This window comes from Sphaeramia orbicularis, chromosome 22 (genome assembly GCF_902148855.1).
Source record: "Sphaeramia orbicularis chromosome 22, fSphaOr1.1, whole genome shotgun sequence".
Classification (NCBI taxonomy): Eukaryota; Metazoa; Chordata; class Actinopteri; order Kurtiformes; family Apogonidae; genus Sphaeramia; species Sphaeramia orbicularis.
The window spans coordinates 8017407-8161585 of NC_043978.1; the positions used below are offsets into that span (position 1 = coordinate 8017407).

Genomic DNA, 144179 nt, shown 5'->3' on the forward strand with positions numbered 1-144179 from the left:
TCTGCACCATTTCCCATCATTCCATGCTCCTGGCAATACCCCAGTAGGATCATCAGTCACAGGAGTCAGATGCCTGACTGAACCCTGAAGAAACAAGGAAAACATTATTCAATACTAGCAAAAAGAAATAATTTAGTATAATAGCATATGAACATATACATCCTACAACAGCACATCTTTCCATATACATTGTACATAGTCTTGATACACTTATTCTTTAGTGTTTTTATATTGATGCACAAATTCTTGTGTTTTAATATTTTCTTTTTTATTTTTTTATCAAGCCCAGAACTACCTACCTCTAAGAAAAATTCTGTTATGTGCACATAATGCTAATAAACATTCTTAAATCTTGAATTTGGGAGATTTTGTCCCATCTGCCAGATTTTGTTGATAAATTGTGCAAATATGTCATAAAGTAGTAAGATTTTGATTATGTTTTAGATCTTAATAATCAGATAGCAGCATACATTTACAATCTTAAAGAACATTCATGACTAACCTTTAGTTTGTCTAAATAAACCTATTAATGTAAATAAAAACTTAACATTTAGACCATGTTTCATTCAACACATGTCAGACGTCTCTAATTGTTTGTGCCGCTTCTTGTCATGGGGTCAGAGGTCAAACTAAATAGTGACTTTAACATTTGCAACACATTAAGTTCAGTTTTTTGTATGTCTTTTAAGGTTGGGCACATTTTTACTGTGTTTTCTTGTATCTGAAGGAAAGAGATTGAGAAATAAATATGTTATTTCAACCCTGCATTACGCAACAAAGCTAAAAGTAGCCTAAAACTATTGCACAATGTTTTATATGAACTCAAGAACCTCCTAATACTGTATAACACCAGAGCACACCTGCCAGTCTGACATACTTTTTTACTCCTATTTGCAAACAAGAAAACAGCTTGACATTAATGACACAAGTTGACATTTCACTGCTTTGCCGCTGTAAACTAAGAATTATTTTAGTAGTTTTAAGCCTAATATCTTCTAAAACCATCACAATTACAAAGCGAACAGAAAATCCTTCCTCATGTTTAAGCTAACGCACAACATCCTTTTAAGCGGCTGTTACTTACTAGGACAAGGCTGTAAAAAAAGAAACTGTTAAAACTGATGATATAGTAGCATGGTTTAAAATATTTTCAATATATTTCCAAGGTGATATTCATTAAATACTTACACATGCTCTTGGAACTATGTTTTACCATCTTAAAAAATCGTGTTTGCCAAAGATAGTCGAAAAATTAGCCGTTTAGCTTAGCTTAATTAGCTATTGAACAATTAGAAAAATATCTTTTTTTTTTAGTTTTAGCTACTTACGCTTCTTAGTTCTGTCAACCGAGATTCTTTAGGTGTATAATGTGTTTTAAAAATGTCAAAACGTGCAAAAATACACAAATAAAAAACAAATTATTAAAACGTCGTACTTTAACCAACAGGGGGCGCCGCTGCTCTTATTCATCTGTCTACTTCCGCCGGTCAGAGGTCACCAAAATGGCGGCGGCCGTCAGCTCATGAATCTTCGGTCTCAATGTTACCCAGTTGTTCTCAAACGGCATGTGTGATCATTAACGGTGACATTTATCTGTAATAATAACCCGTTACCGCCATGTTCCAGGTGATCGGCGGAAGGAGCGTCCAGGCAGCCCGGCTCTGCGCTCCCAGGGCCGCCGTGCTCGTGGAGGCTGTCCGGGGCCGAAAGTCCCGCACGGACCCGACGGCCAAGTCCAAAGAGGGCCGGATCAAAGTGCCTCCTCCGGTGGACCCGGTGGAGATGGTGGTCCTGAAGGAGAGATACTCGGAGTACCAGCTGATCATGAGGGCTCTCCGGTAGGTGTAGACACGGACATGGTGTTGTGCCGAGTTCTGCTGCCTGCCGAAAACTGAACCCCCATCATATGATCTTTGGCAGTATCTGTTTTATTTATATTTTGTGTGTTGTGTATCTAAGATTTAACTTTGGAAACTTTTATATACCTTACAGTTTGCATATTCTTTAATATTAAACAGATGGTAAAAAAAAAAAAACATAACTGCAATGTCTTACAAATATTATTCATTACTTGCTACACGGCTATGATGACGTTAAGAGGTTGACTAATTCACAATTAATTTCGTGCCCTACAGTCAGAAAAGAGAAAAATGAATGAGCCAGGGTAAGCAGGGAGCACTTCTCAGCAAATTGTGACAGGGTGAATTAGGTGCCCTTTATCCTCTTTTAAGAAGGGGGAGCAGTTTTCGGCAGGGAGTAGAATTCGACTCAACAAAGGGGACACAGGTGTGGGGACAGAGTCCAGCCAATGTAAAATAACTTGGCTAACGTTTGTGATTTTTTTTTTTTTTTTTTTAGTGCCAAAATGAGTTTTATTGACATGATTGCAAGAATTCACATCCAGAGCCACATATTTTTTGTATTATAGGCCGGTAAAACAGTAGTGTAATCATCAAAATAGTGATATTTGTAAATATTTTTTATTTACATTCTCATCTAAAACATATGTTCTAGTGTTTCACCTACTTTTATTCATGCAAATTATAAGATTGAACTGCTTTAATTGACGTTTTACTAGTTTATGTTTTGATTTGTGAAAGACTGTGTTACGAGGGTTTAAAACCATAAATAAACCTATTTTACATCCTTTTAGTCTTGCGTCTTACACGACATTTTACGTCGTTTTCATCTGTTGGCGGCTCTTGTGTTGTTTTTACATATTCCGCACTGGGTTCATTTTTTTAACCTTGTCTTATTACTTTGTTTTCTTATTTGTTTTGTCATTTCATGATGTTGCATCTTTTAAGAATCATGTAAAGCCTTAAATAATGATCTGGGTTCTTCAAACGTAAGCCTGTAACTGGAAAGAAGGGATGTTTTTAACCTTTATACTGATAATTATTTCTCAATTATAGGTCTTATTGGGATTATTGTGGACAACAGACATGATATCATACACACAGCTTTGGGTTTTCTTTCTGCTCAGTGTCACTGAATTCAAAATGTCCCCAGATCTTTAGATTTAAGCCTTTTGTCATAAAACTGCAGTCTGGAGTTTGGATTTTATTAAACATGAAGATGTCATATTAATTTATATGAAAATGTTTATAGTGATAACAGTATTTGCCACATCATCCAGCCCTGTTTATTGGTCATTCTTGTACCATATATAAAAAAATGTTTGTATAAAAAAAATAAATAAACTAGAAGCACTTGGAGAGCGCAGACCTCCGCCAAGGCTGATCAGTGGCCCCCCCCCCCGTGGGCCCCCCCACCCCCGATCACCACCAAAATTTAATCATTTCTTCCTTCTCCCATTTCCAACAAACCCTGAAAATTTCATCCAAATCTGTCCATAACTTTTTGAGTTATGTTGCACACTAACGGACAGACAAACAGACAGACAGACAAACCCTGGCAAAAACATAACCTCCTTGGCGGAGGTAATTAGTTTAAACATTTCATCCTGAACTAAAATGATTATGGTTGAATTTCTCAGTTCAAGCGATAAATAAAAGGAGAACTTTTAATAAAAATACAAATCATCACATTTAGCTGACTGTAAAAGCTATATTTCGTGCTTTACTCTCACATGTTACTATGGAAACTATTATTGCTGAATTAAACTATCACCATTTAAACACAGTGCTAATAAATGTGACTGTATCGTGTGTGTGTTCCAGTCTGGAGTTTAAAGAGGAGGTGCTCAGGAAGAAGTACGAGGAGGAGACGGGTTCCCTGGCGGAGGAGAGGACAAGGCAGGAGGCGGAGGAGCATCGAGCCCTCATGGCCTGGAACGACCAGGAGAACCAGCGGCTCCTCAAACTGAGGTGAGAAAAAGCTCCAAAACAAAGCGGCAGAGTCGTAGCTGAAAACACACTGAAGGCATCGAACGAAGGGGAAACTCCTGCTGGTTCTGGGTTCTGAAAATATCCATCAGTCAAATCTTACACATGATACCGAGAGCTCATGGAAACCTCTGTGTTTCAGACTGTTGAGAATCCAGAAGGAAAAGGAACAAGCTGAACAACAGAAGATAGAAGCAGCCATTCAGCGTGAAAAACAACAGCAGGAGTTCATCCAGGAAAAAGAGAAGGAAATTCTGCAGCTCCAGGTACAGTTAGTGCAACACTCACATTTACACAGGTTCTATTTTTAGTCCGTTTTTCAGCCAGATACGAAAACATTAAATAGAAAATGTACATGTTTGCTGGAAAATTGAGCTTGAATGCCACTGAAATGATGCAGAATAAATGTAAAATAAATGAAATGAAACAGTGAAGCTGAATAAGAACCTGAGGTAGAAACCACTGAAAGTGGAAAAACAGAAGTTGAATTAGAGGCTGAAAAGACGAGTGGAGAAAAAACCTTAAAGAAAAACCATCACAGTGAAGAATAAACAGAAAATATTGAATGAGTCAGTAGATGAAATAGTTTAAGGCAGAAAACTGAAGTTAAAAGAACTTAAAGAAACTCTGAAAAAGTCATCAAATCAAGTCGTTTTATTAAAAGTTTTGGAAAAGTCAGTCAATTTATTTTATAAGGATGGAATCTCCTCACCTGGAAATTGAATGTCTTTAACAAAAAGTACAGAAGGGATCAATTCTGAAAGGTGGATTTGAAAGTAAATGACCTGATGTTACTTTTTGGGGTATTTTGCGTTTGGATCCTGATGACACTTGTGAGTTTCATCTGAAATTAAATTCACCAAACACAAAGTAACCACCACCACCACCCCTACGCGCGCACACACACACACACACACACACACACACACACACACACACACACACACACACACACACACACAGGACTGATCCAGTCAATCACAGAACTGTACAATATAGATCCTTTTACTTGACCCATTTATTAATGACGTTATTATTATTGATCATGACTTTTCCTACTGATAAAGGTTTTTTTAATCACTGAACTGTAGTTTTTATACTCGACATATAGTTTTTATTTGTATATTTATTCTATCGTGTGTGTGTGTGTGTGTGTATATAGTGTCTGTTTTATTTATTGCTGCCGCCTGAGTTAGTTGCTTTGAAATGTCATTTTTAGATGTAAATCTGGAATGACAATTAGTCTGTTTATGTGAACATTTTAGATCTGAAGTAAACCTCAGTGTTTTCCTTTGTCTGCGGAGGCTGGGGGGGGGGGGCTTTTTCATGTTTATTTGACCAAAAATAATGCATTTTTGCCTCACTGTGGATCTGTATTATTACAATTTGTCGAAAAAACTCAATTGTCTTAATAGTTTATCTGAGTATTTGAAGTGACCATTAAATTTTGACCAAATTCGTGACCAAATGCAATTTTCTGGTTCTGAAATTTTTTGGCATTTAAACACTTTTTTCTATGATTAAAAAATGTTTTTTTTTTTTTTTTTAAGTGAAGTTTTTTTTAATTGAAAATATATTCTTTTTATCGAAGTGATATTGTTTGGGATTGAATAATAAAGACACAAATACCCTACCCCTAATATGACCCAAATACAAAAAATAATACTTCAATCAAAAAAATTATTTTCAATCAAAAACAACACACTTGAATAAAAAAAAAAACTTTTCAGTCAAAGAAAAAAGTGTTCAAATGCAATTTCTGGATTTCAGACATTTTTTTCTGCTTTCAAACACTTTTTTTTTTGGGGGGGGGGGGGGGGGGGCGTTGATTGATGTTTTTTCTGATTGAAAATTTTTTTTTGGTTGAAGCAGTAAAGAAACAAATCCACCTTCACAGAAAATGAACATTTAAAATAATCCAAAGTTTTCTTCTTCACTCAGTCAAAGGTTGTAAGTGGTGTCAGATGTTGTACAGTTGGTTCATGAAAAGTCACTGAATGCTGTGAAATGTTCCTGTTGTGGTTCTGATTGACCGTCTACCTTCCACGTCTTCCAGGAGGACGCCAAACACTTCATCACCTTGGAGAACTTGGACGAGCGCATCGAAGCAGCGCTGGACAATCCAAAGAATTACAACTTTGCCATCGATAAAGAAGGGCGGGTGGTCAAACAGACCGTTCTGCAGTGACAGACTGGAAGAACACAGGCAGAACGCAGACGGAGGCTTTTAAACAGGTTCCATCAAAGCCCTGAGAACGTGAAGACCAAGGTCCAACAGCAGGAAGTCAACGGACACGCTCTGAACAGAACCTGGCTTTTCCTTCCATTGGCTCATGTTTAGTTTAGTTTGGTCTGAAAGTGTCTTTACTTTAACTGCGTGCGTCCCCGTGTTGTTTTTTTGTTTTCTTCTGGATCTTGGAATGGGTTGAGTCCATCTGAGGTTCTACACATGTGAGGAACCTTCGTTATAAGACAGTCATTCCTGTGAATCAGGAGGGATTTAAGGATTCAGCCAGGTTTAAATAAAGTTCAAACCCAAAAAAAAAGGCCAAACTGAAGATGTCAGTGCCGTAACGTCACCCCAATATGTTTGATTTTTGTTTTTCATCATTACTGTCTGTTCATGCTTTGGAATGTATGTACGTAAATTAATGTAAAGTAAAGTTTCCACTAAACTGGAACATTTCTGTGTAACTTCCTTTCATTTGTTTTCAGTTTTGAAGGTTAAATATTAGGAAATGAATGACACACATACATTAAGGCACAGGTGTCAAACATGCGGCCCGGGGGCCAAACCCGGCCCGCCAAAGGGTCCAGTCCGGCCCTTGGGATGAATTTGTGAAATGCAAAAATTACGCCAAGGTGTTAATAATCCTTTTAGTTCAGGTTCCACATTCAGACCAATTCAATCTCAAGTGGGTCAGACCAGTAAAATATGATCATAATAACAGAAATAAGGACAACTCCAAATGTTTCTCTTTGTAAATACAAATATTTTCATGTATTTACAATAAAACAGTATAATTTCACAAAAAATGTGAATAACCTGAAAAAATATGAACCTGAAATGTCTTAAGAGAAGTACAATTTTAACAATATTCTGCCTGTTATTAAATGTTTTGTGTTTGTAGATCCACTGTGATCTGTAAGTTATAATGTACATGTGGAAATGATAAACTTAGGCAGACTAGTGTTAAAGTTACACATATTTTTTCAGTTTGTTCATGTTATTCACATCTTCTGAAAGGATAGTTTGTAGATGTAAACCTTTTCATAATGTAAATTTACTTTTTTCACTCTAAAACTGAGAAAATTTTGGAGTTGACATTATTTCTATATTATTCTGTTATTATTTTACTGGTTCGGCCCACTGCAGATCAAATTTAGCTGAATGTGGAACTGAACTAACATGAGTTTGACAGCCCTGCATTAAGGAAACATCCACTGGAGTTGAACGACTCCGACTGCACAAGAAACTCGCACTTAAAGCTTTTAAAATTACTGTATTTTTTGTGAGGATCAGTGGCTATAAAAGAGGAAATGTACTCTAGGGAAAGATTGACTTATTACCTACAGCTCAAAGAACATATCTATATCATAAAGCGCTGGAGAAAATGGCTGAACTGTAAACAAAACAAAGCAGAATTATTACTGTGTGTCATTTAAATAGTTTGAATTCAACCAGAGAGCCCTAGTTTCTGTGTTGTATTGTCTGTTGATAAAACAAATAAAAATATTGAATAAAAAATAAATAAAAATTACAATATTTGGTCTGGAGATCACTGCTCTTCACCTTATTTCATCTGAATCAGATCATTCAGTGTGAAATTTGAGGATTAGGAAGGATCAGAGCAGTGTCAAAGTCAGTTTAGATCAGGTTTCACATTGGTCCAATATGAGCTAAACTGGGTCAAACCAATAAAATAACCTATAAATAATGACAAATCCAAGTTTTTCTCTGTTTCAGTGCAATAAAAACATTTAATTATGGAAATATTTCCATTTACAAACTATCTTTTCCCAAAAAACATGTGAATAACCAGAAAAATAAGTACAATTTTAACAATATTATGCCTCAGCTTATCATTTATACATGTACATTAACACACAATGTTACACAAACATTTGGTAGCAGGCTGAATATTGTTAAAAATTGTACATTTGGAACTGAAATAGGAATAATTTCTACAATATTATATTTCATCGTATTGTGAACACACCTTACAGAGCCCAGTGGATCTACAAATACACAAAACACTCAGGCAGAAAATTGGTACAATTACACTTCATTTCAGGTTCACATTTTATTGTTAAAAGGTTATTCTGTTATTATTTTACTGCAGATCATATTGGACTGAATGTGGAACCGGAACTAAAACCAGTTCAACACAGTAACTCCTCTGTCTGTTGGAGAAACTGTGATGATCAAAATGCAAATCCATGTTTTCTAGGACCGCCCTGTTCTGAAGGATTATTGGACAGACACACATAGTGCTCCACAGCAGAGGGGTCAAACTCATGTTCTTTCAGGTTCCACATTCAGCTCAATTTGATCTCCAGTGGACCAGACCAGTAAAATAATAACAGAATAACTGATAAATAATGACAACTGCAAATTTTTGTCTTTGTTTTGTTGCAAAAAAAACCAAACAAACAATTAAATTATGAAAATACTTACTTTTAGAAACTATCCAAACAAAGAAGATGTGAATAACCTGAAAAAAACTTAAATTTAAATTAAAAAACTAAGAAAATTAAATTAAGAAAATTTAGTGCAATTTTAGCAATATTCTGCCTCAATTTATCATTTCTCCATGTGCATTATGGCTCAGATCTACACTGAGCAAAAATATAAATGCAACACTTTTGTTTTTGCTCCCATTTTTCATGAGTTGAACTCAAAGATCTAAAGCTTTTTCTGTGTACACAAAAGGTTTATTTCTCTCAAATATTGTTCACAAATCTGTCTAAATTTGTGTTAGTGAACTCTTCTCCTTTGCTGAAGTAATCCATCCACCTCACAGGTGTGGCATATCAAGATGCTGATTAGACAGCAGGATTTTTGCACAGGTGTGCCTTAGGCTGGCCACAATAACAGGCCACTCCAAATGTGCAGTTTTATCACACAGCACAATACCACAGATGTCACAAGTTTTGAGGGAATATGCAATTGGCATGCTGACTTCAGGAATGTCCAGAAGAGCTTCTGCCTGTGAACTGAATGTTCATTTCTCTACCATAAGCCATCTCCAAAGCTGTTTCAGAGAATTCATGAAGAAGACTGTGTGAGGAAAATGGTGGTCACACCAAATACTGACTGGTTTTCTGACCCCCCTGGACCACCCAATACAGTAAAAGTGCACATTTTAGAGTGGCCTTTTATTGTGGCCAGCCTAAGTCACACCTGTGCAATAATCCTGCTGTCTAATCAGCATCTGGATCTGCCACAGCTGTGAGGTGGATGGATTATCTCAGCAAAGGACGAAGGAGTGTTCACTAACACAGATTTAGACAAATTTATGAACAATATTTGAGAGAAATAGGCCTTTTGTGTACATAGAAAAAGTTTTAGATTGAGTTCAGCTCATGAAAAATGGGAGCAAAAACAAAAGTGTTGCATTTATATTTTTGTTCAGTATTCAAAGACACTAAACACTGAGGAACAGGCAGAAAAGAATTCAAATTGTGCTTAATTTTCTTTAGACATTTCAGGTTGCTCATATTTGTTCAGGTTATTCACATTTTATTGTTACAGGACAGTTTGTAAATGTAAATACTTCCATAATTTAATGTTATATTTTGCACTAAAACAAAGGAAAAAAATTGAAGTTGTCATTATTTATAGGCATAATATAGTATTTTTCTCACATCAAAGCAAGAAGAAAATCTGGAGTCATTCTTTTTTGTGGGTTCTTCTGCTGTTATTTAGCTGTAGATCATATTGGTCTGTATGTGGAACTGGAACTAAAATGAGTTCCACAGCCTTGACTGTGGAATTTTGGCCCTTTGCAAATTCATCCTACGAGTCGAATTGGAACCTTAGGTGGGACGCATTTGGCCCCCAGGACGCATGTTTGACACCTGTGATCTACAGGAGATCTTTAAATGTGAAATACCCTTCGAGAGTTAGACTAGGATTTTCGGGAACATACCTGAGGAATGGCAGAAAAGAGAAAACACTGAATGAATCTTTTGCTTGTGTTGTGTAAAAACACTATCACCAGGAAATGACGATAACAGGAGAGCCCAACTTTAACCAGATGGATGGAAATCACAATGGATGTTTACAAAATGGAAAAGAGAACAGCTTTTGTTCATCACAAATCTGAGAAATTGGCTTCATACTGGGAAAACCGGGTCCACTATGTCACACCCTATAGGTCTAATTTTATTTTCGTAAATCAGTGACTGTGTCGCATGGAAAAGACTCCCTACTTGTACAGAGTGTTCTCTCTTTTTTTTCTTCTTTGATTCGTTTATCTGACATGAAACCAAAATATTATTCTGACATTTAGAGCAGACAACAGACGTATGATATTTGTCTGAATGTCTGATACTGAATGTCAATATAAAAAATAATTTAAAAAAAACAGTTCAACTCCATTTACTAATAATATTTTCAGAGGAATTTTTACATTTGACACATTCATCCCATTGGTCGGATTGGACCCTTTGCTGTGGGGTCCAGTTTTGGCCCACGGCCCGTATGTTTGACATCCCTGAGCTAAATGAATGCAGTGAAGAGTTTCTAAACAAATAAGTCGCTTAGAAAACAAACGGGTTGTTCTTGGTCTCCTTTTATTGGGGGCAGTGGGTGGGATTACATTTTTACCGTGAACGTCTTCTATAAAACAGACCAAAGCTGGAGGTGGATTCAAACTGGACCCACGTCTGACCCACATCTGACCCACATCAAACAGCCTAACATTCACTCTTTGACTGGTCTGGACTCAGAGAAACTGCAGGTTTTTAATAAATACATTCATATTACAACAGTGGAGGCAGATGTTATATTTTGACTGAAGCATTTTCCGGCCAAAAACTGACCCATCGATGTGAAAACTGTGTTCTTCTCTTTAACCCCTGTATGGTGTTTGGGTCTGTGGGACCCATTTTTTATTAAAAGAAAAACGTTGACTAATTTTTTTTAATGAATTTTTTCCTCTCATATCTTACAGAAGAGGATTAGGGCCACTGGAAAAATAATTTTTAATTAAGGTCCAATATATTTATTTTTATTATTATTCTGAGAGAAAAGTCCAAATTGTGAGGAAAAAGTCAGAATTCAGACTTTTTTTCTCAGAACAATAATCTAAAAATATATTGGGACCTAAATTTTTTATTTATTTTTCCAGTGACTCTAATCCTCTTACGTACGTACGTAGCACTTTAATTCAGAAATGTGATCTAGCAAAAGGTAAATATTAAACATATTTTTTTATGTTGCTTGTAATTGGAATGAAGTAAACATTTGTTGAGTATTTTAACATAAAACTATTTGATTATGTTGAATTAAAACCCCATAAATGCAGCAGGATCACCACACCCACGAACACCTGCTGAATGACAAAAATATGAACACCACACAAGGGTTAAAAACATGCTCATGTACATTGAACCTTTCAGCAAACAGGGTTTTACTTGGAGACTTTTTTTGGGAGTTTTTATCGTCCTTTTATTTCTGTTTCACTTAATGAAGAGTTCACACAACTCCGTTTGATTTGGTTTTCCATTTAAACCTTTACAGAGTTTGAGGTTTTGACATTTTAGAGCAGGAAAACTATAAAGGTACATTTGTTTCTTTATTGCTTTAACCAATTTAAAAACCTTCAGTAAAAAAAACATTTTCAATCAAACAAAAAAAAGTGTTTGAATGCAAAAACATTTTTTTTTGCATTCAAACACTCTTTTCTTTGATTAAAAACAGTTTTTTCTTGAAGTTTTTTTTTAATTGAAAACTTTTTTTTTGATTGTTTTTTGAGTGAAGTGATATTTCTTGGGATTGAATAATAAAGAAACAAACATTCTACCCCATAATATGGCCCAAATACAAAAAAAGATTACTTCAATAAAAAAAAAAAAAAAAACCTTTTCAGTCAAAGAAAAAAAGTGTTTGAATGCAATTTTTTGGATCTCAAATATTTTATTTTTTTTTGCATTCAAACACTTTTTTTTTGATTGAAAAGTTTGGGGTTTTTTTTTCGACTCAAGTGGAGGGTTTTTTGATTGAAAATATTTTTGGGGGTTAAAGCAATAAAGAAACAAATCTACCTTCACAGAAAACACCTTAAATAAGAAGGTTTATTAAGTCTAAAGTGAACCAAAAGGTGCAAAAAAGAAAATATTTTAATAAAGTATATACTCTTGTCCAGGTTCTACCAGTTTTGGAAGCTGTTCAGAGTCAAATTTGACCAAATCTGACAATAATATGCATGACAATCATCAAAGTTATGTTTTTTAAGTCTTCAGTAATACAGGAAATAATTCTGTGTGATAGCAGATGCCTTTTCTCCATTAAATAATTGTATAAAACCTTAAAAAAATACACTCCCTGCTCTTGGAAACATTCATTTAAGATTAATCACTCATTTATTAATATGACAGACATATTATTTTACATTTTAAATAGACCTTCTTTCATAATTGTAGTATTTGAGGGGATGGTTCGGCTCTAAAGTGGAAATGCTTTAAAACTCCAGATAACTGTGAACCTGTTTGTTCCAAGTCATATCAAATAAAAATGGTTACACAAAATTATACAAACAACCCTATTTAAAGCTCTGAATAAAAACATTCAACAGAAAAACAGTCAAACACAGACTATAAAAGCCTAGGATGTGACGAAAGTTTGTGAGGAGGAAAAACCACGAGCACTTGAATATTCAAGTATAAAAAACTGAGATAAAAACCACACATTAACCAGAGGAAACGACGCTGTGTGTGTGTGTGTGTGTGTGTGTGTGTGTGTCGTCCGTTTGGGTACTGACAGGTTAAAGTTACATGTGTTTTTTTTTTTTTACTCATCGAATGCCCACTTTGATTCCTGATGTTTTTCGTTGATTATGAAATCTGGTTATTCAACTGTCCGGGGTATTTCTCAAACCTCCTCTCCGCCTCCTCACTGAAGGCGTCACCTTTAAGGAGAAAAAAACAACAGTTACAACACAGGTTATTATCGTTAACGAAAACTAACAAAATGACAAAAACTAGAATTGAAAAAAACATTTTCGTTAACTGACATAAATAAAAACTATAATTAAAAGAAAAAACATAACTAACTGAAACTGTATTGTGTGTTTACAAAACTAACTAAAACGGATAAAAATTATGGATAAAATTCCCTTCGTTTTCATCTTTGTCAATGTCGGATTGATACGAAATTGATTTATTTCCCTCTAGCAACTTTAGCTAGCGGCACCACATGATATTTAAGGGTCCGTCACTTGTGGTTTCCAGTCGTCTTCTGGTCCCCACTCTACCTGGAAACATGGAGACTAAAGTTGGGAGAAAGCAGCAGAGTCCTGTCTGGGATTTATTTGAATACGATGGAGAAGAAGAGAAAAGATACGAAAAAACTGAAACTAAACTAAAACTAAGCATTTTGAAAATAACAAAAACTAATAAAAACTATCAAACCTGCTCTAAAAACTAATTAAAACTAACTGAATTAGAGAAAAAAAGTCAAAACTAAATAAAACTAAACTAGAATGAAAAATCCGAAACTATTAGAACCTTGGTAGAACAGAGGTGTCAAACACGTGGCCTGTGGACTTAAACCGGACCACCAAAGGGTCTGATCCGGCCCATGGGATGAATCTGCAAAAATGACACTGAAGACTTTAATTTAATTTAAGTTAAGTTAATCTAATGTAATTGAATCGAATTGAATCAAATCTGGTTGGACCAATAAAAACTTATCTAATAACCATTAAATAAAAACTTCAAATTTTTCTTTGTTTCAGCGCAAAAATGCACAAGTTCAGTTTTTACTAATATTCTGTCTGTTCATCATTTTCACATCATACACATTAGAACGTACAGATCACAGTGGATCTACAAATACACTAAACATTTAATAACAGACAGAATATTGGTATAATTACACTGATTTTTAGGTAGTTCATGGTTGTTTAGATTCGATAGTTTGTATTTGTAACATTTTCATCATGTAATTTTACTAAAACAAAGACAAAAACTTCGAGTTGTCATCAGTTTTTAAGTTATTCTGTTATTACTGTACTTGTCTGTACTTGGTCTGTATGTGGAACCTGAACGAAAATGATTTCAACACCTCTGATTATTCAAGTCTTCAGTGGAGTTTTTCCATTGGACAGATTCATCCCAGGGCCCACAATGGAACCTGTGGTGGGCCGGTTTTGGTCCACGGGCTGCATGTTTGCCCCCCCGTCTATGGAGGGACTATTCCTGTTCATGTGTTCAGTGTGCTCCAGGTGGAAGTGTTACCGATGTGGCAGTTGTGGAGCCAGATTCGATGGCCGTCATATTTACAGTTGCATTTCATGGCGTTGTTGGTGAAGTCGCTCTCAGCCACTTCGTAATTTGGATTAATCACAATCTGAAGGAAGGAAATACAGAAAAGGAGAGGATTTATTTAACTTCACATCAAAACCCTTATTGACAGGATGGAATCTGAACCTAATGATCATATTTAACCCTTTAAGACCTAAATCTATTTTTGTCCAGATTCCAAATGATTTTTTCTCATTTCATTTCACTTTCCTGAGTTATTCATCACCATTTATTATAATATTATTCTCTGTATTTTTCATTTTCATCAAAACAGAGAAAACTGAAGAAAAAGTCACAACTTTAATAAAATAACTGAAGAAATGAACCTGTGTTTATTTTACTTCGACCCTTTTTCTAGTTTCAAGTCTTTAAGTGATTACATTTATTTGCCAGTTGTAAGAATCCCAGCCAAGCAAATTTTGCTCAAAACAAGAAAGTTTGATCAAATTTATGAATATTTGAATTTTTTTCCCCACATTTAACCTTTCCTATGTGATTTACCGATTTATTATAATATTATCGTCTACATTTTGTATTTTTTCAGTGTAAATCATGTATTTCCTATATTTAATTAACTTATAGTGTAGATGTTCATAAAAACTCAGAGTAAATTCAAAGCTTATTATATCAAAACAGAAGAAAAGTGATTGTTTTAGCCAAACCTCTCATCACCATTTATTATAATATTATCTTCTGCATTTTGCATTTTTCAGTTAAACTCAAGTCTTTTCCTATATTTAATTTACTGAACATGTAGATTTTCATGAAAGCTCAGAGTACATTCAAAGGTTATTATATCAAAACAGAGAAAACTGAAGAAAAGGTCACTTTATCAACAAAATAACTGGAGAAATGAACCTGTTAATTGTGTGTCTTTGGATACAACCGTTTATTTGCTTGTAATGAACAAAGATTTCTTTAAAACTTTGACCCATTTTCTAGTTTTAGGTCTTAAAGTGATTTCATTTATATACTAATTGTAAGAATCCCAGCCATGCAAATTTTGCTCAAAACAAGAAAGTTTGATCAAATTTGCGAATATTTCAATTTTCCTCCACATTTAACCTTTCCTATGTGATGTATCAAGTTTTATTATAATATTATCATCTACATTTTGTATTTTTCAGTGTATTTTCCTATATTTAATTCACTTATCATGTATACGTTCATAAAAGCTCAGAGTAAATACAAAGGTTATTTTATCAAAACAGAAGAAAAGTGGTTGTTTTAGTCAAATCTCTCATCAGCATTTATTATATTATCTTCTGCATTTTGCATTTTTCAGTTAAAATCAAGTATTTTCCTATATTTAATTCATTGATCATGTAGATGTTCACAAAAGATCTGAGTAAATTCAAAAATTATTTTATCAAATCAGAGAAAACTGAAGAAAAAGTCACTATTTCAACAAAATAAAAGTTTGATTAAATTTATGAATATTTGAATTTTTCTCCACATTTAACCTTTCCTATGTGATTTATCACTATTTATTATAAAATTACTGTCTAGATTTTGTATTTTTTCAATGTAAATCATGCATTTTCTTATATTTGATTCACTTATCATGTAGATGTTCATAAAAAAGAATAAAAACAAAGCTTACTATATCAAAACAGAAGAAAAGTGTCTTTTTCAGTCACATCTGTCATTAACTGAACATAAACCCAGTGTGTCCATCCACTGTCATTGATCCAACTGCATGAGTTTGACTGGTGTATCAATGTTGTAGAAGATGACGGTGTTTCCATGGTAACTACGGAGCCTCTGAACGTCCAAATGGGTGATAAACTATATGGACATAAATATTGGGACACATCATGTCTACAGCTGTAACATGACCTGTTCATGATGATCTGACATAAAAACATCAATATTTCCTTAAAGTTTAAGAGAGATGTGAAGAAAGTAGATGGTTCGTTGTGGTAGAAAATGATTATTTACAGTCAGAGCAGGGAAAATATTTGAGAAATTTAGAGGAAGAACATTTAAAATCCTAGTCATGGATTAAAAAAAAAAAAAAAAAAATCAATGTTGAGAGAAATGAACTCAAAACCATCTCTGAGGCATTTTATAAACAAATATAACAATTTAATCCAAACTAACCAACGCACTGATATTTATCCCATAATATAAAACTCTATTCTGACATTAGTCCTTATTGTTTTGTATCCCAGACCCCTGTTAGAAAAGAAACACCTGAATTCAACGTGTCCACATACTTTTGTCCATATACTGTACCATAAAAACTCTACTCTCATGTCCATGTAGCTGTTTTTATCCAGGTTTTTAAATACGTTTGTTAATCTGGGTTCACCTGTAGGATGTAGTTTCCAGGTTTGACGTCGGTGATGTCGATCCACTGACAGTCGATGTCGTGACGGTACAAATCCCAGCAGCCCACGGTGATGCCCTGGTCGCCGAAGTTGGCACATTCATACCTCTTAGAAACACCTGAGTGGAATAAACCAAACACTGGGTACATTAGTATGTTCTGTTTCTCAGTGGCAGGTTTCATTTACCTCTACAGGGTGTATAAAAAAAAAAAAAACTAAACATTTTGAAAAATTACCCCCAGTTCTGCATTTGATCATTTTTGGAATTTTCTTTTCTGGACGTCAGTAGGTAGGGGATTGGTGGATATTTGTCCAGATTTACAGACCCAGGTTTTCATGTGTGAGTGAGCAGGGGCAAACTGTGCAATCCATAATAAAACTGGTTTGTGCAACATTTTAAATTATAAAATTCCAATGGACCCCCAGACTATCTGTCTTGGTCTAATACCTGATGACGTAATTACAAGAGAAGACACTTATTTAAAATTTTAATTCTTGCCTGCAAAAAGGTAGCCACAAGGAACTGGTTCAAAAGTGACCCTCTTCAACCACAACACTGGCTGGACATTATAGAGGAAATATATACATGAGGATTAAGATGGGAACGTTGAAGCGAAGATGGGAGAAATGGACCATATTCAAGGACACTTGAATGTCAGATCAGGTACAGAAAAGCAGTCCAATGCATAAGGAACAGCATCCCCCCTTGTTGTATTGTGTGTGTTGTTGTTGTTTTTCTTTTTTGTTACTGCACTGTAGAAGTGATTTAAAATATTAAAATAAAAAGCAAAAAAAAAAAAAAAATGGTTTGTGTGAAGTAGCGGTGGGATTTAAATCCAATTAAAGGCCATGGGAGGGGTCAACGGGCATCCATCTTGTTTTCCACAGAATTGCCAGGTTACAGCATTAACACTTTGGACACCATGTCCATTTCATTTCTTGGCCCATGGCAGCTGTTCTCATTTGCCACGTTTCCACTACATGGAACTGGCTCGACTCGACTTGGCTCAACCTGACTCTGGTACCAGGTCCTGGAGACCGTTTCCATTACAGGATAGTACCAACTTTACAGTACCTGGTCGTCATAGCGATGTGGTGCATTACTTCCGTGTCGTCTGCTCAGTGTTGCTGATAAACTCGCTCGTTGCGTGTTGTCTCATCAAGCTCATGCTGAATTTTTACGTCGGCCACCAAAGACTGAACGTCCTCTGACCACAGTGTAGTTTTACAGGCTGTCATCATGTGGATTAACCTACTGTTATACTTACTGTAAACTTCTGCATCTGTTTTTTGTAAAACAGTGGGTCACAGAGAAAACTGTCTGACCAATCAGAGGTCTGCAGTGTTTACACGTCACCTTTTAGTATCTGGTCCAGTCTCAGTCTGGGAACCTCAGCGGAGGTGATACAAAAAACTAGCACCGGGTCCTTTTTCATAATGGAAACACTATAAGGCCGAGTCGAGACGATACCACGTAGTGGAAACGCGGCAACTGTCTCTGACTCGGATTTCCCCCGATGTGCATACATATATGGGAGGTGGGCACTGCCCAGATTCCAGCACCTGTCTGCACATGAGAATGCATGTTGCATGAGAATGCAAGATGGCTGCAGCCTGGGAAGTGCAGATCCATCCTGCCATCCTCATCTGTCCGGATCTCCCTCCATCCCATTTCCACACCTAAACAGGTTGAACTAACTTTGAAAGGCAGGAACAGCTGTCATGGGTAAAGACATGAAACTGACATGGTGTCCAAAGTGTTAATGCTGTAACCTGGTAATTCTGTGGAAAACCAGATGGATGGAGATGGAGTCGCTCACCTTCATAACAGTCTGTGTCCTCCAGACAGAAGCTGGCCTTATGTCCTTCTGCCACTTTGGTTCCGTTGGCGTTGAGGAGGTCATAGTGGGTGAAGATGTCCATGCTGTGGTAGTGGCTGTTGGACACAAAACACCCCAACATTAGAAAAACAGGACAATGTCTGTGTTGAAACATGTTGAACGGACACATTAAATGATGGTGGAGAAGCTGCTGCACAGAGACCATTCATTTCCTTCAGAATAAACCCAGAAGAACACACTGGAAACTGTCCTTCAGACCAGACCCAGTGGACTGAAACCAGCTGAACAGGACTGAGATCTGCTCAACTAATGAGTTTAGGATCCGAAAAATTAACTGAAATGAGGTTTTTCTCTCTATACTCATGTTTAGACACACACACACACACACACACACACACACACACACACACACACACATATATTTAACCCAATGATGGGATGGAACTCTATTTTTCAGGTACTTGTACTTGTTTGAGTATTTACCTTTTAGCAGATTTCTACTTGTATAAAAGCTGCCTCATGGACGTTTACTGGTATTCTGTGGTAGTTAGTCTGAGTCTCCACCTGTGTTTAGGCGTCTATGTAATGTTTTTACTGGTACAGTCTTTGTTAAGCACTAAAAGAAGAAACCAATTACCACACACACACACATATATATATATATATATATATATATATATATATATATATATATATATATATATATATATATGTATTATATTTACACAGTCTACTCTCGTTAAACCGCCCGCCGTTATACCGCCATTTTCGCTCACCGCTGACCAAAACCATTGCACAAAAATCCCCAGTGCATTATTCCATTAGCTACCGCCATTTCCGCCTATCGCCATCCGCCAGCCCAGTTCCATACACAAACAACACTTATACCATTGATTTCCCGACCGTTATACCGCCAGCGTGATTGCCATCGAGTACACATAAATTTTAACAATGCACTGAAACAAACGCGCCAGACGCTGATCGCGACAAGCTCCGAGTAGGTCTACGGAACAGCCACCGTTCATTTATCGCAGAACACTCAGTAGGTCAGGATGTCGGGAAGAGGACGTGGGATTAAACCAAAGCCTCAAGATGATGGGGTGTCATTTCCCGACACGGTATAATAATGCTTAAAATGTTTCCCCACTTTAAATGATCCTTTACAACATAACAGAATCCAGACTTATTTAGAAACGCAATTAGAACGGGTTAACGGAGGCAGCATAGACATCAAATAGTAAAGACATGCACATTATGGACGCAACCCCTTGTAACGCCATTTTCGCTATACCGCCAATTTGGCCGTGAACGGAAGTTGGCGGTATAACGAGAGTAGACTGTATATATATGTATACAGGGTGGGGAAGCAAAATTTACAATATTTTGAGGCAGGGATTGAAAGACAGTGTATGACCAGTTAGTTTATTTAAAGTCATGAGAATTTATTTGCCACAAGAAAATTTCCATAATAGAAAATGTTTTTATTCTATGTGTCCTCCTTCTTTCTCAATAACTGCCTTCACACACTTCCTGAAACTTGTGCAAGTGTTCCTCAAATATTCGGGTGACAACTTCTCCCATTCTTCTTTAATAGTATCTTCCAGACTTTCTTGTAATAGTTTTGCTCATAGTCATTCTCTTCTTTCCATTATAAACAGTCTTTATGGACACTCCAACTATTTTTGAAATCTCCTTTGGTGTGACGAGTGCATTCAGCAAATCACACACTCTTTGACGTTTGCTTTCCTGATTACTCATATGGGCAAAAGTTTCTGAAAAGGTATGGATAATAGTGTTAGGTATGATTATGACATCAATATATGTTTGGTTTCAAAACAATTGACGTAGTGCCTGCTGAGAAAAAACAACTAAATGTTCATTGTAAATTTTGCTTCCCCACCCTGTGTATATATATATATATATATATATATATATATATATATATATATATATATATATATATATATAAAAAACACATATCAGTCAGAAGGACCAAACCAGTACTTTTACAAAAAACTTCATCTAAACAACTATTTATGCAAGATTTTTACTTGTAATTTTCATAACGACATTAGACCCCATAAGACCACTTTAGACCACAATAGACTACATTAGACCACATTACCCATGACAGGCATGCCAGACCCATGAGTGCCTCCCCGCTTTGGGTCTGAAGTCAGCTCGGCCGATGTTGTGGATCTGGGAGGAGAATCTGAGCAGGCGTCGGTGTCCGTAGGGCCAGTTGGCCTGGGCGGCAGACTTGGACAGACAGTCCTCCTCAGCGGCGCAGTAGAGCATGTGCAGAGGGCGGTCCTCGATGTAAACCGTCTGCTGGACCAGGGGGGCGTTGAGGGCCAGGTCGGAGGCAGCTGAACACAGAGACCAAAAACCATGAGGACGGAGAGCGTCATGTTCCCAAACAGAAGGATGGGTTTGTGTTTTTACAGTTTGTGATGTTACATAATGAGCATCAGTTTGTATTATAGTGTTTTTCTGAGGTACTTCTGTTATTAGTGTATGAACTCCAGCAGAAAACTACCAACATGCACAGGTGGATATCATGAATTCTGTTCAACTTACAGCAACAAGGATAATAATGTAATAAATGATGATAAATCACCACAGAAAAGTCAAATCAAGTGAAACATTCCTTTGGGAACTGCCTCATAAGTGGTCCTGGGTCTTTATGGGTTCATCTGACCACAGGGCTCAGTACAGTCCGACAGTTTTCACATCAGTTTTCACTGTGGTTCCATGTAGTATTGTTATTCCAAACTCTGACCAGCAGGGGTCAGTCTGGTACCAGAACACACAAACCAACAAACCAACCCCATGTGTCCACAGACTGAACCAGACACGAAATAAAGTATGGACCTCATTGTTTCCACATCTGTATTATGGTACAGCTGTTTCACTGAAATACTGTCTGAGGGGTTAAAGGGTTAATGTCACCAGATTAACTAGGATTAACACTTAACACACAGGTGTCAAACATGCGGCCCGGGGGCCAAAGGTTCCAATCCGGCCAATGGGATGAATTTTCAAAGTGCAAGTTAGACCATCAAACTCAAAAATAATATCATAATGACCTATAAATAATGACAAAACCATTGTTTTCTCTTTGATTTAGTGCAAAAAACATTAAATTATGAAAATATTTACGTTAACAAACTATCCTTTAACTATAAAATGTGAATAACCTGAACAAATATGAACAACCTGAAATGTCTGAAGTAAATCAAGTGCAATTTTAACAATATTCTGCCTGTTATTAAATGTTTTGTGCCTTTGTAGATCTGATCTGGAATGCATATGTATAAATGATAAGTCAAGGCAAAATATTGATAAAATTGTACTTATATTTCTTTACAAATTTCATTTTTTTCAGGTTATTCACATCCTTTTTGTTTGGATAGTTTGTAAACGTAAATTTTGGCATAATTTACTGTCATTTTTTGCTCTAAAACCATTTGGAGTTGTCATTATTTAGTGGCTATCATACTATTATTGTACTGGTCCAGCCCACTTCAGATTAAATTAGGCTGAATGTTTGCCCCCCCCCCCCCCCCCCCACCGCAGAAGAAAATGAGTTTGACACCTTTGACTTAACAGAAAACACCGCTGCGGTCACTCACTTTCTGAACAGATGACTCCTGCAGAAAACTTGGCTGCAGCTTTCTGACAGCTGACGCTTTTATGATGCTGGCACTGACTCAACGCCATCTCGCTGCCCGTGCACTTGACGCCGCTCATCACCATTTCTGTCACGTTGCTGCTGTCCCAGTACCAGGTCTCCTTAAAAACGCATATTTGCAGAAAACACACAGACGTGCAGAGAAAAACAAGCAGCGCAATCAATCAGAGAGAGATTCCTCCAGCGGTGCAGAAACAGATGCTCATGACTCATGTTTGGACGAGAACGCCAACTGGAGTTTATGATCTCTGGAGAACAATAACTGTGCAGATACCGAGTGATTCAACAAGAACACACTTCCACAGAAACACACACTTCAGACTGAACTAATTCTGAACCAAGGTTCTAATAGTTTTGGATTTTTCATTATAGTTTAGTTTTATTTAGTTTTGACTTTTTTTTCTCTGATTCAGTTAGTTTAAATTAGTTTTTAGAGCAGGTTTGCTAGTTTTTATTGGTTTTCATTTTTTCTAAATGCTTAGTTTTAGTATTAATTTAAATTTTGTTGTGTCTTTTCTCTTCTTCTCCGTCGTATTCAAATAAATCCCAGACAGGACTCTGCTGCTTTCTTCCAACTTTAGTCTCCATGTTTCCAGGTAGAGTGGGGCAAGGTTATTATCGTTAACGCAAAGTAACAAAATGATGAAAACTAGAATTGAAAAAAACATTTTTGTTAACTGAAACAAATAAAAAACCATAAGAAACCACAAGTGAACACAAGTGACGGACTGTGAAGTGTCGTATGGTGCCGCTAGCTAAAATTGCTTGAGGGAAATAAATCGATTTCGTATCAATCCGACATTGACAAAGATGAAAACGAAGGGAATTTTATCCATAATTTTTATCCGTTTTAGTTAGTTTTGTAAACACACAATACAGTTTCAGTTAGTTATCATTTTTTCTTTAAATTACAGTTTTTCTTTATTTCAGTTAACGAAAATGTTTTTACAATTCTAGTTTTGGTCATTTCATTAGTTTTCGTTAACAATAATAACCTTGTTCTGAACACACCAGATAAACAGTTGGCCTCTTTGTTTTCACTTTGGAATGGGCCAATATCACCATAAGGTGCCTTTCAGACTCAAACAGCATAAGATTTTCCACTTAACTTTATGTTCAATGTGTTAAGTCAACTTTAGACTGATGGAAATGCATGTAGGTCAAGATCCTACATTTATATTATAAAAGCCAAGTGGCCTCTGTGTGTGTGTGTGTGTGTGTGTGTGTGTGTGTGTGTGTGTGTGCATATGTGTGTGTGTGTGTGTGTGTCTGGGCATTAACACTAAATCCGTACAGAGCTGACTGCTGCAGTTTGTCATACTTATGTAGTTTTGGTCAATGAACAGACTAATGAAAAGGGTAAGTTGATAGGACCAGTATTTTAAGAAATATTAGTGATTTTGGAATACAGTAACCTTAGAATCACGTTACTATGGCCATAAGGCTTTGGCGGTGACTGCTGGACAAATGCGGTACAGCATGCACGAATACACAACAGCAGAAAAACTACCACATATGGATCCCAATGGGTCAATGTGTTAATTTTAAATAGCCTTTTTGCTAGAAGACAAAGAACAAGTAGACCACCAAATATGAAGCATATATGTTCACCGTGTTACTACGGTGGCCCAGAGGTGCAACAGCCCAAAAAATCATCCACTATAAGAAAAAAAAGAGAACAGGCCAAAAAATTATCCACTATAAGAAAAAACATGAGAACAGCCCAAAAAACGATCCATTATCTACGAGTGCTGTTCTAGAAAAGAGAGCGCAGACCTCCGCCAAGGCAGATCAGTGGCCCCCCCCACCCCCGATCACCACCAAAATTTAATCATTTGTTCCTTGTGCCAGTATCAATATTTCCTGAAATTTTCATCCAAATCCGTCCATAACTTTTTGAGTTATCTTGCACACAGACAGACAGACAAACATCGAGGGGGGGCACTGATCTGCCTTGGTGGAGGTCTGCACTCTCTGAGTGCTTCTAGTTTTAAATGTGTCCATGGTGACAGATTCTGTCGGCACCTTAGAGTAATACTGACTCAAAAAACACTTAATTTTTATCATATTCTTTCTAGAAAAAATAATGCAGATCTTTAAAAACTTTAGTATAGTTTGGGGGAAAAACTAAAAACAAATCTCTCATGTTGTGGTTTCCAGTGAATGAAGGGGAAAAGTCAGGTTGAAGGGTTGTAATTTTGGGGCGTCTGTTGGGCCCACGTCCCCTCACCAACCTCAGACCGACTTCAGCTCCTACATTTAGAAGAACACACTGGTGTCTGCTGTGTTCTGTGGCTTCGCTTTCTCCGGTGGGAGCAGTGATTTGGTTTATTACACACTGACAGAGTAGCATCACTGTGGAATTTAACCATCACTCTCATTTAACTGTCTGTGTTTGGGTTTTTTATCTTCACTTCTTCACTATCTCATCTATTGTTGATATATTTACTTTGTTTCCTATCAGACTTCTTATTGTTGGACCATAATTATCCCCTCGTAAACAAAGAAGTGTCAAAATATCGTAGATTATCTCGTGTTACATCTGATATTTTAAGCTTATTTTGTTCATACTGACGGTTTATTTCCACTTTGTCATTATGGGTTTCTATTGTGTGCTATGACAAAGTCCCACTGTGTGTGTTTTTAAGTGTTTTTACAGTAGCTGTGTGTGTTCATCAAACCACAGTGGAAGAAAACACACACAAACAAGTCAACATCCTCATCAACCTGACAACATGCGCACTGTTTAGGAAACACAACCGAGGAAACACCCGACAAATACAGGGGTAAAAAAAGCATTAGCAGTGTCTTTGTAAAAACAGTCCAACTTCAATCCAGATATTCTTAAATACAACAAAAATGTCTGACACTAGAAAAAAAAACTCTTACCAAGCAGCAAGTGAACATTTTTCTTAGCTTGGTTTTTGAAAACTACAATAAAAGACGAGCTACTGAAAGACAATAATGGACATAAATGGAGATAAAATAATAATAATAATAATAATAATAATCACCTATAATCCTGTCTGTACTTTACACACCTTATTTAGACCATCACAGTTTGTTTTTGGTACATAATTGCTATTATTATTAATAATAATAATTTTAAATATTAATTTTAATTTTTTGTTGGACTTTATTTATGGACTATTATTTATGTCATTATTTATGGACTATTAAGTTATTATTTTACTGGTCCCCCTTGAGATCGAATGTGGAACCAGAGTTTATTTTTGATATGTATAATATTTTGGTGTTTTGTGCAGGCTTGGTTGGAATTTATCTTGCTATGTGTCAGGTTTGTGAACTGACTTTGTGGAGATGACATGGGTAAGGGGGCGGAAGTCTATAAATTAATCTTCATCCCGCTCCTTTTCAAATATGTTTTTTTTTCTTTTTTTTTTTACATTGTTTTTCCTCGTTGTATTTGGTATTAAATGTTGATATTTGAAATAAAAATAAATAAACAAACAAACTTGAACTAAAATGAGTCTGACACCTGTGTACTACAGGTTCCAGTGTTAACCCTCTGCTGCACATTCATAAATGAAGTCCAACCCTGCGTCTTTGTCTCCGTGGTGTTTTGGAACGGTGCTGGAACAGTGACTTCATTACTTACGGTGATGGCGTGCATGGAGTAGCCCAGCCCTAGCTGCCTGCACACCACCATGGCTTCCCTGGTGGTCCAGCCTGTGCTGCACACTGTGCCCCACTTGGAGCCAACCTGAACCTCCACTCGGCCCTCATAAGAGCTGCGTCCGCCCACTATCCGGATCTGCACAGAGGCCCTGCTGGGAGTCAGTGAGGGACACACACTTCCTGTCCTGCCTCTGAACCGTCTGAGCTACAGCCCCCCCCACCGCAGCGTTAAAGCGACGGTTTGGTTAGTCCTCGCGTGGTTTTCACATGAGGTCGCTGCTTGGCTGAGTGTGATTAGAGGGTTCATGTGACGGTCGGTCCACATGAACGCACCAAAACAGCGTCTCCATCAGGAAAACAAAGCTCCTCTACATATGAACTTTATAATATACTGTCATATGTTCATGCATGTGTGTTGTATGTCCCAGTTAGAGCCCACTTAGGTTTAATTACTGCAAAAATGTAGTTTTAGTAGAAATTAATAAAACCTTTGTGATTAATATGGAAGAAATGAACATATTTGAACACATATGCATCAAATTTACATAGAATTAACCCCTCAGTTGCCATTAACCCACAAAGAGCAAAACATCCACCATCGACCAAAACAATCTACTGATTCTAAACTGTTTAATTAAAAAATAATTGTTTTTATTTTTCTTTAGATAACGATTCATGAAACAGTGTGGAGAAAGAAAAAGAGTTCAAATATCTCTTTTGCTTTTGTTTCATGGTTGTTTTATCCTGAAGAACTGCTTGTTTTAATAGTATGAGTAAAATAATAAGTAAAGTTGGTCAGTGTTAATAGGATACAGTTTCAGCTCCACCTTTTCAGTCGATCTACTTTGGTTTTTCCATGTATTTTAGTGTCTTGTGTTGATGCTCTTTGTATTAAGTCTGGTATATATTCAATACAAACTGAACTGAACTGTTTTGGGGATTTAATTTGAGACATTTGTTGTTTCCTGTTTGACTGAATGAGGGAACCTATTGGTTGTTGATAATGTTGACATGACTGATTACCTGAGTCAAGGCTAAAAACCTACGATCCAAACTCAAAACCCCTCTGTTTAGGACTGCTTTCTCTTTGTGACCGCAATTGCATTGTCTAATTTTTAACCTGCCTTTTATTTTTTTCTCTGTTTTATTGCTTGTTTTACATTCTCCTGTTTTACTGTACGGTGTCCTTGAGTGCCAAGAAAGGCACCAATAAATAAAATGTAATATTATTATTATTGTTATTATTATTATAAGTTTGATTTTGTCTCAAAACTAAGACAGAAAAAGACTTCAAATTATATTTTAGGAACCACCTCACACTGAATGATCCAGATGACGGAGCCTAAACTGTGTCAAAACTATGATTTTATTCTAACATTAAACACTTATCTGAGACATTGAAATCACATTCAACATTGTTTGGTAAACAGTGAAAGGTGAATGTCTTACATGAATCTCTTCAAAGTGTACGGTACTGAAAAGTTACTTTACATGGGTATTTCAATTATTTAAATAATGGTAATATTATAAATAAAATTCAATTTTAATTCTAAGTTTATATAAATATTTATATAAATACTAGATTTCTTCTTTTTCTCTTTATATTTAATTTTTCACTTGTTTGTAGTTTTTCTATCTGCATTTTCTCTTCACTTGCTCGTTTGTTGCTGCTGTTAACTTTTCCCACAGTGAGATAAAGTCTTACCTTACATTATCTTATCTTATCTTATCTTATCTTATATCTATTTTAACTTATTTTATCGTATTATTTTTTTATTTTATTTTATCTCACGTTTTCTTTTCCATTCTTATTGGATCTTTTCTTTTTTTTTCTGTCAGTGTTTTTCTTCTTCCTCTGTATATTTCTTCGTTCCTACAGGTGCAGGTCTTTCTAACCCCCCTGTCCACTGAGTGACCCATATGACAGTATAATAAACCTGCATATGTGACCTCTCCCCACGGACACCCCGGTGGGTGGTGTTAGTAACCTACTTGCAGACCCTGGTTAGCGTAGCCCAAGCCCAGCTGCCTGCAGGCCACCATGGCCTCCTTGGTGGTCCAGTTCTCTCCGCATATCAGACCCCAGCTCTGGGTCCCGTTAGAGTCTGAGCCCAGGATCTCCACACGACCCTCGTACCGGGTCCGTCCTCCCGTGAGTCGGATCTGTGTGGAGCCGAGGGGTTAGGAAAGACGAGGCAGCACAGACGCCCAAGGGCCAAGTGGGATAAGAACTGGGCTATTATAGGCTGGATTTGGTACGGTTAAGGGTGTGGGTTTCTAAAAACTGCAACCCTGAATCACAAAAGGCTGGAACTGTACGAGAAGTTAGAGGGAAAGCAGTGATTTCTATGGACTTTGACTTCTGACTCATTTTTGGGCTCATTTTTAGGCTTTTTGTTTCTCATTTAGGGCCAATACTGAGATAAAAACTCTGAATAATGATGTGATTAGAAAGAAAGAAAGAAAGAAAGAAAGAGAACAAATGAATGAACAAAAGAAACAGAAAGAAAGAAAGAAAAAGAAAGAAAGAGAGAAAGAAAGAAAGAAAGACAGAGTAAATGAATGAACAAAAGAAACAGAAAGAAAGAGAGAGAGAGAGAGAAAGAAAGAGAGAACAAATGAACAAAAGAAACAGAAAGAAAGAAAGAAAGAACGAAAGAGAGAACAAATGAATGAACAAAAGAAAGAAAGAAAGAAAGAAAGAACAATATCAGTCAGAGCTTTTATGAACCTTTACATGATCTATAAATTAAAGATGGAAAAACAGCTGCTTTTTACTGAAGAAGTGCAAAATGCAGAGGATAATATTATATTAAAACTTCAGAAAAGTTAAATGGAAGAAAACGTCCTTTGTGAACTGCTGCAGAAATAGCCCTGGGTCTTTATGAGTTAAAGGTGGATCATATCAGATAAACCATCCCTGAAGGACTAGGTGTGAAGGACATGGATCAAGCACTGAAAGATTACAAGCAGCTCTAACCGTACTGGACTCAATATTGGTGATAAATGTAATGTGTCTGAGTCTGAATGTGAAGAATGAGTTCATGTTTACAAAGAAACTGAAGCTGAACAGAAAAACCAGGAAATATTTAGAAATCACCACTTTCTGTTTTTGGGGTTGTATCTAGTTCACATTTAATTCTCTGGAGGTTTAAACAAATGTATAACGTAATTTTTTTTTTTCATTTACTAGAGTTTTTCTCCCACTGATCCCAGCGTCTGTGTGCATCTACAGGAAACTGGAGTATGATCTGGTCGAGTACAAAGTACACAACCACAAAATACTCACGGTTTAAGTGTCTTCACTGTTGTCACAAAAACACAACCAAACTTTTTGGGTTTGAGAAGTTTAAAGCAGCTGAAGAATGGAAATTATTCAGCATGTGATAAAGTTTACTGTTGGTTCGTGACAGCAGTGAAGAAGTGAGATTAATGTGTAACTAAAAAAAAAAAAAAAGGTTATTAGTTCCAAAATATCTTCATGCAAAAGAGAAAACAATGAAAGCGATGAAAACACCACAATCATCTCCATCTGAATGACACATTAAAAAAAACAATATAAGGCAGTTGTGAATAATAATATATGGATGATAAAGTGAGCGTGTGAACATGTGCAGTGAGCAGGTGTAGCTCTGACCGTGCTCTCCAGACCCAGGTACGGCGTGTTGCAGCGAACGCCGGCGTCCTCCGTGTGCTGACAATCCTCAGACGTGATGTTCTTAAAGGGACAGTTCCAGACGGAGCGCTCATGACCAACACACTTCACCTCATTCATGTAGATGGGACCCATACCTGGAAGGAAGGAGGAAAGGAAAGGAAGAGAGGAAGGAGGGAAGGAAGGAAGGAAAGAGAGGAAGAAAGAAAGAGAAAGAAAGTAAGAGAGAAAGAAAGAAAGAAAGAAAGAAAGAAAGAAAGAAAGAGAATGAATGAATGAAAGAAAGAATGAGAGAAAGAGCAAGAAAGAGAGAAAGAAAGAAAGAATGAAAGAGAGAAAGAAAGACAGAAAGAAAGAAAGAAAGAATGAGAAAAACAATGAATGAATGAAAGAAAGAAAGACAGAAAGAAAGAAAGACAGAAAGACAAAAGAATGAATGAATGAATGAATGAAAGAGAGAACGAAAGAGAGAAAGAACAAAATAGAGAAAGAAAGAAAGAATGAATGAAAGAGAGAGAGAGAAGAAAGAATAAAAATAAGAATAAAAAATGTACTAACTAATAACTAACATGAAAAAATAAGTAAAAATTTGACTAACATCAAGTAAAAAAGAATAAAATAAGCAAAAAAATGAACAAAATGAATTTAAAAAAGAGCCAAATTCACTCTTTCTTCTGTGTTCAGTCTCCTTTGGTTGTGTTTGCTGACGGTGCAGTCTGTGCGTCCTGGTTCTCACTCCTCCTCTAAACTCTCACTCCATCTCTACAGTCCGCTCCGTTCTGGAACTTCAGTCAAAGCGTTCCTTGAGCGGGGCTCGTTTCCGACTTGGGTGACGTTCCTGAATGTTTGTGGGTGTGACGCTGCCGGGCGGTGGACTGACATCCGTCCCGGCACACGGCGCTTCTGCTGCTCCTTCACAGACACTTAGTGATGAGCGTCCAAGGCCTCTTTCCTCTGCATCCCCACCCAGCGAACCCAGACCAGTGGGATATGAAAGGCCGCTTGTATCTGCACCACACTGACTGAACGCTCCACATGTTTTTAACAGTTTAACCCATAAAGACCCAGAGGTACTGTTGGGGCCGTTCCTAAATATTCTCTTCTATATCCTCCGGAGACCAAGTACGCAAACATTTTCACCATTTTACTTTAAATAATTGCCTTAATTGGAAATGGCATGATGCAACAGTTTTTTCAGATACTTTTTTTTTTTTTTTTTTATAGTATGTCCTTTTCAGTTGACATTTTAATTTTTTTATTTTAAAGTAAAGCTGTGAAACTCTCGTCCACTACAGAGGACAAAAAGCATTGCTGGGTCTCAGAAGGATATGGAACTTTTCTGAAGTGATTTATCACCATTTATTCTAATATTATCCTCTGTATTTTGAGCTTTTTTCTGTGAAAATCAAGTATTTTCCTATATTTAATTCACTATTAATGTAGATGTTCATTAAAACTAAGGTTAAAGTTGAGGGGTATTATTTCAGAAATAGAGAAAACTGAAGGAAAAGTGACTTTTTCAGCAGAGATATAATTAACTCAATGTTTTTCAACCATTCATAGTTTGAGTTCTTGTTTGTTCAGTATTAATTGTCCTCCTTGTAAATCCAAGCTGGACTGACTGGACATATCCTGACCAAGGAAAATAAAATTCTCCCTCTGTGCAGTAATCTACACCTGGCTTTACTGCCTCCGTCCACAATAACAGACATTATATAGACTAAATATCCTGTTAAATTAACCTTCATTTGAAACATAGTATAGAAAACTATTACATGATCAAAAATAAATAAATTTTAGCAAAAAAAAAAAAAGTCTCCATTTTGAATGTCTGGGGTCACCAGAAATTTGTGATGTTAAAATGGGGTCAGGAGTAAAAAAAGGTTGGAAACCACTGGATTAACTGAACATAAAGCCAGTGTCTCCAGTGTCAGTGTTCATTATTATTTCAGAGTTTAACCCATAAAGACTCTGCGCTACTTTTATGTCAGTTCCCAACTGGAATTTTCTCTCTATTCAACCGTTCTTTGTTTGGAGGGTTTTTTTTTTCATTGTAAATCACGTATTTTCTTATATTTAATTCACTGGTCATGTAGCTGTTCATTAAAACTCAGAGTAAATTCAAAGGTTATTATGTCAAAAGACAGAAAACTGAAGAAAAAGTGTCTTTTTCAGTCTAATCTGTCATTAACTGGACATAAACCCAGTGTGTCTGTCTACTGTCATTGATCCAGCTCCATGGGTTTGACTGGGGAATCAATGTTGTAGAAGATGACAGTGTTTCCATGGTAACTATGGAGCCTCTGAATGTCCAAATATGGTCCTATCTGATGACCATGAAAAGATGAAGAACTGTATTTTACACCAATTATTTCCATGTATTGATAGGATTAGTGGATTAACAGGTATGAAACAGTTTAGATCAGCAGATGGTTTAGGTTAATGGTGGACGTTTGGGTCTGTAAGGGTTAATGTTCTATTCCAAGGACATTCAGGACATTTCACAACTAAATTATCCCATTTTTTAACAGTTTAAGATCCAAAAGTGAAAGTTTAATCATGTTTCCTTGCAAACCCTGTGCAATTCCAGCTCAGTTACACAGTGTTAAACATAATGTCCTTTATTCCAAACATACTTTGGTCATATCTGCTGCTGTTTGTATCTGTATCTGTGCATCTAGTGACGTGACAATAAGAAATCTTTGAATGCTGAACCTTAATCAGGTGGAGGAACAGTGGTTATTAAAGTCAGACACTGAGTCCTTGAAACTGAATGAGTGACCGCCTCATTTTCACGTGAAATGGTCCATAACAAAACTGGAACCGCACAGATGGTTTTGTGTTCAGAGAAAAGCCTGACAGACCCTCAGAAGAAAAAAAAAAAAACAAAAAAAACAAACACACTTAATATGAGAGGTATTTCATGAATGAGGAAACATATGAGAGAATGAACCTCAGGAATGTAAGAGGAAAGAAAGAAAGAAAGAAAGAAAGAAAGGAAGAAAGAAAGAAAGAAAGAAAGAAAGAAAGGAAGAAAGAAAGAAAGAAAGAAAACAAAACAAAAAAAATTAAACAAAAGGAGAGAACAAATGAACGAACGAGAGAAAGAAAGACAAAAAAGAAAGAAAGAAATGAAACGAGCGAAAGAAAGAAACAACCGAAACGAGAAAGAAATCAAATGAGACAAAAGGAAACAAAAGAGAGAAAGAACAAACAAACGAGAAAGAAATGAAACGAGAGAAAGAAAGAAACTAAATGAAATGAGAATGAACGAGAGAAAGAACGAACAAACGAGAGAAAGAAAGAAACACAACGAAAGAAAGAATGAACAAATGAGAGAAACAAACAAAGCGAGAAAGAAAGAAACAAAATGAGAGAAAGAAACAAAATGAGAAAGAAATGAAACAAAATGAGAGAAAGTAACAAAATGAAAGAAAGAATGAACGCGAGAAAGAAAGAAAGATAGAAAGAAACAAAATGAAATGAAAAAAATGAAATGAGAAAAAGACCAAATGAACGAGAGAAAGAAAGAATGAACAATAGAAAGAAACAAAACGAAAGAATGAACGAATGAGAGAGAAACAAAGAAACGAAATGAGAGAAAGAGAGAAAGAAAGAAAGAAAGAAAGAAAGAAAGAAAGAAAGAAAGAAAGAAAGAAAGAAAGAAAGAAAGACCCACATGTTTGCATGGACTTGACACTGGACTGAACATATATTTCTTTTAGTGAATAGTTGTGTATTTTTTTGCGCTGCATTCCTGTGGTTATTAAAAGCAGGTCTAAATGAAGGCTGTGCAGTGGAATGTGTGGAGTGTCAGGTCTGTGAGCTGGACAGATGAGCTGAAGGTGAAGTGACCTGTGCAGACAGTTACAGACACGTGGACTCAGGTGGAAGGGTTCAACATGACCCATGAACCGTCTGGAACTACAGCTCAAACTCACTGTGGTCTGTGTTCAGCCCAGTTTGGTAGGAGGTGACACACACACACACACACACACACACACGCACACACACACACACACACACACTGTCAGTGACTTTACATTTTACCCATAAATGTTCATCAGAACGCAAAAATAATGCAACAACCAAAGTGTCCTCCATCCAAATGTCAAACTCATGTTAGTTCAGGTTCCACATTCAGCCCAATTTACTCTAAAGTGAGCCGAACCAGTAAAATACTAGTACTATAACCTATAAATACTGACAACTCCAGGTTTTTCTCTTCGTTTTAGAACAATAGAAAGCTGATCTGCTTTGGTGGAGGTCTGCGCTCTCCGAGGGTTTTTCTGGTTTTGATTTAAATTAATATGTTAAATAGCGGTACATGTGCTTTAGCGCCTCCTAGTGGTGATATGTAGGTATAGTGAACCCGAAAACTGACTTGCATAATGCGCCACCAAAAAATACTGCATCTATGTTTATTAATATTTCATCTCCAGGACCAGAGTGATCTCGTACAAAATAATAATAATAATCATAATCATAATGGATTAGATTTCTATAGCCCTTTTCTAGACCCCCAAAGCGCTTTACATTATTGACTAGGGCTGTTAGAAAATATCACTTCTGCAATATATTGCGATATTTCATTTCACAATACTGTATCGATATTAAAAAGTACTGTATTGATATTTTTAGGTATTTATTCAAATGCAGATGTGGCGGAGGTTCATTGTTGTTTTTTGGATTTCTTTATCATTTATATCTTATTTATTATTATTTAACACTGTTTTATTAAATAATAGTCATTTGAAGCATCCTAAAAGCACTTTTTACTGTCTGAGAGGCAGATGGTAGTTCCTTTGTTGGGATCACACAAAAATAAAGTTCTGATGTTAGTTCTGAACTAATAGAATATGAACATCTGAACAGGATCTTAAACTGTAATGTCTGTAAAACAGAATTTCAGTTTGGACACAGAAACATTTTGTGATATAACATTAGATCCTGTTGTGATCAAATAAAAATGTGTTTAGTATCTGTGCAGATTTCTGGTGTAATTCAATTCTTCCAGGAAATAAGGATTTTTAAAAAACGAAACAAACACAAAACTGCCTTTTTAACAGTATCATGATATATCGTGATATATCGTATCATGATCCTAGTATTGTGATTTGGATCGTATCACAAGATTCTTGCCAATACACAGCCCTATTATTGAGCCATTATTCATTCACTCACACACTCCCCCTCTGGTGGAGTTAAACTACACATGTACCCACAGTTGCCCCGGGGCAGACTGACAGAAGTATGGCTGACAGTTTGCCCCAAACGGCCCCTCCCACCACCACCAAACATTCATACACCAGTGGGAGTGACACAGGAGGCAAAGTGGGTGAAGTGTCTTGCACCCAAGGACACAACGGACTGAGTAGGACAGAAAGAAAGAAAGAAAGAAAGAAAGAAAGAAAGAAATGGATGGACACACTGGGTTTATATTAAATAACTAAAATGAATAAAAAATGTACTAACCTATAACTAACATGAACAAATAAGCAAAAAATTTGACTAATATCAAGTAAAAAAGAATAAAATTTTAAAAATGAATGAATGTAAAATGCAAAATGAATTTAAAAAAGAACAAAATTCACTCTTTCTGTCTGTGTTCCAGGTTCAGTTTCCTTTGGTTCTGAATCCGGGGCCTCCCAGTGGGAGTAACACTGGAGGCAAAGTGGGTGAAGTGTCTTGCCCAATGACACAACGGAATGACCAGGACAGAGCAGGATTCGAACCACCAGCCCTTCAGTTATTGGACGACCTGCTCTACCTCCTGAGCCGTGGCTGCCCAAAAGGTGTCCCACATTAAGCGTGTTTCCAACTAATTTAAAGCCAAGTTTTGAAAAGAACAAAATGTGAATTCTGTGCGTTTGTATAAACATGTTTGAGTCATTAAACACCACAGTCACACGTCATAAGTATTCTGGTTGCATGTTTTTGAGTGTACTGCGCTCTAACCTTGTCCCATGCGGGCCCCCGTCAGAGCCTCCTTGGCGCTGCCGAAGCCCAGTTCCCTGCACACGACGCTGGCCGACTGCAGGTTCCAGCGGTCGTCACAAACCGTCCCCCACTCGTTGTTCTTCAGAACCTCCACTCGACCCTCGCCGACCCTCGCGCCTCCCTTCAGTCTGACGTTATTCTACACAAAAAGGACCACATCACATCAGAATGACGAAAACAAAAAGGAAAAGGGGAGGGGTTTAGTCCTGAACAACTTGGAAATATAACGTGTGCTGTTTTAATTTTCTTTTTGTGTCTTAACCCTTGAACCTCTGACGTGTCTGTGGTGATCGTTCTGAATGGAGGATTTATTCTGTTATTTGAGCATTGGGTTTATGGTATCATTCATTTCAGTACAAGCTATTTCTTTATTATTATTATTATTATTATTATTATTATTATTATCTGTAAAGCAAAAATATTTCTGCCTCATGTTTTCACTAAAAAAACCTCACATTCATGACAAATTTCACTATTTTGTTCCAGTTTGCTGATAATAGATGTTTGTTTATTTCAGTCCACTCCATCTAATACTTTGTTGCAGTAACGATGTAATATTCATTCAAACATAAATGCATTATTTTTATAGACTTTTCTCCAATATACAAACTGTTAATATTGTGTCTATTCATATTATAGGTCTATTTTTACTTTGCTCTACTTTTAATTCTACACTAATTTTACTTTTTGTAAAATGCTATATTAAATTTTCTTTAGTTTATTTAGTTTTTGTAATTTTACATTCACTCTATTCTTATTTTCAGATGAATTTATTTATTTTTTATTCATATTGTTGCACTGACTGGAGACACTAACAGGTCTGTAGAAGCCAATAATGTAATAACAACCGATAACGTAGTAACAACTGGTAACGTAATAACAACCAATAACGTAATAAATTTGCCATTTTTAAAATGTAATAAGCCAATAACGTAATATCTGGCCAACAACATAATAAAAGTCCTGAACCAATAATATAATAACATTTGGCCAATAACATTTTAACTTATTGTCTGGTTATTACGTTATTGGCCTGGTAAAAAAAAAAAATTCTTTGCAAATGCAGTAACTGAGCCAATAACGTAATAAGTTAAACCATTATTGGCCAAAAGCTATTACATTACCATTTCAGGATTTTTATTATGTTATTGGCCAGATGTTACGTTACTGGCCTATTACATTTTAAAAATGGCAAATTTATTACGTTATCGGCCGTTATTACGTTATCGGTTGTTATTACGTTATTAGCTTTTACAAGGTAAAACAGGATTTAAAACCATTGTTACCGATATTTTCAGTTTCTTCTTCATGCCAGTGTTTTGCATGAACAGCGGTCCGGGCATGCAGCTGACGACGGCCGCCATGCCGCCGCTGCAGCTGGACGTGGCGTTGGGTTTGATGAACTCTAGGGGGCAGGCGGCCAGGTGCACCTCTGTACCCGTACACGCCACCGAGTGGAGGTAGAAGTAGTTCTTCTGACGCTCCAAGTACAACCTGAAGGGAGCAGAGGGATTCAAGAACAGATTTAAAGAACATGTCCAAGAAAAACCTGCTGAAAAGTCGTTAGCATTAAAGGACTTTCCACCAGATGTGTTTGTTTCACAGCAGGACAACACACAAGAACTATGTCATGGTGAAGAATCAGACAATCACACAAACTTTTGCTTTAATGTTGGATAAAATGGAAAAAAAAATCTGCTTTAACAAAGGGCTGTCAAACCCATTTTAGTTCAGGTTCCACATTCAGCCCAATATGATCTGAAGTGGATCAGAACCAGGAAAATAAGAACAAGTACAACTGCATGATGAAGATGTTTACATCTACAGAGTTCCCCTAAAAATGTGAATAACATGAAGGAATATATACATTTGGAAAAAATAACCCACAAACTGTGACTACAAGAAGCACAAATGGACAAAAAATGGAATAAATGGATGGATTTCAGAACTCAGAATGGTGGAGGGACTGAATAAATCTGAATGTAATGTCATGTAGTGTACCCAAGCAAGGTTTGTTTGTGTGTTTTTTTATTTTGTTTTTGCTGATTATGTGTTTGTAAAATTTAAATAAAAACTTAAAAAAGAAAATGTGAATAACATGAAGAACCTGAAATTTCTTAAGAAAAATAAGTGCAATTGAAACAATATCCTGCCTCGGTTTATCATTTCCACATGTTCATTATAACGTACAGATCCCAGTGGATCTACAAATACACAAAACATTTAATAACAGACTGAATATTGGTACGATTACACTGACTTCTCTAAAGACGTTTCATGTTGTTCACATTTGTTCAGTTTATTCACATATTCAGTGAAAGGATAGTTTGTAAATGTAAACATTTTCATGTAATTTAACTTTTTTGCACTAAAACAAAGACAAATTGGGAGTTTTTTTATGCTATTTTACTGCTGTGACCCACTGTAGATCATGTTGGTCTGTATGTGGAACCTGAACTAGAACAGTTTTCACAGATTCCATATGTTTGACACCAGTGTTTCAGAGTCAGTTACATCAATGAGCGACAATTAAAATGACATCCATCAAGTGACAATGAAAAACCCGTTATGAACTTGAACAGTCTATACAACATGAGCCTGAACTCAAAATAACATTAGCCTTGTTATTTTAATAATGTGGATATTTATTTGAAGCAGACACATGTGCAGTGGATACTGGTACATGTCCCCTTCTTTTTCTTATCTAATGGGATTGTTTGTGGGTTGCATGGCTGCAGCATGTGTGGGACTGTCGAGAACATTTGCTGTCCCCATAATGAAGCGTTTCTCCTCCGTTTACCTTTTGCCAGGGCTGCTCTGTTTAGACTTAGAGTTAGCTTTAGCTTTGGATGTCTGCCTGCAAGGTAAACACGGGTTAGACTGCACAGTTAGGAGCAAAAAAGGAAATGTTACATGGTGCAAAAAAAACAAACAAAAATAAAACAACAGTAGTTTAAAAGGATATGTCATGTTCAACACTGCATTAAACAGAATCATAAATATAACATGAGAATAAAGTTAAAAATGACACATCCTTTTGGATGCACGGAAATAGACAAAAACATATAGAAGTTTGACTTTTTTATACATTTCATCAGTACAGGCTCATACATGACATGTATGACATAATCATTAACAGGTTAGTCAGTCTAAACTGTCAGTGTGAATCTTAGTTACTACTTATTTAACACTGTTGAGTTCCACATAAGTGTAAGAGTTAAAGGATAAGGTTAGTAGTATTCAGTATTTTATGACAAAACCACAAAATCCAATGAAAAGACCAAAACAAAGAACATCTGTCTGTTCGTATTTGTTGACTTCCTGACAGTGACAGACACTGAAAATGATAGCAACACAATTTTAGTTTTCAAAAAGACTAACTTCAGTAAGTATTGTACGTGGGTGTTTTTATGAAACTGGTCCTAAAAACAGGACACGGGGCTAGAACTTCAAACCAGATGTAGACGAATGTTATAAAGCAAATTTGGGTCTATTTTAAACATAAATACTTACTGAGATAAAAAATAAACTATTTTACAGATAAAACACATTTTTATATTATTTTTATTTTATTTTTATACAAAAATCCGCATGTAACAGTAAAAAGGACACGAAAATTATGTGCTAGTATTTTTTCAATTTTTTTTTAACTCTCTCACAGGTACATTTTGGGAATCGAAGTAAATATGCAAGATAGAGGGTTTCACAAAAATGACCACTGTTGTAAAATCACCCACGACTTATTTGTGTTTAAATGTTCAGGTTCTCCATGTAACACCAGTGGACACGATGGGTTCCACACCAAACCTGGAATGAGACTGAGACTGACGACAAACCCACGTGTGGATTAGAAAAACCACTAGGATCCACACATTGAACACAGTGTCTTTATTTAGAGTTTACATAAGACCATTTACACATGTTTTCACATCTAATGCACTGACACCTAGGGAGATTTAATGTCCATATTTGAGTCCTATTTTTGGACCCAATATTTGATTATAAATTCATTAATTATGGGATAGCTCAGAGCAAGAGTATAATTTTTTGTTGCATTTATCTGAGGTCCTCATTAGGTCCATCCTGGGGGAAACATGTCTACATTTACCTTTTATTATTGGGTCTAAAAAGATGGAAAAGTGACAGATAGTAAAATAAACCCAGTGTCATAGAAGCACTCATGTAAAGACCTCCTAAAGAAAACAAGCCTTAAGCCTCCAGGAGCTGATTCCACTCAGTCAGTGATCGTGCTGTGAATTATCTCCTAATCACAAAAAAATGTCATACTAATCATACACTGGCACAAACACATCCATAAAGTTCAGTATCAGAGTGTTTTAGTAGATCTGGCCTTGTTTTGTGTCTGACTTTTCTCCATTTTTCAGCACACACTGGTCTGAACTCAAAACCACACAAGGCAAAAACATTTTATGTGTCTTTAATTAATGGAGAACTTTTAAGAATTAAGCCTGTTTTGCTTCTATACTATCATCCACTATATGGACAAAAGTATGTGGACACGTTGAATTCAGGTGTTTGTTTTCTAACAGGGGTCTGGGATACAAAACAATAATGACTAATGTCAGAATATAGTTTTATATTATGGGATAAATATCAGTGCATTGGTTGGTTTGGGTTAAATTCTTATCTTGGTTTCCAAAATGCCTCAGAGATGGTTTTGACTAAATTTCTCACGACATAATATTGATGTTTCTAACCTATATGGACATAAATATTAGGACACATCATGTCTACAGCTGTAAGATGTCCTGTTCATGATGATTTGAGATAAAAACATCAATATTTCCTTAAAGTTTAATGGGATATTTTTCTGCCTACGTGACATGTGAAGAAAGTAGATGGATAAAAAAAAAACGCACAAATGCACAAAATATGTAGTAACATGCATAATATTGTTAAATTTGCACTTAATTTTCTTAAGACATTTCATGTTGTTCATATTTGTTCAGGTTATTCACATTTGTTGAGAAGGGATAGTTTGTCAATGTAAAAATTTTCATATAATTTTCGAAAACAAAGGACAGAATTTGAAGTTGACAGTATTTATATATTATTATGATCGTATTTTACTGGTCTGTATTTGGCCCCTGAACTAAAATGATTGTTACTGTTGTGATTGTTGTAATATCTTCTGAGCAGTTTTTGCATTTCACAAACTTCATTCCTCTGATCTGATTGGACCCTTTGATGGGCCTGTTTTGGCCTGTGGGCCGTATGTTTGACAGCTGTGCTTTAATAGATCTAGCTCCTTTATCTCATAATTGTGAAATTTATTAATTATCAGATCAGGAGGTTGTACTTATAAGAAAACTTACATTTAGTTATTATCAATTACTATCACATAACACAGCATCTATTGAATAAAAAGCTAATTTCACAGACTTTCACTTTCATTCAGCAAAATCCTACGTTGAACTGTTAGGTATGTTGCACAGGCAGATGGGAATATTAGTGGAATATTCATCAGCCATATAAACCACTCACTGGGAGTCAGAATAACAACGAAAGAGAATTAGGGCCACTACAAAAAAAGATTAAGGTCCAATTTTTATTATTATTATTATTATTATTATTATTATCATTATTATTATTATTATTATTATTATTATTCTGAGCAAAAAAGTCAGAATTCTCAGATTAAAGTCAGAATTTTGAGAAAAAAGTCTGAATTCTGACTTTAATCTCAGAATTCTCTTTTTCTCAGAATAATAATAAGAAAAAATATATTGGAACTTTTTATTTTCTCCAGTGGCCCTAATCCTCTTCTGTAGAATAACTGCAAAAAAACAAAACAAAACAGAATTTTCTGTGCATGTAAACATACTACATTAAAAGAAGTGACGTTAATCAGTGTATTCATAATGATTTGTTTTCAGACACATCACTTCTTAGTTTCCTCATGAGAGTGTAATGCATCTGTTATGGCTTTTTATGCATAGTTGAGTTATTTTAGCAGTAAGATTATGGTTTAGTAAATGATGCATGTTATACTAATGCACACTACAGCACAAAACAAACATAATACATATGCACTTGTAAGGGTTTGGTCTTTTCACTGGATCTGCTAAAAGGTAAAAGTACATAGAAACATGAAATACTACTGGTTTTATCTTTTAAAACACGGTCTTCCATGATTATATAATAAACCAAACCCAAAAAAAACTATGTTAGTAGGTGATTTAATGACAGACAATTGTACATTTTCATCCTGTAACAGTTATTTTGTTACTCTGGACGGTACCTGCATCAGCTAGAATCTGCAAATGTTCATTATACATCTACATATATACAATGTCCTGCAGACTGTTAAACATTTAAACCCAATTAAGGTGCATTTTTGTCACATATTAAGTTTAAGAATGAGGGAGAATTCAGTTAAGTGAAGTAATCTAATGTTTTTAACCACTTTAAGCCCATTTGAGAGTGTATAAAAGTTTCCAGTGTGTCGTATTCCACACATCTGGCCTTAAAAAACAGGATTAAGCTATGAATTATTTGCAGATTTTACCAGACACAAGTTCCTCTCATCATGTGTGAGTGTTGTGGCTGAAGAAACCCCAAAGATAGCTGACCTCCTCCAGAAAGCATGCCATAATGCGGAGAATGGGATTTCCAGCTGTTATATTAGATTCAATGGAAAAATAATACGAGCCGGTCACTAACAGAGCACAGATTGATGACATGTGTCCCATTAAAGCCATTAATGAAGACCACATATGGGCCGTTTGGTTAAATATGGAGCAAACTGCTGTCACACGACAACCAAACACACATTTACAAACCATTTAAGTCACAAACCTTGTGTCATGATTTGTTTCCCATCTTATTTTGCAGGTCTCCTTCTGTGTTTATCCTTGTCTCTTTTCTTTCTTGTCTGTCTTTGAGTTTCTTCCTTGTACTTCTTCAACCTCTCAGTCATTTTCCACTTCTTGGTCAACCGTTTGGATTCTTAAGAGTCTTTCTGCGACTGGGTCCTTCCATCCCTCTGCTTCACACTGACTGTTAGCTTAACCCTCCTTCTGTGTTAGCTTTCTGTTCCCATCTCTTATGTTAACAGGTCCGTTTTGACCCACGTCTTAAATCAGCTGTAAAATACACTGAAAACTATTATCTATCATCCAGTCTGCTTCTCATCTCTTGTTTACCTTGTTAGGCTTCCTTATCCATCAAACTACTGGTTTTAATATTTTTGGTGTGACCCTCTGGGCCTTTTTTTGTCAGTACTCCCGTCGATGTGCACTCTGACAGTCACCACCTCTGCACTGAACTGACCTCACATGTGGACCTGCCCATCTGTGCATGTTTTGTTTTTGTGCAGGTAAACTGGAGAACAAGACAGAATGAGAATCCCCAAGAACTCACACTTGGTAGAGGAGCTGTCTGTCAGTGTGTTGGCTCACACTGCACTTATGATTTCACTTTTGGCTCTAATTATTACTTTATAATCTTATTTCTATAACTGGGTCGACTCTAACAACACAAAGGTCATCATTTCAACCAATGAATTTCATAATTTAGTGAAAAAGATTTTTTTTGTATTATTTTGTTGAAATAGACGTTCCTGACAAAGTCAAAAAGCCTTGATGCAATACACAAATTTTACTTGGTTGATTTATACATTTAAAACCTAAAATGAGTCGGTGCTGACCCTAACACAAGAGGAAGGTTAAGTCTCTCTATAATCAACTGAAATCCAAAACAGCAGTAAGAATAACTCCACTATTAAAATAAAGTCCATATATCACTTCTATCAGTGATCAATAGAAACTATATTGATATCAATAACCATTTACATGGTATAAACCATCAAAATATGGACCATTTGAAGGAAAGGCACATTTTAAATATTTCAAAATTTCATCAAAAATTCAAATCCATGCAAATAATTGGTGTAAAATAACACCATCATCTCAGCCCATGGAGTTGGATCAATGTCAGTGGATGGACACACTGGTTTATGTTCAGTTAATGACAGACTTTGCTGAAAGAGTCACTTTTTTCTTTTTAACCTTTGAATTTACTCTGAGCTTTTCTGAACATCTACATGATCAGTGGATTAAACATATATAAAAATACATGATTTACAATGAAAAAATTCAAAATAAAGAAGATAATATTAGAATAAATGATTATAATTCACTTAAGAAAGGTTAATTAGAGAGAAAATATCATTTGGAAACTGGCACAAAAGTAGCACTGGGTCTTTAAGGGTTCAAATAAATTGATCATTTTGATAAATATGTGTTGATAGTGGCATTACTTAATTATTTAAGGGGATTCTGGAGGATCCAACAGGAGAAATGGAAGGAAATACTCATACTTATGTTTTCACTAATGTTCAATCATTGAATTGTTGTATTTTCATTCCCTTAAGCTCCGTTCACACAGCAGGTTTTAATGCACAATTCAGATATTTTTGTGAAATCACATTTTTTTGTGTTTATTCATATTCTACATTAAACGGAACTTCTATCAGTTTTGAGTCTGAACTGAATGTGACCCTGAAGTGACCCACATGCACTAAAGAGATCCTGATGGAATACAAGACCACGCAGACACACATTATGTTTACAGAAGGAAATCTGGTTTTCCTCCGCTCCGACCAACAACTGGAACGTTTGTCGCATTTCAATGACGTAAAGGTCAGATAAATGCGACCTGGACGTTCAGACTGAAGTCACATTGGAAAATATCAGATCTGTATCAGATTTAGGACCGCACATGAAAGAGGTCTGGGTCAGATTTAGGACCACATATGAAAGTGGTCCGGGTCAGATTTAGGACCACATATGAACGTGGTCCGGGTCAGATTTAGGACCACATATGAAAGTGGTCCGGGTCAGATTAGTGCTGTTCAAACTGTCTTAAACAGATCAGATCCAGGTCACATATGGACACATTTAGCTGCAGTGTGAACGGAGCCTTAGAGTCATCTCTGAACAGACTTCCTCTTCTTCTTTTCCCATTTAGTAGTGAGTGGCATCCAGGGTTAAGGTTTTCAGTTTGTTCCATCTGACTGAAAACACCACAAAACACCCTACAAATGATTATTCATCTTCTGTCAGAACCAAACAACGTGAGGCAGTGTTCAGTTGTTCTGCTCCTCAGCTGTGGAACAAACGTCCTGAATACCTGAGGTCTGCTCCAACTGTCAGCTCATTTCAATCAGGCCTGAAAATGTTGTTTACTGCAGCTTTCTCCTAAACCCTTAAATAACCTCTTTAAATGAAGTTTTAAAATCACATTTTGTCGCTGATGATTTTAATGTCTATTTTAATTTTAATGTTAATGTTTTTATATTTGAACTTTCTCTCATCTTAACTGTATTTTTATGCCTCTCCTGTGATGCTTCTATGTTTTATGTGAAGCACTTTGAATTGTCCTGTACATGAAATGTGAAACTTGCCTTGCCTTATTTCTATCTAAACCACAGGTGTCAAACATGCAGTCCGGGGTCCAAATCCGGCCCACCAAAGGGTCCAGTCCGGCCCGCGGGATGAATTTGTGAAATGCAAAAATAACACTAAGATTTTAACAATCCTTTTAGTTCAGGTTCCACATCAGAACAATTCAATCTCCAGTGGGCAGGACCAGTCAAATACTATCAGAATAACATAGAAATAATGTCAACTTCAAATGTTTCTCTTTGTAAATGTGAACATTTTCATGTATTTACACTAAAACAAAGTATAATTTTGCAAAAGATGTTAATAACTTGAAATGTCTTAAGTGAAGTAAGTACAATTTTAACAATATTCTGTCTGTTATTAAATGTTTTGTGTGTTTGTAGATCCACTGTGGTCTGTAAGTTATAATGTACATGTGTAAATGATAAACTGAGGCAGAATATTGTTAAAATTACACTTATTTTTTCAGTTTGTTCCTGTTATTCACATTGTTTGAGAGGATAGTTTGTAGATGTGAACCTTTTCATACTGTAAATTTACTTTTTCGCTGTAAAACAGAGAAAATTTTGGAGTTGACATTATATATTATTCTGTTATTATTTTACTGGTTCAGCCCACTGCAGATCAAGTTTAGCTGAATGTGGAACTGAACTAAAACCAGTTTGACAGCCCTGATCTAAACAGTATTTTTTAATTCAATTTAAAAATAGAAGGACTGTAGGAAACATGTAAGAATTGAGACTTAAATGGTTCTTAAATTAGTTTTTTGGTTGTCAACAGCAGTTTTCACCAGTTGGAAATACATCCTGCACATTTACTGTGTTTGTAACATTAATAATTGTTTGTTGCTTTGTATTATTTGGGAGTCGGTGCATACAATCTGTGCCATGTTAGTAAAAATGTGAGTGATCCTTTCATTCAGAATATACACTCCACTGACATGCTGCACATATAGTAAAAATATGACACTAGAGGGAAAAGGACGGTGGTAACTATCTAGAAACAGGAGGTAAATGGTTATCGACTACTCCGACAGGAAACCCACTGTCAAAACACAAGCACCCCCAGAGGAGACGGGGCTGGACGGTGGGTTTTCCTGCATTCGTGTACCTTCCACTGGCTGAAACATTAACCTTTGGCTTGGAGACCTTCTCAGCCGCTCGCTTTTTCAGACGTCTGCAACAGTGAGATTCCATCACATACAGGTGAGAAACCACGGGCAAACACACACTCACACAAAAGGCTGCACATACACAGACGCACACATGTGTGTGTTAAAGGGTTCGGCCATGGCGGAGAGCGTTTTCTGGAATCGCATGTTCCAGACTTTATGGAGACATTTCAACGACATGTACTGAAACTCACAGGTATTTATCTACCTGGTGGGGCGTTCTGACATAATAGGGGAGTCAGTAGAGGTGGGAGAACAGGCCAAATCACACATGAATGTTACAAAGACAGGTGGAAATAAACACTTTTAGTTGTGTTAATCAGTTCCTTATTCCCTCCTTGTCATTTAGAGGGTGATGGAAACATTCACCTCAGCATTTATTCCTTCATTGACGTGTTTTTGTCTGTTCATTGTCCCTTAATAAGAACCCGTCCTAAAACTAAATGGGAAAGAGAGCTGGGTGAGGAGATCCCAGAGGGGATATGGTACGATATGTGGGAAACACACCAATCAACATCACCATCACCTAAATGGAGAGAATTTAATTGGAAAAATCTAATTTGTTATTTCATCACACCTAAAATTAAAAGTAAACAAATGAATACTCAACAGCCGTGTTGGAGACTATGTAATCACACAGATCCAGATCACACACACGTTTTGGAAATGCTCAGATATCCAACCCTTCTGGGGGAAAGTTCACTCAGCTCTCTGTGATGTGTTGGGATATGCAATCCCAAATTCTTGTCTTGTTCTGTACCTCGGACATTTAGAAGAATCAGTGCATAAAGACAGATATCTTGTCAAGATCCTCCTGGTGGCCAGGGAGAAGGCCATAACAAAGACCTGGCTTCAGACTGATGCTCTGTCTGACAAACAATGACTTTCAATCATAGATGATATACTTGTCATGGAACATCTGACATATAAACTAAAGTTAAAAGAAAATCTCTTTCTGAAAAACTGGGGAAAATGGCTGACATTCAGAGACAAATGTATCTATTAAGGGTCCTTAATATTCTGACACTAACACATCTTTTTTCTGTTCTTTTGCTCTTTTCCTGCTCCTCAACCTGAGGAGATTGTATTGTACTGTTAAAAATGAGAAACAAAAATTGTTATAAATAAGAACCCGTCCTCCTTTTTTATGACGTTTTCATACAATAAACACTTTTCACACTAATGAAAGGATACAATCATTTCCCTCAGTGTATCCTCATACAATCACTTCCAATAATGTGCAATAATTCTGTAGAATATGAATTACAAAGGTTGTGCAATAAAAAAAAAGAAATTAAAAAAAATGAAATCTAAATCAAATTTGATTAATATAGAGCCAAATTATAATAAAAGTTATCTCATGAGTGTTTGGTCCATGTGTCTGACAAACATGGTTCATTTTCTGATGGGGATTCTGTATTCGCTCTGTTATTGCTGGTGAGTCTGTTTAGTTTGGAGAGACTTCAGAGCTTCTGTTCCCGTGGGAAAGAACTGTACGTCGGTAAGGTAAAGCGGTGAAAATATGATAAACACAGCCTACACCTGAAGTGAAACTGATTTATGTATGTGGGAAACCAGAACAAAACCCAAACGAAGCCTTTCACATGCTCATATAGTTTAGTGATTTGAAGTGTTGTTGATGTTTCAGAAATCCTCCAGTCTGACATTAGAATGGAGCATTCAGACAGGAAGCACCTCCACTACACAGATATTTATTTGTTTGTTTGTTTGTTTGTTTGTCTATTTTTCATTTGTTTATCACAACTCAAAAGTCACCTGTTCACCTTGTTCTTTTTGTTTTGTTTGTGAATCTTTGAGTGTCCAAAAAAGTGCTTTTATAAGTGTGATGTATTATTATTTATCATTATTATTATTTGTTCATTTGTTTATTTCTTCCTTCCTTCCTTCATTTACTTATTTAGATTTTGACTTTTTTTTGGCTTGAAATTACTAAAAATTAGACACAATATCATGACAGGATCATAGCAACTGACAAGCAAGAAATTTAAAGAGTTGATATAGAGTACACAGTAGAACCTCATAGTACAAGTTTAATTCATTCCATGACTGAGTTAGTTTTGTGTTTGACAAATTTAATCCAGTCAGTTCCAATTAACCCTTTTTTAAAAGGTTTTTTTTCTAAACAGAAAATGTGCAAATAGAAGGAAAATAACATTTAGAAAATCGTAATAAAAGAGAATGCAAATAAACAATCGTGATGTTGCCTCAACAAGATAAACATGTTAACAGAGCTAGCAGCAGTTGCTCCACTGAGCACGTGCAAACTCTATGCTGACTAGCAGTGGCTACCATGAAGCCCACTCATACTGCGGATTTCCACTCACATCTCAAGTCAAAAATATTCACGAGCCGTGGCTCATAACGTAAATTACTTGTATGACGGTGCACTCGTACTGCAACATGATATCATGACTCGCATAAATATACACGCCACTTTTAATTGCCGTGTTATCTGTACGCATTATAAACTTTCTGCATGTATGTTCACGCCGTTATCAGCACCCTGTCCGATGTGAATCGATGCGTCAAATATCATGCACTGAGGGTTTGGGTTATGTGAGCTGGAGATCTTGACGTAAATTGACACGTGATCAAGTGGCGCTGAATAACACACGAAAGGTCAAAAATGCATAAGTATAGCACACAAAGAACTGTCATGAATTACAACGCCGTTTATTGAGATCAGTCTGCGTACTGCGAGGTTCTGCTGTCTAGTAAAGTGTAGAGCGTTTAGAACGAAGGGCTGTGAAGTTGAACTGGTTTGTACAGATACAAAGTGAATTTATTTCCAGTGACGGGGATTTATGTGACCACTAGATGGAGTAGTGAGTCACTCTGCCAGTCTAACATGGTGAGGAAATCTAACACCACAGAGCCTTTGACCAAAGCACCAGAAAGTGACCAGATGGGATGAGAACCATTAAGAAACAACTTTAAGAGTCAAAGAAAACAAGTGATAAAACTAGAGTTACTGTGTTGTTTCCTCTGGACTCAGCTGTAAATGGAAAGAATGGAGTTTAATGGTTAAATGTCAGTGTTTCTTCTACATGAGTGACTTTGATTCTGAGGCTTATGAAGGCATAAAGTTATTATGGGATGCTTTTAACTTTGCTAAGTTGCTGTTTGTTGATCCACGGTTCAGACTAAACTGTGACAGTTCTGACCTTGTTTGTTGGATTCGAACAGATCTTTAGTTCAGCTACTGACAACACAAAGCAAACAGAAAACAGGTGATTAGTAGTTTTACTGTGGCTGTTTTCGGTCTAAAAACAGAGCTAAGCTAACAGAGCTAAGCTAACAGAGCTGAGCTAACAGAGCTGAGCTAACAGAGCTAAGCTAACAGAGCTAAGCTAACAGAGCTGAGCTAACAGAGCTAAGCTAACAGAGCTAAGCTGACAGAGCTATAATGTAAACTAACAGCTGACCCAGCATGTCACCATTATTAGACACAGTGTTACTTTGGTATGGTTAAAATAAGTGTCTAAGTTTTAGTTTGAAAAAAAGAACTTGATGATACCCTAATACAGATGTGCGGAAACATTTCTAATATATTTTTCCAACTTTCATTCTGTTTTCGTCATCTCTTTTTTTTGGTTTTTACTATACTTCAGTCTAGTTTAATCATCTTTAAATCTGTTTTGACCATTAAATAGTTTGGTTTTACAATGTATTAGAATAATTTTACCACATTTTAATGTGTTTTAACATCTTTTATACTGGTTTTACCAAGCTTTTGTCTCTTAAAACCATCTTTTACTTTAGGTTTACAGAACAGAAAACAGGTGATTAGTCTTTTTTCTGTGACTGTTTTCAGTCTAAAAACAGAGCTAAGCTAACAGAGCTATAATGTAAACTATCAGCTCATGCAGAACGTGAACATTATTGGACAGTGTTATTTTGTCGACTGTTGAAGTAAGTGTGTATGAGTTTTAGTTTGAAGAACAAAACTTGATGATTCCATAATACAGATGTGGAAACAATTAACTTTATCCTTTATTGTGTGATTGATTCAGTCTGTGGAAACATAGCTTTGATGGGTGGTTTTGGTTCTAAATTTGTTCTGGTATCAGACTTTTCCTGCTGGTGAGAGTCTGGAACATCACTAATACACAGAACAACTTTACACATTTAATAATCATGTCCAGTTCCACCTCCACTCATACAGTTTAACTGAAAAGACCAAAATAGGACCCACACCTGACAGGCTGGGTGGAGTTTGTCTGTTATGTGACCAGCTGAATCATTTTGCTCGACCCCAGACTATTCCCCCGAGCCTCTGCCTTCACACACGTCTGAGAGAAAACACACATTTCCTCTTGTCCGACTCTTAAACATCTGCAGGCAATGAACAAAAGTAAGTGAGTGGAATGGAACCAGGAATGTATGCCGTCATACTGTGATGAAGACAAACTGGGAAATGAATCACACAGCACGGCAAGGTCCGGTATCAGCCATGTTCCATCTGCAGCCCATAGTAATAAACAAGGAAAGGTCCAAAGGGGACTATTAAGGCCATTTCCAGGGATGTGAAAGCACTGAATGAATTGCAGCTCCTTTATCATTTAGACCCTGATTTTGTAGATTCAAGAATTTTTCGGTTGTTTTTTTTTTTTTTATTCGGCCAAAAATTTACCGAAATTTACCACATTTTAACTAATGCTTTATTGTATAACATCAGTTAACTATATTGTAGCGAAGTTTTTTTCTTTGAGTTCTTTGAGTTTTGTTTTTTTTTTTTTTACTTCAAAAGGTCACAGTTCTTAAGGTTACTCTGCATCTTTAAGAACATATCTCCTATTGTTTTTTTTTTTCTTTTTAGTTTAGTTTTATTTCGAGCACAATAGAATCATCAGATAAAGAACCATAAAACATGGTCTAACAAAATTTTTTGACGCTTGAAAAGGAGTGGGAAGAAATATAATTTAAAGACTCCCACCCCTTTTTACAAAGTAATAATTCAATTAATTCAACTTCCTTTGCTGTGTTAACACTCTTTTTTTTCTGTATATTTTTACAATAACACAAAGCATCCATACAAACAATTCACATACACTTTTTTTGGTCACCTCACATACAATCAGATTTGCATAATTAACTTTTTTTTTTTTTTTTATTTATATGCACTTTAAATATTTACTACAAATGCAATCAATAAATGTGATATCTCCTATTATCAGTAAATGAATGATGACAAATTATATACAGAACTATTACTGGAAAGTAATCAGTAATGTAACTTACTTAATGCAGTTCATTGAGCAAAGTTAACCTATAGGTGTAATAATAATATTTAACAAAAGCAAACTGAAGAATAATATCAACTAATCGATAATGACCTACATTTACAGCCTACATTTGGATATTTGTTCTATTAAAATGCATTCAGTTATTCCCAGTAGTTTATTCTCTTTATGTCATAATGTTTCTCTTGGTCCAGATGCAGATAATGAGCTTAATTTGTTTTTTCCTGCATGAGACAAAAGACCCATGTTAATTTGTCATTCCATCACCACATGCAGTTAATTAAAAGTGATAAACATGAAATATGTGACTGTGGATTCTGAACAAAAACATCCTCTGGAATAAGAATAAAACAGATCAGATCAGAGCTCCGTCCAGTGTTTGTGGCTCCATGTGTGCGTTGTGTTTCAGATGGTGGATAAAATGTGGCCTCCTTCACATGTTTCACATCCCTGGTGAGCAGCGGTTTCAGTTATGTCGCCTTTGTTTACCCGACAAAGGCTAGAATCCTGTTTGTGTTTGCGGTCAGTGTTCCCACTCGACTTTCCAGACTGAACCCATGGGAATGTCAAACAGGCTGCAGCAGACGTCCAAGCCTCAGGGAAAGTTCAAGCCACCTCACTCTGCATCATTTAAAGGGTTCTATGTGGTGTTAATGTTCCCAACTGTCACCAGCAGGTGGATGTTCAGCACAAGAGCACAGGCACAGCTACAAAAAAACCACCAAGTTGGAAAAGATAAAGTTTTCTGTTCATGGACAAATTCATTTGTTTTATCAACAATGGAATTCTTTTTTCTCTACTGTAAACAAGAATGTCCTGCCATTTCCTATGTCCTTTTGATGGAGAAATATGTTGTTAATCTACATTATATTAACTCTTAATCAGCCCTGAGCATTGTAAAGAGGAGTTGATAATATTATTTATTTTGTTGTAGTGTGTTTTTTGTTGTGTTTAGGGTTTTTTTTTCCTCTTTTTTGTGTTTAATAGGTCTGTAGGTTTGTTGTATTATTTTTTTTTTTTGTATTGTGTCTGTGTGGTTCCTTATGACTAAGTGCATGTTTATGTAAATATATAATTTAAAATAAAAAAAACGAAAAACGACTAAATTAATGCTATTGTAAGATGATTTATTTTTCCTTTGTTAATTTTATTCGTATAATTTAAATGGGTCTATATGGTTTCAGATATTGGGACTATTGTAATGGATTGGCGGAAGGATACTGTGGGGAAAAAAGGTCATGTGACAGGGAGAGTATGACTGTAAGTGAGAGCTGGAGACGGCTACTAAATATTCTAACTGTGGAGTTAAAAAAAAAAAAAATCATCTTACACTATGTTTACACAGACTGTATGAGCTGTCGATGGTTCCTAAATTAACAAGTGAAAAGGTAGGCGGAGCTTAGTAAAAAACCCCGCCCACTGATCTGCCTTGGCAGAGGTCTGCACTCTCGGAGTGCTTTTCTACTTGTATATGAATTTTGATTCAGCCTTTATAGAGACCTTTTTCTGTTCCAACCTGTATCTGACAGTAAATGTCAGTAGTTGTAGATGCTTGTTTTTATGTTTAGTTCATGATGTGTTTTCCTCTAAAAGTCACTTTTTCCTCAGTTTTCTGTTTTGATATTCTCCTGAGACCTAGCAATGCATTTTTGTCCTCTGAAGGGGACAAAAGTTTGACAGTTTTACTTAACAAATGCTGTCCATTGCAAAGGACATTCCATTTAAAAAAAATTATAAATGAACACAAAATCAGTTTAGAAATGTATCTGAAAAAAACTGGTGCATTATGCAGTTTCCTATCAAGACAATTGTTTAATGTAAAAAAGCTAAAATTTCCACTTTCCTGGGTCTCAGGAGGATATAATCATTGAATTTCAATGACATAATTAATAACTTTTTACATATTGATTGTGATTTAGCCTTTATTAAGACTTTTTATGTATTATTTTGACCTTTTTCTTTTCCAACCTTAGTAATGAAGGTGTTTTTTTTTTTTTTTTGCATTGTCAGTGTTTATATCCTATTTTAAATGACATGGTAAGAATGCACCAGTGGAAACATCTAAGAAGCGTTTTCTGTTTCCATATAGTTGAACCACAGCTCACCCACAGAACATCCATGTCTTTGTGAAACCTTCCTTTCGTCATTTCTTAACCTCATGATGTTTCCCATCAAAGTCAAAGACAGTGGTTCAGGAAAAGGACATGGGCTGTAACTTCCATATTGAGAAGATACAAAAAAGAAACATTTCAAAGAAGTCGATAGTGACGTTTCTAGTTATGTTCTCTGCTTTGATGTGTACGTTTTACTGAAGTCGTGGTCTAATATTTACCAGAAAAGCAGCTATGAACTGTGTTTCAGGGCTCATTATAACAACCAGGCCTCCTCAGACACCATGTGGCATCTGTCGACACTGAAGTACAAAAGTATGGATCTGCTCTGGGTTCCTCTGGTGCAGATTTTGTGTCACGTCTGCACACATGTTCCTCAGGAAAAGATAAATCAAAACTTAAAGAGGGAAATCCAGACCGTCAGACTCTTCAGCACAGCTGTTTAAGCTCCTTCTTTTTTATTTCCACTTCATTTCTCAGTATCTGACTACAGATATCTGGTATTTTAACTGATGATTCACTGTCTTTCAGTCAACTTTTAAAGAAAATGAAGCTAAAATTGAGTTTTTATTTCAGGATAAAATCTTGTCTTTCTTTTGAGGCAAAAAAGACTCTTGTTGCCACATTTATGACTATGTTGGATAATGGGGACATTATTTCTATGAATGCATCATCACTGTGTGTCATACGCTCAAGTTAGATGGACAAAGCTTTTTACACACAGACTGAAACACTGGTATTCTTACCATAAACAATATAATAAATAATAATCAAATATGAATAAAATAAGAAACAAAAAAACAACAAAAAATGAACAATATAATAAACAAAATTAACAAAATAAACATCAAAATTATCAGTACATGAACAAAAATGCATGAACACTGGTATTCTTTTATTTATAAATGTATTTTAGTTCTTCTTCCATGGTCTACATCTGCTGGAATGACTTTAATAACTACAGTCTCTGGTCCCAGGATCTGCTAGATGTGCATGTTCCAAAAGTTAGAACAGAAGTGGGAAAGAAAGCTGTTCAATGTTCTGGTTCCACTGAGTAGAACAACCTACAGGAGGAGAACAAACTGAAGGAACTGGTCTGTTTAAAGACATTCAAAGTTACATTAAATGAATGGAAAAGGATAAATCTATATGTAGAAGTTTTTCTAATTGATTGAATCAGATTCTGCTGTGAAACGCTTTTAAGGAACATTCTTGTATAGTTTTAGTACCTTTTAATTCACTGATGGTGTTTTATATGTATGCTATTAGTTTATTATTCTATGTATGGTTTTAGAACTGAGTTTAGGGCTGCACAATACTGGAAAAAACTGACATTGTGATTTTTCTTTACCCTGCGATATACATTTCGATATAAAAAAATACTCGTGAGGATATAATAGAGTGTGTGGTGCCGACCTAAATGGTCAAACTAATTAGTTGTGTTTCCTCTTGTTGTTGCAGGTGGAAGACACTGTCGACACGGAACACGTGTTTCAGTTTCATCTGACGTTGCTTTTCTTTTTAGCACCAAGTCTTTATTTTCGGTGATTTTCTCTTGTTCATTGCTCATTTTTCAGTGTTGTTACCAGTAGTCGCTTTTCCATTGGACATCTGTGCAAAACTTTACCGATATTTACTAAATCTTGAAAAAAACAGAAGTGCGTAATGTAAGTTTTTCCATTAAATCACAAATGCGATGATTTGTTTATTTATTATCACGAGATGTAGGGATGGGAATTGATAAGAATTTAATGATTCTGATTCCATTAGCGATTTTGCTTATTGATCCGATTCTTTATTGATTCTCTTATTGATTCTCATTGGGTGAGGGAATAAAAGAGTACAAACGGGTGTGTTTGCATCAAGTGTCTTTTATATTTCCATCTGCACAGAAAATATAACATATACAGTATGTACAAATAATAATAACAGATGATGCCGGGCCCGGTTTTGGGGGGGCGGGGGGTACAGTGACAGTGAAACTAAAGACACTTTACTAATTCCTCTATTGCTGCATTTCCACTACGTGCAACCGGTTCGACTCGGCCTTGTCACATCTGCCACCAGACATTAGTCTGGTTTTGTCTGTCTTGTGTGTTTTGTCTGTCACTTCCTGTTTTATTGTGTTAAGTTCTCCTCATGTGTCATGTCTGGTGTCTTTGCTTCCTTTCCCTAATCAGTTCCACCTGTGTGTGATTACCTGTCCCCGCCCTGATTTGCTCCACCTGTGTCTCATTGTCTTCCCTCCCTCTTGTGTATTTAAGCCCTGTGTTTCCCCCTGTCCTGTGCCAGTTCGTATCGCCTAGTGTGTTACTTACCAGCGTTTTTTGGATCCTGTTTGTCTGTCTGCCTGTTTTTGACCTGGATTGTTTTTCTGGACCTCTGCCTTTCTGCCCGACCCCTGTCTGTGCCTCTGCTGCCGTTTGCCTCAACGTGTGTTCGACCTTTTGCCTGTTTTACTGGTACGTGAGCTAGTCTATCCCAATGTACTGTTGCCTATCCGTTTGCCTCACCGTGTATGACCTGGTCTGCTTTCTGACATCCCTCTGCTCTCCCCTAGTCGGATACCCGATGTGTGATTTCGGTCCGGGCTGTGAGGGTCCGTCTCCGGTCCGCCTCACAAACCCTGTGAAGAACCCTGAACTCTGTAACCTCAAGAATCTGTATTCTAACACAATCCTTGACTTGTCAGTTAAACCTGTGTTCAATAAACACTGTAAACTTTTAAGTCTGCTTCCGGGTCTGGCATTTGGGTTCAGTCACCGTACTCTGTTCGTTACAGGCCTGTCTCCCATTGTTGTGCACCTTTCCCCTACTTTTAGAAACTTGTATTTGAGGGGGTACGACGTTTGTTGCCCGAACTGGAACTGGCCCCAGATGACGGCCTGGTGTTCACTCTGCCGATAGATTCACAAGCGTCGCTAAGTATCGAATCAAATGAATCACATGCTGTGGACAAATGTTTGAGCAGATTGGAGGGGTTCCACCCTTTAGAAGAAATGGAAGCTTTGACAGTGTTCCAGTGGACCTGGTGTCATCCATGTGGACCTGGTGTCATCCATGTGGACCTGGTGTCATCCGTTCAGACCTGGTGTCGTCCGTTTGGATCATGCAAGCAGAATTAATGAGCAGAATCGTTAAGCAGGCAGGCAAACGATTCCGAGGAATCGAGCTACTGGGATCCGGTTGTCAAAAAGAACCGGTAGTTTATTCCCATCCCTAGTGAGATGACACGAGAAGTCATTCCATAAACATGGCAACGAACATAAATATGGTGTTGATTTACAGCTATATTCATTACTATCATATTACTCCTCTATCTCGTACTAAATTAAAAAATGATGCGGTTTCCTGGTGTGTCCACACATGCCGCACCATGTTTTTTCTTCTTCTTCATTAGTTGTAACATCCGTCAACATCCGGTTTTTTAATTCTAGTTGCGAAAAAAGGTCTTTCCATTGCAGTTTTGCGTGATATACCATTTGCGCTATGCCCGAAAAACCACCTCTTGCCAGCGGAAAAACTTTTAATTGAAAAATGAGACTTTTGGTGAAATTGTCGTTTTTTTTCCAATAGGTACATTTTTATGCGCTAGTTATATTTGCGCAATTTGAGGGTCAATGGAAAAGCGACTAGTGACTCATTCCATGTGCAGGGGGTCTGCTTGGGCAAACTGATTAAGAACGATTGTGATTGGTGGGTGGCTGCTCGCTGTGTGTGTCAGGTCCCCAGGATGAACTTGGATGAGAACATGTGGAGTTCATTTGCCTCCTACATTACAGAATCTGCGATGGGACTATTGCGCACACGTACATTGCGATGACGATGCTCAAACAATATATTGTGTAGCTCTAACTGACTGTTCCTGTGTTTTATGTATTTCTAGTGTGGCTGTTTAAACCTCTACTCTCTCTAACGTCTGCTTCTGTCTGTTCCAGGACACTCCTCTGTCCATGTTACATAAAGGTGAAGTATTTGTTGTTTCACACCAAGGTTCTAGTAGTGTTGGATTTGTCATTACAGTTTAGTTTTTAGTTTTGAATTTTTTTTCTCTAATTCAGTTAGTTTCAATTCGTTTTTAGAGCAGGTTTGCTAGTTTTTAGCTTACCGGCCAACAGGCTGTAAGCTATTGTTGTCATGCGGCGTCCGTCGTCGTTGTTGTCAAAAATTTCAATCGTCTTCTTCTCTGAAACTACAATTCCAATCGACTTCAAACTTGGTATGCAGCTTCTTTATGATCATGTCAACAAAAATTAGAGAAATTATTTGGATCCGGATCTGATTCTAGATTTGGTGTGACTTTGAAAAATTTCCCCATTATAAGAGATAGGAAGTGGATCGATGCAATAACTCAGTAAATATAAATGATATCCAGTGTAAATTTCTACAGTCCAGCCCCGATGGGGAGATGACCAAAACATAATGGCCATATGCTGATCAGGATCTTCTTCTGGATCCGGGAACTTACGGAAAATTTAACATGGGCTCTTATGGGGAAAACATTTCAATCGTCTTTTTCTCCCAAACTCCAGTTCTGATTGACTTCAAACTTGGTATACAGCTTCTGTATGATGATGTCAACACAAGCTATTGAAATTATTTCGATCCGGATCTGATTCTGGATTTGGTGTGACTTTGACAAATGTTCTCATTATAACAGATAGGATGTGGATTGAATCAGTAAGTATCAATGATATCAAGTTGGAATTTGAATTTTTTCCAGATCTGATTGGAATATGACCAAAACATGAGCTATTTCTGTAATAGAATAAATACACAGAACTGGGTGATAATAAATGGCATCTGGATACATTTCCCAAAGCTTTTAATTTGGCCGCTAAGCTACAGGGCTATTGGTCCTATTTTTTTGTCATTTCGTTAGTTTTTGTCAACGATAATAACTTTGGTCTGTACACGAGAATGCATGTTGCAATAACAGGACGGCCGCAACCTGGGAAGTGCAGATCCATCCTGCCATACTCATCTGTCCGTATCTCCCTCCATCCCATTTCCACACCTAAACAAGTTGAATCAACATTGAAAGGCAGGAACATCTGCCATGGGTAAAAACATGAAATGTACATGGTGCCCAAAGTGGTAATGCTGTAACCTGGCAAATTTTGGGGAAAACAAGATGGATGGAGATGGAGTCCCTCACCTTCATAGCAATCTTTTTATTTATTTCAGTTAACGAAAATGTTTTTACAATTCTAGTTTTCGTCATTTCATTAGTTTTCATTAACGATAATAACCTTGTTTCACTCGTAGAATAAAAAGGAAGTCCCACCCACAGCTCAGACCGTCGGCAGCTTCACTTACTTGTAGAAGTTCTTGTTGACTTTCCTCTCGTGCGGGAACCCCAGCATGCCACAGATGACGCGGGTGTTTTTGATGGTCCAGCCCACGTCGCAGATCTGCGCCCAGCCGTCTTTATATTTGACCTCCACCACACCCTCAGTGATGGGCAGCTTCTTCTTGGCCGTGGCGACCACAGGACGCAGACGCACCTCCTCCACCTTGTTCTCATCCACGTGGGCCTGGAGGTTCACACATAACACACCACAAATCCAGAAAATCACAATCATTGTTTCCCCGATTCATCCACTCAGACGGATTCCCACATGTGTAAAATGTATTTCAGTTCAGATCCGCTGTATAAGCAGTAGTCCACAGCGTAGCACTACACCCATCTATCTTAATGGCTCTGGGGATGGAGGCTGGGGGGGGGATTGGGTGAGATGTTAAAATGTGTGGGGTTTTTTCTTCTTTCCTCCCTCTTTTCTCACTCTATCAATGCTGTTTTCTTGTCATTTTATTTCTTAAAGTGCATTTGTTGTGTTGATACTAAAAATGAAGCATAATGTACACATCAGGGGATCTCAAACCTGTACTATGATAAAGCTTTGCAAAAATATCTGAGACACAGGTGTAAATGCATTTAACCCATAAAGACCCAGTGCTACTATTGTGGCAATTACAAAAATAAATTTGTTTCTCTATTTAACCTTTCTTGTGTGTTTTATCATAATTTATTATAATATTATCCTTTGCATTTTGCATTTTTTAAGTGTAAATCATGTATTTTCCTATATTTAATTTACTGATTATGTAGATGTTCATAAAAGCTCACAAGAAAGTTGAGGGGTTTTATATTAAAAAAGAGAAAAGGGAAGAAAAAGTGACTTTTAGAAGAAAATACATCATGAACTAAACAGAAAAACAAGCCTCCATAACAATGGTCATTTACTGTGAAGTACAGGTTGGAACAGAAAAAGGTCTAAATAAAGGCTAAATCAGGCTAAATCAAAATTGATTTGCAAAAAGTCTATATGTCTATAAATATATTATCCTACATGTGATCATTCTTCAGTTTATTCGTTGAAATAAACATCTTCCTCCTGAACTGAGAAAAGGAAACTTAAGCCTTAAACACCTAGAACTATATTTCTAGTGACTTCCAGATAGATTTATCACAATTTATTATAATATTTTCCACTCCGTTTGGCATTTTTCAGAGTAAATCATGTATTTCCCCATATTTAATTCACTGATCATGTAGATGTTCATTAAAGCTCAGAGTAAATTCAAAGGTTATTATATCAAAACAAAGAAAACTGGAGAAAAAGTGTCTTTTTCAGTCCAATCTCTCATTAACTGAATATAAACACAGTGTGTCCATCCACTGTCACTGACCCAACTCCATGGGTTTGACTGGGGAATCAATGTTGTAGAAGATGATGGTGTTTCCACGGTAACTACGGAGCCTCTGAACGTCCAAATATGGTCATATCTGATGACCATGAAAAGATGAAGAACTGTATTTTACACCAATTATTCACATGTATTGATAGGATTAGTGGATCAGAAGTTCTTTAATATTTTAGATGGGTAGATGGTTTTGGTCGTCTGTGGCCGTTTGGGTCTTTATGGGTTAAGTGTCTTGAATGAGGACAACAGTCCATCCAGTGAGTCATAGCTGTTATGGAGGGTAATTTTAGGTCTAATCATCTCGCTCACAGCTTGTAAGTAGTAAACGTGACCATCTCTGATTGCCAGCCTCGCTATGAGTCACTTCCACTGTGGTTTATTTGGAAAAACGCTGACTGAGGTCACAGAGTTAAGTCTGGATGCCACATTTCACCAGCAGAATCTGAGACGGAACAACTGCACACTTACTACTAGGAAGAGATTTTCTATGTCACAGGACACTGTATGAAGTTGTAATTATTTAACAGACTCAATGTGGACAGAATGATTCTAAGACGGTAAAGAATGACCTCGATCTGTAGATAAATGAAAATTAATAAAAAGGGGAAAAATGAACAAAACAAGCACAAAAATCATTAATAAATGAACAAAATAAACAAAATGAACAAAAAACATTTTAAAAAAATGAACAGAAATTAACAATACAGACAACGAAGATAATCACATTGGTTTGTATGTGGAACCTGAACTAAGTTGAGTTTGACATCCTCCATTGATCATATCTTCAGTGTAATTATCGCTTTTCAAAAATTCCTCCCGTGGGCTAGATTGGAACCACTGGAGGGCCAGTTTTGGTCCACGGGCCGTATGTTTGACACCTGTGCTCTAAAATCATTTTAGTTCAGGTTCCACATACAGCACTAAATGATCTCAAGTGGGCCGGATCAGTAAAATAATTCCATAATAACCCATAAATAATGACAACTACAAATGTTTGTCTTTGTTTTAGTGCAAAAAAATAACATTCAGTTATGAAAATGTTTACATTTACAAACTATCCAAACAAAAAAGATGTGAATAACCTAGAAAAAAAACTGAAATTTTTAAAGAAAAATAAGTGCAACTTCAACAATATTCTGACTTAACTTATCATTTATACATGTACATTACAGATCAGATCCACAAAGACACAAAACATTTAGTAACAGACATATATACAGAATATTGTTAACATTGCATTTAATTTTCTTTAGACATTTCAGGTTGTTCATATTTGTTCAGGTTATTCACATTGTAATGCTAAAGGATACTTTGTAAATGTAAATATTGCATAATTTAATTGGGTTTTTTTGCACTAAAACAAAGAAAATAATTTAGAATTGTTGCAATTTATAGGTTAATATGTAACTGTTTTACTTGAGATCACATTGGTCTGTGTCACATCAGCCTCCAGACGTTAGTCTGGTTTTGTCTGTCTTGTCTGTCATTTCCTGTTTTATTTTGTTAAGTTCTCCTCGTGTGTCATGTCTGGTGTCTTTGGTTTCTGTTCCTAATCTTCCCCACCTGTATGATTACCTTTCCCCGCCCTAATTTGTTACACCTGTGTCTTGTTTTCTTCCCTCCCTCTTGTGTATTTAAGCCCTGTGTTTCCCCTAGTCCTGTGCCAGTTCGTATTCTTCTCTGTGTATGACCTGGTTCAAATACTGACTATCCTCTGCTTTCCCCCAGTCGGGTTTCCGACGCGTGTTACCGGCCCGGGCTGTGAGGTCCATCTCCGGTCCTGTCTCCAGATCCTGTGAAGAGTCCGGGACTCAGTGTCCTCAAGGATCTGCTTATTTATACGATCAGTGATTTATCAGTTGATATTGTGTTTGATAAACACTGTGAACTTTTACGTCTGTCTCCGGGTCTTGCAATTGGGTTCAGTTTCCATACTCTGACCATTACAGTCTGTAAGTGGAAACTGAACTAGAATTATTTTGACACCAATGTTTGTTATAACTTCAGTGTCATTTTTACATTTCACAGGTTTATCCTGTGGCCGTATGTTTGACACCCCCGCTCTAAACACTCATCTGAGGTGTGTACTCCTGCCCTGTGCTGACACAACAGCATCTCCACATCAGCGTTATTATCATTAACGAAAACTAACGAAATGACGAAAACTAGAATCGGAAGAACATTTTCGTTAACTGAAATAAATAAAAACTATAATTAAAAGAAAAAAACGATAACTAACTGAAACTGTATCGTGTGCTTACAAAACTAACTGCTTAACTTACAAAACGGATAAAAATTATGGATAAAATTCCCTTTGTTTTTGTCTTTGTCAATGTCGGACTGATACGAAAGTGATTTCTTTCGCTCTAGCAATTTTAGCTGTTGGCACCATACGACACTTGACGGTCCGTCACTTGTGGTTTCCAGTCGTCTTCTGGTCCCCACTCTACCTGGAAACATGGAGATTAAAGTTGGGAGAAAGCAGCAGAGTCCTGTCTGGGATTTATTTGAATACGACGGAGAAGAAGAGAAAAGAGATGACAAAACTAAAACTAAACTAAAACTAAGCATTTAGAAAAAAAAAAAAAGAAAACTAATAAAAACTATCAAACCTGCTGTAAAAACGAATTAAAACTAACTGAATTATGGGATTGGACCTGGAAAAAATTAGGTATACAGTCCATGGGTTGGAGGATAAATATGACGGAACCTGGTCACAGTTCATAACTCATATCAAGAGCCTGACTCCTTGTTTTAATTTCATGTATTTCTCTTTCTTCCTCACTCTTGTACTGCCATCCTAGTCTTCTCAATGCCCACAGTCTGACTGCTGGGACTTTTTTGTCTTATGCCAGAGGTCCAGAATGTTGGTGATATGACAGAATGATCAACACAGATTGGTTTGAGTCTTTTTTTTTCTTTTTTGGACTTGTATATTTCTTTTTTTTTTTCTTTGGTGTTCTGTTTGTCCATTTGAAACATGTGTTTATGTGGATGTATTTGTGTGGATGCCACCTGGACGGGGGGGGGGGGTCACAAATTGTGTAAGAAATGCCTTAATGATGTAAATGTTATAGAAAAATGATAAAGTTGTTAAAAAGAAAAAAAAACTGAATTAGAGAAAAAAAAAGTCAAAACTAAATAAAACTGAACTATAATGAAAAATGCAAAACTATTCTACCCTTGCTCCACACACACTGCAGTGTTTACGGCTTTGAACCGGGTCAGACACATGGTTCAGATAATCAGCTCCATGTGTGGCGGCTACAGGTGGAGCTGCAGTCAGGCGTTTAATGTCTCCACGTGGGGAAAACCTACACAGTCTGTAGGCTGTTAATGCAAAAGTACACTTTATAGGCTTGTAACGGTAATCAACCCACTGCACTAAAATGAGAAAGAATACGACTCACATCAATCACGTTGGAGTCCAGGAAGCCCGGGATTCGCTCGTCTTTGCACACGATGCCGGCGTCTTCGTCATGGGTGCAGTCGCTGTTTCCCCAACCTCGAGATCTGCAGAACTCAATGCTCTTCTCACCTCCGCTACACAGCACGTTGTCCAGCCAGATTTTACCTGCACAGGTAACAGAGAATCAGACTGAGAGCATTCACCACATCCCAGGTCTGAGCTGAGGTGACACTTACGGAAGATAAAACATTTATCTACAAAACAGAAATCTGCTGAAGGTTTTTAATGGAGCTTTCCCAGAGTTTAGCTTCACTTCTTGTTTGAAATGTCAGCAAAGTACAAGCTTTTTTTGTTTTTTGATTAAATAAGTGCCTATATTGGAAACATCATGATGCAACAGTTCTTTCAGATGCAGTTTTTAAAATTTTTATGGAATGTCCTTGGTCGTGGACAGTTTTCTTTTCTTTTTTTTTTTTTTTTTTTGTATAAAGTTATGAAACTCTTGTCCACAAATGTGGACAGAAAACCCATAGCTGGGTCTGAGGAGGTTAAGATTTATTTTAAAAAACAAACAAATAAATAAATAAAATGTCAGAAAATGAACAAAAATGACCAAACATAGCGATGACAACGACTGAAGTAATGAATAAAAATGAATAAAAAAGACTAAGAATAAGCAACAGAATTAGCAAAAAATAATAAAATGACCAAAATAAAAACAAAATGAAAAAATAAATTACAAAATGAGCATAAATTACTAAAAATGGAAGTCACTACAAAAATAGTTCTAGGTATTGAAGGGTTACGTTTCCTTTTCTCAGTTTAAGAGGATGATGTTTAATTCAATGAATAAACTTCAGAATGATCACATGTAAGATAATTTATAGCTTTTTACAAATCAATTTTGATTCAGCCTTTATTTAGACCTTTTTCTGTTCCAACCTGTAGTTGACAGTAAATGACAATAGTTGTAGATGCTTGTTTTTATGTTTAGTTCATGATGTTTTTTCCTCTAAAAGTCACTTTTTCCTCAGTTTTCTGTTCTTCATATAAAAACCATTGAATTTACTCTGAGCTTTTCTGAAAATAAGTGATTTTCACGGAGAAAAAAAAAGGAAAATGAAGAGGATATACGTATATAATATTATAACAAATGGTGATAAATTACTTAAAAAAGATTAGATTTAGAGAAGGACATCATTTGGAAGTCAACACAAAGGTAGCTCTGGGTCTTTATAGTTTTTTATACAACCTCTAATTTCAGCTCCTGCAGCTTTAAACACAAGAACAGATGCATTTAGAAGCACATATTTAAAATGTTTCCTGATGGAGGTAAATCTCGGCCAAAGCTTCTGCTCTGAGTTTAAGTGTCTGACATAACTTTGTGGAAATATAACATGGCCGATGAAGGCCGAGTCCACCTGCCAAAGTCCAGACTCTGATCTTCATGTGTAAAATCTCTTTCAATATATCAGTGATACCAGTGAATACCCCAACTGCAGGGCACTACTGAGTCTTAAACTCCCACGATGCCCTTCCTACCTTGGCCTTTGCCGTACTTGGCGCTGTGGGTCCACCCAGTGGCTGACACGAAGCCCAGCTGGCGGCAGAGCACGTGTGCGTTGGTTATGGTGAAGTCGTCGTCGCAGATGGTTCCCCACTCCCCCTTGTAGAAGAGCTCCACCCGGCCCTCGTTGTGTTTGCGGGGGTATCCGGCCAGTCGGACCTTCAGGCGCTCGGTCTGGGCCTGAGGGGACGGGGACGGTGAGGACGCTGGCGTGGGCGTGGGTGTTGGTGCGTTGGAGGGCGTGGTTTGGGCGCAGCAGCATGGCAGCAATAACCCTGATAGAAGCAACGTTAACAGACGTCTGTGTGTGGATCTGTCCATTATTACAGCTGGAAAAGAGAAGACAGAGACAACAGCAGAAGGTGAGTTGACCCTGTTGACCTTGTTGACCTTGTCCCAGTTTGCTTCCCTGCCATCTCCTCCCTGATCCTGTCACTTCATCTACAACACTGGGACTCCCTGCTGCTGTCCTCTCCCTCCCCATGCCACACCTGATCAGCCAAACTCATTCCAGGTGATCTGATTTGCTATTTATTGTGTTTTTATTCTTTTTTTTAGCATCTTAGTCATTTCATTTCACTGTTGAACTTATTCCCCGGTTGCAGTTCTGTGGGTACTAACCAAGGTTCTAATAGTTTTGGATTTTTCATTATAGTTTAGTTTTATTTAGTTTGGACTTTTTTTTCTCTAATTCAGTTAGTTTTAATTCGTTTTTAGAGCAGGTTTGCTAGTTTTTACTGGTTTTCATTTTTTTCTAAATGCTTAGTTTTAGTATTAATTTTAGTTTTGTCGTATCTTTTCTCTTCTTCTCCGTCGTATTAAAATAAATCCCAGACAGGACTCTGCTGCTTTCTCCCAACTTTAGTCTCCATGTTTCCAGGTAGAGTGGGGACCAGAAGATGACTGAAAACCACAAGTGAGAAAAAACGTTCTACTTTTTTGGGATCCAGCACACCTCTAATTTTAGATGTGCGTGTCGTTCACCTTTTTTCATGGAAACCACAAGTGAACACAAGTGATGGACCGTCAAGTGTCGTATGGGGCCAGCAGATAAAATTGCTAGAGCGAAATAAATCGATTTTATATCAATCTGACATTGACAAAGATGAAAACGAAGGGAATTTTATCCATAATTTTTATACATTTTAGTTAGTTTTGTAAACACACAATACAGTTTCAGTTAGTTATGGTTTTTTTTCTTTTAATTATAGTTTTTATTTATTTCAGTTAACGAAAATGTTTTTTCAGTTGTAGTTTTTGTCATTTCGTTAGTTTTCATTAACAATAATAACCTTGGTACTAACAGGTGAATGTGTGTATGTGGCTGTCATATGCTGCTAGGAACGTTTTGCATTTGTTTGTTTGTCCCTAATTGTTTGGACATCCAATAAGGCAGGGTACCTGTGAACTGAATTGCCCTTTGGGGATTAATAAAGTAGTCTAAATCTGAATCTGAATCTGAATCTGAATCCATCCCACCTGTCTGCTCCCTGTCACTCATCCTGCTGGCCACACCCACCTTATCAGACCAGCTGTCCTCATCTGCACACCCAGCTGCAGCTCATTCCCAGTCAGTCCAGTATACAAGCCTCACTGACTCTCCAGCATTATCTGAACTCTCTTTCCTGTTCCCGACCCCTCCCTGATTTAGACCACGTCATTTCGCCTCGGTCCTCGTGTCTGACCTGTTTTCTGTCTCTTCACCTGCTCCCCATTATACTCACTCTGCTTTCCCTATTTCTGTGACTTCAATAAGACATTTCTGAGCTGATTCTACACCTGGTGTACTGCACTTGGGTCCTAACCAAACCTGTGACAGTCCTGTTTAGTGTTTTGGTTTCTTTTCTTCTTTTGATCTTTATATCTATAATCATCATGAACAGAACATCTTACAGCTGTAGCCATGATGTGTCCCAATACTTTTGTCCATATATAAAGTTTAATGGTAGATTTTTCTTCCTCAGTCAGATGTGAAGAAAGTAGTTCAACGAAATGTTTATGAAAATGGCAAATTTGAAGAAAAATTCCCAAGTTTTTAGTCGCATGAAGTGATTTTTCCTCCCTTAGTTGTGTTGAAATAGATAGATAGATAGATAGATAGATAGATAGATAGATAGATAGATAGATAGATAGATAGATAGATAGATAGATAGATAGATAGATAGATAGATAGATAGATAGATAGATAGATAGATAGATAGATAGAAAAACAATATTTTAAAAAATCCAATAAAAAATACAAGTAATGTGAGAAAAAACCCCAAAAAATGAGAAGAGAGTAGATAGATAATAATAGTAAAAACTCAACAAAATAGGCAAGAAAATGAATAATTATCAACATAAATAAGCAACTAAACCTAAATAATAAATATAATTAACATAAATTACCAAAAAAAGGGGGGGGGGGGATGTCAGCTTCATAAATAGATAATAAAAAATGAGTAAAAATCACAAATATAAGAAACAAAATAGGTAATAAAAAAAGCAACAAAAAAAAACAAAACAAAACAAAATGAACAAATATAAGCATCTGTAAAAATAAATAAATAAATAAATAAATAAATAAATAAAATCAGCAAAATTAATGAAATTAACAAAATTGGAAATAAAATTAAGAATAAAGATAAATAAGAAGTGCAATGAACAGAAAGAACAGAATAATGACAGAGTGGTAGAAAATTACTATTTACAGTCAGAGCATGAAAACTATTTTAGAAATTTAGAGGTAGAACATTTAAAATCATTGTCATGGATAAAAAAAATAAAATAAAAAAAATCAATGTTGAGAGAAATGAAGTCCCTGGAAGCAAAGATAACAATTTAACCCAAACTAACCAAAGCAATGATATTTATCCCATAATATACAAACTATATTCTGACATTAGTCATTATTGTTTTGTATCCCAGACCCCTGTTAGAAAAGAAACACCTGGATTCAACGTGTCCACATACTTTTGTCCACATAGTTTCTGATTCACCCCATTTTCATCCAACCTCTGACGGAGCCCCTGTGTCCTATGGATGGGAGCCTTCTGCAGGAGGCCACGCCCACTAGGTTTCCACTTTCATTTGTGGCCCGACTGTAGATGTGGTTAAAGCCAAACACTCAAGAGCGAGCTGAAAATATGCACAGCGTACGGGTAGAGCTGATGTCAGAGTCAGAGCTGCTCCAGGAGTTCGATTGAAACCATCTGCTCGGTGTTTACTGGACTCTGATGTGGAGACGGATCACAGGGAACATTTAAACATGTGTAGGGCACCATGGGATGTTTACGTTGGTGAAATTAGCAGCTTGTAGATCACATAGTTTATAGCTTTTCTATGAATGTATAGTTATGGGTGTGGTGTTTGGCATTTAGTGACACCTAGTGGTGACAGTGCAGATTGTAACTGACTGAATACCCCCCCTCACCCTCACCTATGGGGACTGCAAAGAAACATTGGAGTTTTTTTGTCCATTCTGGGCTTTTTAGCTTAACCCATAAAGACCCAAACATCCATCATCTACCAAAATAATTTACTGATATCTATTTAATCCCTGTTGATTCACTAAACTATTTGTCTTTTCATGGTCATCAGATATGATCCATCTGGACGTTCTGAGGCTCCGTAGTTACCATGGAAACACCATCATCTTCTACAATATTGATTCACAAGTAAAACCCATGGAGTTGGATCAGTGACAGTGGATGGACACACTTGGTTTTATATATGTTAATAAGTAAAATGAATTAAAAAAATGTGAAAAAAAATAAGCAAAAAATTGTACTAAAATGAAGTAAAAAAGAATTAAATAAACAAAATGAACAAAAACAGCCAAAGCGATCAATAATATGAACAAAATACAACAAAATAATAAGGGATATGAGTGAAATAAGCCACAAACAGAACAAAATTGAAGAAAAAATTGAATGAAAAAATGAACCAAAATAAGCAACAAAATGAAGAAAAACAAAAGTAAAACCCATGGAGTTGGATCAATGACAGTGGATGGACACACTGGGTTTATGTTTAAATAATAACTAAAATGAACCAAAATGAATTAAAAAATTTACCAACTAACTACCAACTAACATGAAAAAATAAGCAAAAATGTAACTAGTATTAAGTAAAAAAAGAATAAAAAAAATAAGCAAGAATATGAACAAAAACAGCCAAAGTAATCAACAAAATGAACAAAATGAATTAAAAAACAAAAACAAAAAACAATAAGCAACAACAACAGAAAAAAGCCACACACGGAACAAAATTGAAATAAATAAATAAATAAATAAATAAACCCATTTGACAAATGATAGTAGTTGTAGACATTTGTTTTGTGTTAAGTTACTGATATATCTTGTTGAAAAAGTCACTTATTTAACAAAATTTAACAAAAAAGGGGGCCGGGGGTAGATTTTGCTGAAAAAGTCACTTTTTCTTCAGTTTCTCTATTTTTGATATAGTAATCCTCAACTGTACTCTGAGCTTTTATGAACATTTACATGATTAGTAAATTAATATTGAAAAATACCTGATTTTCACTGAAAAAAACCCCTACAAAATACAGAGTAATTATTACAATAAATGGTCATAAATCATTTAAGGATGGTTAAATACAGAGAAAAAATAATTTGGGAAGTGACACAAATGTCACACTGGGTCCTTTTGGGTTAAAGGGATATTATCTTTAACTCAAACTTAGTAGGTGACACATATCAAATGGTAAAAAGAGAAACCATTTAACTTAGGATGCAGGGTTTGACAACTTAATAAAGTCAGACTAATTTGTACATCAGTAAATCCTGAAATTAACTATGGAACCCAGATCAACACATCTCCATTCTGATTTTAATCCTGTCCACACGTATGCAGATATCGAGCAAAACAGATACTTTTCTCTCTGTTTGTGTCTCTCGTCCACATGCAAATAATGTTTTAGGCTGCAAAAACTGAGATTTTTAAGGGAAAATGGAGAGATTGTTAAACAGTGGCATCTCACTCCATTTTGTTCATGTTTATTGTGTTTGTGTAAAGAAGCTGTACCTGAAACATCAAATCCAGGTCAATCAATTAGTGACTTGTTGCTGCTTCACCTTCATGACTGATTAAAATGCAGATATTATTTTGTATTATCTTATTCCGTTTTATTTCATCTGAACTGATGATGTGAGACAGACCTCTACTGTGATAATGTTTAAGTCCAGGCTGAAAACGGCTCTGTTCAACTGGGCACAGAATGACTGAAAGGGTTTTATCTGCACTCTCCTCTTTTACTTTGCTTTAATAGATTATCATTTATGTTTTATTGATTATGTTTTAATTGTAATTGTGTGTTTTTTAACCTCTTTCCTATTTTTGTAAAGCACTGTGAATTGCCCTGTGTATGAATTGTGCTATACTAATAAATCTGCCTTGCCTTGCCTGATCTGGTCCAGTTTTGTCCTTCGTCATCATCTTCATCTTGTCTGATGTTAAAAGGAAAAAAACTCTGACCTCCTGTAGAATCATGCAACCTGTCTGACTGTGAACAACCTGCATCCTCTGTTGACAAAAGCAGCTTATTGTACAATCGCAAAAGCACAACTATTCTCATTTTCATGCAATTTTCCACTAATGACAATTGGCTACCTGTATTATGTTCCATCTCTGCAGTTAGATCGTCCTGAACCCCCTTAACTCTGACACACTGGACCTTTACATCAAACATTTTCCCATCATTCATCCACTCATTCATTCATATTAAATGAAATTCTTTCCTGAGAGTACAGTATACAAACCCCTTTATCCTTAGACCCTCAAAAAAGGAAAAAAAACCTGGTGAAAAGTGGACGTTGTTGACCTAATACGTCACCTTTTCCCTGAATATGGCTCCCTTTGCATAACCTCCCTCTACGGCTCTGGGTGGGTAATGAATCCGACATAGAAAGGCTATTGATGACCTGACAGAGAGTCCGGCTCTCAGCGTGTGGGGGGTTGATCCTGTAGAAACACACATACAGTAGTGTGGTGTGTTTGTACAGAGACCGCAAACTGAAGGCACACGTTCCATAACATGTCTGAGAGTGAATGCGTGTCTGAGTCCCATTTCACAGCGGATGAAAGGGCGCATATGTTCATACATATTTATTCAACCGCTTAAGTACAATTTTGAGGTAGTTTATGTGAGTATTTCCATTTCTACTGGCTGGTACTTGGGTCAAATGTATTTATTACAGCTAACTTTACAGTGTACTTAGCCGATTCCTATTATTACTGTATAAAAATCAAGTCACCATTAAAATGGATTCTAATACTAACAGTTGCAATATTAACAATGGACATATTAAGCCCACAATAACTGCGATCTAGTCATATACATTTGTATGAACAGGTCATTCTGTACTTTTACTTTTGGTACTTGAAGTAAATTTTTATGTGAGTACTTTTCTAGTTTTCCATGAGTTTATTGAAAGCAGGATTTTTACTTGTAAAAATCATTTTTACACAGATTTTTTCTACTTGTACTTGAGCAGAAGATCTGACTACTTCTCCATGACTGACTATATCCTAAATTACTTGCTGATTAGAAATTTATTGACCTTCATTGTTGGCTCAGAAATTTATCAGAGTAAAGATATTTGTTGATTTTGGAGTTAATTATGGGATCCTGGCTAAACCAAAGCTGCAGACGTACAGGGTGGGGAAGCAAAATTTACAATGAACATTTAGTTGTTTTTTCTCAGCAGGCACTACGTCAATTGTTTTGAAACCAAACATATATTGATGTCATAATCATACCTAACACTATTATCCATACCTTTTCAGAAACTTTTGCCCATATGAGTAATCAGGAAAGCAAATGTCAAAGAGTGTGTGATTTGCTGAATGCACTCGTCACACCAAAGGAGATTTCAAAAATAGTTGGAGTGTCCATAAAGACTGTTTATAATGGAAAGAAGAGAATGACTATGAGCAAAACTATTACGAGAAAGTCTGGAAGATACTATTAAAGAAGAATGGGAGAAGTTGCCACCCGAATATTTGAGGAACACTTGCGCAAGTTTCAGGAAGCGTGTGAAGGCAGTTACTGAGAAAGAAGGAGGACACATAGAATAAAAACATTTTCTATTATGTAAATTTTCTTGTGGCAAATAAATTCTCATGACTTTAAATAAACTAATTGGTCATACACTGTCTTTCAATCCCTGCCTCAAAATATTGTAAATTTTGCTTCCCCACCCTGTACATTCAACTGAAAAACACATATAAAACAGAGTTTCATATCGGCACAAACTTGACCAGGAACCAAAGGTTCCTAATTGTTCAGTTGCATACAGGAATCCTTCCCTTGGCCTTAGAAACTGGGAGATTTACCCAAACACCAGAAGAAAACAGACTTTGTGGACTGTGTGATTTGGGGGAAGTAGAAAATGAATCACATTTTCTTTTTTTGAATTGTCCTCTATATGACAAACTGAGAACATCTTTGTTTAATGAGATGTTTATCCAAAATCCTGATATGTTCTGGAGAACTGATGACAACATGAGATGGTTGTTTAGTTCAAATGTACATAAATTAGCATTATTTGTTTGTAAAGCCTGGAAAAAGTGGCAGATGTGTTTGTTTAAATCAGTCAGTACATTTTCTTGTTTCTATCTATTGTGCCTATTGTCTGGTATTTGGCTTTGGTTTATATTTTTGGTGTCTTACAAGCCCATATAAGGGCTGAGCATATTCTTTTGCAGGACACAATAAAAAGTCATTCATTCATTCATTCATTCATTCATATATACTAAAATAAAATTTAAAAAAAAGAGGCTAAACCCAAAAAGCAAAAATAAAACTGATGGTAATTATAACATATCGGCCTAACAACCAGAATTACATTATTTTTTTCTGTTTATCTGTGAAAGGAACAAGAACATGCACAGATATTTCAACTAACTTTCTGTTATGGCTTCACTATATAGAAGTAAAGAGGTTTTTTGATCATTATATTCAATCTAACATGACAGACATGTAACTAGCTTTTATGCTAATGCTACATACTCAACAACTTTGCGCTTATTTTCCACTCAAGAAAAGTTTGTTGACAGTAGCAATGAATATAAAGGGAAAAGACTGAATTATGTTGCTTTTTTAATGTAGGAAATGAATGAATATAGGAAAAATAGCTCTGTTGATGTAAATTTTCTTGTGACTGAACATTCACCTCTTTATACTAGAGCAAAATGCTAACTACGTTATGCTAACATGGCAACAAGCTAACAATGGTTTGGTATTTTAGCTTGGGACCTGAAAAAAAGTGAAAAGTTTTCCATTTTGTAAATATAAATGTTTTTAGCCATGCTCTGGATTCCCCTGGATTCATATTTTAGACTTTTAATATCCTCATATTTACCCTTTAGCGCAAAAACACCATACAGCTAATGCTAAAGCTCCTGGAGTTTCATATTACCCGGTATAACTCTAAATATAAGAATGAAACTGTAAACATACCGAATATTCTATCAGTCCTTTCAGTTTCCACAGCAGACATTTAGATGTTAAAGCAGGAAACACACAGGTGTATGTCAGTAAAAATCTCAGGGTTCCATTTAGTTCAGTCAGTTTGAGGCTGCGGAACGGTGCAGACTCTGAACCTCCAGGGGAAACTAAACGGAACACATGATGGGATCAGAAACACCTGGGCCCTCTGACTGACCACAGACCAGCATGTCTGCAGTGAACATGTCTGCTCACTGAAGATGACAATACTGATATGCAATTTACAGCATTTTATTGAGATTGAGATATTTGACCTATATTTATAGATTAGATTTATAAATCCATACGAAAGCAGAGGGTTTAGATCAGGGGGTCAAACTCATTTTCTTCCAGGTTCCACATTCAGTCCAGTTTCATCTGAAGTGGGCCGGACCAGTAAAATAACAGCATGAGAGCCAATAAATAATGACAACTCCAAACGGTTTTAGTGTGAAAAATAACATTCATCTATGCCAATATTTAGATTTACAAACTATCCAAACAAAAAGGATGTGAATAACCTGAAAAAACAAAATTTGTTACGAAATATAAGAACAGTTTTATCAATATTATGCCTTATCATTTATGCATGTGCATTACAGATCAGATCTACAAAGGCACAAAACATTTAGTAACAGGCAGAATATTGTTAAAATTGCCCTTAATTTTCTTTAGACATTTCAGGTTGTTCATATGTTCGGGTTATTCACATTTTATTGTTAAAGGATAGTTTGTTAATGTAAATATTTTCATAATCTAATGTTTTTTGCACTAAATCAAAGGAAAAAATGGTGTTGTCATTATTTATAGGTTCTTCTGATATTATTTTTGAGTTTGAAGGCCTAATTTGCATTTTGCAAATTCATCCTGCAGGCCAGATTGGAAACTTTGGCGGGCCGGTTTTGGCTTCTGGGCCGCATGTTTGACACCTGTGGTTTAGATAAACATTCACTCACTCATGTTCAACTGCATTAGTGAATATAGTTATGATGATGGACAAGGCCCAAGTTGTGATAAATCAAAAATTCTTCAAGACACCCTTCATGTTTTATGCTGCATATTTTCATCCTGTCTTCCCTGAACTTTATTTTTGTACTTGTAATATGTGTATGTATGTATGCATGTATTATATGTGTATTCAATAACTAATTACCGATTAATCTGCCAGTTATTCTTATATCCTCCTGACACCCAGTAAGTAAATATTTTTGCCATTTTACATTAAATTACCTTAATTGGAAATAGCATGATGCAACAGTTTTTTCATATTTATTTATTTATTTATTTATTTATTTTTAATATAATGTCCTTTTCAGTGGACATTATGTATTTTTTTATTTTAAAGTAAAGCTGTAAAACTCTTCTCCACTACAGAGGACAAAAATGCATTGCTGGGTGTCAGGAGGATATTTATCAATTAACATTTATTCATTCATTTTCTGAACACACTTTATCCTCACTAGGGTCGCTGGAGCCTATCTACTTATAGGTGATGGTGGGTTTCACCCTGGACATGTCTCCAGTTCATCACAGGGTTGAACATACAGAAACAAAAAATCACTGTCACATTCACACCTATGGGCAATTTAGATTAACCCATTAACCAATCATTGCATGTGTTTGGATGCTGGGAGGAGCCAGAGTATCCAGAGAGAACCCACACAACCACGGTGAGAACATGCAAACTCCACACAGAAATTTTAGCTCGCGGCACCACACAGAACTCCACGGCCCGTCACTTGTGGTTTCCAGTCGTCTTCTGGTCCCCACTCTACCTGGAAACATGGATGTAGGAGCCATAAGCACCGTGTGGTGTTTTTTGGTTTTTCTCTTGTTTGTGTGACGTCATGATATTGGCACCTGTTATGTGTGGCACTGTGGGTGTGGTGTTGTCTATTAAGTCCCTGCGCTCACCTGGATGTGTAAGTCGCCCGGATCATGGCGGCGGGGTGAGCCTGGGGAGAAACTTTCTGTTGACCGTCATTATCATCGTTATCACCGTCACTGTTGTCTTTGTCACTGGCCATGAGGGTATCTTTGCACACCATTGAATATACGACGACTGAAGTAAGTGCTTGTTTCCTATGCTTGTGATATGGATAATAAACCTCATGAACGTTTGTAATGGTGAATCTGACGCGTCTTCAGTGTGAACGCCATGTCTTAGCCTGCCGTGGCGTTTGGATTGTTTTTTAAGCTTATATGCTGCAATAGTGGAGACTAAAGTTGGGAGAAAGCAGCAGAGTCCTGTCTGGGATTTATTTGAATATGACGGAGAAGAAGAGAAAAGATACGACAAAACTAAAATTAATACTAAAACTAAACTAAAACTAAGCATTTAGAAAAAATGAAAACCAATAAAAACTAGCAAACCTGCTCTAAAAACAAATTAAAACTAACTGAATTAGAGAAAAAAAAAAGTCAAAACTAAATAAAACTAAACTATAATGAAAAATTCAAAACTATTAGAACCTTGGGACCACCCACAGGAGTAAACGTCACATCCACAAAAGAATCAAGACCTTTGAGTGGTAACATTGACATCTTTCAGCATTTACACTGATTTCCTATTTGTTTAATACCATGTGATCTATCCGCACTACCTCCACCTCTGGTCCAAAAGCATCACCCCAACTATCAGTGGAAAAGACAGAAACATGTCTGACTTTAACTATAGAGTCACGGATAAATGTGTATGTTTGAAGGATAAACAGTGAAATTTATGTATAAAAAATACATGACTGAAAACACATACTGTATATTTTTATTTTTAATTTAAATTAATATTTTAAAGAGTGGTGCATGTGTCTTTTGGCATCTCCTAGTAGCATCTGGAGGGTTCAAATTCAAACTGTATGAACTGTTAGGGTCCAAATACACAAAGAAATTAACCACAGACTAAGAAAAGTGGGCTGGGCTCTCAAACTCATGTTCTTTCAGGTTCCACATTCAGCCCAATTTGATTTCCAGTGGGTTGGACCAGTAAAATAATAACAGAATAATCTATAAATAATGACAACTCCAAATTTTTGTCTTTGTTTTAGTGCAAAAAACCCAAAACATTAAATTATGATAATACTTACTTTTATAAACTATCCAAACAAAAAAGCTGTGAATAACCTGAAAAAACGGAAATTTCTTAAGAAAAATGAATGCAGTTTTAACAGTATTCTGCCTCAACTTCTCATTTCTCCATGTGCATTATGGATCAGATCTACAAAGACACTAAACACTGAGGAACAGGAAGAAAAGAGTTCAAATTGTGCTGAATTTTCTTTAGACATTTCAGGTTGTTCATATTTGTTCAGGTTATTCACATTTTATTGTTACAGGATAGTTTGTAAAAGTAAATACTTTCATAATTTAATGTTAGTTTTTGCACTAAAACAAAGACAAAAATTTGAAGTTGTCATTATTTATAGACATAGTGTAAGAAAATCTGGAGTCATTCTTTTTTGTGGGTTCTTCTGCTGTTATTATTTGACTGTAGATCATATTGGTCTGTATGTGGAACCTGAACTAAAATGAGTTCCACAGCCTTGACTGTGGAATTTTTGCACTCTGTAAATTCATCCCAGGGGCCGGAATGGAACCTTTGGCGGGCTGCATTTGGGCCCCGGGCCGCATGTTTGAGACCCTGATTTATACAAATATGAGCCCTTTAAATGTTTTTGCTGCTAAATGGATTTTCATAGTTCCAGTACAGATCTATTCAGTTCTGTTCATATTCTCCAAACAGCAGCAGATGGAAATGTGAGTGCATGTTCTTTTGTCGGATCTATGACAGTTCAGTCCACCTTTATTAAACTGCTGGATGTCGCCCAGCCCGCTTTGAGTGAAACTCTGTCTAACTCGGCCCTCGCTGACTCTCCATACCGATGAGTTCATGGATGAGGTCTTGTGAAAAGCTAAAATCAACCAGGCAGCAGCCCCCCCACCCCCGGATCAGCGCCACTGTTTGCTTTGACACAGTTCACACAGTTGGGCTTCATCTGCGTGTTCACATTCCCACTGAACACACACTCTTTCCTCTTTACTTGTTTGCTAATCAGGACCAGAAGGGAAACTGGAGGAAACACAGTGAAAGCAGATCCTGGTTCTGTTGGAGCACGTTGTCCACCTCTGAGGAACTTAGGGAAACTTTATCCTTAAGCTGTAAAAACCCAAACATCCTCCTTTAACCTAAACCATCTACTGATCTAAACTGTTTCATACCTGTTGATCCACTAATCCTATCAAAACATGGAAATAATCTACGTAAAATACAGTTCTTCATCTTTTCATGGTCATCAGATATGACCATATTTGGACGTTCAGAGGCTCTGTAGTTACCGTGGAAACACCGTCATCTTTTACAACATTGATTCACCAGTAAAACCCATGGAGTTGGATCAATGACAGTGGATGGACACACTGGGTTTATGTTCAGTTAATGAGATTGGAGTGAAAAAGACAGTTTTTCTCAGTTTTGATATAATAACCTTTGGATTTACTCTGAGCTTTAATGAACATCTACATGATCAGTGAATTAAATATAGGGAAATACATGATTTACACTGAAAAATGCAAAACGGAGTGGAAAATATAATAAATTGTGATAAATCTGTTTGGAAGTCACTAGAAATATAGTTCTAGGTGTTTAAGGGTTAAGTTTCTTATTCTCAGTTTGGGAGGAAGATGCTTATTTCAACAACTAAACTAAAGAATGATCATGTGTAGGACCATAAATGTATAGACATATAGAATTTTTGCAAATCGATTTTGATTTAGCCTTTATTTAGACCTTTTTCTGCTCCAACCTGTACTTCACAGTAAATGACCATAGTTATAGATGCTTGTTTTTCTGTCAGTTTTCTCTGTTTCTGATATAATAACCCTCAACTTTAATCTGAGCTTTAATGAACATCTACATGATCAGTGAATGACATATAGAAAAATACTTGCATTATACTGAAAAAACACAAAATACAAAGGATGATATTCCGTGCGTTTACATGACAGCTTTTATTCCTGGTTTAATCTGATTAAAGGTTCGATCCTATTTCAGATGCCCATGTAAACACCTTATTCCAGTTGAAAAAGAAAAGTTCGGATTAAATTTAAACCCGATGAAAGTCACTGGTTTAATCCCCTTTTAATTCCGACCCAAATTATTCCTGGGACAGGTAAACCCTTTATTCCGTTTGGACTTTATTCCTTCCATTCTGCACATGCTCGTTGTCTTGTCCTGTCGCGATGACGCACACATTCTGCGCTGGTGGAAGAATATGCAGTGCAGTCTAGTCTTCCCAAAGCGCTCCAGTGTGCTATTCTGATGGGATCTACCAGCCTGGAAAACCCTGAAGGAAGAGTTCACCACTTGTGTTTTATTCATTCATTTGTCATGCACTAATGAGTTCGTTAAGTTGGCAAATCAGTTTGCACTGCAGTGCACTGATTGCCTTACTGCAGCCCTTCCGTTAGCTTAGCTTATCTTAGCCTAGTTTAGCATAATGGCTTCATTCCTATGGTCAGACGTAGCCAGGCTTTCATGGGTGATCCGTCCGTAGTATTTTATGAGTGATTTTGTGAAATTCGGTTCTCCATAATCATTCCTTTAGTCCGCTGGGGTCAATATGATCACAAATTGAAGCTCAAATCATGGCCATGTGACTTACTGCAGTAAGAAAATCTGGGGAAATAAAAACTAATGCAAAGCTAAAACGGTAAAGCAAAGGTAATTTAGCGCATGCATCCCTTCCAACAAAAAGATTTTCCAACTTCCGTCAAAACAACAGTCCCAAGATTGTATGAGTGCAGTAAGTCGCGGATCTAAAGAAATAATTAGAGAGAATCGGATTTCAGAAAATCACTTACAAAAGACAACAAATCACCTTTAAAAAACTGGCTATGTGTGACCATGGAAATGCAGTGACTATGCTAAGCTAAGCTAACAGAAGGGCTAAGCTAAGCTAACAGAAGGGCTGCGAGAACAAGGCAACGTGAGCACTGCAGCGCAAACCCTTTAGCTCACTGATCTACCTCATTAATACCTGATGTAAACCTTTATTCAGGTTTAACATTTCCATGGAAACAGAAGAGAAAATACTTTAGTTCCGAATTAATTTCTTCTGGAAAAATAAATCAGATTTAAAAAACATCATGTAACCATATCCATAGTAACAAATAGTGATGAATTGCTTAACCCATAAAAACCCAAACATCCACAGTCAACCAAAACCATCTGCTGATCTAAACTGTTTAATTCCTGTTGATCCACTAATCCTATCAATACATGGAAATAATTGGTGTTAGATACAGTTCTTAATCTTTTCATGGTCATCAGATATGACCATATTTGGACGTTCAGAGGCTCCGTAGTTACCGTGGAAACACCATCATCTTCTACAGCATTGATTCACCAGTAAAACCCATGGATTTACTGAAAGTCAGTTTTTCTTCAGTTTTCTCTGTTTCTGATAATAACCCTGAACTTTAACCTGAGCTTTTATGAACATCTACATGATCAGTTCATAAAATATAGAAAATACTTGAATTATACTGAAAAAACAAAAAATAAAGAGGATAAGATTACAATAAATGGTGATAAATAACTTAATGAAGGTTAAATATAGAGAAAATTTCATTTGTGAGTTGCCACAAAAGTATCTCTGGGTCTTTATGGGTTAAAATATGAGCCCCTTGTTGTTTTTGGCTCTGAAATCCCATCATCCATGTCTGAAATTAAGAAGGCTTCAGTCTAAAAAACTGCTGAGCTGAACACCACGTCACAGCAACCAAATGTTGGAACCATAAAAAAATTTCTAAGGGAATGATTTTCATCCTTTGAAACAATAGAAACATTCCCAACACCTGTAAAGCTGCAAAGATCATTAAATCAGTCAGCCTTTTCTCTTTTTTTCTTTCTTCCTCTCTGACAGTAAACTGAGTATCTTTGACTTTTGATCCAAACAGGACATTTGAAGACATCGTCTATAGATTTGGTTGATACAGACCTGATCAAAATCTTAAGACCAGTTGAAAAATAGCTAGAATTTACCTTTTGCACATTTGGATCTTAATGAGGTTTTAAGTAGAGCTACAATATACAAAAGCAAGAAGGGGGAGTGAGACCAAAAGCACTTTGAAAAAGTCATTTATTGAAAACAACAAGTAAACTGAAATAGGCTGTTTATCAGCTGATCAAAAGTTTAAGACCGTCGCTCAAAAAATTACAAAAAACTCTCCAAACCAGAACAAAAAAATTTTCTCAGTAGGACTCAGTAATGAGTAGCTCCACCGTTCTTGTTAATCACTTCAAAAATTCGTTTGGGCATGCTTGATGCGAGTGTTTCCAGGAGGCTGGTGGGAACATTGCTCCAAGTGGTGAAGATGGCTTCACGAAGGGCATCAACTGTCTGGAACTGATGGCCATTTTTATAAACTTCCTTGCCATCCATCCCCAAATGTTCTCTATGGGATTTAAATCAGGGGAACATGCAGGATGGTCCAAAAGAGTGACGTTATTCTCCCTGAAGAAGTCCTTCGTCAAGCGAGCAGTATGAACTGCAGCGTTGTCCTGTTTTTAAACCCAGCTGTTACCACACAGACGAGGGCCCTCAGTCATGAGGGATGCCCGCTGCAACATCTGCACGTAACCAGCCGCCGTTTGACGACCCTGCACCACCTGAAGCTCCAGTGTTCCACTGAATGAAAAAGCACCCCAGATCATGATGGACCCCCCTCCACTGTGCCGGGTAGAAAACATCTCAGGTGGGATCTCCTTGTCATGCCAGTAACGTTGGAAGCCATCTGGACCGTCAAGGTTCAATTTTTTCTCATCAGAGAATAAAACTTTTTTCCACCTTTCAATGTCCCATGTTTGATGCTCCCTGGCAAAGTCTAAACGGGCAGTTTTGTGGCGTTGTAGGAGACGAGGTCTTGGAATTCGTTTTTGTTTTTGAAACCCTTTTCCCGCAGATGCCGTCTGATGGTTATTGCGCTGCAGTCGGCACCAGTAAGGGCCTTCATTTGGGTCGAGGACCGCCCTGTGTCTTGACGGACAGTCAATGGGATCCTCCGGCTCAGCGCAGGTGTAATTTTTTTGGGTCTACCACTTGACTTTTTTGTTCCATAATGCTCAGGATCTGTCAAAAAATTTAGAATGACTGTCTTACTGCGTCCAACCTCAGCAGCAATGGCACGCTGCGAGAGGCCTTGCTTATGCAGCTCGACGATCCGACCACGTTCAAGAAGAGAAAGCTTCTTAGCTTTAGCCATCAGGAGGGCATGACCGTGTGAATGCCCGACAGAAAATGAGAATTTTGAGCAGATTTTGGCTTTTATAGCCTGCGGTCTTAAACTTTTGATCAGCTGATAAACAGCCTATTTCAGTTTACTTGTTGTTTTCAATAAATGACTTTTTCAAAGTGCTTTTTGTCTCACTCCCCCTTCTTGCTTTTGTATATTGTAGCTCTACTTAAAACCTCATTAAGATCCAAATGTGCAAAAGGTAAATTCTAGCTATTTTTCAACTGGTCTTAAGATTTTGATCAGGTCTGTATTTTTCACCTTTTTCTAACATTTTAAAACCAAACACATCTACATATTAATTGAAAAGGAAATTAACAGATGAATGAACTGAGAAAATACACATTTTCAGCCCTAAATGACCCATGGAAACAGGTAGAAGTTAACAGTTTAGACTTCTACAACATTTACGACCCTGGACTGAACGTCAACCACTTATGGATTTTTAAAGGTAGATGTACCGGAAATAATTCCTACAAGCAAAAACCCAACAATAAAAATCAATTCAGTCATAAAAGTCAAGGAATTTTTGATTTGTCAACAGCACGTCTAAGTCAGAACAATAAATACTAGTGAATGTAGAGCAGATTTTAGGCATGATATTATACATTATGTGCTGTTATTTTCACATAAAGTCATAAATTGTAGTTGAGGAAAGCATCCATGAGTCACTGTCGGAGCAAATACCAGTTAATCTGTTTGTCTTAACAAGCAAGTCATTGATTAATTGATAATGATATTATCATTTGTGATACTGCTGGAACCTGTAAATTTCCCTATGGGATGAATAAAGTATCTATCTATCTATCTATCTATCTATCTATCTATCTATCTATCTATCTATCTATCTATCTATCTATCTATCTATCTATCTATCTATCTATCCATCCATCCATCCATCCATCCATCCATCCATCCATCCATCCATCCATCCATCCGCAGCCTTAAATGTGACATGACAGCAGCAGCAGAACGATAACAGCAGTTATAAAAACAGTAGGAGTAACTTCACTCCTTGGTTTTATCTTTGAACAAAAGATAAAAACCAACAGTTCATCTAAAACCTGGAAACCGTTGCCCAAGAAACTGACATCGTGATGTTTCACACAGTTTTTGACTTTTTATTATAATCTGTAAAACTCTGGAACTGAACAAATAAATCAGACTAATGAGTAAATACATCAGTAACTAAAAAAAAAAAAATGTCAAAAATGTAAGTGATTACAGATGTGATTTTTTTCATTTCAGCTACTATTTCTCAACATCTCTATAAACAGTCAGTTGGAGCCTTAAACATACCACGGATACTTCAGGGTCCCTGGATAGTCCTGTAGGTTGTACTTCTCAGAATTCAACGGTTTCTCTTTTGTTTTTTATCTTTTTACTGTAGATATTCACTTTAGATCACCCGAGGAATGACTGTCCTGGACTAGGGGTCGACCAAGAGACTGATATAATAATGTTTTAACTTAAAAAAAGCCAATATCACTGGTGTCGAAGAAAAAAAAAATCAACAGTTTGACTTTAGATACATTTTTCTCATTGAACATAGTAGTAAATACACTGAACATGAAATTGACCAAAATGTACGTGATTCTAGGTGTGACTTTCATAATATTTGAATCTATTTTTCTCCTATAAAGTCACTTTTAGACTGATTAGAAGTATTTCTCAGCATCCCTATAAACCATCAGTTGGAGCCTTAAACATACCATGGATACTTCAGGGTCCCTGGATAGTCCTTTAGGTTGTACTTCTCAGAATTCCACTGTTTCTCTCTCTCTCTCTTTTTTTTTTTTTTTTTTAATCTTTTTACTGCAGGTATTCACTTCAGATCACCTGAGGACTGACTTTCCTGGACTTGGGGTCGACCAAGAGACTGATATAAGCCAATGTCACTGGTGTCGAAGAAAAAAAATGAGACTGATATAAGCCAATGTCACTAGTGTTGAAGAAAAAAAATCAACAGTTCTTCTACTTTAGATACATTTTTCTCATTCAACATAGTAGTAAATACACTGAACATGAAATTGACCTAAATGTAGGTGATTCTAGGTGTGACTTTCATAATATTTCAAGCTATTTTTCTCCAATAAAGTGGAAAAATTCCAGTTAACTGTAACAACTGGAGCAAAGATCTGCTGATATTGTTAAGTTGTAAAACCAAGTAATCAGTCCATATTTGGATCCATGAATCAAAACACACATGTACATTTGTAATGCAGATGCTGAAAACACTCCACTGTCCATGTACATCCACCAGAGTTGTAACCTTTTCTTATAATGAATGGTGCTTTTCAGTAACTTGTGTAACACTCACACATCAGACCACACTGGACTCTTTTCCAAGTCTAAATATTTGGCTTTGGAAACAAATTTTTGTTTCCTGTTACAGCATTCCTCCCATTTTTATCTTGTCCAGACCTAAAACTGTGCAGAGAAACCCAGTCTGGACCCATTTACTGCTTCATTTGGATCTATTTTTTAACAAAGATATCCCAGTTTTTTGTTTTTTTTTAAAGGTTTTCCATAAAAAATAAGTAGGTTATGGGCCTGCAGAGTGGCTCCATTCTTCATTATTTCAACAAAAAGTCAGATTTTTCATGTTTTTTTCTTCTGTTTTTTCTTACCTTGTGTGGTCTCTTATGAGGAGGTTATAACGGTTCCAGTGGAGAGTGAGGGAGCCGCTCTTTAATTTATCCACATGCGGAAAGTTCAACTCCACAGAAAAACAAAGAAACACGCGTGAAGAGTCCGCGCCGTGCGGTATTTTACGCACATTAACCGGTCCACGGTGCGTCCACTTAGCTGCCAATTACTCCTTCAGCCGTTATTGTCTGTAAATTGCCAGCTGTACAACCTTCACAGAGGAGGAGGAGGAGGAGGAGGAGGAGGAGGACCGAAGGGGGCTGGATTTATTCCCTGAAAAGACACTAACTCTTTCATGGACGGGACGCCTCCGTGAACAAAAACACGTGCGTCCCACACTGTAAAAAAAAAAAAAAAAGTAATATTCGGGCAGCAGGGGTGCGAAAAAAAAAATACTGGAAAACAACAGAAAATAACCATCTCATAAAAATACAGTAATTTTCCATAATTAAAATACAGTTTTTTGCCCTAACTTTACATTAAATGTTGCTTTTTTTTTTTTTTTTTTTTTACTTTTTAATGTTTAACAAAGAATATTTACATGTATTAAAACAATCAAATTACCTATAAATATATATATAAATAATTTTCAATGAGACTAAGTTGTACAATCCACTGATAAAAACGGTATTTGGACAATTTATCAGTGCTTATACATGTTATACGTTCACAAAAACACATTTATTCAACATTTTTGTTGTGAAATCTCCCATAATTACACAAGATATTTGTCAATTAACAAACAAGTCTTGTTAAACTTACAAATACTTCTTTTGCGGTTAATTGTCAGTAATTTTATCTTGTTTTATTTTTTTTTTTTTTACAGTATTAAAATTTAAATTAACAGTTTAATCTCATACATAGAAAAGAAATATTTGTGAAATTCTGATACATTTGCAAATGTATTTTAACTGTATTTTCTGTGAAAAAAGAAAAAAAAATCTTTTAAAAAATGTAAATTTTATGGTTATTCACAGTTAGAGTTTTTTCAGGTTATTTTACATTTGACATGTAAAATCCCAGTCCATTTTTGGAATTTCATTGATATTTTCCTGTATCTTGAAAATACAGGAAAAATCTGTAAAATAAACAAAAATTCAGTTAAATTACAGATTTATTTTTTTTTACAGTGCACATACATCACACTGATCTAAAGATGAAATATCCAATATAGCTGCAGAATAACAGGAAAATAATAAAAATTTATTATACAGATAAGAGACATAGGGAGTAAAGTGTTTAAAGTGACTCAAGTGATCTATTAATATATGTCATTTTTATGTAAAATAGTATAAAGTGATGAAAAAAAAATATATATATATATATGTGTATATATGTATATATATGTGTGTATGTATATATATATATATATACATGTGTGTGTGTGTGTGTGTGTGTGTGTGTGTGTGTGTATATATATATATATACACACACGGTGGGGAAGCAAAATTTACAATGAACATTTAGTTGTTTTTTCTCAGCAGACCCTTCGTCAATTGTTTTGAAACCAAACATATATTGATGTCATAATCATACCTAACACTATTATCCATACCTTTTCAGAAACTTTTGCCCATATGAGTAATCAGGAAAGTAAACGTCAAAGAGTGTGTGATTTGCTGAATGCACTCGTCACACCAAAGGAGATTTCAAAAATAGTTGGAGTGTCCATAAAGACAGTTTAGAATGGAAAGAAGAGAATGACTATGAGCAAAACTATTACGAGAAAGTCTGGAAGATACTATTAAAGAAGAATGGGAGAAGTTGTCACCTATTGTTGTCACATATTTGAGGAACACTTACGCAAGTTTCAGGAAGTGTGTGAAGGCAGTTATTGAGAAAGAAGGAGGACACATAGAATAAAAAACATTTTCTATTATGTAAATTTTCTTGTGGCAAATAAATTCTCATGACTTTCAACAAACTAATTGGTCATACACTGTCTTTCAATCCCTGCCTCAAAATATTGTAAATTTTGCTTCCCCACCCTGTATATATATATATATATATATATATATATATATATATATATATATATATACACACACACACACACACAAAATGCGTAACATCTTTAACATTCAAAGGGATTCTCTGTGGTATTGGTGTTACAAACTCTCACCAGCAGGGGACAAAATGAACAAACAAACAACAAAATGAAGAAAAATGAGCAAAATAATCAACTTAATTTTTACAAAATAATCAACAAAATAAGCAATAATTAACACAATGAACCAGATAATTGACAAAATGACAAAAATGAGCAAAATAATCAACAAAATAAGTTAAATACTGAACAAAGTAACCAAAGAGTACAAGGCAATCAACGAAATGAACAAATAAGAACCGCTTAAGCCCGGTTGCCCTGGTAACGAAGGCAGCCGCAGTGTCTGTGTTGCCATGGTAACGCAACGTGACCGGAATAAGGTCAGCTAAATACCCGATAAAAGCAATTTTCAGAAAACAGAGCACAACTCAAAAAAGAAGAACCTAAATGGTCAGATATCTAAACCAGTCCAACAGTCTGACACCAGTGCACGTGAGGAATAATTTAGAAAAACAGAACAATGAGACAAACTCCGCAAAACTAAGCTAACAGTGCTAAGCTAACACCAGACAGATCCAACAGTACAAGGATTATTTCTACCGATAAAACTCACTGAAGACAAAGAACAACAAAAATAATGGTCACATTATGAAGAGATGATGATGAATTGTGTCTTACTTCTGCAGTTTTCGGATCATAACTTGGTTTTATGTGAAATAAACTTCTGCTATCGGCTAATACACTGTTGTGTGTTACATTGAAATGATTCCCGCTGGAAACAAATGGACCAGGTTTTCACCTTTGTATTCTTGTTGGAATTTTCTTGCAAGAAGAACACAAATCACCTAAAATGTATACTCTCCTACATTTTCCTGGTTTTAATAGTTTGTCACGTTATAAAATCACCTGTTGAATCAGTTGTGACCTTAAGACATACAACTTTGTGGAACCTTCCAGAGCAATTTTTTCTACATGTAAACGTTGAGTGGTTTATCTGTTTAAAATATGAACCTCTGTATTTTTCATTTCCAAGCTTATGGATTTCCCCATGTGTAATTCACTGTAGATGTTAAAGCTCAGAATAAATGCAAAGGTTATTATATGTATACGTCTGTAACTTCCCAGTTTGGGATACATAAAGTCCATCCATCCATCCATCCATCCATCCCAAAACAGAAGAAAAACTGACTTTTTCAGCAAAATCTATCATTAACATAAACCCAGTGTGTCCATCCACTGTCACTGATCAAAATCCATGAGTTTCACTGGTGAATCAATGCTGTAGATGACGGTGTTTCCATGGTAACTACAGAACCTCTGAACGTCCAAATGGGTCACATCTGATGACCATGAAAAGATGAATAACTGTATTTTACACCAATTATTTCCATGTATTGATAGGGTTAGTGGATCAACAGGTATATTAAACAGTTTAGATCAGTAGATGGTTTTGGTTTTTAAGGGTTAACGTATCATTCACACAGACATTCTTTCCAAACACATGAAATGAAACAGTCAGAGTTATGAAAAGGTTGTATTTAATAGGGAAATGTCCATATGAAATCTGAAATCACTCTGTTACAAAAAAGAAGTACAAAGATTTCCAGCGATGTACAAGCGATCAAACAGGGAAACTAGGATTACAAACTGCTTCATCTTATTTTAACACAGAAACAACAGCAGGCACTTCATCGAAAAATCAACCACGAACTTGACTACGTGAAACCACTGAAATCTGAACTGGCTGTGGTGGGGTTTGATTAGTTTGTGATCGACATGGTCCCTGTGATCAATCAACAGATTGATCGGATACTGATCAGACAAGACGGGACGGATGTGATTAAGACGAAGTTCTAAATGCCTCGAACGTGTGGAGACTGAAAACCTCCACTAGGTCAGGTATTTCAGTACTGAGCATAAAAATTCCTTTGCATCTGAAGGTAAATTCATGGAAAACAGTGCCTGAATTGGTACATTTTCATTAATATCACTTCTTCTCTATGTAGAATGACCCTAAAGTGACTTTTTTCTCACCGCCCTGTGTGACTGATTGTCCACATTTTAAAAGCTTTTACAGTTTGGTTTCTAAGCTTCACCAACGCTGTCGTCACACTTTGGATAATGACTGTAACAGTGCAGAGACAGTAACGACACATGAACAAACCGCATTTTATAGCAACGACGGTTAAACTCTGATGTAAGATGGGCTGCATCCATCAGATTTAGCGCCAATTAACAGTCTAAATTAAAAACAAACGTCCAGTGTGGAAAAAAAATACCACTCACACTCATTTTAAAGCCTATTTGTGACAGTAAACCCCATTCACACAGATGATAGTTAAATATTTTAGTGGCTTTTAAAGATTGTCAGTGTTTAAGAGTACCAAGCAGACGGGAGAGTCCACATGTCATTAAGTTTGTACCAAAATGTCCTAAAATCACATTATTTAGAGCTATCTTTGTCATTTTTGGAACCTTAATGTTCACTTTTTTTGTAAAACTTTTTGCTCGTAACTGTCTTTAAGCTCATATAGTAGAGTCCCCATCCATCTGGTACCCACGTAACATACAATACATCGTAATGTAAGTCGCGTTTCCACCAAGAATGTCCAGTCCAGGAGCTCTGAAGATCCAGTTCAGACCTGGTATTAACATGGACCTTGAGTGATTCTGGTCTGGTCTGGTCCACATTCTCTTATACAATTCCATGTAAAAGTCCTAGTCCAACATTAAGTTTGTAAGTTTAGTAAATACATTTGCATATGCATTTGTGTCTGTATTTAGGTCCAATCTGATATATATGAAGTACGAACAGCAGGAAAAACAACAGTTTCAGGTTAAAAATCAATCAATCAATCAAATTTTATTTGTATAGCGCCAAATCATAACAAAAGTTACCTCATGACACTTTACATATAGAGCCGGTCGAAACCACTCTCAGGCCAATGTGCAGAACCAGAAATGGACACAAATGGACCTAATCTAGTGTTAAAGGGAATATTTCCAGATTTATCATCACCACCTGCTGGTCTGTTTGGTTTATCATTAAACTGGCCTTCTGTGCTTTCATACTGTGATATTCTGTAGTATCTCAGGTTCAAAACACACAATCTTTTTATTAGATCAATTTGAGAAGTTTAACTTTTATCAATTAGGGAATTTGGGTCGTGGATTAGGGATGGGAATCGATAAGAATTTAACGATTCTGATTCCATTATCGATTTTGCTTATTGATCTGATTCTCTTATCGATTCTCATTGGGTGAGGGACTAAAAGAGTACAAACGGGTGTGTTTGCATTAACTGTCTTTTATATTTCCATCTGCACAGAAAATATAACATTTACACTATGTACAAATAATAACAGATGATACAGTGACAGTGAAACTACAGACTCTTTACTAATTCCTCTATTGCTGCATTTCCACTATGTGGAACCGGTTCGACTCGGCCCGTCTCCCGTTGTTGTGCACCTCATTTCCTTTCCCCTACCTTCGGAAACTTGTATTTGTGGGGGTACGACGTTTGTTGCCTGCACCGGAACCAGAACTGGGCCCGGATGACGGCCTGGTGTTCACTCTGCTAGATTCACAAGCGTCGCTATGTAGTGAATCAAATGAATCACATGCTGTGGACAAATGTTTGAACATATTGGAGGGATTCCACCCTTTAGAAGAAATGGAAGCTTCTAAAGTGTTACAGTGGACCTGGTGTTGTCTGTTTGGACCTGGTGTCGTCTTTTTAGACCGGTTCTGCCTCAACACCACGTTGACTACGTTCTGACCAAAACAATGCAGTGTACGTGTGACATCATCGTGCATGCGCAATGAAGGCAGAATTGATAAGCAGAATCGTTAAGCAGACAGGCAAACGATTCCAAGGAATTGAGCTACTGGGATCCGGTTCTCAAAAAGAACCGGTTCTTGATTCCCATCCCTAGGGGTGATAGTGGTTCCTGAAGACCAGACCAGTTGAGAACCACTGGTCTAAACACACAAAGATTAGGTGATATATTCAACTGAAGAGTGAAAAAGTGCAGTTCTTACATGTCTTTTTTTGCACCATAAATGCTCACTAAGGCCTGGATTTCATCTGTCACATACTTTCTATTCCAATGATTTAAAGCACAATAAAACCCTGTCTGTAAAGCTTCAACTACTGACCAGAAAGAAACGACCAGAAATGCAGAAATGTTTAGCATTAGTAAGTTTTGTATCCACTCCCCTGAGGAGGGACTTAAAGAGGCTAAAATAAAGTCCCAGAACTAAATTTAGACCCTGGTCCCTTCAGTGGAAACATGCTAAATTCCTCCAAAGGTCCCTAGTTCATGGGTAAAGATCCTGAGGTGGAAACGCGACTTAAACCAATTTGGCCCATGAGCTGATCCCACTGAGGGTCTGTAAAGGACTAGAACCTTTCAGGCAACAGAGGTGAATTTCCTTGAGCGATGTTTGAGACACCAACTGGCTTTAATCTGTCCAGTCCTGCTTCGGTCAGGACAGGAAACTGACTCTGACCCACGGGTTACGACTAGAAGCCACCTTCACCTGTTTACAGCAGCTCTCCTTCCTCAGGACGCGTCGACGGGGCTGATGGCTGGTGGGACAGCCCACTGTGGAAATGGCTGTGACTGGTCTAAAGTGCTAAAGGTGTCTGCAGCAGATCGACGTGTGCTTCTGTAGGTGGACTTCACATACTTTAGGACGGATGGAGGAGCTCTAACAGGGCCCCGACGGCTCCGAAGTAACCCTGAAAACACGTTAGACACCGTTAACCTCAAAAACGCACACTGCCCAAAGACAAAGAAAACATGCAAAATGAATTATAACAAAACTAACTCATAATATGAAAAAAGAAATCTGTAAGAGGAGGCTAGTGTCAGCATCGAAAAACTGAGGGTTTTGAAAACAGAAAAATAGTCTACAATGTTCCTGTATGTCAGCCAAGGTTATTATCGTTAACGAAAACTAACGAAATGATGAAAAAATATATAAAATATAAAAAAATATATAAAAATATCTTTAACTGAAATAAATAAAAACTATAATTAAAAGAAAAAAATGCTAACTAACTGAAACTGTATTGTGTGTTTACAAAACTAACTAAAACAGATAAAAATTATGGATAAAATTCCCTTCGTTTTCATCTTTGTCATTGTCGGATTGATACGAAATCGATTTATTTCCCTCAAGCAATTTTAGCTGCTGGCACCATATGATATCTAACAGTCCATCACTTGTGGTTTCCAGTCGTCTTCTGGTCCCCACTCTACCTGGAAACATGGAGACTAAAGTTGGGAGAAAGCAGCAGAGTCCTGTCTGGGATTTATTTGAATACGACAGAGAAGAAGAGAAAAGATATAAAAAAAAAACAACCTAAAACTAAACTAAAACTAAGCATTTAGAAAATAACGAAAACTAATAAAAACTAGAAAACCTGCTCTAAAAACAAATTAAAACTAACTGAATTAGAGGAAAAAAAAGTCAAAACTAAATAAAACTAAACTATAATGAAAAATCCAAAACTAAATGGAACCATGATGTCAGCATCATGTTCTGTCTGAATCAATCCCTATTGACTTTAGCTGGAGCCTCGAACATATTTGAAAAGACATGGACTCCTTTTCTGATCTATGTTAATAATACAATCTGTCATGTTTCTCTTGGCTGAGTATTATATTACTCAGAATTGGTGTGCCTGAGCAAATTGGATTCATCATTACTGTTATTATACGTTTATTTATTTTTATTTTATTTCATTTTATTTGAGTAACATTTAAAGTGGGAATTTTGCAATTCTATTTTGGTTTTATTTACTGTTTATTTATTTGTTCATTTTTGTCTTTCCTGTCATCTGGAGGGGATGGGGGGGGGGGGTGTTCCACATGTTGTTTGTCTGTTTGCTTGACTTTTGTATCATACAACGGAACTATGCTCTTTGTTTTATATGTAAAAAAAAAAAAGAAACAACAAACAAACCCAAAAACCGATAAACAGAAGATTTAAAAAAAAAAAAAGAAGAAGTGGGCGGTACTTTCACTGGAGAACTCAACTAATTCAATCAAAGGCCATATATGACTTCTATTAGTGATCAGTAGGAACTCGATTGATATCTAAACATTTACATGTTATAAACCATCAAAATATGGACCATTAGAAGGAAAAGCACATTTTTAATATTTCAAAAATTTGCAGAAATGTGCAAAAATCTAAATTTCTCAAAACTGAGAATAGATTTTGATTACATTGTCCCATGGAAGACACATATAGCACTTTTAAATGAGTCCAACCAGTAGTTTTGTCAGAGATGTTTGAAGAAATTACCACACATTTGAGTTTGTCTAGATCATTGTGTTCATGTTCTTATTATTTTTTCTTCTTTCTAGTCATTAGGATCCTGTTGATAGTCTATGTTCACTTTGTGTCTAGTTGTAGACAGAGCCTCTCATTTCACTGACAAAAACATCCATCATCTGATTCAAATACACACACTGCATCTGTGTATGCCCTGGATAGATCTGCACAGAGATTTACACATATTTAGAAATATACGGACATTTACAGAATATTTACAGACAAAATACAACTATCAATGAACTATACAAACCACAAAAATACAATAAAAATTGTGAAAAAAAGCCCAGTGACATCTGACCAAACATGGCAAAACTCACAAGTAGAACATTCCAAAACCATCACTATTATATACAATTATTTACAAGAATTTGGCATTGAAACGTTGCTAAAACGCTCCTAAAAGTAATAAAAATCTCCCATCTCTCTCTCAACGACTGCACTCTGCTGCTCTATGCTCCACCCACTTCCACCCCTCCCCTTCAGCCAATGCAGACCTCTACCATAAAGCCTTATATAGCGATGGAAAGCTCAGAATCTCAGCTTTTTGATGTCACTTGAATTTTGTGAATGGCACATATGTTTCCGGAGTGACTATAATGTAAATGCTGTAAAATGCAAAATGTAGCACAAGAGCAACAACTGTCAGAAAAGTGTTAAAATCCAGAGAAGATGCACATTAAGGTTACTATGACCAGCTCGTGGACTATGATTGTGAACTGACCTCGTGTTGTAGGAAAAGTGCCTTGAGTTGTCCTTTGGACCAGTAGTCCATGGCGTAGGCCAACAGTTTCATGGACAACGTGTTCACCCGGAGGAAGTTCCCCACGAACACCACTCGCTCAATGTTCTGAAGAAAAACAGTGGAGTAGAAATGGTCAGAGGACGCAAACCTTTACATCAGTGGTTCCCAACCTTTTTTGGTTCCTGACCCCATTTTAACATCACAAATTTCTAGCGACCCCAAACATTCAAAACTGAGACTTTTTTTTTTTGCTGAAATTAATTTTTTTGATCATATAATAGTTTGCTATACTATGTTTCAAATAAAGTTTAATTTTAGAGGACATTTAGTCTATATAATGTATATTATTGTGGACAGAGGCAGTAAATCGAGGTGTAGATTACTGCACAAAGTGAGAATTGGATTTTCCTTGGTCAGGATATGTACAATCAGTCCAGCTTGGATTTACAAGGCTGACAATTAATACTGAACAAACTAGAACTCAGACTATGAATTATGAAAGAGCTGCAGCATCTGAAACTGACCACAATGAACATTTGACAGATAAACAGAACCACAGTGCTGCAGTTTCACAACCACTATTTGTCATGTCTTTCATGTATTGTGATTGTTTCTCTCAACTCACCATATATTTTTTTTATAAAGTATTTATTTATCTATTCATTCATTCATTCATTCATTCAATCAATCAATTACTACAAATTTCAGGTGACCCCATTTGAATTCCAGGTAACCCCACGTGGGGTCCCGACCCCAAGGTTGGAAAACCCTGGTTTACATACAGTAAAATATATCAAATACACTGTGGAAGAGCCTGGTTATTTATCTGAACAACTGGATTAATCGACTAATGAAGAACACGTTTACATCTTAAACCTGGACAAAGTCCTTCGTCTCATTCAGGGACGACAAACTCAGTTTAGCTCAGGTTCCACATTCAACCCACTCTGATGTCAACTGGGCTGGACTAGCAAAATAACATAATAACCTCTAAATAATGACAACTTCAAAGTTTACTATATATTTTAGTGCAAAAAAAAAATAAAAATTAAATTATGAAAATATTCACCTTTACAAACTATCCAAACAAAACAGATGTGAATAACTTGAAAAAAAAAAAAGAAATTTCTTAAGAAAAATATGTGCAATTTTAACAATATTCTGTCCCAACTTATCATTCATACATGTGCATTACAGATCTGATCTACAAAGGCACAAAACATTTAACAGGCAGAATATTGTTAAAATTATACTTAATTTTCATTAGACATTTCAGGTTATTCATATTTGTTCAGGCTATTTACATTTTATTGTTAAAGGATCATATTTAATTTAATGGGGGGTTTTTGGCACTAAAACAAAGAAAAATTTGGCGTTGTCATTATTTATAGGCATAATGTATTTCTTTTCACATTAAACAAAGAGAAAAATTTGGAGTCACTATTTATCTGTTACTATGTTATTATTTTACTTTAGATCACATCGGTCTGTATGTGGAACCTGAATTAAAACCAGTTCGACACCATTGACTGTTAATATCTTCAGTGTAATTTTTGCACTTTGCAAATTCATCCCACGGGCCGGATCGGACCCTTTGGAGGGCCGGTTTTGGCCCTCAGCCATATGTTTGACACCTGTGATTTAGAGCTTTATATATGTTTTTTTTTTCTTCTATGTTGAATGGATATCTTCTTGTCTGCTGCTTTTTATTATACTGTAACAACACAATAATTTCCCCCTGGGTTTAATAAACTATTCTGGTTCTGATTCTGATGAAACAAATCCCATCAGATTCATTCATTCACTGTAGTTTTTTTCTGATGTTTTATGCTGTAAAATGCCTGCACATGAGTAGAACGCTGCAGCGTCGCTCCTCTACGCCTTCATAGCCCTGTACAATGCTGCTTGATCAAGACGCCACAAGGCAGCACCGTAAAGAGGCTGAACGCACAGAGGAAAACCCACGACCTCATGATCCCACTGGACCGCTTCGTCTGAACGGAGTCTATACAAACCCAGCACTGTCACAGAGGAAAGGCACGATTCAACAGTGAAAACAGAGGACAGTATATGGAACAGATGGAAAGAAAGTCCACATACTGTCAAACCACAAGGGGGCGCCGTCAACCACAGTTCAAAAATAAAGCATTTCACTGTGTCTCAATACAGACTGGGTTCCTTTTTCAGCAGAGGTGTCAAACATAGAACAGAATAGAATAGAATAGAATAGAATAGAATAGAAACATTGGCAATATACAAAAACCACACATATTAAATATTTAAAATACAAATACTGCTAGAATACAAAAAATATACAAAAAGCTAATGCTATACTTAATATAAGAAATATATATCACATATGAGGATATATATATATATATATATATATATATATATATATATATATATATATATATATATGCACACACACACACACACACACACACACGCACACACACAGGTAATATAGGATATGTACAAGGCAAAATTACAAACAAGGTGGATGGGTGTGATCATTGCACTGAGGTAGGAGTACTACATTGTCCATTGGGGGGTGGGGGTGTTATTTAGTCAGTGGAAGGTCTGTACTTGAGTGTGCCATTGGCCAAAACCAGCCCCCCAAAGGGTCCCATCTAGCCCACAGAATGAATTTGTGAAATGCTAAAAGATCTTAACAGTCAAAGGTGTCAAAACCATTTAAACTCAGGTTCCACATGCAGACCAGTTCAATCTGAAGTGGGTCAGACCAGTAACATACAATGCCACCTTCTTAAAATAATGACCGAAGTCATCATTTTCATTTTAGTTAAAAAAAAAAAAAAAAAAAAAAAAAAAAAACAGGAAAAAAATATTATGAGTACAAGATATTTTTCTTTGTTTTTACAAAAACCTGAAAATTATGACTTGGGCTATTATTTTAAATGATGATAATAACCTATAAATAATGACAATTTTTCTCTTTGTTTTAATGTAAAAAAGTAAAATTACATGAAAATGTTGACATTTATAAACTATCCTTTCACAAAAAATGTGAATAACCTGAACAAATATGAACAACCTGAAATGTATTAAGAGTAAGTGTAATTGTACCAATATTCTGTCTGTTATTAAATGTTTTGTGTATTTGTAGATCCACTGGGATCTGTAAGTTGTAATGCACATGTGTAAATGATAAACTGAGGCAGAAAATTGTTAAAATTGCACTTTTTTTTCTTAATAAATTTCAGGTTGTTCATATTATTTACATTTTTTAAAGGATAGTTTGCATATATAAACATTTTCATCATGGAAATGGACTTTTGTAGTTTATTGTTTTCCTGGTCCAACCCACTTGAATGAGTTTGACGCTCCTGTTCCACAGTGACTTTTCCACACTGACCTCATTGAGAGCACACATCCTGGTGATGGAGCCGATGTTGTTGGTGATGGTGACCAGCGTGGCTCTGGCCAGGTCCTCTTTGGACACCGACTCCCTCTTCTCTTTGGACATCATGTTGCCGAAACTGACAAACCAAAACAACTTAGGTTTAGACAAATACAGACGGTGCAGTCGTCTTTGGATAATCGTGGGGAAACATTAAAACTATATCAAAGATGTTTGTTAATAGTTCAAACACTGTTTCGACTGATGCTATATGGAAGTTTCCTATGTTGAGGCTTCTCTTCTTTATGCTTGTACAGGAAATGGAGTAATTTAACGTCTCTGGGGCTGAACTGATAAAACATATTAGATGTACTTTATTTATCCTAAAATGGGAAACTACAGCGCAGCAGCAGCATGACACACAGTAACTGTCGCCTAAAATTAGGAGCTTATAGGAGCACTAGTGGCGCCAAGTGGACAGGAGTCACTCCAGTTTAATTCACACACTGTGTCTGTATTGTTATGTGAAATCTACATTTTGTTAACAGTTAACCAGTTTTACACCAGGAACCTCCAGCAAACCAATCACTACACCCACAATGAGTATGTTTATCCTTCAAATAAGTGGCTTAGTCATTGACTAATGAATGAAATTTGCTCTCATCAGCCTCCTCTTTAGGAACTCTCGGCATAAAGGTGGACCGTCTGTGAATACGACCCCTGGTTTATTAAAGCGCTAAGATGAGCAGCTGTGAAGTGCACCTTGAGGCCACAGCCCAGCCTGGTAGTCCAAACCTCTCGTAGTCTCCTCCGTAAATGTCCCGGACCAGCTTGTCCACACGAGTGCTCTCCCCCTGAGACGCCATTTCCAGGGCTTCCTCGAATGTAGAGCAGCCGGTCAGAAGGCAACACAGGCCCAGGAAGGTCCCGCCCCCGAGGCTGCAAACAGACAGGAAGGACAAAAGACTGGACCTGAGAAATGCATCAGCTGAGGAGAAACTGTACCGGTCATTAAATTAACCCTTTAACCCCTGAGCCCTGATTCCAGGTAAAGGTTCTGCTGTGAATCTGCATCTGTTTCAGGTTCATTAAAGCTGCTGTCAGTATGTGCTTGTGTTCCTTTTCCTCAGTGGTTTTGTTTTACTATGTGTTTTAGGGTCAAAACAGGTGGAAGAACAGAAAAAGACAAAGGGAGGAACTGAAGTTTGACAGGTTTGGACTAAATAAGCCACTAGAATGAACATCAATAAGAGATTTAGGATGTTGAACATCAACTGTGAACTGGAACAAACTGAACAACAACAAGGATTTCAATTTGGGCCCAGTAGTTTATGTTTTGGGCTCTTTTTTTTCTAAATCAGTTCAGCTGCTTTTTGACACCTGGTTGAACTCCATAAAGCAGGTCCATGGTCAAAATTCAGTATAAACAGAGTAAAAAATGAAGGAAAATTACCACAACACTGGAAACAACAGTAAAAACAAAAAACAACGAAAACGGTGTAAAAAAAAAAAAAAAAAAAAAAAAAAAAAAAAAAAAAAAAAAGCCCAAACCATCTATTTTTACAGTGAATCGGTCTCACTCACTGCTCTGTTTTGCCCCCCCATTCCACAGGTAGCGGGGGATGAACTGAGCATGCTCAGATGTCTATGGCAAGAACAAGGTCTATTCTATCATCACATTTGGAAACTTTTCCTATTGCGCAAACGGTTGAATTTTTACGAATATTTAAAATAAATCCTACTTTCAGAACATTCACCACAGACACGTCGGGGGTTAAAGGGTTAAAAGCAAACATCATCTGCCGAAAACGAAACTGACCACGTGCAAACAGGCTCAGAATTCGCACAAACTCATCTTGCTTTTCTTCTGCAGCACCAAGAACAGAGGGCCGTTATGTCGAGGGAAATCTACGCATTCACGAGTCTCTTTCAAAGCCGCCAGACGGAGAAACCAGCCATGGAAACCCACCGGTGGAAAGAGGAGGAGGAGGAGGAGGAAGACAAACACTCAGAGCGTCGATTCAGCCAACACGGCTCAAAAATGAGCTCAAATAAAGGAACAAAGGCTCATTTTTCTCCGGCTCGTGAGTAAACTGTCAGTAGGGAAAGTGGTTTGGTCACTGACAAAAAAAAAAAGAAATTCTGCTAGATTTCACACCACAGTACAATGGACACACAGAGGGCAGATGTCAGCTGACAGACCACCCAGTTTCCCAGCCCACCCACCACCGGGGTCACATGACATGTCTCTACTTACTGTACCTGCAATCCACTAATATGAGTTTATACTTTAATTATTATAAGACTGAAGAATATTTTGTATCCTTTAAACCATGGGGGTCAAACTCATTTTCTTTCAGGGGCCACATTCAGCCCAGTTTGATCTACAGTGGGCCGAACCAATCACATAATAGCATAATAGCCTATAAATAATGACAACTGCAAATTTTTTATAAGCAAAAAATAACATTAAATTCTGAAATCACTTACATTTTACAAACTATCAAAACAAAAAAGATGTGAATAACCTGAAAAAAATGAAATTTCTGAAGAAACATAAGAAGAAATAATAAGAAAAATGTTATCACTATTCTGCCTCAACTTATGATTTATACATGTGCATTACAGATCAGATCTACCACGACACAAAACCAGAATATTGTTAAAATTACACTTATTTTTCTTTAGACATTTCAGGTTGTTCACATTTGTTCAGGTTATCGACATTTTGTTGTTAAAGGATATCAAAATTTAATGTTCTTTGCAATAAATCAAAGAGAAAAAAATGGTGTTGCCATTATGTAGAGGCATGATGTCATATTATTTTTTTCCACATTAAACCAAGAGGAACATTTGGAGTCATTATTTTGAGGTTATTATGCTGTTATTTTTGAGTTTCACACCCTTGACTGTTAATATCTTTTGCACTTTACAAAGTCATCCCACGGGCCGGGTTGGACCCTTAGGGGGGCCGGTTTTGGCCCCGGGGCTGCATGTTTGACACCTGTGCTCTAAACCATGGGGGTCAAACGTACGGCCTGTGGGCTAAAACCAGCCTGCCTTAGGGTCCAATCCGGCCCATGACATGAATTTGTCAAATGCCAAAATTACACTGAAGATATGAACAATCATTTTAGTTCAGGTTCCACATTCAGACCAATTCAATCTAAAGTCAATCAGACCAGTAAAATACTGCTATAATAACCTATAAATAATAACGCCAAACTTTTTTCTTTGTTTTAGTGTAAAAAAGAAAAAGTTATATTAGATGAAAATATTCACATTTACACCTGAACAAATATGAACAACATGAGATGTCTTAAAATAACTAAGTGTAATTGTACGAATATTCTGCCTGTTACTAAATGTTTTATGTATTTGTAGATCCACTGTGATCTGTAAGTTGTAACGTACATGAGTAAATAATAAACTGAGGTAGAATATTGTTAAAATTGCACTTATTTTTCTTGATAAATTTCTGTTTGTTGATAGTTGTTTGTGTTACTCACATTTTTTAAAGGATAATTTGTAGACGTAAACATTTTCATTATATAATTTTACTTTCTTCACATTGAGAAAAGCTTGGATTTGACATTATTTGTGCATTATCTGGTTATTTTTTACTGGTCCGGCCTACTTCAGATCATGTTGGTCTGTATGTGGTCTAGTTTGACACCCCTGTTCTAAACAACATCTTTCTTTTTTCTGTGAAAAAGGTATATTTTTGTCACTGGAAGTTTCAGTACACAGTGCAGGGTTTTTACAGGTTTCAACGAGTTAAATCCAGCTCTAATTTTTTTTTTTAGAATATAATGAATGGAGTTTTAGGGAAAAGGACTGGTAAGAATACAGGACAATCCAGGGTAATGACAGGGGGTGTTTCATGATTTACCATGTGTCTCTAATGCCTTCATTCCCAAAAATTCCTCATTTGCATATTAACTTACAAAGGGTGCAGATGCTTCTTGTACATATCCTATGCTGTCTGTACATATCCTTATATGTTGTATATATTTCTTTCATTTTTAGCATTCTTTGTCATTTTTTTTGTATATTATCATTAATTTTCAGTATATTTTCAGTGTAATTATTGTGTGACATTTTTATAAAGTCTCTTTGCACTTCAAGGGTTTTTGCTACTAAATAAGAAACACAGCTGCTGAACTGATTTTCACTGTTCCTGTAACAGTGACAATCAAGATCCATTCTATTCTATTCTGTTCTATTCTGTTCAGCTGAAACAATACACTCGACCCCTGAACAAGTTCAAGTCAGATCTTGTTCAACTATCTCTCACCAACGCCACACTTATTACAGTTAATTAAGAATGAAACTAAAACTGGCGAGCAAAAAAATATTTTCAAATATTTTATTTTCAAAAAACAAGTTAAAAAAATCGAAATGAAAAATAACAAGAAGAATAACGCCACAAAGAAAACAATAAACAAATTGTAGGTCAAATAATTGTAGTTTTAGTGTTCCCCAGTGGGTTAAGGAAGTTCACTTGAGCTGTAAAACGGTTTTGCATTCAGTTTCTTATAAATCAAGGCTTTTGTCATATTACCTAAAATAAGACTGAAACTAGTGGGTTTGTAAAAACTAAAAGTAAAAGCTTAAACTACTTCTGAACAAAATTAAACTGAAGCTAAAAAACAAACAGAAAGCTTAATAAAAACTGTGTTAAACTGTAAGAAGTTCGGTTCACACTAGTTGAAAGTAACACTAACAGAAACACATAACAGAACCAGAAGTAATCGTATGATCACAGCTGAATACTTTATTTGACTTATTTGTTCAATGATCATTTTCCATAACTGATCTATAACAGTAAAGTCTGTCTGACGTGTCATCATTTCCTCTGATTTATGGGGTTTTTGTAACTAATGTGCAAAGTAAAGAATCAATTCAAATCTTTTTTTTTTTAATCATTATTTTGCTTTCTACACAGACGTACTCCCATGTGTAAATATATGCTGCTGAAATAATATTGTAGTGTCAGTTTCTTCCAGTATTGTTTAGCCCTAGATCCATACTCTGGATGCATCCATATATTGGCTGATGTTTGTTTGAATCTGCATTCAGTTCAGTAACGAAGGACTTGAAGAAACATCATAGCTAAATAAAAAAATGCACAGTACATAAGATAATATTAGCATATTAAATGGTGATAAACCATTTAACCCTTAAAGACCAAAACATCCACCGTTGACCAAAACCATCCACTGATCTAAACTGTTTAATACCTGTTGATCCACTAATCCTATCAATACATGGAAATAATCGGTGTAAAATACAGTTATTCATCTTTTCATGGTCATCAGATATGACCCATTTGGATGTTCAGAGGCTCCATAGTTACCATGGAAACACTATCATCTTCTACAAGATTGATTTATCAGTCAAACCCATGGAGTTGGATCAATGACAGTGGATGGACACACTGGGTTTATGTTCAGTTAATGATGTTTTTGCTGAAAAAAATCACTTTTTCTTCAGTTTTCTGTGTTTCTGATATAATAACCCTCAACTTTACTCTGAGCTTTAATGAATATCTACATGATCAGTGAATTAAATGTAGGAAAATACCTGATTTTTCATTGAAAAAATACAAAATACAGAAGATAATAATTGCAATAAATGGTGACAAATTCCTTACGGAAGGTTAAATAGAGAGAAAAATTCATTTGGGAACTGACACAGAAGTAACACTGGGTCTTTATGGGTTAAATTAAATGGAAAACCTTCTTGAATACATCAATAAATATTATGTTATTCTGACATTAAAAAAACCCACATTTTTCCTGTCATTGAGCCTGTACTGTGTTAAAACCCCCCGGAGTCGACCCCCCCATCCCCACCGCACCCTGTCAGTGTAGTGCGGTTCAATACCTGGTCCCAGTGACTCGTTTGTAGTTGTTCTCAGAGTAGACGGCCAGGATGCTGACCCCAGACCCTATGTTGACCAGCAGCAGAGGATAGGGGTTTTCCAGTGTGTAGGGTCTCTGGACGCAGCGGTCCGGGTCCGTGGGGTTCTCGAAGTAGTAGCACTCGGACGGACCGCTGGACACCACCGAGTCGATGTACAGCACACCACGGATCAAACAGTCCAGCTCATCCAGCTTGTGGAGCTCCAGGTCGGCCATCTTTGTTTTGTTGAAAGAAAAGAAAACATGGGAAACATCAGTGAGGGGATGTGGATTGGAGAACACAGAGGCAGGAAACTGGAGGAGGGGGGAAAGCAGTCATGGGGGTAAGGAAACAGGAACACAAGTTATAAGAGCAGCTGCACTGAAAGGAAGACAAAACATCAATAACTGCAGTGTAATAAATGTGGTAAGTGCACAAATAGCACTTATAATGTAGACTGTGTATTTTCCTGTAACTAGTAGACAGTTAAAGAATTGTAAACCCCTCAAATTTTATCACATATATGATTGTTTATTTAATTAAGAGTAAAATAAAGTAACTGCAGTTGGAGCTGTATTTTCTTCCAATGTAGCTTTTTTTATGAGTCTGGATCCTGACTGAATTCCTAACAGCCAATAAAGACAAATAACATCACATACAACCCACCCACCAGTTCCTGTTTTAGGTAAAAAAAACAGAAGATTTTTTATTCACTTCAGTTTTTTGATTTGCAAATGCAATGAAATATCAAAGAGGGTTGGATGGTGTGGCCCAAAATGTAGTCAAAATATACATTTTCATATTAGATAACAATAATCATTTCTTTGTAGTTTTAAGGCTGATCTTTTTTGGTTCTGTGTTAAAGTTAAAGAAAGTAGACGGTTATTTGTGGTTCTAAATATTCATAAAAGACATATATACACTTGGATTCTCTGAATTAGTGCTCTGTTAATTTTCTTTTCTATTTTGATTTAATATTGACATCATATGAACATCAACATTTACTAACGTAAAGAAAATGAGTGCAATCCAAGATGAAAATGATGAGAAAAGGGGAAAGTTGTTTTTTATTTATACTGCACTATTAATAATATGAAATTATAGCGAAATACTCAGAGCTACTGATCTTTTACGACAATTATCACAAAATAATAGGAAAATGAAACACAATATGATGCAAAATAATATAATTACTATTACATTTTCATCACCCAGCTATAGCTACATGACCTAATGTTTTATTCATCAGTGACCTCCAGTGAAAAGAAATATTTGCTTTATTTTTGATGAGATTTGATAAGTTTTGATTGAGATTTTGCTCTCAAATGTGTTTTATCTGATCAGAACAAATAAAACTCATTATAAAACAAATTGGATCATAATTTGAAAGGTCCATTAGTGCAACAATTATGATCAAAGATACTGTCATGACTATTTAATTTGTACAAATAAATAATACGATGCGGGTGACATGGTGGTGCAGTGGATAGCACTGTCACCTCACAGCAAGAAGGTCCTGGGTTCGATTCCAACTAGGGATCTTTCTGAGTGGAGTTTGCATGTTCTCGCTGTGTCTGCATGAGTACTCTCTGGGTACTCCAGCTTCCTCCCACCCTCCAAAAATATACTCGTCTCTATGTCAGCCCTGTGATGAACTGGCGACTGGTCATGGGTACCCCCGCCTTCGTCATAGGTAGCTGGGATAAGCTCCAGTACCCCCTGCGACCCTAGTGAGGATACAGTGGGTTCAGAAGATGAATAATATGATGCTTTGCTGCTCCTGAATGTGTTTCTGTTGCCATGAATGGTTTGTGAGACATGTGTTTTTGACTATTACATATTGGTTTATAAGTACATGGCTGCTGTAAATATGTCATGAAGTCTCTAAATGTGTTGTGAAGTCACAGTTTTTCTCTTTTCCTGTCTGGTCACCTCCACTGAGAATACAGCAACAAACAAAGACTTTACAACTGCAAACCCACCGTGCGGAAATCAGACTCAAACTTATAGGCCCCCCCTCCAGTGGCACAGAGGGTGGTGTGGAGGCTGGAGAAGTGTTTGTTGCGTCCCATTTGCAGGAAGGCCGGGAGGTCATGCGTGGGGAAGCGGATGAAGTGCAGGTTGCCCGTCCTGCCGCACAGCGTCAGGTCCTGCAGCTCCAGGTGCACGTCCCTGATGCCTGTTTTACCATAGGCTGTGTTGGAGGTGAGGTACCGGCGGATGCTCTTCAGGTTCTCCACCTCCTCCTGCTCCTCCTCTGCTGTGATGTCTTTGGGCTCAAAGTACACCAGCTTCACCAGAGTGCCTCCAATGTCCATCCCAAACCAAGGAAATGCTGCATTTGATAAAACCATACATGCATACAATCAACATTTCTTCAAATAATATGTAATAACATGCAAGATATATATATTTTTTTCTTTAATGCTTGGATGCTTATTGATTGTAAATGGTGTCAGGGATGCTGTTCCAGTGCTGGCCCATATTGTGGCAGGCAGTTTCATCCACAGGAGCAACAGTACAGTGTGTACCGCGAACGCCATCTTGTTGCAAAACAGGTCCTGGCTATTTACTGCCATTACATCTTTCCGATATTACATTGTGATACAACTACTTAAAATCTATTATACAATTTCATCTTCATCCTAAAAAATGACACCGCAATTTTAATTTTATCTTATTTAATTTACACTACCCTTCACAGGATTTTTTTTTTTTTTTTTTTTTTTTTTTTTATCAAATCTGTATTTTCACTGACAGTCTTTTGTGGGGAACGCCTTTTGGATTTTTTTGTATACATGCTACGGTGCTTTTCCCAGTAAATACCCGGAGCCCAGGCTGGTAACGGTAACACCTACGCGGCCTGCTTTTCTTCAGCGAGTCCTTGCGATGCCTCGCCGTAGAGTTGGAGGTCCGCCGGTCGGTTGTGGCCCTTCCAGCGGGCGCGGCTGCCTCATTGTTGGGCTCGTTTCTGCACAAACCGGGCATCTCCTTGGAGGACCGCGGCTGCTTCGTGGGCGTTTCGTCCTCGTCGATAATGTCATCGTCGCGCTGGTGGCCATTGAACGCCATTGAAATGACCAGTTAACTACATATATGCTGTAGTTTATGTTAAAATAGACTATTTAAAGCCAATGATTTGTGTGGACAATGAGGTCCGAGCCGCTAAGAGCTAGCTAATTAGCTAGCTAAGTAGCTGTGTCGTTACAACGGCTGAATACATGTCGGTTTTATGTTCGCTGTCAAGACCTAGGGGGGCGGGGATAAGACATGACGGATGGGCGGGACAACCAATCAGAGTGTGAATCAGTCAGTCAGGAAAACATCGTCGAAAAGGAGCCTCATGTGATGTCACTTAATATTTTCTATCACAAAAGCGCCACAGAACACCACATTTACAACGATTATCTATCCACCAGCAATATTCTAGAGAGATATTGTATTGATGGATTCCTGGTAACTGTAATCGCAGCATTAATGTGCTCAATAAATATGTAAAATCAATGTGTAAAGGCCAAGATTGTTGTTTTTTTTTATTATAAAATCAAGATCCAGCCACTATAGGCTGATCCTAGCTGTTACTAAGTACACTTCCAACCAAGTTGTATTTAAATGCTTACATGCTTTGCAGCTTAGAGGTTGATATACAGTGGATTTTTACAATGCTGATATAATTACACTGGATGGTAGTGCTGTGGAGACTGGATAACTGTTTATATGAATATTGAAGTCAGGATAGAAAAACTAAAATGAATCAATCAATAAATAATGATCAATCAATTGATCAATCAATAAAAAATGGAACCATTAATTTTCCTCAACATCAGTATTTCTGTTTGTAAAAACCTCATATTGGATGCAATCACAGCTCTGCAGACACCAATGATTTATAAAATGTCTTATCAGTGATTAAAAGTATTGTACTTTACCTGTACTTTACTACTACACTGTAAAAACGATAACTAGTAATTGGTGATTTCATTAAAGTTTTCAAATTAAACCAACTCAGAAATAAAGCTTTCCATTTACAACCTACAAAAACTTGTCTGCCCATCAAATTTCTCTCATTGTTGTCCTAACTAAGATTTTCTATTCAACTTTTTTTCAATTCGACTTTATTTGTATAGCCCAATATCACAACAAGGTTATCTCAAAGGGCTTTACAGAGTCAGTTGGAGTAAACAACAGTCAAATAAACAGCAAGAAAATGAGTAGTGTCCAGGGCATCCCCCGTCCTTAGACCCTCTTTCTCGGCAAGGAAAAACTCAAAACCCAGTGGGAAAAGGGAGAAACCTCGGGGAGAACCACAGTGAAGGAGAGATCCACTCCCATGGACGGACAGGCTATAGATGCACCAGGACTGATGGATGTCCATTTGCAGATGTAGTTCTAGTCTGCAAGGATGCAGTAGGGTGGACACATGGGGGGTCCATCCCGCTGGATGAGACAGGCAGGAGCGAGGAGGCCCATCCACAGTGGTGAGGCCGAGGACGTCCATCCAGACAGGTGGACAGGCAGGTTTCTAAACAGCACAACAAAGATGATCAACTTTTGAGTAGATTTTTTGAGTGAAGTTGGGAACCATTTGGAAACCCCACAGATGACTGACGTGCACGTGCACACATGGTCTGAACAAGTTTGAACTAGACCAGGGGTCACCAACCCTGGTCCTGGAGAGCCACTATCTTGCATGTTTTAGATGGATCCCTCTTCCAACACACCTGATTCAAATGATAAGCCTGTCATCAAGCTCTGCAGAGGCCTGATAATGACTGACAGGTGTCTTGATCTGATACGGGGCTAATAATTATGATGTAAGATTTTTGTCACATATAATAATTATACATTGACAAATAGGACACTGACTAAGGTGAATGGTTACTGTTAGCAGGGGAAGGTACTGGAAGAGGGTAGAATGGAGAGTTCATATTGGGCCGGGAGTTGCAGCCTGTCAACTGTCTGGTCAGTTGGACCAGGTGGTGTGGGGGGGGTCATCGCTACAGTCTTACCCATTCCCCTCTGTCATGGTACCTGCTCAGAACATCATACAGCCATCAGGCCACACAGGTGTGCCAAAGCCTCTTCCACCAATGAGGTCAAAGGTCCCAACACCCAGAACACCTGTTTCTGGAGTGACCAGCTTCAAACAGCCTGAGTCAGAGTGACTTTGCTCAGACTAGTGTGGAAATCCCAACTTCTGCCAAAGATTTGGCTTCTCCTAAAGCAGGGCTATTCAAATCCAGTCCTTGAGGGCTGGTATCCTGCATGTGTTAGAGGTTTCCCTCTTTTAGCACACCTGGAAGAGGGAAACCTCTAACACATGCAAGATACCAGCCCTCAAGGACTGGGATAGCCTACCTGTGTCCTAAAGGAAGGCCTACCTGTGTCCTAAAGGAAGGCCTCCCTGTGTCCTAAAGGAAGGCCTCCCTCTGTCCTAAAGGAAGGCCTACCTGTGTCCTAAAGGAAGGCCTACCTGTGTCCTAAAGGGAGGCCTCCCTCTGTCCTAAAGGAAGGCCTACCTGTGTCCTAAAGGGAGGCCTACCTCTGTCCTAAAGGAAGGCCTACCTGTCTCCTAAAGGAAGGCCTACCTGTGTCCTAAAGGAAGGCCTCCCTGTGTCCTAAAGGAAGGCCTACCTGTGTCCTAAAGGGAGGCCTCCCTGTGTCCTAAAGGAAGGCCTCCCTGTGTCCTAAAGGAAGGCCTACCTGTGTCCTAAAGGGAGGCCTACCTGTGTCCTAAAGGGAGGCCTACCTCTGTCCTAAAGGAAGGTCTACCTGTGTCCTAAAGGAAGGCCTACCTGTGTCCTAAAGGAAGGCCTACCTGTGTCCTAAAGGAAGGCCTACCTGTGTCCTAAAGGGAGGCCTACCTCTGTCCTAAAGGAAGGCCTACCTGTGTCCTAAAGGGAGGCCTACCTCTGTCCTAAAGGAAGGCCTACCTGTGTCCTAAAGGGAGGCCTACCTCTCATCTGTAATAATGGTGTGTTCCTTTGACAAAAGAAAGCAGGGTTTTTTGAATGGATAATGTAATGTTGTGAGTTTTAACTTGAAACTTGATGTTTTTATAAAGCAGAAATGTGTGTTTGTTTAACTAGCAAAGTCAAGTTTTTTTGTATTAATATAAAAGAAATATTTTTTTAACACAGTTTTTAGTTGTAACAACAAGTGATTAATAGTTGCATCAGCTTTCATAACTTTGAAAATAAAGTTGGGACAATGAGAACATTGTAGTGAAGTCAACTTTGAGAAAACTCAAAAATCTCTTGCATCACGTTGCCTTGATATTTTATGTTTTCTCAACTTGTCCTTTTTTACAGTGTACAGTTTCCAGAACCCTAGATCTGCTGTCCCCATAATGCACTTTAAAACCATCTTTTCTTGACTCCTGCCTGAGTCTATTGAAAAAAAGCCTCAAAGCCATGTTGGGAAAGTAAACATACAATCTCACTGTTTTTTCAGACACTGGGAACCTTCATTTGGAGCCACAGAGGACACATTATCACTGCTTTTACTGACAAATAATTCTTTCTTCATGAGTAAATTTATTGCCAGTGTCAGAAAAATGACCCTTATGCTGGTGATTGTCTCTATAAATGGGGTCGAAGGGTGAACAGTTAAAGGACAGTTTGTGTCTGCTGTAAAATAATTATAAAGTATCAGAGTGAATGTTTGTACAGATTTCAGTTGTTGTCATGTCAGCTGTATAATGTAACTAATACTTAAAGCAGGGCTGTCAAACTCATTTTAGTTCAGGGGCCACATTCAGTCCAATTTGATCTCAAGTGGGCCAAACCAGACAAATAATAACATAATAACCTATAAATAATGACAACTCCAAGTTTTTCCTTTTGTTTTAGTGCAGTAAAAAACATAAAAGCATTTACATACTATCCTTTCACAAAAACATGTGAATAACCAGAAAAAAAAGAAATTTCTTAAGAAAAATCAGTGGAATTTTAACAGTATTATGCCTCAACTTACACACGCATTTAGTAAGATGGATAATATAGTTAAAAGTTTGGAATTTGGAACTAAAATAAGAGTAATTTCTACAATATTATGTATTGTTTTATTATTAACACAACTTACAGATCACAGTGGATGTAATGCGGCTAGTACAAACACTGAATCCAAATGCAGTAACTCGGACACAAAAATAAGGTTCAAAGGATTTATTATTCACAAACAGGTGAAAGAATAATAATGACAGAATCTTGAGGATAAAGGTGGGAGATATCCTCCTCTGATTCGTCCTCCGGTTCGAGGGCGGCAGCCCGTCTCCCCGAGCGGCGTTTGGGGTATTTTCCCCGACTGGGGAAAAGCAAAGGGAGGTCAGGGACGGAAACAGGTCATGCACAGGCAGGCTATCACTCAGGCAACAGGACATAAGGGCTAGACAAATACTCACGTACCAGAAAGTCAGGGCGAGAAGATCGAAACCAGGAAACCAGATGAGGCAGACAAAACCGACAGGGAGCAGGCAGTAGGCAAAAAACCGAGGAATCCAAAAAGGGTCACAACAGGCAGACAAAACGAACAAACGAGGTCAAGACGCTGGTAAGAACTACGAGAGTTACAAACTGGCGACTGACAAGGGGAAAGGACAGGGTTTAAATACACAAAAGGGAGGGAAGACAACTAGACACAGGTGGAGCAAATCAGGGCTGAGACAGGTAATCAGGTAAGAGGTCAGGGAGAACAGAGAACAGGAAGTAAAGACGACAGACAAGACACATGAGGGGAAACTTAACAAAATAAAACAGGAAACGACAAACAAAACATAAAAGACAGACGAGACCAGACTAACGTCTGGCTGCGGGTATGACAGTGGAACTACAAATGCACAAAAAAATTCAGGAACAGGCAGAATATTGTTAAAATTGCGATTAATTTTCAGGGTTTTCACATTTTATTGTTAAAGGGTTATTATGTTATTGTTTTACATGAGATCAAATTGGTCTGAATGTGGAGCCTGAACTAAAACCAGTTCAACATCACTGACTGTTCATATCTTCACTGTCATTTTTGCACCTTGTAAAATCATGGACTTTTCAGAAGGCCGGTTTTGGCCCATGGGCCGCATGTTTAACACCTGTGACTTAAAGTAAATTTGCCAACCTTGTACTGATGTACATCTATCACTACATCTCAGAGGCAAATATTGTTCTTTTTACTCCATTACTTTACATGGAAAAAACACATTCTATGATATGATGCAATGGGCTACTATGGCATTAAATCCTGCTGTATGGAGTAAAAACTGTGTAAATTTGGCTCCACATCATTACCTTACCATGCAGGATAGTGAGTATTATTCCTTTTGTCTTCTGCTTCTAATTCTAATGGGAATATTTATGCACAGTGGTATTTCCATTCTGACAGAAATTTCCACTAAATATTATCCCATTAATTTACCTATTTACAGCTGTATTATCTTTTAATGTCATTATTTCCTCTAAAATGATTTGAGCACATACCTACATATAGATATAGCTCAGATATTGTATACAACATCTAATTCTGTTTTATATGTGCCATTAAACTGCATTTTTTCTGCAGGAAACTCCAAATACACAGTCAATAACAGACTTCCTTTCAATAATCTTGTGTTTATTAATCATTGCCAAGTGCAAAGCTAGAGACAGTACAAGAGAGTTTGATTATACAGTTCATACATGAACGATAATGACATTTCATCTAACACCTGCAGCTCAAACGTCCTCGTAAAATGTGCAAATTTCTCAAAATTAGGATTTCCCTCATGACATTTTTTTGTGTTGTATATTTACAACCAAACATCTTATCTTAAAGGAAACATATTTTATCTAATCTATATCTAAAAAATAAGACTTCAGGGAAAAGAAAAGTGCTAAAATATTGTCCTTATTAACACACAGTAGGTTCTCCGCACTGTGCAAACATTTGTAAATATGGAAACCTGAAATTATTACTGTAGGGTTGCAGTGTTGTACAAGGAATAAAAACATTTGCATCTATTTATCTAAGACACTGTAAAAACCTGTTCTTGTTTCCATTTATGCTAAGTTTGGTTTCTTCTATTACTTACTTGGCGTTCTTGCTCCTTTCCTCACAGTTTCTTTCATTTCACCAGATCCACAAGTTTCAAATTAATTTTCAACACAGTTTTTGTTTCTAAAATGGTTTCAAGTTTTACTCATAATAAAGTGTTTGTGCAATCAAAGAAACCCCTTTTTTCATTCCTTTAAGGGCCACTGGAACTGATAAAATACCTTGTAGGACCATGAGATATTTTCTGAGATGGTTAAGTCTCATACTGCTGCAACCCAAATTCACATGTGAATTTTGCTGAACACTGGGATTAAAATATATTCATACTGGTTTGGAATGTTTTTTGTTCTTAAAATACACAATTATATAGCTATATATCATATATATATGTACAAATAAATACAGAAATACAGTGTACATGCCACCACTTACAACTACATCTCCACACGCAGTAAAATTCCCGTCCTTGATGCTACTCCTCCCAACAGTCTTATGTACAGTGCCTATTATCTGAGCATAAAAACACTTTTCATAGCAATACATGGGCTTCATGCACCTGCAAAAAACTGCAAAAAGTGCAGAAACAACCTGAGAACCCCACTAGAATAAAAAGATTTGGTTTCTGCTCATTCAGTATTAAAAGGTCAAAAGTTAAAAACAGACGTGTAATTAATGACATGATCAAAGTTCTGGGAAGTCAGCTATTACTGTGGGTAATTATTAAACAGCTGCCTGACACCGGCCCAGTGCACTGACTACAATAAGGCACCCTTAAGATCCTCGGTCAAAAGCCTTAAAGCCTAATCTGCTCTTCTTTTAAAGGTATTAAGGGCCTTTAATTCTTAAACCTCCACGCCACCAGCAGTGCACAGGCGCCCACTCCTGCAGCGGTCAGAATGTACTTTGTGTTGAATGATGAGGTGCGGGGGGCCGGCTTCTCCTCCCAATCCTGCAGTGTTTTCGGGTCCGACGCGGGCTCAGGTGGGTGGTGGTTCTCAGCAGCGTTGATGATGATAGTCGGTGGGATCGCTTTGGCTGTTTCACCGTTGACGATTTGAGGTTGTGGCGGCGCAGTCTGGCCGTCTAGGTTTGGAACAGGCGGTTCCTCTGCGAAGTGAAACTCGTTGACCACCACCTGGTTCAGGCTCTGGGTGGCGGACTCGTAGTAGTCCTCTTCCGGTTCGTTGTGAGCGATGCCGTTCTCCTGACACGGCGGTGCAGAGGGCGTGTTGACGGCGGCGGAGCATGCAGGGGCGTGGTCAGAGGTGGTAGTGCTGCTTATTTCCAGGCGTTCACTGTTGCCTGAATAGGGCTGCTGCCCCTCCTCTGTGCTGGAGGCTGGAAGGGTCGCGTCGCCGTTATTCTGAGGCTGGATGCTGACGAGAACACCGGGTTTACTCAGACACACGTCGGCCTCATCACAGGCAGACGTGTCCATCCCAGCGGGCGGAGGAGTGGAGGCTGGAGCTGTGGGTTCGGTCTGTGGGCTGGTTTCAACAACCTGCAGGTGGAAGGGATGTCACATGTCAGTGCATGTCTGAGTCTAAGTCCAGCCACTGCGTGATTTTGTGCTGCAGAGTCAGAAAGAGGCTTAGAGGAGGTTAGAAGATGAGACAGGAGAAGTTCAGGGACATAACCAGGACGCCTACGCAGAACCATATGAGGGTTAACCCATAAAGACCCAAACATCCACCATCTACCAAAACCATCTACTGATCTAAACTGTTTAACACCTGCTGATCCACTAATCCTATCAATACATGGAAATAATCTGTGTAAAATACAGTTCTTCTTCTTTTCATGATCATCAGCTATGACCCATTTGGATGTTCAGAGGCTCCGTAGTTACCATGGAAACACCATCCTCTTCTACAACATTGATTCACCAGTAAAGCCCATGGACTTGGATCAATGACAGTGGATGGACACACTGGGTTTCTGTTCAGTTAATGATGTATTTCCTGAAAAAGTCACTTCTTCTTCAGTTTTCTCTGTTTCTGATACAATAACACTCAATTTTAATCTGAGCTTTAATGAACATCTACATGATCAGTGAAGTAAATACAGGAAAATACCTGATTTTCACTGAAAAAAGCAAAATGCAGAGGGCAATATTAGAATAAATGGTGATAAATTGCTTAAGAAAGGTTAAATAGAGAGAAAAATGCATTTAGGAACTGCCATAAAAGTAGCACTGGGCCTCTATGGGCTAATTTACATTTTATACTGTTTTACCTACTAAAAAGACACACCATACTTTTTGCAATACAATGAGCTTCCATCTGAAATAAAATGTGTGATATAAATAAAGTTTCTAGAATATGTGACTGATCTCTAACGCTTTAGAACCCCACACAGTTGACTCTATCAGTGTGGAAGACTCCAAATATTTTTAAAACAGGTGAAGACATGTTGAGCCAGTGGTTGTGCAGTAATTTAATATACGGTCACAACTTTGTCTAGTTTTAGGGGTTGTATGTTCAGTAGGTGTGGTTGTAATCCTGTCTGAAACATGTCAACTGTGCTTCTGTAGATGCAAATTGTTTATTTCTTCCTCTTTTTTTTCTTCTCTCTTCTTCTTTCTTTCATTTCTTACTCTTATTCTAGGAAATGTTATTGTACTTTTAAAATCTAAGCCCCTTTTTATGTATTTGGCTGTAACCGTTCAGCCTCAGCATACTTTCCTATATGCGTCATTAGTGGCTTTTCCACTGGACATCTGCGCAAAACTTTACCGATATTTACTAAATGTCGAAAAAACAGAAGTGTGTAATGTTGGTTTTTCCATTAAATCACAAATGCAGTGATTTGTTTGTTTATTATCACAAGATTACACAAGAAGTCTGTCCATAAACATGGCAACAAACATAAATATCATGTTGATTTACAGATATATTCATTATTATTATTTATTACCCCTCTATCCCATACTAAACTAAAAAAAATCCACACATACCGTGCCATGTTTCTTTTAAAACTGTTTTTCTTTGCTTGTTGTAACGTCCGTAAACATCCATTTTTTTAAGTCACATGATTCTAGTAGCAGAAAAAGGTCTTTCCATTGCAGTTTTGCATGATATACCATTTGCGCTACACCTGAAAAACCACCTCTTGCCAGCGCAAAAACTTTTCATCAAAAAACAAGACTTCTGGCGAAAATTTTCTCATTAGGTAAATTTTTATGCGCAAGTTATATTTGTGCAGTTTGAGGGTCAATGGAAAAGCCACCAGTGTTTAACGGTTTTCTTTCAGTATATTAGTACTTCATAATCCATGTGATGTTTTATTATGTTGGTCGTTTGTCCGGGACAACAGAAGGAAATTAACTTTTCTGCTAAATCTGGTGCATCTTGTTTTTTGCAACTAATGCCAATACACACTGTCCTGTAACTAAATAAATAAATACTTAAATACTAAATGGAAAGCACATCTTAGCCTCAATCAGTATTTCCACTATATTGGTTAAATAAAAATTGAAGAAAAACACAAGTGATGGTAGAAATGTGGGAGATTTACTGTTTCCATTTTTCTATACATTATTCAGGGCTGATGGCTGTATGCATGGACTCCCACATGATGTTTTGGTACTAATCCAGCTGCCTAAACAGTTCAGTTTAACACAGGTGATGTCTGAGCGTGAGTTGCAGTAATTCACCTGTAAGATGGTTTTCCAGATTAGCTGTTGTCTCATGCGAGGCTGTTGTATGGCATAGCTCATGAATATGCAAAATAAAAAGTGATTCTTTGGACTGACATTGTTTATCTTAGACGTTTTTATGTGACACTTACCTTTACAAAGTTAGAAAGCAATGTTCAAAGACAAGTCAAACACTGCTTTACATATTGAAGAACGATCCATGTCTTTTCCACACATTGAGGAACACTGGTCACTAATTAAAGACTGATATCGGATCAGTACCTGGGACCCACTAATGCTGAAAGCCAATGGAATCAGCATCAGTAACAGAACTGAAAAACTCAGATCAGTGCATCTCTAGTAACTTTTGGATTTCTAAAAAATTATTAAAAATGTTGTTGAATTCATTTTTGCTGACGTTTCTACTAAACCAGCATGTGCTTTTATGTCTGGAGAATATATTTATAGTTTATACAGTAGTTAATATGTAATATACAAATTTTACTTAGTCAAAGAACTAAAGAAAGACGGATTTGATGTATGGAAATGCAAAGAGACTGTGAAATAACAATTTTAATGTAATAAAATATACTTATGTTACAGCATTTTATTTTCACCATATGTATTCAGTTTGGTTCAGGTTTCAGAGAATGATTCAGATTTTTCTAGTGATGAAGTTGCATTCTGAAACCAATTCCAGACACCACTCACCCTGACCCATGGTGGCCATAAAAATAATGTTTGTTCAGTCTGTTTTGGGGTTTTTAGTTAAGGGATATTAACTCTGGTCCACTCTTTAACGTCATAGCTGACAGTAATGCACATGGACACCGAATATTGTCCACGATAAACAGTAAAATTAAAACAAAAACATCCGTTCTGAGCTGCTGTAAGGACATGGCAGCGGTCACGGTGACCTCTGTAGATATAAGCAGCTTATTCTATGGAAATGAAAATACGATTCTTATTTTCAAAAACATAATCCTGGCTATTATATTCTGTATCTGCGATTGGATAAATCATTATTCTTGCACACTGGACCTTTAAATAATGAGAAAACTTCTATCAGTCCTTTGTTAAATGTGGCTGATGAAGGAAAATCACCTGAAATGTTGTGCAGGTACAAGATGAAGAACAAATGTTTAAATAATTATAAAATGGATTTACCGGTGTAGACGGAGCGTCGGATGTCTCTTGTGGCTCCAGGACAACAGGGGGTACTCTGTCCACAGGTGGGGCGGTGTCCTGGACTGGAGCTTTCTCTGGAGTGATCAGGAGTGAAGCGGATCCGTCCGTCATGTCTAAATCTGTCAGAGGTGGAGAAGGACTCCTCCTGTCCACAGTGGATGTGGTGCAGGATGGAGGCGCTGGTTCGTGCTGTTCAACAGGCGGAGACTGAGGAGGTGTTGAGATGTGGTTCTCTGCAGCGTTGACTGGGCCTTCGTCATCCTGAGGGTCCGACTCCGAGTTTTCCTCCGGCTCCTGGTGAGCATTAACCTCCCTCTGTGGTTGTGGAGTCGCGTTGGCTGAAGGGTGAGGAGTCGCCGGAGAGGGAGGAGGGGTGGACGGAGGGGGAGCTACCTGTGGAGGCTCAGGAGCTGGCTCAGGTGGAGGGGGTGGAGCCTGGACCACTGGAACCTGAGCTGCTGGAGCCTGAGCGACCGGAGCTTGGACCACTGGAGCTACTGGAGCCTGAGCTACTGGAGCTGGGACCACTGGAGCCACTGGAGCCACTGGAGCCACTGGAGCCTGGACCGCTGGAGCCACTGAGCTCTGAGGGGCTTGTGGCTGCACCTCCAGGGAAGGGAGGGGCTGGGCAGGAGGTGAAGGACCAGCTGCCTGACCGTTGGCTGTGTTCTCTGGAACGGACACATGACCAGTGGCCGGAGCTGGATGGACATGGGCCGTGACCACAGTGGTTGGAGGGGAACTGGGTGTGGGATCTATAACAAAGCAAATAATGTTGTTTAAATCTGTTCTGAATTAATGAACATCTTAACCATCCATCCATGTCACCACAGCCACCATAAGCTTATCGTATTTGTGACATACTGTGTTACCTTTTTAAGATTTTTATTTAAGTGTTTCAGTGGCTCTTTAGAAAATGTTCAGTCATAAAATGTTTTAAATGCGATTACATGTCTGGATGAAGTTAAGGATAATTTTGCTTTTGGAATAATCTTTCTATTATTATTTTTTCAGTCAGCATTATCTTATCAACATTTTACATCATGTACATAACTTCTATGTATGTAAAGAAAAATAAACAAAAAAACAAAACATGCTCATACAAGGGAGCATTGACAGAAATAGTAAAAATATACAAAGCAACCCAAAATAGAGTTAAAGGGAAATAACAAGTATATTTCACATTGCACTCTTTCGAAGTTAAGGATACTTTTGTAATTCCACTCTTGCATGGGTTATGTTGTGACAAAGCAACAATGACACAAGTTTTACATGTCGTCATAAAACCTGCCCCTGAAACCCTACACATTTCTACTAAAATGTTGTTTTGCAGGTTAATATCTGTGTTACGGTGCAAAATAGTGAAACTACTCTCATTAAGCCTGCATTTGTAAATAAAGTTTTAACCAATGAAAATAAAACTGTTTTCTGTCTCGTCTTAAGATTTTACTACGACAAATTATTTTTCTGGAATTCTTGATTTTTTAATACAGCTTCGGAAAAAAATAGATGATACAGGACACTTAATTTGTCACAAACTGTCATCAAGACAAATGTCAGTTCAGTTGTTTGACCAGAAAAACTGATGGCACTTTTCGATTCAATTCAATTCAATTCTTTATTGCCGTATAAAAAACATAACGAAACAGAGGTTCAAGGATATTATTATTATCTTACATTTTTTAAATAAACCCCTTAAATGTCATAAACAGCAGTAAATTGGGACATTATCCAGTTCCGTCTCTACTCACACTATAATAAACAGTAGGGGTGTTAGAAAATATTGGTTCTGCAATGTATCGCTATATTTCATTTCACAATACTGTATCGATATTAAAAAGTACTGTATCGATATTTTTAGGTATTTATTCAAATGCAGATATTGCAGAGGTTCATTTTTGTTTTTTGATTTTCTTTTCTGTTTATAATTTATTCATTATTATTTAACACTCTTTTATTAAATAATGTTAGTTCCTTTGCTGGGATTGAACTAAAATAATGTTCTGATGTTAGTTCTGAACTAATAGAATATGAACAGTTGAACAGGATCTGAAACTGTAATGTCTGTAAAACACAATTTCAGTTTTAACACAGGAATATTTTGTGATATAGCATTAGATCCTGTTCTGATCAATAAAAATGTGTTTAATATTTCTGCAGATTTCTGGTGTAATTCAATTTTTCAAGGAAATAATCATTTACAAAAAGAAACAAACAAAAAAAAATTGCCTTTTAAACAGTATCATAACATATCATGATATATGGTATCATGATCCAATTATTGTGATTTGTATCGTAACCCCAGATTCGTGCCAATACACAGCCCTAATAAACGGAACTGGTTCATGGACTTACTGTTGACGCCTCTCAGAGCATCGTATTCTCTTCTGATTTCTGCTGCGATGGCCCGATGCTCACAGGCCTCCAGAGCTTCGATGAACTGCTCCGGCCAGTTCTCCCTCCTCTTCAGACAATCCAGAAGAAGAACCATCGCATTGTAGTTCCCATTGGTTTCTCTTTTAGCCTCAATTGTTTCCTAAAGACGAGTAAAGTTTATCTTTCAAAATGTGTTAACTTTACATATAGTGTTGATTTCAGCTGAGACTTTTGAGGTTTGATAAAGAGTAGAAGAAAAGAAACATATATATATATATATATATATATATATACATACACACACACATATATATATACACACACACACACATATATATATATATATATATATATATATATATATATATATATATATATATATAGGGTGGGGAAGCAAAATTTACACTGAACATTTAGTTGTTTTTTTCTCAGCCGGCACTATGTCAATTGTTTTGAAACCAAACATATATTGATGTCATAATCATACCTAACACTATTATCCATACCTTTTCAGAAACTTTTGCCCATATGAGTAATCAGGAAAGCAAACGTCAAAGAGTGTGTGATTTGCTGAATGCACTCGTCACACCAAAGGAGATTTCAAAAATAGTTGGAGTCTCCATAAAGACTGTTTATAATGGAAAGAAGAGAATGACTATGAGCAAAACTATTACGAGAGAGTCTGGAAGATACTATTAAAGAAGAAAGGGAGAAGTTGTCACCCGAATATTTGAGGAACACTTGCGCAAGTTTCAGGAAGTGTGTGAAGGCAGTTATTGAGAAAGAAGGAGGACACATAGAATAAAAACATTTTCTATGATGTAAATTTTCTTGTGGCAAATAAATTCTCATGACTTTCAACAAACTAATTGGTCATACACTGTCTTTCAATCCCTGCCTCAAAATATTGTACATTTTGCTTCCCCACCCTGTATATACAACAAATAGAGAGCAACAACAATAAATAAAACACAAAATACTAACTGACACTCAATAATTTATACTCAATAGACGTTGTTCAAACTAAAATGCCCAACTTCTGCAGACAGAAACTTCTCCAAAGTAGAATTCAAGACTTAATTCCGCCACATCTGTCATGGCGTATTGTATAAAAAATGTAATTTAAGTACATGTTAATTTATCAATAATGTTTTTCACATCATCATAATTATACTTATTGTAATACAACTCATTTTCTTTACATTCTCAGTTCAAACACTTCCAAATACTTCAGTGTTGTGTTTCTTTACTCATTTATATTCTGATATTGAGCAATATTTATCCTTACAATTAGGGAGGCATCAATATATCGGCTGAAATTTACTGATTATGCAGAAATATGCATATCATGTGACTTTTCATCAATGGAGGAGGTGGAATTTTATCTGTCACTTTGTAAGCTTTTTCATTAATTTCTATGTTTTAATCTGTGTTCATTTAAAGATAATGTGACGAAGGACTCGTAGACACTAAAACAGCAACTATTTCCATATTTAAAATGAAGATTTCACCTGTTACAGAGGATAAATAACAACACAAACAAAATAAAGACATAGAAAGTAACATGGGTATCAATATTGGCTGATACTTTTGCAATCGGTCCATCCCTAAGTATAATAGTTCTGGACTTTCTGTCTGAAATCTGCTGCTGTTTGCTTCATGATCATCATGTTCAGAATTGAAACCACAAATAACTGTCTTTAAAGAAGATTGTGTGAATTTATTATTTACGCCACAACATTAAATCAAAATAAAGAAAATTAGAAAAACACTATAGTTACACCTCACGTCAAAAGTAAACAGTGTAAGAATCCCAGCAAAGCTCATTGTTGGAGGACTTGTGGCTTTGTGAAGGCAGGGCACTTTTCACATTTTTTGGGACTGTGTTAAGATTGTACCCTACTGGTCACTGGTGATAAAGGAAATCAACAATATAACAGGAATGGACTTAGCATTTGATTTCATTGTGAATTACTGACCTACCACATGTTTTTATGTTTTTATGCTTTTATGTTTTTATGCAATAGATAGAGAACACATTTTGTCTTTTAATTCTACTTTCTTTTTAATCAAACTTATTCTTGGCTACTTATACTCTGCATTTATTCATTTATTTATTGTAGATGTGGTATCACTGTTTTGTGGAGTGGGGACCATATTTTGAATGTTCCCTTGGGGATTAATAAAGTCTATCTATCTATCTATCTATCTATCTATCTATCTATCTATCTATCTATACAAGATGAGGAAATCTGATCAATATCTTTTGTTAATACTATTAGCAGGGGCAAAAAAAGCCATAACTCGAAAATGGATGTGCGAAGATCCCCCAACACTTCTGGACTGGACACATGTTGTGAATGAAATGTATGACATGGAAAGGCTGACCCCATTAAGACTCACTACTGACAAATGTAAAAAATATTGGGAAAAATGGAATGTGTATGTTTATCAGAGAAATCCTTGAACCTGTATAATCTTATACTTACATATGCTTATTTTGACTTTCTTTTTCTGCCTAATTTGTCCTGAACTGGTATGTATTTTATTTGTCTAAAGGGCAAACCTAGATGCTCTAACTGTTGTGGTCTGTTTTTTTTATTTGTTTATTCTGTATACTGTAAAGTTTGGAGATAAAAATAAAGTATAAAAAAAGAAAAGAAAAACACTCTAAACCACACAGTCAGAGCCTAGAGGTGTGTTTTTGTCTTCACACGTACTGGTGTTTTACAGGCAGACACAATGAACAATGAACAGTGACCAGTGAAGACAGGCCATGTGTTGTGAAAATGGATAAAGTCTTAAAGTCCTATTAGCTGTCAAACCTACCCTGTCATAATCAGTCAGACACTCCAGATATGGCACTATTTGCCTTGTCTTCACCGTCGACACGATGGTCGGCATTTTTCGTCGCAAGTATCCATTGTACAGCTGATCACTGGCGAACGACATCTGTGAAATGAGACAAAAAACAGAATCAGACAGAGTCCTCATGTTCATGCTGACAGTCTGGGGTTTCACCGATAAAAGTCCGATAAAGTGGTGGAATCGGATAGTTTTTTGCCATCACTTTGCAAAAATAAAATAATGACCTTTCAGCATACTGAAACTCAAAAGGTCTGAGAGGAAACAGGAATTCAACCCATTTCTGTGATGCAGAGTCGGCAGGTAGAGGGTTAAAAGTGATTGACAGCTGTAACTACCAATCACCTGTCAGATTCAGTCAAATGTGACTCCACTGCTCTACTCTAGTGTCCTCTCTTTTCCACAGTAAATTGAAATGACATCAGATTCACCTATATCTATATTTAGTCATTACATTTGGACTGAGATAAAACAGCTGCAGAAGGAAGGTGTATTTTCACTTATACTTGTTTTTTTCTTTTTTTTTTTTTTTTTAAACTCATTTCACACTGAAGCTTCAACTCAAATGATTAAATCTTCAATCCATTGCATAAAAATAATAATGAGAAACATTTTTGTTTTTACATTTAATATTGATTTTGGAGACATTGTGATTCATGGTTGCTATCCATAACCACTTAACACAATGATTAATAATAAAATCTGCTGTTTTTTGCATCATATTACTATAAAGTTTTGTTGAAACGTTATAGGTTTCAACAGCTGCTTTTTGATCTTATACAAAGAGCTGATAATTACAGTGATATAACTTTAAAACAGTGAGCGATGTATTGTGAATATACAGTGATATTTATAATTATATTGAATAGATACAGTGTAATGGCACATTAATGATCATTATAGTGTAAATTTTCATGTTTTAGAGTTTGCTGTCACACTGTAAAAGAAAACACAAAATGTCTTAGAGTTTGGTTGTTTCACTTAATTTTACACCTCACATAATTAATTAAAAATACATCATTAAAAGTATTTTGAAAAATCCAGACTTGACTGTCTGTGAATTTTTATAAGATCATTATTATTAATGGGCAAAGTTGAGGGAAGGTTAACATCTGGTCAAACAAATTAAATTACGATAATCTCCACCAAACGTATATTTTTGGGTAGGTGATTACTTATATTTTCAGGAAAATGTATTTTGAAATGAGAAAAAAATTGGTGAAAAAAAATTTGAGGAGTTTCATGAGTGTGAATGTTTTGACAGTGACAAAGCTCTCATAAATAAACTATATTTATTCCAAATACACTGATATTTTACTATTATATTATTTATGTCATATTCTAAACACAGTGTTTAAAATTAATAAATGCATATGAAAAATACATTTGAATACAATGTTAATATTATTTGTATTCTGGAAATATTGTAAATAAATGTATAAGATATTAATAATTGAAATAAAAAATGTTTAATTTGATATTTCCTTCTGTTGTCCATTTGTGATGCTGACATTTTTCAAAACTCTTTCTTTTTAGGTTTGATCAAATATTTTTTTCCTCTTTAACCAATTATTCGGTTGTAAAATAGACGGTTTAAGGCATACACTGCATACATTTGAGGATGAAAATGTCAGAGGAACTTCACTTTGGAGAACTTTGTAATTCTTACAAAAAATAGACGTTAATTTTTTGTCTATCCGTGACGCAGTAGTTTTAGATAGTTTTCATTTAAAAATATTTGAAACTCAATTTTGCCCTGTGAGTATGTTTAAGTTGGCATTTAGAACTTTACAATTATGTGGAATATTTGTCTTAAACTTGTCTGGTTCAAAAGTTATGAATCAAAAAGTAGTGGGCGGTCCATCCATGACGCCCTTGACTTCGCCCTAACACTGACTGTTATGAATAACATTTTCAATTCAGTGTCTTGAAAGTGTGAACATGTAGTTTGTCACAGCAAAATAAACATTTTAATCAAACCTTCTTGGACTAATTTTTACATTTTATGGACTTGAATAACAGATAATTAAGATAATAATTTACTGCAGCTGTAAAATAGTTAATAATCATTCTTTTGTTTGAGGAAAGAGAGATGTGAAATATGAGATGTGAAAGTACCCAGACAAACAATAAGATGAGTTTACTGAAATCACATGGAGGGAATTTCTCAATTTCCTTTTATATGACAGTGAAACCGAAAGTGAAGACCAGACCAGACCTCAGCTGCATGAAAAGGAAAAATGCCAACACTTAGCCTTGGTTTCAGTTATAAGAAGCATTTGTCTGCATAAAACTCAAAGCTCTTCCACATTTCAAGGTTGTGTCTGCAGGACGAGGAGACGAGAGCCTGACTAGTCACTGATTAATCCCCTCCAAACCTCAGTTTAATATCTGAACCTAAAATGGCATACTCTGAACACACCCACACATGCCATTAGATTTTCAGGGTCAAATAGAAAACTAAAGCGTACTTTCTGTGTTGGATACACCTTAAACCCCCCCAGTTTGTTTGCACATAAACAGCGTTGGAGTTATCTGTCGCCAGGTCAAGTCAGGGGGAACGTTTTCACCTCATAACCTGGCGTCATTCACAGCAGCGTCTTAGCGTAAATGCAAGACAGTAGCACAAGTCTGGCAAAATCTCAGAAAATAAATGTCAGGAGCAGCAGCCAAAGAGCAAAGTCTTCCCCGTTGGATAATTAGCCCACGGAGGCCACGTTTTATCTGTCACACTGTCGGATAAACTCCTGTGGACTTTTATGCAAGCACTGCACTAGTGCTATTACTTCATTTACTTAAATATTAGTATGACATGTTGTATGTTGCTTAATACTTCTGTGGTCTTTTTTGTTTTACTATATTCCTCAGGTGTAGTAACTTTGCAGATGACAATATGACTTATTAACTTTAAAATGCTAAATATTAACTGCCAGTAATAGGACACTTCTCCCAACTACCATTATTAGCAAAAGTCAGAGCAGATAACAAGTATGGCCTTCAAATCTAGATTCTCTAATTGTTATTTTGGCACTCAGCGATTCAGATTTAGTCATTATTCGTTAATTCAGGTATTTATTACTTTAACTTGATGTTAAGTTGTTTGACAGTAATTCGATTGATGTATTTATTTCGAATATGAATGTCAAAACAGAAGAAAATAAATAAACAAAACACTTAAACATAAGACATATAATACATATTCGAAAAGGAGTGAGAAGAAGTACAACTTATAAACTCCCATCACTTCTCCTTATATAATTAATAACAATAATAACCTACCTAGTCTAAACATATGTATACTATATACTATACTATACTATACTATACTAAATAATTTAGCTTCACATAAACTGAAAGATTCATTTCAGACAAGTTAAAGTGATTTAAATGATAAGGGAGGGGATGACTGATTGGCTATGAGGTTTTTCCTACTAAAACTGGACAAAAAATGTCATGTGGATGTTTTTCATTGAGTTGGATAATTCACCAAAACTTGACGTTACTCATGCGTAACATCAATACACCACGATGACAACTAAAAAAGAAGCACTGTCCATAAACTGTTAAAAAACACCAGAAAATGATGTGCTACTCACAGGCAATGAGTGGAAACATATATTTAATTAATATATTACAGCAAACAAACATGTGGCTTCGCGTGCACCGAAACACTGAAATATAATTTTAAACTATTTTTCATGATTTTAATGAGAGTTGACTAATTTTGACATTTGGAAGATATTTATGTTTTACTTAACTGAGACACAGAACTAATGTTTATGGCGCTGTTTCTGCACAAGGGTTGAAAGAGTGTTTACAGTGATTCTAAAAAATGAAATGTTATGCAGTGGTTCTCCCACTCCTTGGCTGGTCAGTGTTTTTATTACTATTATTTTGGTTTGGGATGAAACTACTTGTTAACAACTAATCAGCTTAAACTGACGGTCTCTGGTAACAATGAATATAATTACAATATCACCCTATAATTATATAATTCCAAAAGGCTGCAATGTAAATGTAAAGGTTAGAATCATTGTTTTAAGTTAGGCTGGTTTATGACTTGAAAAACAACACTTCTAAAAATGATTAATCTGGGTAGTTTCTCTGTTAAATAGGTATTAAGTACGTAGAGTCGTACACATAATTATGATATTATTGTTTCACCAAGTCATGCAGCCCTGTGATATACTGCCCAGCCCTCCTTTGGACTATTGTTATGATACCTATTCTTAAAATCCTCTAGTGGTTGACCTCTAATACACAGCGTTAAAGATTAAACCAGTGATTTGCAACCTTTTCATCTTCAGCCGCCCTAGCCCTCTGTTTCAGATGTTAAGTTGTTAACAGCTCCATGTTTCCTCCTTCTAAACGTCATCCAAATATATGTTCACATCATCCGATATGTCAAGACAGATGAGTGTGTCAGAACTTCTCACTAGTCATTTTACAAGTGTCAAACTGGTGATATTCCTGCCACGCCTCCCAATATTTCCCACTGAAAACCCAATTATGTATGTCTCTCTTTCACTTTATGAGAAATAAAGTCAAAGTAGTAATCACTGAAATAAATAAATCTGAATCCCTGAACATTACACTCAATGTAATTCATAAAAAAAATGGAATTGAACATAAAAAAAAACAGCAGATATCAATGCCAATTCATCAGTCTTTGTGGCAGTATCATTTACTATTATTTCTAATGATTGCACATATGATTGTATATCAGATGGGCCAAACCTGTTCTTCTAATACCTCAGTACTAAAACTTCTATGCTTTAGCTTGTTCTGGAGTTGGATTGCTGTGGGTCTGATGACTTCCCAGATGTTTAGAGCAAAGTTAAAAGGCTGTAAGGTGATTTCCAAGCATGCATGTAACTGTAAAGTGATGACAGACAGAATATGAAGAGACAAAAAGCGCCTTGACAGAACCCAGCCAAATGAATGACCTCTAAACGGGCAGGTCAGGACAGCCGTCTCCTATCCGTCTCCTTGGACGTCCAAGACTCCGGCTCGTATTTCATGCAAAACAGATCAGGACTGGATAAAATCTCACTGCTGTTAACCCAGTTTTACTACTATTTTACTCACACCAAACCCATAGGAGTCGACAGGAAGTGAAAGTAAAATCCTTTATAGGTGTTGGCAAAAGTTGGCATAATCAAATACAAAATAGGAAGAGTTTTTTTGGAGTTTCAAGAAGCCTGAGAAGAATTTAAAACCGAAATAGGACAGAATATGATACGTTTTATTGATGTAAATAGCAAATGAGTGGAAGATATCAATTTACAGTTGCGTAAAACCTGTAAATAAACGTTTAATGAGCACAACCAAGCTAGTTAGCTCATTTAGCTGTCATTATACCCGCGTATATCAGTGAATTAAATATAATTTCACTTAACTGAACGCCTAACTTGTGAGTTCGTGTCCAAATGTGATGTTTAAAACTCACCTTTCGTGTTTTCCGTGACTTCTCTCCGGAGCTATTCCTGCTCTCACTAAAACCTCCGCGCCTGCTTCTCACACATCTGCGCAGCGGTTCACCCTCGAGCCCCCGTTCTGAGTTTCCATTGGACATAGATAGCCGCCAATCACAAAGAGGACCAATGGGAGTGCGTTAACGCTCTGGAGGAGGCGGGGTCTGCTAATCTTCACCCTAACCGTGACCTTTGCTGTGCAGTGCGGTGGGACGCAGCAGAACTAGATCCGATCCCGACTTCTGGTTTACAGCTGTCTATAATCCCTGGTTCTAATCCGAGCACATGGACTGGAGAGACAGGCAGAGGAGGGGGTAATCTGTGTTAACCTGGCAGGAATTTAAATACATATGGGATATTTTGATCAATATATTTAAAGGTAATGTGAAAATGAACCATGGCAGCAGAGTTTATGCATTTTAACATTGTCCCTGTCAGTGTTTTAGTAATATATGTGAAGTGTCCAACTGTTTTAAACTGTTTTATATTATACAGATTTTACATTCCATAATCCTTAGATATTTGCAGCCAGTCACAAAACACGTGGTGTGTTGTTATAAATATCCTTTGCATTAAGCAGTTACTTCATTTTGATTTGATGGAGATGGAAAGGGCAAAACAAAGGTTCAAAAATAGCTACTTTTTTTTTTTTTTGGTCTGAAACAAAGTTATCTAAATAAATACATTTCAATCACTGAACATTAAACTAACTATTAAAAAAAATCTTGGTGAGAGTGATTTTCATTAATATATTTAAAGGTAATAAATAACAGACCAATGTAAAAAAAAAAAAAAGATCCCCTGTTGCAGAATGTATGCATGTAAAACACACAAAATGTGCGGTAAAATTGTCTGTGTCAGTGTTTTACTACTCTGATAATGTTTAAATCCAGGCTGAAAACGGCTCTGTTCAACTGTGCATACAACTGAATGGGTTCTATCTGCACTCTTCTCTTTTACTTTATTTTAATTGATTATTATTTATGTTTTATTGATTATGTTTTAATTGTAACTGTATGTTTTTAACCTGTCTCTTTTCCATTTTTGTAAAGCACTTTGAATTGCCATGTGTATGAATTGTGCTATACAAATAAATCTGCCTTGCCTTGTCTTGTTTTAATCTAATATAAACACTATTACTGTTGCAATGCACCATACCCTATTAGATCATCATGTGAATTATAGTCTTTTACTGGTTTCACATCATATAATCTGTAAATATTTGCACATACATGCAACACACGCTGTAGTTGAACCTCTGCATTTAAGCATTCACAAGCTGAACATGCATGAACACACCTCACACTGCAGACTGGGGGCTGTGGGCTGCCATGTCAGGCACCTGGGGAACCAATAAGGGATTAAGTGCCTTGCTTAAAGTCAAAGGCACATCAGCCAACAATTTCCCTGCTGATCCAGGGAATGGAATCAGTGACCCTTCAGCCACAAGCCTCTTCTCCAACCTTCTAGGCCACAGCTACTTTGTTGTTGCTATAAACTTCCTTCACATTAAGCAGCCATTGCATTTGGATTAGGTGGAGACAGAAAGGGCAAAGCAAAGTTTTAAAAAAATCACCGTTGCTTGTCTGAAATTAACTTTTTTCACCTCAAGTCAAAGTAATATTTATCTAAATAAATATATCTCAATCACTGAACATCAGACTCAGTGTAAATAATAACAAAACATGGAGCTGATCATCAAACTAACTGAAAAATCTAGATAAGCGTGATTTTGATAAATATTTTTAAGTTTGCTGTGTGGTGTCTTGAAAACACATGAAGGCTAATCACTTCATTATGTGCATGAAACCAACAAAAGAGGTTTTAAGAAGTCAGTTATAGTAGTACTGACAGTGATCATTTTACACCACAAGGAGGTGCCACTCACCCATGTAGTCAGTTTAGTTCGTTTTATGTGGCTGCAGACTGAGATGGCTCCAAAAAGACTGAAAAAAGACATGTTACATGTAAATAATCTTGTTTAAAACTTGTTTGTTGATCAGCTGTAAGTCAACAACATTAATGGGATCACATGGTCTGATTTACTGGAGGATTATGGGACACATAATGACATCGTCTGAGATGCTGTTTTGGTGTGGTACAGTTGTGTTACCTTCTGGTGCCTGTAAACATTAAATACTTTATATTATTATGTACCTGAAATGCTCTGAAACAGGTCATGTCACATGTCCCAGACTTTTCCTAATCCACAGTCAGAGCTCATAGACCTGTTGTGGTAAAAGGTACAAGTTTTTAATGTAGGATTTTCAGCCGTCTGCATGGACATTTACTGTTTCCTTGGTGAATTTCAATATTCATTATCATATTATCCTCTGCATTTTGCATTTTTCAGTGAAAATCATGTATTTTCCTATATTTTCATTCACTGATTTTTTAGATGCACTTAAAAGCTCAGAGTAAACACAAACATTATTATATCAAAACAGAGAAAACTAAAGAAAACATTACAGCAAGACATGTCATTAACTGAACATAAGCCCAGTGTGACCATTCACTGGCATTGATCCAACTCCATGGGTTTTACTGGGGAATCAATGTTGTAGAAGATGAGGGTGTTTCCATGGTAACTACGGAGCCTCTGAACATCCAAATAGGTCATATCTGATGACCATGAAGAGATGAACTGTATTTTACACCAATTATTGACATGGACTGATAGGATTAGTGGATCAACAGGTGTTAAGTATTTCAAATCAGTGGATGGTTTTGGTCTTTAATGATTAAATGTGTGTTTTATTAAATAGAAGATAACACCAGGGATGGCTGATTATTTTTTATTGATGTTTTCATGGGTTGTTACCTCTCAGCTGAACAATGTGACTGATAAATCAAATAAATATTAAATCTTCTTTTTTTTTTTTTTGTAACATAGCACTGGTGTATTGGTAACATTTAACAAGAGATAACGTGACCTGAAGGACAGAGTGAATATTAACCACCAGGGGGCGCTACAGTTCCTGTGCTCGCCTTTCCAGTGTTGTGTGTCCAACAGCAGTGCAGCGTCTTCAGCTTCATGGACACAGTTTTATGTGATGGTCTGTCTTTAACTGGTCAAACCCTGGATCTGGACTGAACTCTGTCTGGGAGCTCTGGGTGGGTTGGCTCAGTTTAGTCCAGGGGTGTTGAACATACGACCCGTGGGCCAAAACCGGCCCACCAAAGGGTCCAATCTGGCCCAAGGGATGAATTTGTGACCTAAAAAAATTACACTGAAAATATCAACAATGACTGGCGTCCAAATAATTTTAGTTCAGGTTCCACATACAGAACAATGTGGATCGAACCAGTAAAATATCATCATAATAACCCAGTGGTTCCAACCTTTTTTGTCTCATGACCCCATTTTAACATCACAAATTTCTGGTGACCCCAGACATTCAAAACAGATACTTCTGTTTTTTTTGCTAAAATGTATTTGTGTTTGATCATGTTATGTTTGCATGTCTGCTATACTATGTTGCAAATAAACATTAATTGTAGACGACATTTAGTCTATATAATGTATATTATTATGGACGGAGGCAGTAAATCCAGGTGTAGATTACTGCACAAAGGGAGAATTTTATTTTCCTTGGTCAGGATATGTACAGTCAGTCCAGCTTGGATTTACAAGGACTCTGTAGAGAGTTTTAAAAAACACCTCAAAACATTCCTGTTCAAGCAGGCTTTTTAAATTTCCCAACTGACTCAGGGCTGCTACAAACTGATTGCACTTTATGTATTTATCACATTTTAATTGTATTTTATTGAGTTTTAATGATATTTTAATTGTATTTTATTTGTAATGTTTATTTGAACTTCCCACTGTAAAGCACTTTGTGACTATGTGAAAAGTGCTCTATAAATAAAATTTACTTACTTTACTTACAAGGCTGACAATTAATACTGAACAAACAAGAACTCAAACTATGAATTATGAAAGAGCTGCAGTATCTGAAACCCACCACAATGAACATTTGACAGATAAACAGAACTACAGATAAATAGACCCACAGTGCTGCAGTTTCACACTCAGTTTGTCATGTCTTTTATGGATTTAGATTGTCTCTGTCAACTCAGCATATATTTTTATTAGTAAGTTTTTTATTTATTTATTTTTTATAAAATAAATATAATATATATATGTATATGTGTATATACATACATATATATATATAAAAAATAAAAAATTTTAGTGTAAAAAGCAAAAAAACATGAAAATGTTAATGTTAATAAAATATTCTTCCACAAGAAATGCAAATAATCTGAACAAATATGAACAACATGAATCCTCTGTTCTTGTAATAACAATGCAATATTTATTCAGTATTTATTCAAAATAAATACACTAATTTTAAAGACTTGTTCACAGATATACTGGCGTGAGAGTCTGGTTTCGACTGGCTCAAAATGTAAAGTGTCATGACATAACTTTTGTCATGATTTAGCGATATATCTATAAAATCTGATTAATTGATTGATATTTATATACATACTGTTAATATTGTGTCTATTCATATTTTGTGTCTTTTTTTTATTTTATTGTACTTTAGTTCTGTTCTTATTTTACTTTTTGTAAAAAAAAAAAAAGAAAAAAGTTATTTTATTTATTTTATTTTACTTTTTAGTTTTTGTAATTTTATATTCGCTCTATTCTTAATTTCTGACATATTGTTTTTTTCATTCATATTGTTGCAGTGACTGGAGTAGTACTGAACACACAATGACTATAATGGTTATTCTATTCTATTCTATTCTATTCTGAAATATCTTACGAGAAGTACATGTAATTTTACCAATATTCTGCCTGTTATAAAATGTTTTGTGTATTTTGAGATCCACTGTGATCTCTAAGTTTTAATGTACATGTGAATTATAAACTGAGAAGTGATCGTGTTGAAATTGCACTAATTTTCTACAGAAATTTCATAGTTTTTCATGTCAGTGATACTTTTAAAGGATAGTTTCAAGATGTAAACATTTTCATCATGTAATTTTACTTTTTTCAGTTTTATCATTTTACTGCTCTGACCCACTTTAGATCACCTTGGTCTGGGTTGACTTTGACAGCCCTGGTTTAGTCGATGAACTCTGTGGAAAGAAGTGTTTGTATCAAAGTGCGTAGGAGGAGGTAGTTGATCAAATATGAATGTGTTCTCTGTGGTCATTAGACAGTTGACAGAGAATCAACACTTCCTGTGTTCAACAGCCTCCACAGTCACACCAGATTAAACCTCCATACAAATACAGTCCAATGCACAGCTCTGTCTGTCTGTTAAACACCAACAGCATGAAAAGAATGCAGACAAAAGTCCAGTTGTGTCAGTGATTGGAGTTATTACATCTATTTAGAAAACATTAAACCAAGAAAAACATTTAGATTCTCTGAGCCTTAATCCTAAATTATACTGAAAAGTTCAATATTTTCATTAAACTTTCATTATAATGTGAATTAAAGACCCAGCTCAACAGGTTTTCATTTAGAGACGGAAACAAAAAACACTGATTCGAACATGTCAGCCTCATGTTTTATCAATGGTTGGTTTATTTATTTGTACAAATAGAACCACGGCCTCTTCATGTCACATTATTTCACCACGTTAACAATAAAAACATTAAACATCGCTAAGCCACTCACTAACTCAGTCTGTTCATTTACTGACTATTAATGACTATTAAAATAAAATGGACAAGTTTATGAAAAAGTCTTAATAATAAAATTATAATAGACTGAACAATAATAGAAATAATGTAATAAATCTAACTGTTTTTATCCAAAGCTGTCTTTTATACTTTTATGAGAATAAACAACAGTGTCATCAACGTAAAGATTTACCTCAACTGGTCTGATATTAAGACTTTTATTTAGATTTTATACATAATAGACAGAATATTTTCAACCTGATCCTCAGTGTCGATATGAAATCACAACATATGAGACAGAAAATAAACCATTTAACCACTGACAGAGTTTCTAATCAACACATTCACTCTGTTACTCATAAATAACAGTTGAAACTATTGACTCTGCTTAAATAATGGTTGGAGAAACTTCTTATGCTGTGTTTCCACAACGTGGTATTGGATCAACTCAACTCGACTCGACTCGACTCGGCCTTTTTGCGTTTCCATTACGAAAAGGACCTGGAATCTGGTACCCGGTACTACTTTTTTGGTATCACCTCCACCAAGGTTCCAGGACTGGGGACCAGATGCTAAAAGGTGATGTGTAAACACAGCAGACCACTGATTCGTCAGAGTTGTCTCTGTGACCTGCTGTTTTACAAAACAGATGCAGAAGTTTACAGTAAATATAGCGGTACGTTAATCCACATGATGACATCCCGCAAAACTACACCACAGTTGGTCGAGATTCAGTCTTTGGTGACTGACGTAAAAATTCAGCATGAGCTTGACGAGACGACACGTAACAAGTGAGTTTATCAACAGCTCTGCGCAGACGACACGGAAGTAACGCACCGCATGGCTATGACGATCAGGTACTGTACAGTCGGTAGTATCCTGTAATGGAAACAGTCTATAGGACCTGGTACTAGAGTTGAGTCGAGTCGAGTCGAGCCGGTTCCACATGGTGGAAACGCAGCATTAGTTTCCTAAGTTGTTTCTTCAGTCTCAGTTTAATCTCAGTTTACTGATATTTGACTGAAAAAAATCTAATTATTAATGTAAAGCATAGAAATGCATGTGAATGAATGAGACATAAAACACTGGTTTCAGTCGTGACAGATAAAGAGTATTTATGTCAAATTATAGGCAAATAACATGTAATGTATGATAAACAGAAACTGTGTAAATGAACAGATAGAATATCATCTTGAGATTCAGCAATACATTTTTGTCTTCTGAAGAGGACAAGAGTCTCAGAGCTATACTGAAATAAAAAACAAACACACACACACACACACACACACACAAACAAAAAAATGCTATCCACTGCAAAGAACATTCCATAAAAAAAGAAAATAAATGTATCTGAAAAAACTGTTACATTATACTGTTTCCAATCAAGACAATGATTTCATCTAAAAAAAGCCAAAACTATTTCCTGGGACTCATGGAAGATACTGATGTTAGTCAAATATAAAGCAAAAATAATATGTATCAGAGCTGAGACACAAATAAAAACCACTGAAACAAATAACAGAAGAATTGGTTGGACAATATTTGGATGAATATTAGAATCTGACGTAAATCCTTCATGTGGAGCAGGTGGATGTTCTACATTAGACTCCTTACACAGAGTCCACAGCAGTAAAGCAGACTCTTCATTATCAGAACTGAGTAAAACAGACAAGGCAGACGCTGGGAGTCCCAGGGCTGGACAGGAGGACCAGGAGGACCAGGAGGACCAGGAGTGGGTGGGACTGTTGGGGTTGGTGGAAGAGCTGGAACGTCTGAAACACAAATCAGATCTGTGTCAGTGCTTCTGTCGTGCTTCACCTGAACACACCTGAAGCTGAAACACAGCTGAAGCCAGTCCAGAGCCTTCATCACCTTGTTGGGTCTGGGCCATCACCATCCCCCCCTCGTGCTGGACCATGCACCAGTATTTATCTGAGCTGCGGTGGTTGTGATGGACGGTCCTGATGGCGGTTCTGCGTCCAGACTCTTGGACCTCCAGCTGTTCTCCCTCAGCGTCGGGCAGATCCTCTACAGCTCCGTTGCCCTTCAGTCTTTTCCAGGAGAACCGGACCTCAGGAGGAAACATGCCTGAGGCCACACACAGCAGGGAGGTCTTCCCGTCCAGGTGGGCTGTGGACGCCGCCTGGTACACGTCCACCACAGGTTTCAACGGCCGATCACCTGAAGGTGGACACGTGGACACGGTGAGCAGTGGCCGACAGCTGTGCACTGCACTGAGTCTGATGTGAAAGTGACTGAACTATAGAACGACCCCAGGAGATTCAGCAGCACTAGGACTGACTGCACACACACTGATGTGAGCATCCAGTAATGAAAGCATTCAGCAGCACAAACAGAAGATGACCCTGGGTCTGAGTCCTCACACAGTCACTGACAGACCAGGAGGGAATATGAAGAGGAACAGCAGGGAAAGCAACAATAAACACATGTCATTATGAATGAGAGCAGCAGGACGGGACCCACACTGACACAAACAAACCCCCTCAAATCTACCAGTACTTCTGTTTTTAACCCATAAACACACACACACACACACACACACACACACACACACAGTTTTGTGTTCATTTACAACAGAGTTTTTATCGACATTTAACCTCTCTCAAGTCATTCATCACAGTTTATTAGAATATTATCCTCTGTGTTTTGTGTTTTTCAGTGTAAATCTTGTATTTTCCTGTAATTAATTCACTGATCATGTATTTTTTATTAAAGCTCAGAGTAAATTCAAATACTATTATTATTATTATTATTATTATTATTATTATTATTATTATTATTATTATTATTATTAATAATATTTATTTATTTATTTATTTATTCATTCATTCATTTATTTATTTATTTCTACGAGTACGGTCTAATATGCAGTTGCCTGTTATTCACTACTGTTTTTAATAGTTATTGTTATTATTGTATTATTACTATTTTCTTTCCTTTTGTTTTATAACATTTCTTATATGTGTACATTTGTTGTTCTGCTGATACAGGAACCTTAATTTCCTGAGGGCTCTGATCAAGGGATCAATACATTTCTATCTTCTTTTTTTTTTTTTTTTTTTTTAAGAAAAACTGACTTTTTCAGTCCAATCTCTCGTTAACTGAACATAAACCCAGTGTGTCCATCCACTGTCATTGATCCAATTCCATGGGTTTTACTGGTGAATCAATGCTGTAGAAGATGACAGTGTTTCCACGGTAACTACGGAGCCTCTGAACGTCCAAATGGGTCAAATCTGATGACCATGAAAAGATGAAGAACTGTATTTTACACCAATTATTGACATGGATTGATAGGATTAGTGGATCAACAGGTATTAAACAGTTTAGATCAGTAGATGGTGTAGGTTAAAGGTGGACGTTTGGGTCTGGGGTTAATGTGGAAAAAAGCTGCTTCGTTTTTCTTCAGCAGAATCAGATTCTCCTCAGATCGGATTATTTCACCAGATGAAGGTGAATAAAAAACAAATTCTACAACACCACTAAAACATTAATGCATCAGTTTTATTTCTGTTGATGCAGGTTCAAACCAATTAAATATAGACAAGAAATAAAACTGAAGAAGAAATGACGTAAAACACCCAGAGTTTATTAAACCCTTGGACATAAATCTACTGGATGTGAACAAAGCTTCACTGGGACTTGATTATTTATTAATATGAGTATGTATTCACATTAAAATTAAATATAATATAATGTGTGTGGGTGTGTGTGTGTATATATATATATATATATGGTTATTTATTCATTTATGTATTTGTCAAATTTATATCATGTTAAGTGACTTTATCATTAATATATCATGAGGAAATGATAAAATAATTATTTTTATTTGTCGTAGTTTGAGTAGTTTGTCATACAGGTTTGTTGTCATGTGTAAATAACAGTATCATCAGTGTACAGGTTTACTGTCCACAGAGTCAGCGTGGTGAATTTACTATTTTTATTCCATTAAATATTTACGCTTTTCCATTTAATTTTACAGGTTTTCATTGACTTGTACGACACTTTTCCTAATACAGACTAATTACAGGTGAAGTCGTTATAGTCATCTGATCATTAATATCAAAGACAATATAAACCTTTAAAAATACCTTTTATGTATGATTTAATGTATTTTCACATCATGTATAAGATGTTTTTTTTTAGTTGTTTCTGAATGACTCAGATGACTGAACATCACCATTATCATTTTTTTTCAAAATATAAAAATGCAACCTTTGGTTTTTAATAAAGAATAATTTCTGTTGAACAGAAACTGTTTTAAATATAAATTCAGTCATAATTAAACTTTAATTATGTCAAATATCTTCGTGAATAATTATCAACTATTTTAATAATAAAAACATATAAAACCTGATGCAGCAGAAACTGACTTTAAACACATTTGACATATTTACAACTAAAAAATGATATTAAATGTTTTTTTCTTACCTGTTACATACAGTTTAGTCCCAGAACCAAAGATCTGGTCCCACAGTGAAATCTGTTGGTACAAAAACCTGTGGGCTCCACCACCGTGGGCTGACGTGGACTAAACGTGTCCAGATGATGATCAGGATCAGGTTCCAGATCCATGATGTGTTTGTCTCATGTCCACGTCAACAGGACGGTTTTGTCTTTGTCTTTTCTGCATCAGCTTGACTCTGTGGATGAATGTGGTTCAGGTCCTCAGTCCTTTAGTCCATGTGGACTGGATCTGAGTCCAACATTGGTCCGTGTCCATGACTCTTCAGGTTTATCCTGTTTGTCCTTTTGAGTCTGACTTTTAAGGTCAGTTTTTTCCAACATTAAACTTGTTAAAATGTGTCAAATCTGCTTCATAATATTAAATCTATGGGATTCAAATTGTCCTCAGATCAGTTAGTTTGATTTGATTTGTCAGTTAGATGGAGGTTAACCATGGGATGGTTGCCGTGGTTTCCTGTTCTGTTCCTGTCACTAACGCTGGTTGATGTTTCTTCATCTGGAGGTTTTTGTACAGACTTCAGGCGTCTTTTCTCACTGTGGTTGATGACTTCCAACAGGAGCAGTAGTACGAGGCTGAATGAGAGGGTTTAACTGTCTGGATCTGCAGCTCAAAACCTTTACCTTTATTTACAGATGAGAAATCATCTTCCTGAGGATGATTGTAACTTTTATATAAGTCACCATCGCTCATTCGAATACGCAGAATCTGTTTAAATGTTTCTGTGTCTTTCTTCTGGTACCAGTAAATATATGTGGTACACTCCTCAGTTACTCCACAGCTGAAGGAGACTTCTTGACCGACTCTCCTGGTCAGTGTTACATCCTCCTGAATCAGCTGTGTTGCCGTGGCGACCAGTGCTGTAGACAGAAGCGTGGATGAAGGTTAGTGTGGCTCCGTTTTGTGCAGGTAGAGTGTTGTGGCTCCTGATTGGCTGGAAACACTCACCTGAACACAGACAGCACAGAGCAGCCGGCGGCAGCAGAAGCATTTTGTGGCGTTTCCTCTGGTGAACCTGAGCCGAAGCGGCGTCTGCTGCAGCTGAGGACAAACCAGGACGAGCTGTGACATCAGACCGAGGCCGCCTGCTTTCTAACAGCTCCTACGACCTCCCATCAGCCCCTGCGGCTCGGCCGAAACCCTGGTGCGGTTTGACAGGGGGAGGAGGCGGGGCTGAGGGGCGGCGGTTACCATAGAGACGGAGGAGCACATCCTGTGTGCTGGTGGACGTCCACAGGTGTTGATGTGAGAACACAAAGTGTGGTTTAACAGTGAAAATGATGCACAGACACTGGGATTCACACATCACTGACACTGTGTTCACAGCTGGTCAGGACTGCACTGAGTCTGCACTGGCCTTTCCCACAATCCTCTGCTGCTGTCAGCTGATTCAGTTGAAGGTTTCTCCACGTTGGTTGGAATCTGAACGCAGCTTCAGTAAATCTGGGTCATCATGAAGCATAAACACACAAACACAATCCCATTCAGATGAATTCACTGCCACTGGTTTGTGTTGTTTGTGGAACGACTGAGAGAAAAAGACGCAAGTAGAAACACACAAAGCTCCGCCCACTTTGACCACATGTTCACTTTAGTTCACATCAGTCCATCATTTAGTTTGGAAACATCGGACAAACTTTTACTGAATCTTCATATATAATATGACAGAAATATTCATGTAAAAATAGGATGAATCATGAATATGTTCAATGTTTCATTTGATCCAAGTCTGCATTAACATTCATCATTCTTCATTCAGCATTCTTCACTGTAGATGATAAACTGAGTTGGAAATCCCATATTAATCTTGTCTGTTAAAAAATTATGAAGTCAATTGGCATAATGAGCAGAGTCCGTTCTTTGATAAATCATTCCTGTTTCTCGACTTTTTATAATTGCTTAATTTATCCTTACATTATTTATTGCAATATTGTTTGGGCGGCAACCTGTCCCACTTTTCTCAATAAGATTCTCGTAATTCATTTTTAAGAACGATCAGCTTTTCTAAGAGACTCGACTCATCTTCTCCTCTTCTCAAAAAATTCAACTTCCCTCAGTTTTTGATGTAAACGTTTACCAGACCTGTGTCTTCATGTACAAATATGGTCACTTAACTCATATTCTTCCCAAAGTTTTTCAGAATTTCTTTATGTTTTCCTCTGTTATTCACAATTATCCTACACAATATTCAAGCTAATTTGATCTTCCACACTGCCGAACTTCTGTCAGTCAGTATTCTCTGAAATATCGTGGACCAAATTTGTGGAATAATCTACGACTGGAACTTCAGTCAACATCTTCATTGTCATTATTTAAAAAGCATCTGAAAAGGACTGGAATTCATGAAAAAATGTAAGGCTGTATATCATTTGATTTGTATTTGGTGATTTGTAATGTGATTTGCATTTTTATTGTTTTTACTTTGATTTATTGATTTAGTTATATTGTATTTTTAATTCTTTTTTCTTGTGTATTGTTCATTTCTGAGGAGATATTCATATAAGCCGTTATGTCTTTGGCTTCTAACCTCTCCTGCACAGTGATGTTACTTGTTTGAATGTTTTTTTGTTTGTTTGTTTGTTTTTTTGCTGTTTTATGATGTGCAAATAAATAAATAAATAAATAATAAATGCAACATCAAATCTACACAACATTCATTATAAAACACAACATGTAATTAAAGTAGGTTTAACACAAACTTAAGTCAAAGTTTAATGTTTTGTGCTTGTGTACTTTTCAATTTTATGTCTCATTTTAATGAAGTTATCACTATAAGGTTAAATGAATTTAAATTTTCTATAAAACTAAAACCAAAATGTTAAACTGAGCAAAAACATATAAATCTGTTCATGTTTTCCAACCTGAGTCCATCTGTTTCTACGGAAGCCCAGAACGGGGGTGGATTTACATATTTATGGTCGTTATTACGCAGTTTCTCAAGTTAATAAAATTTGTTAATTAAGTTAAGTTAAAGTTAATTTTTTATCTCGAGATAACAAAGATTGTTTTCTGGTAGTTCCTGTAACTTACCGGTCAGTTGTTGTTGAATGTGTGTTCTGTTGTACTACACATGTCAGCAGCAGCTCTTGAAGGCTGCCATGTGGAGGATGTGGTTGGTACCTGCTCACATCGGAGTTCTGTATATGGTTCTCTAGTACCATATAATGAAATAAATTAATTCCATATCATGAGAAAACCACCATAAGATAATGTGTAAATCCACGACCGTTCTGGGTTTCTGTATGCTCATAAATTATACATTTATTGTTTAATTCGTTTATTAAATGTCAGATATAATCTTTTAGAAAAATATAAATCTATTCCTTTTTGTCTTTTTTCTGAATGTGTTTTTATTTCTAATTCTATGGTTGTTACCTGGAAGAGAAATTGAAGAAAAAGCTGTTTTTTTTAATAACTCAATTTCCAAACTGAACCGAATTAGTTTTTAAATAAATGTTTAACAGCCTCTTTAACCCTTTCATGCCTGCGTTGACTTCAGTGCTCATCTATTCTACAGCTATTCTGTGTTATATATTCATGAGTTTGATTGTTTTAGTTCCACATCAACCAACACAGTGGACACTGGTGCATCAGCCCATACACTGTCACCTACTGGCCAGTCATGGCAAGTTATTTATTTATTTACTCATTACCAAAACAGCCAACAGGAAGTCAGAAATGCTAAAAATCCCAGACGTATCTTTTAAATCCTATAGTAGGACATCCCAGAAGTTACAAAAAAGATTCAACGTCAAGTAACATCTAAGGATTATTATCATTGGTTGAAATTCCATACATTAATTTTATATTGGAAGAAATTTGCAATTAATCCCATGTCGGCTATATTATTACATTACTTTATTTTCACATTGTTATGATTCCCCTCAAATACATTACTGTGTAAAAGTCCTGGTCCATCATTCTGTTTATTGGTTTATTAAAGATCTAATGTCCACATGTGCATTTGTCTCTGTAATTAAATCCAATCTGATCTATGTGAAGAATGAACAGCAGGAAAAACTAAAGTTTCAGGGTGAATATTATTTAGTATATACTATAACCTCCCTTTGACTTAACATGTCTTTAACCCTTTTGTTCAGATGATATGAGATTTATAGCATTAATTTACTGATGTTTTAAACCAGTAATAATAAGCATGAATGAACAGAAAAATCAATAAAATGAACATAATCAAAAAAATGAAGAAATATTAACAAAATAATCAACAAAATGAACAAAACAAAATGAACACTGAATTAATCAAAGATAATTAATAAAATAATCGACACAATGAGTAAAGATGACCAAAATAATCAACAAATTGAACAAAAATGAACAGAACAATAAAAAAATGAATAAAATAACCAAAATGACAAACTAAATGAACAGAAGTGAAGAAAGTCATCATAAAATTAAGAAAGTAATTAACAAAGTGTGTAAAAATGACCAAAATCATCAACAAAAAGAACAAAACAATCACCAAATTGAACAAAATTAATAAAATAATCAATAAAACAAACAAAAACCAATTAAAATTACCTGGTATGGTTCATAACATGTCAGATGTTTCTAATTGTTTGTGCTGCTTCTTGTCACAGGGTCAAAGGTCACACTAAACAGTGACTTTAACCTTTACAACACATTTAGTTCAGTTTTTTTTTTGTGTGTGTGTTTTTTAAGGCTGTGCACATATTTCCTGTATTTTCTTCTTGTATTTGAAGAAAATAGAATGAGAAATAAGCTTGTATGAACATTTAACCCTGAAAAAACAACAAAGACAAAAATAGAAAAAGACTTTTACACAGGACTGTAAATAAAAACTGAATCCTGTTTGAAAATTACAGAAATATTAAATGCACATATTTGTGTTAAAATGTGTGGAGGAGCTGGAAACTCTACTGAAATACTAAGATACATGTAGTATTTGTATTTTGGAACTACACCTGTGAAGTACAGTGTTTAAAAAGTTGTTTTTTATTCCATGTGTTGGTGTTTGTGAGTATAATTGTGTCAGCGTTTAAAACAGACGGGGTTGTATTCATCCAGTTGATGACGACGAAGCTTTAGACGTAAAATAAATCTTGTTTTCAGACGAAGACAACTCTTGTGTATCCATTTTCACTGAAGAAGGCTGGAACCTCCTCCCATGAGTCCTGTGTCTGAGTTGTGAAATAGTCTGTAAACTTTGTGCAGCTGCAGCGCCCCCTGGTGTCCGCTCTGTCAGCTCCACATGCTGCCTTCAGGACTGTCGTAAATGTCGTAAATGCCATGAGTGACTCCAAACAGATGTAAAACAGAAAAAAAACTGCATCCAGCAGACGCCATCATACTCTTTGTCCTTTTACAGTGGATGAAGAGCACTTGTAGTTTTAATTACCTCTGCCAGGAGGTATTGTGATCACTTTGCTTCGTGAGTTTGCGTGCGTGTTTGTTTGTTTACATGTTTGTTTGTTTGTTAGCAAGATAACTCAAAAAGTTATTGACGGATTTTCACAAAATTTTCAGGAAATGTTGATACCGGCACAAAAAAGAAATTACTACATTTTGGTGGTGATCGGGGGTGGTGGTGGTGGTGGGGGGGGGGGGGGGGGCAGATCTGTCTTGGTGGAGGTCTGCGTTCTCCAAGTGCTTTTCTTGTTTTTGTTTTTGATATGGCATTATTGTTGTTATGAAATGGACAGAATTTATTTTTTTGTTTTTGATATGTATAGTATTGTATGAAATGGACATGGTTTATTTTTGTTTTTTAATATGTGTGTTAATGTTATTAAATGGACACAGTTTTTTTTTTTAAAAATATGTGTATTATTGTTATGAAATGGACAGAGTTTATTTTTGCTTTTCATGTGTATAATTGTTATGAAATGGACAGAGTTTATTTTTATTTTTGATATATGTACTATTGTATGAAATGAACATGGTTTATTTTTGTTTTTTAATGTGTGTATTATTGTTATGAAATGGACAGGGTTTATTTTGTTTTTTAATATGTGTATATTATTATGAAATGGACAGAGTTTATTTTGTTTTTGATATGTGTATTATTGTATGAAATGGACAGAGTTTATTTTTGTTTTTGATATGTGTATTATTGTTATGTAATGGACAGAGTTTATTTTTCATTTTTGGTATGTGTATTTTTGTTATGAAATGGATAGAGTTTATTTTTGTTTTTGATATGTGTATCATTGTTATGAAATGGACAGAGTTTATTTTTTGTTTATGGTATGTGTATTATTATTAAGAAATGGACAGAGTTTATTTTTGTTTTTAACATGTGTATTGTTGTTATGAAATGGACAGAGTTTATTTTTGTTTTTGATATGTGTATTATTGTTATGAAATGGACAGAGTTTATTTTTGTTTTTGATATGTGTATTATTGTTATGAAATGGACAGAGTTTATTTTTGGTTTTGATATGTGTATTATTGTTATGAAATGAA

General features: G+C 36.5%; 5 protein-coding genes and 1 gene segment (V, D, J or C); 1 reads left to right on the top strand and 5 right to left on the bottom strand.

The window, feature by feature from the left end:
• Positions 1-1495: 1495 nt before the first annotated feature.
• Positions 1496-6529, top strand: mrps26 (mitochondrial ribosomal protein S26). The gene is made up of 4 exons (XM_030126896.1): positions 1496-1838; positions 3684-3830; positions 3991-4114; positions 5905-6529. The coding sequence occupies exons 1-4, from the start codon at positions 1618-1620 to the stop codon at positions 6034-6036; spliced, it is 624 nt and encodes a 207-aa protein (XP_029982756.1). The 5' UTR covers positions 1496-1617; the 3' UTR covers positions 6037-6529.
• Positions 6530-12795: 6266 nt separating this feature from the next.
• On the bottom strand, positions 12796-84836 carry loxl3b (lysyl oxidase-like 3b). 5 transcript variants are annotated; one of them, XM_030127521.1, is made up of 17 exons: positions 84606-84836; positions 65174-65527; positions 63633-63796; positions 58834-59051; positions 46079-46144; positions 38341-38397; positions 36827-37034; positions 35499-35679; positions 29523-29677; positions 27878-28048; positions 25866-26021; positions 22188-22347; positions 20678-20921; positions 18532-18647; positions 16693-16829; positions 14313-14424; positions 12796-12982 (listed from the first exon to the last, which is right to left on the bottom strand). In XM_030127521.1, the coding sequence occupies exons 2-17, from the start codon at positions 65517-65519 to the stop codon at positions 12909-12911; spliced, it is 2565 nt and encodes an 854-aa protein (XP_029983381.1). In that variant the 5' UTR covers positions 65520-65527; positions 84606-84836; the 3' UTR covers positions 12796-12908. The 5 variants fall into 5 exon arrangements, with proteins under 5 accessions (XP_029983381.1, XP_029983378.1, XP_029983377.1 ...); XM_030127518.1 differs by lacking the exon at positions 27878-28048; XM_030127517.1 differs by lacking the exon at positions 25866-26021.
• A 5885-nt stretch (positions 84837-90721) lies between these two features.
• pank2 (pantothenate kinase 2) lies at positions 90722-106281 on the bottom strand. 2 transcript variants are annotated; one of them, XM_030127355.1, is made up of 7 exons: positions 105898-106281; positions 105022-105374; positions 103022-103275; positions 97928-98071; positions 97148-97271; positions 93748-93873; positions 90722-91419 (listed from the first exon to the last, which is right to left on the bottom strand). In XM_030127355.1, exons 1-7 carry the CDS (start codon positions 106109-106111, stop codon positions 91369-91371), a joined length of 1266 nt encoding a protein of 421 aa, XP_029983215.1. In that variant the 5' UTR covers positions 106112-106281; the 3' UTR covers positions 90722-91368. The 2 variants fall into 2 exon arrangements, with proteins under 2 accessions (XP_029983215.1, XP_029983214.1); XM_030127354.1 differs by having other exon boundaries at positions 97895-98071; positions 105898-106280.
• Positions 106282-111622: 5341 nt separating this feature from the next.
• Positions 111623-127659, bottom strand: mavs (mitochondrial antiviral signaling protein). 3 transcript variants are annotated; one of them, XM_030127468.1, is made up of 6 exons: positions 127579-127659; positions 122094-122216; positions 119244-119424; positions 117384-117643; positions 116868-117338; positions 111623-113564 (listed from the first exon to the last, which is right to left on the bottom strand). In XM_030127468.1, the coding sequence occupies exons 2-6, from the start codon at positions 122214-122216 to the stop codon at positions 112899-112901; spliced, it is 1701 nt and encodes a 566-aa protein (XP_029983328.1). In that variant the 5' UTR covers positions 127579-127659; the 3' UTR covers positions 111623-112898. The 3 variants fall into 3 exon arrangements, with proteins under 3 accessions (XP_029983328.1, XP_029983329.1, XP_029983327.1); XM_030127469.1 differs by having other exon boundaries at positions 116868-117559; XM_030127467.1 differs by having other exon boundaries at positions 116868-117643.
• Positions 127660-134628: 6969 nt separating this feature from the next.
• Positions 134629-137979, bottom strand: LOC115413908 (immunoglobulin lambda-1 light chain-like). Its single transcript, XM_030127050.1, has 4 exons — positions 137962-137979; positions 137702-137801; positions 135119-135427; positions 134629-135018 (listed from the first exon to the last, which is right to left on the bottom strand). Exons 1-4 carry the CDS (start codon positions 137977-137979, stop codon positions 134843-134845), a joined length of 603 nt encoding a protein of 200 aa, XP_029982910.1. The 3' UTR covers positions 134629-134842.
• On the bottom strand, positions 137800-138863 carry LOC115414055 (Ig kappa chain V-V region L7-like). The segment is given in 2 exon segments: positions 137800-138595; positions 138684-138863. Coding segments are annotated over 2 exon segments (384 nt in total).
• Positions 138864-144179: the final 5316 nt, after the last annotated feature.

Bases quoted from the DNA above. Each gene is read 5' to 3' on its own strand.
- LOC115413908 (XM_030127050.1), bottom strand. The intron at 135,428-137,701 runs GTAAGAAAAAAA...GTCCACCTTCAG, and splicing joins GACTAAACTGTATGTAACAG to GTGATCGGCCGTTGAAACCT. The intron at 135,019-135,118 runs GTGATGAAGGCT...TTTGTGTTTCAG, and splicing joins GATGGCCCAGACCCAACAAG to ACGTTCCAGCTCTTCCACCA.
- loxl3b (XM_030127521.1), bottom strand. From the start codon at position 65,519: ATGGACAGATCCACACACAGACGTCTGTTAACGTTGCTTCTATCAGGG. The intron at 28,049-29,522 runs GTCAGAGCTACA...GGCTCCACACAG, and splicing joins ACCTGGGTCTGGAGAGCACG to ATCCGACTCACGGGAGGACG. The intron at 26,022-27,877 runs GTAGGTTACTAA...GCCTCTGTGCAG, and splicing joins ACGCTAACCAGGGTCTGCAA to ATCCGGATAGTGGGCGGACG.
- pank2 (XM_030127354.1), bottom strand. From the start codon at position 106,111: ATGGCGTTCAATGGCCACCAGCGCGACGATGACATTATCGACGAGGAC. The intron at 105,375-105,897 runs GTAGGTGTTACC...TATCAAATGCAG, and splicing joins GCTGAAGAAAAGCAGGCCGC to CATTTCCTTGGTTTGGGATG. The intron at 97,272-97,894 runs GTGCACTTCACA...TTGGTTTGTCAG, and splicing joins GGCTGGGCTGTGGCCTCAAG to TTTCGGCAACATGATGTCCA.
- mrps26 (XM_030126896.1), top strand. From the start codon at position 1,618: ATGTTCCAGGTGATCGGCGGAAGGAGCGTCCAGGCAGCCCGGCTCTGC. The intron at 1,839-3,683 runs GTAGGTGTAGAC...TGTGTGTTCCAG, and splicing joins CTGATCATGAGGGCTCTCCG to TCTGGAGTTTAAAGAGGAGG. The intron at 4,115-5,904 runs GTACAGTTAGTG...CACGTCTTCCAG, and splicing joins AGGAAATTCTGCAGCTCCAG to GAGGACGCCAAACACTTCAT.
- mavs (XM_030127467.1), bottom strand. From the start codon at position 122,216: ATGTCGTTCGCCAGTGATCAGCTGTACAATGGATACTTGCGACGAAAA. The intron at 119,425-122,093 runs GTAGGTTTGACA...ACTCGTCTTTAG, and splicing joins GTCTGACTGATTATGACAGG to GAAACAATTGAGGCTAAAAG. The intron at 113,565-116,867 runs GTAAATCCATTT...TTCCACCTGCAG, and splicing joins CCGACGCTCCGTCTACACCG to GTTGTTGAAACCAGCCCACA.